Here is a 144,179-nt window from a genome sequence, read left to right on the forward strand (position 1 = left end):
GATAGATTACACTTTGCTTTGTTTACCCCTAATGCAACACGTAACCTCCTTTAGCTTCGGTGAAAAAATTTACAGCGACCACCATCCGCTGAAGACAGTTCTATAAATCTCCTTAGGAGAACACGAGCCTGCAGTTGAGCAGGAGATAACATCTTATACAACTAACAACATGAGGATTAAATGTACGCTTGCCTCTCTGCCATACCTTATACCAGGTGCCGAGAAAATACTTGGCACAGCAAATACATTGCAGGATCCCCTGACAAACTGGGATTGTTTTACAGATGATTTACTTTAAGAAGAACCAAACTCCTGGGCAAAGAAATTAGAACCACTCTACAATTTTGCCCTAGACAATGACAGAGTCCCCGCCTCATGGAATAGGTCAGAGATCTTGCCAATATTCAAAAGGGGAGACAAAGGCAAGCCTGAGAATTACTGCCTAGTGACTCTGATAGTCAACAAAGCAAGATTATAAATCCTCATTTGACAGGGTAAGCCAAAGTAAATTATACTCAAAACTTGCGGCTTGGAATGTGCCCGATGGCCTTCTGAAGACACTACGAATGCTGCATGCAAACATGTGGATTAGAATTAAACTGGGGGATGTCTCCTGATTGTCTTGGATGATACCAACAAGCACTAACTAAAACAGGACTGTGTACTGGCCCTGACCCTTTTTGCCCTGTCCCTCTCCGATCTTACTCCCTTATTAAACAAAGTCAAACGCCATGCACCAAAAATGGGAGTAAATTTGCTATCAAATATGCTGTATGCAGATGATTTATATCTGGCCAGTAGGAAAAGGCTGGGGCTGCAAAGTCTTTTGGACGCAACCGTAGAATACTCAAATAACAATGGGTTGAGCTGGGTCATTAGGAAAATGCAGGGATGCATCGTATTTAGAGCAATACGACGCATCCCTGTGCTTTCCTCTGTGCTGGAGCAACAATTGGATGCCTTGCACCAATGCAGGGGCCCTTGCACCAAGGGTGCCTGCATTGCAGGGATGATTGTTTCTGTGCAGGAAGGGACACCTTCCTGCACAAGAACAGTCATTCATGGCAGTTTCCTCGTTCTGTATGTGCTGCAGAATGCAGCATACATAGAAAGAGCAAAAATTGAGGCGAAATACAGGTATTTATCCTTGTTGCCCCACTTTAACGCCTCCCCGTGAAGAGGCGTTAGAATCTAATGTATTCTCAGGTTTACAAAACCTTGTAAATCTGGGAATGCGTCATATTCCATGGGTGTTGCATTGGAACACCCACAGCAACACCCATGGAATGCCACTTTCATGCAGACTAATGCGTGAAAGGGGGCCATATTTACAAGGCCATAAAGAGCACCACAGGGTGGCTTTACATGGCCTTGTAAATATGCACCTCCAAAGTGTCACCAAAGTGACGCTCAGGCGGCGTAAAAGTGCCGCAGGGGCTTTGTAAATATTCCCCTATATGTGGCTCCTGGGAAGTGAAAAGGTGGAACTACTAATGTGTACAAATACCTTGTAGTTCTATTTAATTCTAATGGAAGGCTTGCAGCTCAAATAGAAGAAATAATAAAAAGGAAAGGCAAAGCACTGGCAGATGGTCTGCGCATACTGCACAGGAAGATGAAGGGCTCTTCGCTCTGTCCGCTCCTGCAGGTGGCACAAGCCAAAGTTCTCCCTACGCTGGTCTATGTATTGAAGGCTCTAAGGGGCCAGGGCAGCACTATACTGGAAAACGCAGTCACAAAAATGCTGAAGTCCTTTTCCACACGCTGGTGGATACATCTCCTGCACAAATCAGGTAGGAGTTCTGCATGCTAAAACAGACTTTTGGGCTGGCAGGGGGCTTTTGTGAACTGCTGAAAAAGCCTTAAACTCACTAAATAAGGTACCTTGACCCCACCACCTCTGTTCATCTATGAGAGATTTCTTACAAAAGTCACTCATCACCCCTGGCCTCTCATCCACATGGGCCTTAAACCTGAGCCGCAGCGAGCTGAAAAGAATAATACAACTAAATACCTAAGCACTGTCTCTTCTGGGAAGACTAACAGTCACTGGCAAGGAGGAGCCATGGATGGCTAACACTCAGCAATTACACAAAAGTATCACCTCAAGGATATTTAGTGATGACCCATAGCAATTACTCCAAGGAGCAATTTTTAAAATTCAGACTGGGGATACTGCCTGTATCAAAACACTATCCGCCTTGAAGAAGAAAGGAAAGCAGGGAGCTCTAAAGGCTCTGCGCACAAGCACCAGAGGACATTATTCATGTGTTGTGTCTCTGCAAAGCCACTCTGAATGATCATCGCAAAATCCTACGCAAAGAGAGGCTGCTGTTGCGTAATTCAATCCTATGGACCTAAGACTGAATTGTGCACTGATTCAATTTCTTTGGATAGTGGAGAAAAGGGTATTGGCCGCAGAACGCAAAGAAGCAGAGAGACCCAGCGAGTAGGGTGCGGCTCAGCTATTGGGGCACTTCTGGCAATAAATAAAGAAGTGATATGCATGTGCTTTACAAAACGTAGGCACTTTCATAGTGCGATCACTACTTGACACATCATAGTTAAGAGTTAGATAGAACATACTGTACAGAGATGAAAAAATCAGTTTGCTGATTGTCATTAATACCCTTTAAATTAACCTCTTTTGCACAGCAGGCCTCCTTTACTGGTGGAGAGTGCTAGCAGTTTTTCCTAATAACCAATGATCTAATCCGTATAGGGCTAGTAGCCTCACACTACTTACCCGCCTCTGCCTCTGCACATAGGGCCCGATTCACAGAACTAACTTAAGACAAAATCCTAAACTTACTACCATTTTGGTATTCGCAGAAGGCACTTACTCATTTCGGTATTCACAGAAGTTAGTAGTCCTAACTTTAGGACTCCTAAATGCCTTCTGTGAATACTGAAAGACTTAAAGTTAGGATTTTTCTCAGTTTAGGAGTAGTAAAGTTAGGACTCCTAACTTTAGGACTCCTAAATGCCTTCTGTGAATACCGAAAGTCATAAAGTTAGGATTTTTCTCAGTTTAGGAGTCCTAAAGTTAGGAGTCCTAACTTTACTACTCCTAAACTGAGAAAGAAAATAACATTAAGACTTTCGGTATTCACAGAAGGCATTTAGGAGTCCTAAAGTTAGGACTACTAACTTCTGTGAATACCGAAATGAGTAAGTGCCTTCTGTGAATACCAAAATGGTAGTAAGTTTAGGATTTTGTCTCAAGTTAGTTCTGTGAATCGGGCCCTCAGTCTTTAGGCGAATAGTCAGTTTTGAGCTACTGTGATTTTTTATAATAATTGAACTCCTATCTGAACACTGGTTAATTAGCGAATGTTTTTAACTAAAAATGGGTAAATTATAGAAAATAGACGTTTTATCATTGAATTTGATTAATTTTATTGTCCTGGGGGTTATATGTATTGCAATGGTTTTAAATAATTATGCACATAAATTGTGAAACTTGAAACTATGTTTAAGAAGTTATCTTTGCAGTAAGAGCTAAATGTATCCAAAGCACACTGGAGACCTACTGGTGTTAGATCAAATACAATAGCATCCTTTGCATAGATTAGTCAGTGCTTAGCTTCTAAATGTATTTAGGCAGGGAAACAGTGATCCTGACTTAGCTATTCAGGGGTGTCTGAAATATATATTTTGAAAGAAATCGACCACTCCGTGTCATTATTTTCTGCGACAGAGATCCGTTTTCCCCCAGTTCAATTCTTGTCCATCAATCTCTATGTAATATTATAATTAGGATAGAAGAGGTCCAGGGATCCCCCATTTCAACACTTTGTACCATATTCAATTTCGATCTACCAGATCAAATGCTGAGGTCAGAGGTATATATGCCACATAAATTTCTTTTTGTAATACATATTTCTTCAGCAACGTCAATAGTAAGACAGCCATCAGTTGTCAAATGTTTTTTCTACAATCATTTGGAACTTTGGGAAGGATACTAGCTTCAAGAAACCAAGGTCCATATTTACGAAGCCCTTCCATTGCCATTGCGTAATGCAAGGCGGTGCAAGGCAACACAATGGCTATAGTGAGATTTACTTGTGTGGCTCTGCATGGCTTAGTAAATCTGGAGTTAACACAAGGCAGTACAAGCCTTGAGCTACTCTGCCCTGGTAAGGTGCTTTATGGGTGGAGCATGTCCCCATGCATCCACCAATGGAGTTTGTAGCATTCCCAGATTTACCAAGAGAAGGAAACCTGGGAATGTGTCAAAATGATATACCTTCCCTGGAGAGGTGTAACAAGGAGAAATATGTTTATTTCTCCCCGATGTTCCTCTTTCTTCATGTTCTGCAGCACATATAAAAAGAGGATAAAGCCTCAGAGTATTATTTTTGTGCAGGAAGGCATCTTTTCCTGCAAAAAACAATCCTGGCTGTACCGCAGGCACCTTTGCACAATGGTGCAAGGTTGCCTGCATTGGCGCTAGGCTGCGCTAAGTGCGCCAGAGCAGGTAGAGGGCAAGAATGTATCATTTCTTATTAGGTATGGCACATTCCTGCCCTCTCCCTGTCACACAACGGAAGGCAGCAAGTTGCTTAGCTGCGTTGCATTAGTTGTTAGTAAATTTGCCCCCCAGACTTTCAAGTTTTATGTGATAAAAAGTGTCGCACCGGCGGCGCAAGGGGCTTTCAAATAAGCCCCCAGATATTTAGCAAAAAAGTTTCCTGAAATTTCCATTTGGATGATCATTCTATAATTTCCAGGCCTCTCCAGGAATCGGGCATGGCATGTTGTTTCAAAATGATCCCATGAGCTGCTCGTATTTGCATCGACTCTGGACAAGGTTCAGTAGTGCCAGCAGTCGCGGCCGGCATGACTCGCGGGTGGAAGGGCAGGAAGTCGTGCGGGGAGTGGGTCGCGCAGAGAGGGGGTTGGGGTTAATAAACAAAAAAATCCAAATGTACCTTCTCCTCCGGTCCCGCATCGTGTCTCCTTCTCTCTCGGCTCCAAGTCCCAGAAATCAGGTAGCGTCCCTATCTTCCCCTAAGTAAATCACAAAGCTGTAATGGCATCGTTGTGTTTGGCTGCGACACCGACCGCACAAGTGTCTCTGGGGAGGCCGTTTTCTCCATGCAGGCTGCATGCAGCCTACATGGAGAAAACGGGAGAGTGCGTATTACTTGTTTGGTCTGCCATGGTGCCGACCAAACAGTCAGCGCCCACAACAGTGGGCAAGCCACGCCTACCCTGCCCTGCAGCAGGACCACCCACACGCCCGCCCCCAACCAAACTCTTCCTTCTGCTTTCTCACAGTTGAGAAGCAGAAACATAAAATGGTATTCATAAATCCATTTTATGTTTCTGCTTCTCACACTGCCAGAAAGCAGTGGGGCGACACTCCTCCGCACACATGGAGGAGCCGCCCCTGAGTGCCAGCATACATTTGATCCGCACATCCCTTGTTGCACTCTGCACCTATCTCTGCAACTGGGACTAAGACTAAGGCCATTTTGTTGCTGTAAATTTTATACCTGAAACTCTCTAGCTGTTTCATAATCTGTATAACCATGTTGCCGCATTATCAAATTTTGAAATGCAATAAAAAACACTTCTATGACGAAACTAAAAGGCACAGATAAAAAAATTAACCGGTAATTCCAGATAGGTACACAAAGTTACCAGATAAAACTGGAAGCCAAACCAACAATGTGTGTTGCGAAAACTACGTTTTACCTCAGAGTGTTTCAGGGCCTCAGCTGCACCAAAAGGGAAACCCTGTATGTGTCATTGCTAGAGACAAGATGATTCCAGGGCACGCTCGAGCCTGGGTTGGGCCAAGGGGGTAGCTAAAAGATATACTCAGTTGGGCTCTGCTGCTCAACTAAAAGACATCCCACAGGCTAGCCAGGGCCCATGCCCAACCTTTATGCATCTTGTTAAAGGAATACGATTTGCAAAGTCAATAGTTCTCGCCTTTAAAAGGCTGCGCTTTTGGCTTTAGCAGTAACTCTTGGCATGAAAAAACAAGACTTCCAAAATAGCTGATGGCGCGTGATGAATCTCGGGTGTGCAAAATTCACATAATTTGCATTTGTGTAATTGTACAAAATTTCGACAAAATTTGGCAACATTTTGTGTAAAATACTTTGAAATGCAAAGGGGGCTCTTGGCACTATGTTTTAGTGCAAGCACAATATTTTAGTGTGTAATTCTGCCTTCCAGCCATTGTGGACTTGAGTATGGATTTTGTGCTAAAAAATAGCTCAAAAAACACGTCGCCGATAGCAGCTACTCATGTTCCTGGTCGTTTGTGTTGATCCTGTGCTTTCCCACAACATTTTTGTCATGAACAGGGTATAATTAGATAATGTGGTATAATCGCATAATTTCAGAGCAAGGACATGAAATTACCAAAACTACAGGAGATTACGCCAGTCTAACATACATTTTGCCTGGGCCTTGTGCTGTCAGAGCAGGAAAAATAAAATGATAATAACATAGTTATTATCATTTAATTCTTGGTAGGTTTGGGGCTTGGTTAGGGAGGGGTGGAGTGGTGGCACAGGGGGAGGAGTGGTTTGCACACTCCAAGTGCGCATGACTTTTGGGACAGCCGTCTTGGGCCAACCAAACAGTCATGCACACTTTGCATGTTCCCCACCAGGCTGTCACAGCCTGGTGAGGAACATGCACTGGTTCCCTTTCCCCATCTGACAACCGAACCACTGTGTTCAGACCAATCACAATGTTGCATTTCAGCGTTGGGATTGGCTTAGGGGAGCCTGTGCGCTTCCTGCTTCCGGGACTCACCGGATAAGGAGACACAAGGAGGTAAATGTGTTTTTTCTTTTGTATTCCCACCCCCCACCTCCTCACACCACCCTGCCACCCCCATTCCCTGCCAAATGCTACTGCACACATGCTGCTTTAACCTTGGAATTTTTTTTCTGATAAACAAAACTCCCATTCCAAGATCGCCACTGATGCTTGCTCAACCGTGTGCTTATTTTGTAATGCTCCGGTGGCTATTTTGCCATATTATTTCAAAATTGCCGTTTCAAGTTTCAAATGTATTTTAATTAAAAAAAAGATTTTAAAAAAAAAAAGGGGAAAACCTGGTGCTCACACTGAATGCTAAAAAACAAATGAAACCAGCATTGGCAAAGCCAATAGGTCTGGCAGCATTGGGTGACAGGTTTTTTACTATGCTAGTGCTTTTATTTTTTCATGGTTTTTGTAAAACTTTATTTTTGAGTAGCTGAAATGTCCTCACCAATATAAAAAAAAAATTAACTGTGGCTCAAAGCAAAAATATTTTTGGTCTTTCAAAGGACACTTTGCCATAGAAGCCCACAGTATTGAAGGGAACTGCTTTTTGTGGATGTGCTCTTTGTGTCTTTGGAAACAGCAGAATGCCATCGCTCGCAGTGAAGTTAGTTGGTGGCTGAAGTTGGTGATCTATTGCTCGATGGTCTGTGCTGTAGTGGGCAGCAGAAAAATATCACTGACACAACAGACCAGTGGATGAAGAGGGCTGGCTGAAAGCTCCTATAAGTAATTATGTTATGAATTTAATTTTAGTAAAAACCAACGGTCTTGGCTAAAACAAGACCTAAAAATAGTCCCCTGAGATTAGCATTGGAAGGACACATTTGATCCATTCAAAACAATGTTAAAGAAGAAATTCTGCAGTAGCAAGACAAATACAAGAATTGAGAGAAAGCCAACAAATTAGGGGGATCTAGTTGAGATAGACAATAAAGCTATTGAATCATGGCAAGGAGTTGTCCCCAAGCCCACTCTATGCAGCACTTTATTGTATTAGAACTCACAGAGAGCTAAAGACATCTATATGCAAGACCTAAACAAGCATTTTTAATGCAATAGATCTCGCATTTGCCAGAGCTTCAGCTATTGGCATTGTAAGTGACAATGTCTTTTATTTATTCGTTTTTTTAATTAGCACATAAATAAAAGGCATTGGCATTTACAATGCCAATAGCTCAAACTCTTGTAAATGTGAGACCTATTCAAAGAAGCGGCTGTTATTGTCCCGGCTGTCCAGAAAGTGAAAGCATGCATGGTACACTGAATGTAGCAGGAAAGCATGGGACCAACTCCTCTCTTGGGGAGAAGAGTTGGCCTAATGGCTAGGGCGCTCGACCACGGACCTGGGGAACTAGGTTCGAGTCTCGGTAATGACGCTGAACATCCTGTGATTCTGGGCAAATCACTTAATCTGCCCGTGCCTAACAAAAAATGAATGTGTGTCCTCATGTAACGTAACTGGTGCTATGTAAAGCGCTCTGATACCTGATTGGATTCGGGTCAAGTTCACGCTATATAAAACTCTGCAGAAAAAAAAAGCATGTCATGCCCGCAGTAGGAGAATCTCATTAAAGAAAATAGTGCTTACAGACTAAACGACTTACTGTGTAACAACGGAAGTAAAAGGGCCAGTCTCATGGGAGGTTACAAATAAAAACAAGGCGGGACTAAGGAGGGACTAACAAGCCTATTAATGAAACAGAAGCCAGCATTTACAAAGGACAATGACAGAAGCCAATGACAAATATGGGCAGGGAGTGGGTGGGGCGTTCATTCCATACTCCAATACAGCATGCTGCAGAGCAGCGCATGCGTTGCCCAGGCTTGACCTAAAAACAAGCAGATTCCTGCATAATGAGCTGCTGTTACACACAATGAACAAAAATACACTACTAAATCTGCATTACATGGAGCTTATAGTTTTAATTCAAAGCTGATTAAGAATGTGGCATGGGGAGTTTTTGAATCTTTTGGCTCGTGTTTAACCTCTTCAGGTCAAGCAAGACCCGTGCCTTGGCTCTGGCTTGGTGCGCCCTGTTAATGTGGCGGCGTGCGCACCCCTAGATTCATACACAGTGACACATTGCTGTGTCCATCTTAAAGTTGATTGAACCTGGTGGAGAATGGTATCTACGAGTATGCTTATTATACTGACGCTTAGCCCAGAAGGTACCTCGATGTCCCAGCCAAATGTCAGTGATGGCCACAGGAATACGTCTCGGGATTGTATTCAATGTATTTCAGTAGTTGAAAAGTATAGGTTCTTTTAACAAAATTAATAAGATTTTCTTCACAAGTATTTGTGAGCCACTTTGCCATGAAACTAGAGTCTCCTATGCAGCACGGTGTGTCCCTTCCAGCGGTGCATGTGCAGCCACACCACTAGGGCAATTATGAGAATTGTTCCTTGTCTATGTAACAGGTTCCAAGGTAACCTGGGAGCGAACTATTTATATTAAATGTAAATGCATCCCATGGCATAGCTACACTGTCCAAATGGATGTGGGTTGTTTATTAATGCATGGGACAACTTAGCGTTCCTACCGGAGGCAATTTCCTTTTTTTGAAGCATTTCTTAGAGCACCCTTTCATTCCCTTAGTCTAAATGCTAGCTGACCAATAATAACGTTTTTTTTTTTATCTAATTAGTGGCGAGAGGTCCTGGCATCTAATGAACTAAGTGGAGAAAACGTCCTTTTCAAATGACTTATTTGTGTTAGCTTCACCAGTTGCTTTCAGGTGGTGGGATTTTATAGAATCTGCATATATAGTTTATGTCTAGAAACAAGGGTTGTTTGAAGCTGTTACTCGTGAACAATGACTTACATACATTCATATAATTCGCTTACTTACTATAGCTCGACGAGTTCTCAGCGATTCCTACATTTATGTTCTGGTGATGTTTTCCCTATAATCTGGCAGTATTTACCTGCATTGTTGGCATTGAGAATGCACTTGCTAGTTTCCTGTGAGTTTACTTTAAAACTGTTTGCCTGGCAGATATGAAACTGGTTGGATATTGGTGTTAATTTGTTTCTCTAAACAAATTAAATCTGGCACATCAGTCCTGATTTTAACATGAAAACAGACAGGCAAGAATCTGTGAACCAATTGTCGTGTTTGAGAGAATATTACAAATCTTAACTTTGCTTGCCTGAGCTAAAAGCTCATATGACGAAAAAAAGGAGAAATGCAAGAAATAACTACTGGAATTTTCATCTGGTTTCATATCATGCTAGAAAACAATCACTGACAAAGCCAATAGGGGTGGCATTGGCCACCAGTCTTGTGGCAATTCTTGTTTTCTCAACGGTTTTTGCAAAACTTTATTTTTCGAGAAGCTGCTGGGCTGTCATCAATCTTAAAAAAAGAAAATTGGATAAGGCAGAAATGTTTTTGGTCTCTAAAAAGCACACATTACTATAGTACCCCTATGCACTGAAGGAAACTACTTTGTGTGTAAAATAACTATCGTTTGCTGCCCTTGTGAAACGGCAGCATGTCGTAACTCATAGTGACGTCAGCCAATGGCTGAAGAAGTGGGCTGATGCATTTACAGTGGGTGGAAATAAAATGTGAATGACACAACCGCAGACAAATGGATGAGGCGTGGCTGAGAATACCAATACATAACTATGTCAGGCACATATTTTTAGTAAAATCAAAAGGTCTTGGCTAACATAGACCTAAAATAGCCAATTCGTATGACATTGGTTGCCAGTCTCTTGCCTGTCAGAAAGAAAGAGAACAGGAAAGAAAGAAAGAAAGAAAGAAAGAAAGAAAGAAAGAAAGAAAGAAAGAAAGAAAGAAAGAAAGAGAGTGGTAAAGTCAAAAGGTCTTGGTTAACAGAGACCTAAAAAGCATATCGTTATGCCATTGGCTGCCAGCCTCTTGCCTTAAAGAAAGAAGGAAATAAAAAAGGAGAGAAAGAAAGAATGGAAAATGGAAAAAAGAAGGAGATAGAAAGAAGCAAGGAAAGAAGAAAGGAAAGAGAAAGAAAGAAAGAAAGAAAGAAAGAAAGAAAGGTCTTTCCTAATAGAGACCTGAAAAAGCCAATTGTTATGGAAGTGTTACAACTGCTGCAAATTAAACACAATATAGTTTGCTTTTCTTCCTGGGCAAATAATGTTTAAAGAACAATTGGTTAAAATGAGTTTCGAATAAACGTAAAAACAAAAACATTGGCACTGAAGGAAACTATCTTGTGTTCGGATGTGCTCATTGTGAGAGAGCAAAACGCAGTCACTCAAAGTGAGGTTAGCCAGTGGCTTAAGCAGGCTGACCTATTGCCCCATGCTGTATGCTGTAGTGGGCAGACGCAAATTGTGATTGACAAAACAACAAACCAATGGATGAATAGAGCTGGCTGAAAGCCCCTTAAAGTAATTCTATTATACATGTAATTTTAGTAAAATCCAAAAGTTTTGGTTAACGGCAGACATAAAAATTAAGAATAGCAATCATTTGCACAGTGCAGGCTTCAAAAGTATGCTATCTTGGGACTGATAAAATGTGTTGCCAATGCAAGTTGTTACTGGCACACATTGAATGTATGGTAAAACAGGACCACCAGGGCTGGCACATTAGTAGACACACACATATCCTCCTGTAAATAGAGGAAAAATCCTGCAACCGCATAATCTATGAACCTGCCCATATTAAAAGCATCAGCCTGTGCGACAGGACAAAGACCAACATCGCTGGCTAGTAACCTATGCATATGATGTAGCCTGATAAGTACCTCATATCGCAAATCCTGTACAGGACACCTTACACATGATAGGTGTGTGCACATGCTGGAATACTACCACAATTCACCTATGCACATGCAATCTCCTACAAGCAATGTAGGAAATTATGGCAGCTGTTATTGAGTTATATTCATGCCGGACCCAGTGGAATGAGCTGAAATTTCCCCAGTCTAATTGGCCGACATGGGACACATTTAACAGCACCTCCACATTGTCTGTTTTTCATTCAGAGCAGTAACATGTTGGTTATGTGAGGGGGATTCTTATTTGCACTTTCATCTGGGTCCACCACAAAGACCTCACATAAAGCGACATCAGCCCTCTTTATGTTGGAGTTCCATCTTCTCTGGGAGCTATCTAAAACCTAACACCTAGATGTAAGAGATATTCATGCACTTTAAGAATATCAGATGTATCTGTGTGAGTAACGACTCTAATATTTAAATAGAACTTACTAATTGATTTTTTACATTTAATTTATTTTATAGCTTTACTCATTCCAATGTAGGGTGTCAGAGTGCCTTACGTCACACACATAATACCAGACAGTGAATCATAAAAGTGTGTAAATCAATGTATACGAAATGTTAAATAAGACAATGAGGGTTGCAGGGTTTCTGAGCCACATAGCACTCATACTGGTAATCATTATATGTTATGATAGTATTTCATCTGGAGTAACACAAAGGGCCTGATTACGATTTCAGGCGGACTCACGTCTCCCTAAAACCATTGCGGAATTGCTGTCTGACCCATCCATTTTCCTATGAGAGCTTGTGCAGCAGGCGGAAAACGACTGCAGCGTAAGCTCCCATAGAAAAGGGGATGTTTTCAAACCTCCCTGCACTGTGTGGCAGGCACAGTGAGGTGCAAGGATGTTTCCGGGGGCACCATAGGTGCCACCTAGAGCCGAATGCGGATGGCCAAGGGCACTGCTAGGGGACCCCAAAGTCAGTTTCCGACAGGCAATCCATGTCAGAAAGGCCACCATGGATTGGCTGTCAGAAACCGACATCATAATCCCGGCTTCAAAAGATACACAATGGATGGACGGAATGCAGAACAAATCAAAACATTCACCTCCAGTCAAGAGATCTGGGTTAAATCCATCTTTCTTTTGCTCACCAAGCCACCCCAGTTTAGACCCAGCCATATGCAAATCAGTCTTGACCATGTTCCTCATGGGAACAGTCAAGCTTGGACTGCCAAACCAGGTCCACCCTGGACCGAAAACAAGCATCCTAGGACTGGTTTTGGGGTTTCACCCCTCATCAGCCAGGCTAGCTTGAATCCAGTGGCAGTGAGCTCGGGACCTATGTCTGAGCATACCCAGTGGATTTAAGCCCAGATCTCTGTACTGGGTGAATGTTTGACATTGTTCAACATTCTGACCATCAATTGTTCTTTTTGCATTTGTCACCCTGAGTGGGACGGGTATGCCCAGACGTGGGTTCTGTGCTCTCAAAGCACTGGAGTCAAACTAGCCTGGCTGATGAGGGGTGAAACCCCCAAAATGGTCCCAGAATGCTTGTTTCTGGTCCAAGGAGGACCTAGACAGGCAGTTTGGGCTGGACTTTTCCCATGGGCAACAGGGTCAGACCGATTTGCATATGGCTGGGATTAAACTGGAATGGCACGGTGAGCAAAGAAATGATGGATTTAGGCCAGATCTCTGTACTGGGGCGAATGTTTGACACTGTTCAACATTCTGTTCATCAATTGTTCTTTTTGGTATTTGTCACCCTGAGTGGGACGGGTATGCCCAGACATGGGTCCCGTGCTCTCCATGCCACTGGATTCAAACTAGTCTGACCTATGAGGGTTGAAACCCTGAAACCGGTTCCAGGATGCTTGTTTCCAGTCCAGGGAGGAGCCGGACTGGCAGTTCGGGCTGAACTTTTCCCATGGGGAACAGGGCAAGACTGATTTGCATATGGCTGGGTTTAAACTGGAATGGCATGGTTAGCAAAAAAACGATGGATTTAGCCAAGATGTCTGTATTGGGATGAATGTTTCAACATTCTGTCCATCAATGGTTCTTTTTGCATCATGATGCGATGGTGGAATCGTCATCCCCAAGAGATTTTTGGGCCTTTTCGACTGGCTGACGTCAGATTCCCCTGCCGATTTAAACTCCGACCGTTGTCAACATTATATGGCAGTCGGACTTTAAACCTACAATGTCAGTCGGAAAGCCTCCGACTAGCGGTCTTAGGCTTTCCAACCGACATTGTAATTGGGCCTTAAGTTTGGATTTAAAACGTAATGCAGTGGTTGGGAGTTGTTTGTACTAATAAGATTTCATTACATTTCAAGGGAACTCTTTTTAACAACCCTAGAATAACAAATCATTAAAAAAGCAATATGATTCTAAACCTATGCCTTGTAATTTGTATACAGCTCCTTGATGGCAATTCATAGCTCACTGTGCTATATTAAGATTGTGACTTGTGAACTTCAAGTAACAAAGGACCTATGTGACAAAACCAGTAATGCACTGAGCTATTTACATAAAATACAGATCCATGCTATACAATAATACGCAGTTCTTTGCATCAGCCACGTTAACCCGCAATGATACTTTATGATGAATCAAGAGTGCGACTAACCAACACATCTCTCCAACAAATGTATTAAATACTAGTGGCGGCCCATAATGTGAGGTAGTGGTGATGCGGTCACACGCACACAACACATACATTCATCCACGTGCATACTTACTCACACCCATCCATTCACAAGTATGCGCACATACTTGTACGTACAAGAATGCCCACCTTTCATAAGCACAAGCACACACACACCTAGTCACAGCATGCACATACACATCCAGTCATACATGCATGCATGTACCCAAACATTTTACAAAAAGTACTTACTGGGTGAAGGTAGGTTCAGCAGGTGGAAGAAGGGGAACCAGAAGGCACCAGAAGGATCTGGATGCTTCAGGAAGGGATGGGCAGCATGATGATCCTGCCACTTCCTCTCATTGGCTGACCTTGCAGTAGGCCAGCCAATCAGAGGAGGACCTGCCCTACCTGTTCCTAGAGTGTGATGGGGACAATGAGAATTGCTGATCCCACCCCACATCATGACAAAGCGTCATGATAAACACTCAGCCCTGGGCACTTAAGGGCTTAAAACTGGAGCACCCCGGTCTAAGATTATCAGCGACACTCCCCCTTATCATGAGGGGGCAGACCTCACAGCGCTATGTAAGGGTACAATAGCCATGCCTTTACATTTTATTTTTTATCTTTGTTGTACTTGCTGTGTGCTCAAAGATAGAGGTCAAATGACAGGCTATGTCTTATGACAAAGTGCTGCTTATTCTTTTAACATGGAGATTTGTGTTTGCATTTCTTTCTCTAACTGCATTTTGTAAAGGGAGCTATGCCACAATCATGCTGGTGTACAGAATGGGAAAAGAAAGTTTGTAGGATGTTATGTTTATTTCTAACACACGACATTTACATACCTGTTCAAATATTTCGAAGTATGTCAGCAGTTAGGAAAGCACAAATGAATCACATTTGTTTTGAGATTCAGAAATGTGATGGAAACAAAGATTTTAATAGAACCAAAACAAATCAAGACACTTGGTGATGTGCGAATGGTAAAAACTTGAGCGCTATCAGCAAAGCTGCATGTCACAGCAAATTTTGTGTCCATTTCAATGGAAAATGTACTGTCAGTAAATGACAGTACACTACCATACCATGTGTTAGCAATTTATTTGCGGAAGTGTTCTCCAAAATGCACCACTGCCTACATACCTAACCCTTATCACTCTTCTGCTGAATGGGCATGACTCATTTGCTAACCTTGTTACTTGCGTAATGGTTTGATTTTTCACAATCCCTATGACTTCAGTGGTGTAATATTGATGCCGGCACTCCCAATCTAAAAATTATTCGAGCACCACTGTGTATAAGCAGTGGCGGCTGGCAGGGAACGGGGGTGGTGAGGCGGTGCGGTGAAAAAACAAACAAAAAACCACTTACCTTTTTCCGTGGCCGCTGTCTCTCCGTTGTTCCTTCTCTTCCTGGCAAGTCCGGAACCAGGAAGCACCCGGGCTCTCTTAATCCAAGCAGTTCCCCAGAGCCTATCACAACGTTGCAATGCAGCGTTGTGATTGGTCTGAGCATCGTGGTTTGGTGCTCAGATGGGGACTGGGGCCTGGGCATGTTCCCCGCCAGGCTGTGTAATGCAGCCTGGTGGGGAACATGGTAAGTGCGCATGACACTTTGGCGGGCCCAAGACCGCCGGCCAAACAGTCATGTGTACTTTGAGAGTGTGCACTCACCACTCCTCCCAGGCTCCATCCCCAGCCCAGCCCGCCCCGCCCTAACCCAGCCTCGTAGCAAAGAAAAATAAAATGATAATAACAAAGATGTCATTTTATTAAAAAAAATACTGCTCTAAGAGCAGTGTGGTGATGCTCCTACGCCTTGGCAGAGGAGCCACCCCGGTGTATAAGATGACCCGCTTTTTGAAGACTACACCCTTCGTAACTCTATCCTCTTTCTGCCACCACATCCTGACACTCAAACATATGAGCACCCGGAGTACATTTATTTTTTATTTACAGCACTGCAAACAAGGAATTCCTACAGCGAGACTGAGCAATTGGTGTATGAAGCACACCATGTTTCGCGGACATTAGTTCATATGTCCTGGTTCTCCCAGGCCGAACAGATGTGGACCTCTCTCTGACCCTTATGGCGGCCTCAGACCAGCTCCTAGGGGGTGGGCTGGACGTGGAAAGCTGTGGAGTTCTGAGATGGTCTTTGTCAGGTTCTTGGCTGGAAGAACAGTGTGCATGTGTGTGTTCGGGGAAGCAGCGAGATGTGTACAGGAAAGCATAGTTAACAGCTCGTGCACCATGGACAACACGCTCTGTGTTTCTAAAGTTTACAGGCTTAATTTGAAGGACAGTCCCAGCAAACATCATACCTGAGATCTCCACCATTTTAGTGGGAACTCTTTGCAGTGTTTTTTTTCCAATCTGAGGGTCGTGACCCACTGGTGGGTTGTGAGCTGATTTTTAGTGGTTCACGAAAGTTCAAGCAATAAATAAAGGTGCCTTTAAAGTCTGTATTTATCTTGTAACTTTTGCAGTGCTTCAAAGTCTAAGGTCAAATGTTATGCTATGTCTTCTGTCAAATTTTATTTTTCTTTCTTTTTTTTTTAACATGGAGAGTGAAACTCCTTTCATTTTGTAGACCGAGAAAGAAAAGTGAATAATGTGACAATCTTGTCCAGGCCACGGGACATCTGGAGTCCCCTCAAGCGCTACTTACTGGACATTGGATCTGCCCCTGATCCGCAACAGCCCGCAGGGGTAAGTGCCTACTGGGGTGGGCTAGACCTCTGTTGTTAAGATCGATACATGCATACACCTCTAGGTGGAATGAGGGGGGCTACGGGCCTTGGTATATGGGGTCGTTTACCGGTTCACATTATTCATGCAGTAATAATGTGTAGGTTACCTCAGACTACCTCGTGCGTTATACACCAGAACACTTCTCAAAAACAGTATTTTTTGTATTGTTGCAATGAGTAATTAACATGACATTTTGATGTGTATTAATAGTAAATAAAGATTTTTTTTTTAAATAATAATAATAATAATGTTACAATCTTGCCAGAGTGCAGGGAGAGTGAAAAGAGCGACTCTATGATGTCATTTTTTGTAACAGAACAAAATGTAAATACCTGCAAATGGACTGTTAGCATTTTGAAAAGCAAAAATGAAACACATTTTTTGTAATTCTGAATGAGACAAAGATTTTAATAGAATCAAATCAAATCGACAGTCTATATAGATTTGTTAAGGTGATCTTGCCGATCAAGAGGGAAGTCCCAATTCCATGTGTCAAGGGCGGCGGCTGCAGATAGTTCCGCATACTCGCGACACTTGACACATGGAATTGGAACTTATTTCTTGATCGGCGAGATCACCTTAACAAATCTATATATACTGCTTTTTACTGTTGGGGGAATATGGCCGCCTAACTCGGATACAGTGTTAACAATACTCCTCCTTCCTGAGCACACTACGCGCTTGACACGTCACACAGACATTTGTCACAAGAGAGGAGATTTTAAAGGAATCTAGGGAACATCACGTTTTCTTCACTTATAAAAGGACAAGGGGTTACCACTGATTACTTTGTTGCGGATATCCATATGCCAATACACTGGTGTGATCAACCAAGTGAAACTACAATACACTTGGGATTATTTCTGTGACACAGATAACGAAATACAGCTCTGAAGAAGTCTTGGGTGAGTTCCTAGAAGACCAAACACGTGTTGTCTACAGTAACCCAAAACAAGAGCCCAGAAGACTAAAGGAATAAAGAAAAGGAAAAGATTCCGGAGCACGGGCCAAAATATATGGTTCATTGTGTTACTGTGCAATTACTGACTGTGTAATACAGCCCATACATCTCAACCAGCGTGTGCTAGAGATTTGTATGCTCTCCAAGCCAATATACCCCACTTTACTCCACTCCAATCTACCCCACTTAAGTCCACTAGAATCCACCCTAATCTACTCCACTCCAGTCTACCACAATCTACCCCACTCCAATATACCCCACTCCACTCCAATCTACCCCACTCAATACACCACACCCTGCTCCAATCTACCCCACTCCACTCCAATCTACTCCACTCTAATCCACTCCAATCTACCCCTCCGTGCTCCAATATACTCTGATCCACCCCACCCCAATATACCCTCCTCCATTATATACCCCAATATACACCACTCCACTCCAATCTACTGTGCTCCACTCCAATCTGCCCACTCCACCTCAATGAACCCGAATCTATCCCACTCTTATCAGCTCAACTCCACTATAATCTACCCCACTCCACCCCACTACATTCTACTACAATCTACCCCGCTCTGCTACCATCTACCCCACTCCACCCCAATATACTCCATTTCACTCCAATGTCCACTACACTCCGCTGACCCCACTCCACTTTACTCCAATCTACCCCACTCCAATCTGCCCGACTCCACTCCACTAGGATCTACCCTAATCTACTTCACTCCAGTCTACCACAATGTACCCCACCTCAATCTACCCCAGCCTAACCCACTCCAATATACGCCAATCCACACCAATCAAACCCACTCCACTCCATTATATACTACATTACATTCTACCCCACTCCACTCCAATATACCCCACTCTACTCCACTCCAATCTACCACAATTTAACCCACTCCAATCAACCCCACTCCGGTCTACCCCAATCTACTCCACTACACTACAGTCCACTACACTAACTTAAGCCATGCTGAACAGCAGCTGCACTGGTGTACAACATGGTTTAAGCATGCCAAAGTCACTAGCTCTCAGAGAGGCGAGAGCTATTGTTTTTAGGTCTCGCCTAGCTATTGCGTTTACGCAATCGCTATGCGAGACTCTAGTAAGAGGGCCATTTCAAAGTGCTCCCAAAAGTGGATTGCATGGCGAGCACGCGCACAATCACGTGCATCGTGCCGCCATGCAATCCGTTTGGGGAAGCGCTTCAGCCCACTGGCGCGTGCACATGTAGCCACAGGCTCGGCATCATACTTCAAAGGGTCTGCTCCTCTGCCTGGAATGCGCTCCCCCGCCCCCGCCACAGCATACCGAGAGATTGTTTCCTCATGGCACCTCTCACAACTGTCCCTCCCCCACCACAGGGCTAGTTTGTCATGGCTCATTCCTCCCGGCACCCTTTCCTTTCCCTTGCTCTCCCTAGCGCCTCGCTCTGCCCCTCTTCACCACAGAGCGCGTCCCGCGATCGCGATTACTTTCGCTTTTGCGGCCGCGTTACTTCCACGGCCGCGTTGCCAATGCTTGTTAGAAGTAGACTACCTTACAGCTCTTAATCATTCGCCCGCTGGACCTGCATGTTAGTTAACAGACTTTACAGACTGAGTTATTATGTCAGGCCATACTACGCTTTATTGCATAAATGCATCCGCTGAGCAGCCTGGCTCTTGAAGTGCACACGCAGCAACAACCTATTTTCTCTACACGGCTGTTCTCTTATCCTCCTCGAGCACCATGAGGCTGCTGCTTTTGTTTTCACGAGCGCTGGTCGACTTCCTTATTCTCACATTTGTCAGCTCCGTGTAGTGGTTGCCTTTGTTCATGTTGAGTGCCTGCAGCGCTTTGCAGTTGTTAATACGCCCCTGCCTACCTACTTTCTGCTATTGTTCTGCACGGACAGCTTTTGAATTATTTCAAGACTCTTACAATTCCAGGATTCAAATGTTGCGTTCAGTGAACGCGTATTTGCGAGACTGTTAGAAACAACATTTTAAAATCTTACCAGCAAGTTAATGACTTATCTCGCATCCAGCTACTTCTCAAATTCTTCCTTGATATCTCTACTCAACAAGCATTGAAAATGCAATACGTCTCGCCTTTTATTAAGTTAAAGCCATTTGCTTTGCTAATGGTATTGTATAGCAAAGCAAATGGCTTTAACTTAATTAAAGGCGAGACCGATTGCATTTTTAATGCTTGTTTACCAATGCCTTCCTCCTCTCTTTCCCCTATGCCTGATGAGGGAGTGCTGCACCGCTTAAACCTGCAAGTCTGGCACTTTTAATAACTCACTGTGAGGGGCCCTGTGCAGAATCTGTCCTTGTGCTCTGTCTGACCAATAGGATGTGGCTTTGACTGTACACATCTTTACACTAATGCTGTCATGCGGCATGCCTGTGCATCTGCCATCCTGTCGTTACATTCCTCTGGAAGCTAACGATGGAAAGACTGCATAACAGCCTACCTGACATTAAAAGAAATGACCCTGACACACAAAGGTCAATACTACTGCAGTTGGCAGGTGAGGAAGTCAGCACACTGTTCTTAACTCTGTCGGCCATCTGCTAAGCTGACGACCATGATGTGGTGCAGGTTCCACTAAACAGGCAGTTTGGTAACTCCCTGTGGTCCAACCCTGACTACAACAGCTTTATTCTGAGGCAGGCCAAATAACTGATTGATGCCTTCCACACCGAGCGTCCTGGCCTGGTGAGCAAATGAGATGTGGCTGAACCAAGAGGAAGACAGCTACACCCAGATCATGCACGGGTGCAACTCGGCAAAGCTGAGAAGGCTGAGGAAACCAGGCTGCTGTATTTACACTGGGCCACTGCTATGAGCTGTCGGTGGCCATGCATTTCACAAGGAGGCTTGCCTGGCATCCTCTCATTTGACATCAGAGCCAAAGTGAGTTTGGTACTCGCCCTAGAATGCCCCAGGATCTTAAGCTACATTGGTCTTGTGGCTACTGTTGAGGCAATCATCCACATAGCCCTACATTTCTAGCAAGGGGGGAAGTTTGCTCATCCGGCGCCAAAAGTAACACCTGCTAAAGTGTGCCGCTCCGCTCTGATGTCACGTCTCAAGGTTGACACTGAACAGTAAGTCTCCGAGGAGTCTAAAGCAAGAGGCAGACTCCAGCCCTGGCAGGGAATCCGAAGTTGATGAAGAAGATGTCCTCATCATATCAGCCTAGCACGACAAGGAGAAGCAACAAAAATTGCAATGTGGGTGCAAAGTGCAAAATGTATAGGGAAACAATAGTTACTTAGACAAACAGTGGCGCCTCGCTATGCATGATGGCGTCGATGGACTACTAGTCTCCCAGACCCATGTCACACTGGCAGCAACAGACAGCAAGACTCACACCTATGTGGGCGTGTCTCATTTCTCCATTGAAGGGCCTCTTGTGACGAGTGTCACTCATGGGCGGAAATACATGTAAATGTTATTCTTTGTAACCAGAAAGTATCGTAGAACCCTTGTCGGCTGCAAGGTGCTGAATCCCTACCTCTCAGAATCCTTACCTTCAGCATTTAGACGATGTGAACCCGATGACATGCTTGACGAATGTAAAGTCAACGTTTAGGGCAGTGAGTGCTTGAAATATTAATGTGTGATGCTGCACTAACTAATTAGTACGACCTGTGACTTTACGACACAAATGAATCCCATTCCACGTGTGTTGTGTGGCAAAGCTAAAGTAGAAAAATTAATTTGAATCACCCAATTTCATAGACAGGAAGCCCAAGCTGCCTGCAGAGGTTCGATATGTCCTTCATACGCACGTCCCCAATTGTACTGTTAAAGAGAAAAGGCATATACCACCAAACTTTAATGACATAGTGGTGAAAATGAATGGATCAAATTGGTTCTCGGGTTAAAGACAGAACACCATCAGCTGCTAGTAGCAGACCAGCCATAAAGCCACATAAGTATTTTTTTAATGCCTCGTGGCCTATTATTACAAACAACTCAGTATTGACATATCAAGACTAGAGACGTTTTTTAAAAGTCTACCAGAGTACTACTCTCCAAGCTCATGGCGGTAAAAAACAGTGATGAGAGAGGATTGCACAGACACTTACTGTTGGCAGATACCACATCGATGTGGTCAGGGAGACAAGAGGAGGCTTTTCAAAACTACAACGATTTGCTATCAACACAAACCACAATGACGTTTTATGACCCCTTGCGGCTGACTGAACTCTGGGTGGATGCCCGACCGACTATATTAGGTGGGGGCTCTTCTCCAACGACAATTGAATGATCAGTGGGCACCTGTCACCTCTGCCAGTCTGGCACTTACTGAGACAAAACAGGGGCAATCTCATTTTAAAATATAAACTGTAGCTTTCCTATGGAATTGCCATCATGCCACAATGCATTACTACAGTATTACCACAGTTTGTGGTGTGCACCGATTACCATTCTTGGGTACCGTTGGTCCAGGGAGCAGCCTCAGAACCACTTCCATTGCATTCAAGTGGGTTGTGCAGCTTGAAGAGTACACGTTCCAGGTCATCCGCAAACTTGCAGCTGGAAATCAATTATTTACTGTCCCATTTGTGAGGGGCAACCAATGAAGAAGCAGCCCAAGCAGGCTTGATGGCAGAATATTTTAGGATAGCAGTGAGCAACTCACAGCCATGTCCCATTGCACTGGAGGAGAAGATTAAGGCTATGAATACTGATGGATGCACCAGTACAGCCAGGGCAGGCTTTATAGGATTCTGTCCCTGCTGCATTTTCCGCATATCTATGGATTTGCTGCACTTGTTCCATAATCATTTAACTGCTGCATTTGAAAATTTTAACACATTTTTTTCCTAGCTGAAATGGATCAAAAGCTTCTAAAATCACTGGCGCACGTTACTGCGCGGTGGGAGGTCCTTTGCAAAGGGGATCTAGTCATCTTTTAGCAACAACAACACTACAATTTAACAAAGTGCATAGCTACCTTCAAGGAGGCATCCAGGTGCCGGGGGAAATAAACACCCAAAGAAGGGAGCAGAGGGGTGGGTGACAGCTTCCTTAACAAGAATCTCAAAAAGAGCTTCAGACCGGCTGCTTCTCAAATTAGGAGGAAGGGTGTTCCAAAGTTTAGTTGCCAAAAAGGTGAAGGATCTACCTCCTCCTCTGGCCCTTTGAATACGAGGGATTTGGAAGAATTTGAGATTATTGGATCTCAAAAGTCTGTCCTGTGTGTATGGTTTAAAATGGCCCCTGAGGTAGAGAGGGCACCTTTGATGGTAGGCCCTGAAGGCTAGGACCAGAATTTTAAATTGGATTCTCTTATTAACAGGAAGACAGTGAAGTGCATGAAGATGATCGGACACCGAAATTCAAGTTGGGATTTTCAAAATCAGCCGAGCAGCAGCATTCTGAATGGTTTGCAGGCACTGAATCAAAAAGTCTGGGAGGCCCAAGGAAAGACTGTTCGAACAGTCCAGCTTAAAGGTTATTAAGGCATGGACAATCATCTTGCAATGCTCGACTGGAATGAAGTGCAGCATCCTTCTCAAAGACCTGAGGGTGAAAAAACAGGAGGAGGATAAAGCCTTAACCTGGGGCTCAAAGGTGAAGTCTGAATCAAATTTCACCCCAAGGGTTTTAACCACTTTAGAAGGACTGGGGGGTACAGCTTGTGTTCATCCAGTCCACCACCAATTTTAGGCAGTGCTTGAAGGAATCAAGGAAAGTAGGCATGCTTTCCTGGAAGGTCAAGAGGAATTGAGTTTCATTCCCATAGGATATCATTCTCACACCCTAGGACCAAACCTCTCAGCTGTTGATTAGTGTATTTAGATAGTGAGTCGATACTAATGAGGTGAAATGTTTGACCAGGCAATGTTAACATATGTGAAAATGACAAAATAGCAATGTAATATTGCCACAAAATGCACTGCATTATGCCACATAATTAGACTTTTTTGAAGCATAATTTAGTTAACCCTGCCACATCATTTGTAACTCCTCTGACCATTGAGGGACCCTCACTATGTAGCAGAAAGGCGGCAGAAGATAACAACTAGCGACACGTGTTATAAAATCAATCACTTCACACAGCTGAAGTGCAGAAAATTCTACAAACGCTATACAATGTACAATCAGGGATATCATTAATAGAATCATTATTACTTCAGAGAGGGAATTGGAGTTTGGCTTCTGTTGACCTGGTGTCAAGCATTCTTACATCAGTGGTTTGTGAAGACTATGATATGGATACATCAGAAGGGCTGCTTCTATGACATGGTAACACATGTGTTCAAGAATCTAGAGCCTGGCTGTCTTCCTTGACAGGCGACTGGGCAAAGTGACATGAATCCTCTGATTATTACAGAGGAAATTCCTCCTATTCTCTGGTCTCGTTTAAGTGCTGACTTTCCCAGTTTTCCACATGCCCCCGCAGAATGTGATGAGGCCCCCAGAGTCTGCCCAGATATTCATTGGTCTTGGCTGAATGGGACCCTTCGTGAATAGTTGGGCCCCAGTAGATCTGATTTGCTGGGGATACAGGGGCTTTCATCATGCCCCTGTTGCAATGCAGGCCACATTGGAAGATGATGTTAGACCAAAATGTGAGAAAAAAAGCAGGCAACTCGCAGCATTCTGAATGACGACCGAATAAACAATAATTCGACATTCAAAGAAACTAATTTAGCATCCTCCCTGGCTTCTCTTCATATCATCCACTGTGGAAAAACTCCAAAATGGCTCCAGGCAAATGGGAAGGTTGAATCTTTTATGAGAACTCTAATCAAAGTATTGATTATTGCAGAGATGGGGCAAAAGAAAGTTGAAGGGGTCATCTTGTTTAAGTCTGGCATGGCAGTGCATCCTTGTGTAATCATTAGAAAAAGAGCTTTATAAGGTACTACAGGAGAGGGTCTTTAGCTCCTCCTACATGTTGATTCCCTTAACTACAGAATTTGATTGGGCAGAAGTTGTCTGCTTCTGCTGAAAAACTGTGATTGTTTTACACTGTATGCCTTGTTGGAAAGCTTTTGCTCAAAACAGTGGGTCTGAATTATTTGGTAACAAGACGCTGATGTTACCTGTCTGATATGTTTTGAAAGTCATGAGAAAGACAGTAGGCCCGACATTTATTGTGAAAAGCATATGTGAAACTGAATAGGCCTGCGATGGTGGATTGTTATTACACTGTGGTAAAAAAACAATATGCACAGGTATTTTGTTACATGGAATCTCATGGATTGCCATAGTAGGAAAGGGCTGTGGTGTTCTTTATCCTCTCTGGCAAACCTTTGGGGTGGAATATTTGCACCTTGAGAATCCCTTTTAGGCCCATATAAAAAATGGGGTATATTCGCCATCTGTACATTTGTACATATTTTGAATTTGATGTCTGTGTGCAAATTGTTGCAATGTTTCATTACAGCAGACTTAAGTTGTATGTTGACTAACCAATGATGAAGGTGATAAGACTGATTGCTTCATCTGAAAACATGAAGTCAGATGCCATATGTCTGATCTGTTTATTGTGAAATTGTTTTTTACAAAGCAAAAGGGAAGAACAATATTTATCAGTTAAGAAGAGGAGAGAAATGCAGATCTATATGAAAGAAGAGTAATTATCTGTAGGGAAGAGCAGGATACATCAATATGGAAGAAATGTATACATCCGTAGGAAACAGCAGTATAGAAGCATAGGGTTTAGGTCCATACTTCTGTTCAGGATAATTATTCACATACATGGCTTAAAGATGTTGGAAAATCTTTATATATTACTAGAGAAGATTAGTTTATAGATGTGAAGAGGAGTAGTGTACAGCTGTAAAAAGGGCTGAATACATTAGAGTTTGGATTTTTTCTGTGGCAAAACACCTGACAAGTGGCATAGTCGGGTCAACATATAACAATGATGAAAGTGGTGTATTTATCTATTTAATAACTGTGGTATAACCGAACCAGCTCAAATCTTTGAAATAGGGGACAGTTGTAATAGGGACACCTACTGAATCCTGCAGTTGGCAGATCTCAGGTCAGGTAGAATGGCAGGGAATACATTTGGATGCAGTAAAGATAAGCTTTTTTGGCACAGAGACTTGAACTTCTGGTTGTGGGGGAACAATCTAAGGTGCACAGTTTCATATGAACGACCTGCATCCAATATACAAGTGTACATTTAGATTTGAAGGGAAAAGAGTAATTGATAGCATGCAGATTGTAAGAAAGATGATACTCATATCAGAGTGAAACCCACACCTTCAATCTATCTTCTTCTATACAGTTGCGGTTCACAACTAGGGGTGGGCGGAATTTGCGAAATTAACTTTCGCAAATTATCGCGAAAATGCTGAAAATCTCCGCAAACACGTCGGAAATATCGCGAAGACGCGGAAGTTTTTTTCCCGCCTGTTCGCGGTATTTTTTGCGTGATCGTGGGTCGCCAACTTACCCATGCGGTTGCTCACGGGCGCGGCCATCTTGTTTTCACTTGCTTCACGATGCTTACTTCCTGTTCCGGGTCGCGCAATGCATGTTCGCGCCCGTTCGCGGTCGATATTTCCTGTTCGCGATCGCTTTTACTTGATCGCATTGCTTTTTGCTTGCTCGGGAGAAAATATCGCGCGAACTTGCGCATGTGATCGCAATGGGCGCGGCCATCCTGTTTTTCACTCTATTGCATGGTTCTGGGGCCTGATTTTGAATCCTCCCAAAATCTTTTCAATCCTTTGTTTATAACCACTTTTTTTGGATCTTTATTACTTATTATTTCTCTAACTATTTTTCTGCTTCTATATCCTTGGTTTTTGTCTACTTTTTTTTGTTTTTTAGCTACTTTTTCTCTTTCTATTGCCTGCTATTTATTTCCTTTACTCCTTTATTTATTTTACCTTTTCTTTCCCGCCCCGTCCCAGGAACCATGTCCAAGGGTAGGGCTGATCGCCGGCGCAGCCAGAGCCGCGACCGCCTTCCTTGCGGAAGGCAGCGCCCACAAGGGGTGCAGGCACGGGCCTTATTTGGGGAGGTGGAGTTGGCTGCACTAATTTTCTTTGTGCAGCGCCACCTCCCCTCAACCCTGGCAGCAGGTGGCAGGCCTGGGTCCGGGTACGGCCTCCGGGAGCGTCGGCAGCGGTGGGGGAAGGTGCGCCGGGCAGTGTCACGCTTCTCTGGTGTCCGGCGCACCCAGGCGCAGCTGACGCACCGGTGGTCCGACATCTTGGACCGTGAGCAGGACCTGCTGGACCTGCTGGGAGTGGAGGTCCCGGGGCTTGGTGAGTACCTATTTAATTATTACTACTTTGTGTCTGTTCTTCTGCTCTGTGTTATATATTGCGAATATCTTTTTTTTCTTCCAACCAGCTAGAATGTTGCTGCTTACATTCCAGGTTAATTACGTTTAAAAGTCTGTGATTTTTTTTGACACAGGTGCTCTTCTGCGCTACTACTAATCTTACTTGTTTGCAGCTTTGCTTTTGCGCTTGCTTAGCGTGATTCTTTACGAGTTTATTTTAGAGAAATTAAGTTACAAAATGCTACAGTGACTCTAGTCCACTCCTTACTTTGTCCTGTCACTAATAGATAGGGGCGGATTGATACTTAGGTTTAGGTACTTTGTATGAGCTTCTAATTTGTTAGTGGTATGCGTGATGCCCCCTCACTCAGTTACGTGACGTGCTGCTAGTACGGCAGTCTTTATTAGAACCTTTTCTAGTTTGTTCAATGAGTGGTGGTAGGCTTAGCAGTTACTTAGCACTAGCAGATCAGCATCAATCAATCAAACCCAAATTTGGTGTATACAAAAAATGTAGTCATGTTCATGTGTCCTCCATGATTTGACCATATGCATTGTTGAGGAATACAGTGGTAATGCATACTTAATGTACAATTGGCATGCCTGGAATAGGTGGGCTAGGTTGGGTGGTACGTTGTACTTAGGCTTAGTTGTAACTTAGTATTCTGGAATCAGAATGGAAGACTGGATTACTGTTGATAAATAGTAACTTAAGTAGTCGAACTGCGAATCCCCCGATATTACTTGTTGACCAGATGAGATCGGTCAATTTAGTTATTGCAATTGTTGTTTACATAAGTGTTTTTGACCGTTGTTGAAAAATATTGTATTTGTTTGACACCATCCATCAATGTTTGTCTCTTTCTTATATCTTTCCTGTTCATCAGCACCCAGGGGCAGACCGACAGGGACTGGGCAGTCGGCGGGACACTCAGAAGAACACCACCAGGAGGATACCGCTGAGGGCTCCTCTGCTGACCCCAGTAAGTCTTCTTGTTTTTAATAATATTTCTTATTTCTTATTGTGCTTGGAAAAGCAGCACAACATTTTAGCATTGCTTTCAGCAAAGCCAACAAGAATGTAAAAAAAAACAGGATGCGCCCGCCACTGTGACGGGCGCATTATCCTAATTAATTGTCCCCACCGGACCCCCACCCTTTTTAGCATGAGGATGGCGGGCGGACCGCTATCCGATGTCGTAAGTAAGTATGAGTTGTTGGGGACGTTTGAAGAGTGAACTAGAAGACTAGAATTCCCTTTAATTGGCATAGGAGCGGGAGTATTGAGTAACCAATGGCCTCATCTATCTGATTTCAACTCCGCTTTGAAAGTTTTATGGAGAAGAGCACCTGGTGCACTGTTCAACTAAAAAGTGAAAGACGGGTGGAAGGAAGAAGGACGGGCGACATTTAAAATGGTATGTACTACTGTGCTTTATTGTGCTACTCTACCATGCCACTATGTGTATAAATAATTACCTTGTCCTACTGTTTTTCTAAGAGTATATTTTACAATTTTCTTGTTTTTTTCTTTTTGATACACAGCTATTCCGAAACAAAATCGGAAGGAGTTGGCCGCCAAGGCACGGCGCCGGAAGCTGGAGGCAATCCAGCGAGAATACCGGCGGCTGGTGGTCTTAGCCGAGGAGGAGGAGGAGACTGCGGCTGCAATTGTTGAAGCCTCCTCCCGTGGCCCGGGCCCCAGCCACCGCCCTCCAGCGGTACGGCGCCACCGTCTGGCGGCTGCCTGCCGCCACCGTGCCATCTCCGGTGCCCCCCCCCACTGTGGCTGCAACTGCCGCACCCTTAGACGCAGCGTCGCCCGTTTAGAGGGCGAGATGCGCCAGATGCGTGTCCTCCTTGATGCCCGCCCCACCACTTAGTCCCTGTCATCCTGTTCTGCCCCTTTTTTAATTCTTGTTTGGGTGGGTGGGTGGGAACTTGTTTGGGCATTATGGACTTCTATTGACATTGGTTGGGGTTAGGGAGGGGGGTGGGTCAGCTTTTGTGGGTTTAGTTTATTTTTGATAGGGTAAATTAAATATATTTTTCTATGTTACATGCAATGTTGTTAATGTTTTGTAGGTGGGGTAACTGTTTTACATCACACTGTTTCCTTGCTGGTGCATGGCCGCCCATAGCCTGTGTTTGATTTCAATAATTGCCTGACTGTATAAGACACAAACAGATAGATGCGACACACCTCACTCATTGACTGGTCCTTCTAGTACTTTCAGTCTGTCCTCTAGTCTATGCATTCTTTGTACTGGTGTGTGAAAATGAAATCATTGACAACATGTCCATCATTAATTCTGCCTCCCCCAAACTTCTCTCTTACCGGCGCTTGCTGTTTATGTCCAACTGTGGCACAGCACTGGCTGCATGGTGAAGATGGTTTCCTTTTTCATACATGCCATGATTGGGGTGGTGGTGGTGGTAGCATAGTAGTAGCAGTAGACACTGGCAGGGCGGCAGCATTTGAAAAAAAAAAAGGAGACAGTCAATCGCCTTTGAGAGACTGTTAGAGGAGTAGTTGAATGAAGTACAGTACAGAACTTACCGAGCAACAATAATATGCTCAAATATTTGACAAAAAAACAGAATGGTGGTTAGGAGGATAGCCTACTAGACAGAGTTACAAACTATAGTTGTGTCGAGTCACTTGACTAGGCCTACAGCCTAACAGTTAGTGCTGTATATGAGGAATGACAACAAACAAATCCAATCAATGCCGGCAATTCATGCTGAGGTATATGTTCCTTTGTTAAAAAAAATAACCTCTGAAATATCCTACTCATGGGTGGCCAAGCAGAAGAAGATCATCGCTCTGCCTTGAAATTGAAGTAGTGTTGCTTTCACCACATCCGCCCCAGCAAGTGTGTGATTAAGTATTGGTGTACATTTAATTTAGTTACACCTCGACAATAAGTCACACAGCCCGGGGGAAGAGGGTTAGGGTTTGTTGAATGGATGGGAAGGGGGTTTTTGGGAAAGGTTTGACATAGAAAAACAGTATGTATACATAGACAAACAAACGACAATCATTGAAGACTACCATATCCATATGTTAAGGGAGAAAAAGGCAATGCATGCATGATGATGAGAGACCCGGATTACATACACTTCTAGTTCTTGTTCTGTTGTTCCGGCCTTAATACTTTTACAGATAGCAAATAGAAATTTTAAATATTGGTAGGGAAGAATCGTAAACACAGAGCAAACCTAATGATGATAATAACAACTCCAAGAACACACTGTTGTAAAGATTGTATACAAAATATTAATCAAATTATTTAAAAGAAGATTAAAGTGGATACTGTTACTGTGTTATCCTGGTAAAAAATGTGGACTGGGTTTGCATCTCGGCATTCCTCTTGCTCCTCTCGTCCATCAATCTTGGGTGTGTCGCCTCGCCACTCGCCACTGCCCGGCTGGAAAAAAAATGTTGATTTATTGGTAAGGTAAGTATGCATTGTAATATTTTCCAAAGTATAGGGCAAGGCCCGGCCTGTAATTGTAGATGGAAAAACCAAAGGGGATATTGAGAAACAAAGTTGAAACAAATGCACAAGTTATGGTGTAGTGCAACAAGAACACTTTCCGAGGTGGCATGTATGCATCATCTCTACTCTAGTCTGTTTCCAGCATTGACCTTCAACAGTAACAGGAGAGAGCAGGCCCACAGTGCTTAGCATTAGCACATCCTACGTTAACACTTTAGAGTCCTTTTTTTTTCTCTCAAAGAGTTGGACAAATGCAAAGCACATTATCCATTCCAAACATAGCATTTTACAGTTTAAGTTAGTAAAATCAATGCACTGCAGTCATCCCACCGCTACACTCTATTCAACTTCTACACAGACATTTGGGTCTGCTGTGGTTGTTGTTGACGTGTTTACCTTTAGGCTTTTCCGTTTTATGCCACTCATGAAACGTCCTCCTGACTTCATCATCATCTCTGATACTTTTACTGACTGACTGTGAAGATCGGCCTGCAGTATAAGTAAAATTTTTATGACACAACAAGAGTAGAAATATAAATATTACTGACTTGAGTCATTCTTTATTGTGTACAGAAAGATAGATTACTAGTACACTTTGACATCACTTTGTGCACAACAAACAAACAACGGAAACACAAAGACCAATCGCTCAGAGTCAGGTGTCCAATGCTTGCCATTAATTGTCATCATTACCTGTTCCTTCTCATCTTAAGTTAACGGGCCGTCTATTTCGCCATCATCATGATGGACAGTGCTGTTGTGTCAATCATACTCATGGCGCAGATTGAGTGAGTCCCCTTCCTGTATTGAATTAAAAGCAATGTATCACCAAGCTGCAGGAGAAGTAACCATTTCTTATTTGCAAGAAGGGGAAAATTGAATTCACCTTGAGTTAAGTTTAGTGTGTTCTGTAGAAAGTTGATTAGTGGCAGTGCACAATTACATAAATTCATGCACAACAAACACAACAAAATCTAAATCATTCAGTCTGCGACTCTGCGTCCAATGCATGGCATCAATCATTACCTGTTCCTTCTCATCTTAAGTTAACGGGCCGTCTATTTCGCCATCATCATGATGGACGGTGCTGTTGTGTCAATCATACTCATGGCGCAGATTGAGTGAGTCCCCTTCCTGTATTGAATTAAAAGCAATGTATCACCAAGCTGCAGGAGAAGTACAAATTTCTTATTTGCAAGAAGGGGAAAATTGAATTCACCTTGAGTTAAGTTTAGTGTGTTCTGTAGAAAGTTGATTAGTGGCAATGCACAATTACATAAATTCATGCACAACAAACACAACAAAATCTAAATCATTCAGTCTGCGACTCTGCGTCCAATGCATGGCATCAATCATTACCTGTTCCATCTTATTTTCAGTTAATGGCCAGTCTCTCTCGGCTTTGAAAGGAGGATAGCTATAGTAGTCATCTGATTCATGGTCCACTTCTTTTGGAAGGACTAGGAAAGTTTGAATTTGTTGTTACCATCATCCAATCATCATTCATGAGGGAAATGGAATTGAGCAAGAGATTCAGTATGATGGAGCGGAGGAGCTGGATTCGGAGGACTGTACTGTCAAATAGCAGACACCTGAAACTTGTATATTAAATTAGAAGAGTAGAAGACGGTGGTAATGGATTTGTTGTGATTCACAAGTTTATAACCGGAACGACAGACACATAAACAAAGGGGGAAAAAAGGGAGGAAGACAGTAAGTGCGAGCCTAATTGTCAGGGAAGTATAGCTCGTCCTCAAACTCTGGGGGTTCAGCCAGTAGTAGGTAATCATCTGACACAATATTTCCGTCACCTGAGCCGCTGTCCTCATCTTCCTCCGTTGATTCATGTTGTAGTATGGGTTAACCACTCCCTATGTACAATGCTAAGTTAGCATAACCTCGACGGCTGTTAGAAAGCCAGCTTGCCGCTTCTGCTGCTTTTGCACGCGACACTGTTGTTACATGTTATTCATTCGAGAACTGCTGACTCGACTTTGCTTCACATGAGAACCGTCTGTTGTTTAACATCCTTAACAGCGAGCAGTGACCTTGGTCTGTACACCGTGTAAAGAACGAGTCTGGGTCACTAGATGGTGCAGGTTGTTGTGTTCAGGTTGATCGTACCACTTCTTAGCCATAACATACATACAGCTGCCAATACTTGAAAGACGAGCCCTTTAATATTGCAGAGCAGCATGTTTTCTGTTACATTTGAAACGAAGAGCTGTTGCAGGAGAGAGCCTAGCTGATCCTGTGATGTGATTCCACTAAGCTGATCTATAAGGTATGGGGTCCCCCATGCAAGCCTAAGAGACCTTCTATTAGTCTAATAATAACTTATTAGTTGTTAGAGAAAGGAGGGTGGTCGCTTTCCACTGTCATTATTATTATGATTGCTCCTTTCATTTTCTATGGTATTGTAACAATGCTGATGGTGCTGAGCCTAACCATTTGTCTGCTTGTGTTAGCCAAAGTACTGCATCTTAGGACGCGAGGTTTATAAAATAAACTCTTTAAACTTTACCGTGTCTTTGTTATTCTGTTGTGGACTGATATATAGCTACCTACGGGTATTTCGGATTCCCACCACTCCTGAGAGTATCTAAGTCGCTTGTTCTGGGTTGTCTATACATTGGGACCGCCGAGCTAAATCTCGGATAACGAATGTGACACTAAGCTAGTCGGATAGGGGTTCTTGGTTCTGAGGGGAGTTTCTGGTACACCACAATTCTCTGTGGTCCTGGTTTCCTGCGCATAGTTCTGTGCATAAGCAGAATCCCTGCAACATGGCGCACTTAACGTTTGGTCTTTTGATCTGAGACGCCTTAGTAGTGCTTTTATTAGTCCACAACGCCCTCACTCTGGTTTCCGGACAACGGGAGTGACGGCTTAACCTACCTAGGTTTCGACTAAAGGTTCTTTCAAGCTTGATTATTAAAAAGGTTTTCTTTTTCTGAACCCCAGTGCTACTGTAGAGCTTGTTGTTGTTCTTCTGAGTGTCCCGATGGCGGTGAATGTTGCCGCGCATAGTCGGGTTCCCCTGACCGCACATTTGCGAGTCTATGGGGTCCCTGATGATGGCTTGGCTGTTATTTTTGTGGTAGGCGCTGATGCGGCGTTCCCGTATGAGTTGTTTTACTCTTGGGTGACGTTTGAGGCAGTGGATGCAAACGACAATTTGTTCCACGAATATACTCACACAGCGATGCCTGCAGCCTATGCCCCTTATCGGACACTTGAGATTCCTCTCACTGCCTGGCAGCATACTATTTGGTTTAATGGCGCCCTTCCCCATGCGGTAGTACCGGCGAGAATGGGCCCGTTGTCTATTGCAGGGGCCACATGGCCGGTACTGGCCGGTTATACACCCTATCCCCGCTATATGACTGTGGCGGTGGCAGAGTTACGAGTGCTACACACTGCCCTGATTACGGTCCATAGGGCGTTAGTGCAGTACATGTCTCGCAATGTACAGGTGGGGGCACCTGCAGTTGCGGGCCACACGACTGACCATCACGCGGTGGTCATCAGTCCTGTTATGGTTAATGCGGTTGTCGGCAAGCGCCCCCAAAATAGGGATGAATTTCCTAGCTGGCTTGCTGAAAAATTTGATCAATTAGAAGCCGTGTTTCCACATACTTCTCCTGTGGATAAACACAGGATACTCACTATTACTTTGCCGAAGGATCTGGTCCCGGATATTGTCGACTGTGACAATTGGGGCAAGGTCTTTGCTGCGACCTATGCGAAGTGCTATGGCACTCCGTCTATGTCTGTACTGCCCTCGGTCATCAAGAAGGTCCAGGACAATCATGGTGCAGAGGCAGCAAATGAGTTGGGAATGAGGCTTGTCGACAGCTTCGATATTGTTTGTTCCATGGTTATGGGCAACCTCAAAGGACATGCCATGCAATTCCAAGTGTGCAATATGTTGGCACTTGTGGATCCGGGCGACAGGCCAAAGGAATTCGCTAAAATTATAGCGAAAGCCTACAGAATGGTGGGTCGTAGTGCCTTGGGTGTGAAACCCGCCGTGATCATTCCTACTGTGGTGCAGCAGCCTAAAGTGAGTTCGTCTACCAAAGACGAGAAGCACAACTTTCCAAAACAAAGTTGGCGAGCTAAAAAACAAGGGAAGCAGCAAGAGAAACGGAGGTCTCGTTCTGCGTCGCCGGTGCAGATACAAAGTGAACGCACTTATGATTTGCGCGATCGTTCTAATATTAAGTCACCTGATAGATTTCAGGTTCCTGAACAATACTCTCCTCGTTCTTCACAGGAAACATCGGCTTTTCAATCCGGTGGCGGAGATCGTGGGAAGGGAAGGGGTGCTCAAGGTCGTGAGCAGCCCCGTCAGACTGACGGTAAAGGCAAGCAGGACGAGTCTGCATGTCAAAGACCCCCGTTTCAGAAGAAAAAAGTTGCTGCTCTGACTGCGAGATATGCCTCAGATGGTACGGACTCAGCTTCTGAACCAGACATGGGCACTAACGCTGCTAGACAGCGCGGCGTAAGTTACAGTAGTGCGACAAGCGCTGCGTCCATTTCTGGCGGCGACAGCAACTGATACATTTGTAAGTGTTGAAACTGCTGATACTCGCGTCGCTCCCCCTGAACGGATGTTTGAAATTATCCTTATAATTGAGGGTGACATACAACGTAAAATTAAAGTGGTATTTTGGGATAATCTAACCTCCACCTATGATATCCTTTTGGCGGAGGCAGATTGGCTTCCGGCTTTCATTTTAGTGGCTCCTAGAGGGGAGGTAGTAATCCTCCCGTCCTTTGGGCACACAGTGCCACTGTAACATTCTAACAGGTTAGCCGGGGAGTGGGCGCAGGTGCTCGCACCTGCGTTGTACCGTACTCAGGTGGGCTGGGACAAATTTTTTCCCAATCATACAATTCCATTGCGGTCGGAACCCCAGCCACAAACCCAATACCCCATATGCGTCGCGAGGCTCGATCTCACCTCGCGTCCATCCTTGAACAATTGGAATATCAGGGAGTAATTGAAACATGTGTGTCACCCATGAATAATCCTTTATTCACTGTGACGAAGCCTGACAGATCGTACCGCCTAGTTTTGGATTACCGGCACTTAAATTCGCACTGCCAGACATGTGCAGTACAGAATACACACAGTTCGGCTCTCGTCGATAGTCTCGTGAGAAAATGATTTAAAACTACTCTTGACATCTCCAATGGCTTTTATAGCCACAACCTGTTCCCTCATAGCTATGAGTGGACGGCGTTTACCTCGGGTGGCAAACAAAAGAAGTTCAAAAGGCTCCCGATGGGCTATAAAAATAGCCCCGGGGTCTTTGCTGCTCGTGTGGTCTCTCTCTTGGAGATGATTGACCCGGAAGCATATTCGTATGTAGATGACATCTACCTGACGGAAAACGAGTTGCTTCCACACCTAGCTCGCGTGGATAACATAATAACTATGTTTGCTGACTTCGGTAACAAGTTCAACTTTGCGAAGTCCCACATTGCCGAGTTCACAGTGTTGTTCTTGGGGTACGAACTCAATCATGAGGGTCGAGGCTTGGCTCCGCAGTTCCTTGAGAAATGCGCACGCCTTAGTACTCCTACGACAGTGAAGAAATTACAATCTTTGCTGGGTTTTCTGAATTTCGGTCATACCTACATTCCTGATTATGCCCAGCGTATCAAGTCGCTTTATGCCTTGGTACAACCTACTTTTACCAAATCTTGCTGGCTGCCTGAGCATTCGGCTGCATTGCAATCTTTGCAGTCTGATCTCCTTGCTTCAAAATTCTTACAAACTCGTGATAACCACACTAACCTGGTCATTAGAATCGTACCGGGTGCAGTGGGTTTCACCTACTTGACGTTCAATGAGGGCGATACCGTCCCCATTGCATACAAATCTCATCTGTACACTTCGGCTGAGCTGCGCTTCTCCGCTGTCGAAAAAGTACTGACAGCAGTTCAGATGGCGATCCTGAAAGAGCGAGCGCTATCACAGGGGAAGCACATGCTGGTGGTAACACCGTACCCTGCCCTTGAGGCGGTCACTAAAGCCAGTGTACCAAATTCTAAGGCTTTGCATCCAAGGTGGATACAATGGGCAACCTCCTTGACCTCGCCTGACGTCACATATATCTTTGATGCGGCATTACAGACACAGGAGTTCTTGGAGTATGAATTTGTTCATCCGTCTCCTCTGACATTGCGCCCGCTCGAGGAGTACCATTGTGTCATTTACACTGATGGGTCTGCGCAACCCGCAACTGGATCAAAGCACGCCTATTCAGCGGCCTGCGCAATTGTAGTGGGTACTTTCGTGAACGGTGAGTTCCAGTCTGATGTCGTGCATACGCAGTCATTGGGTGATTGTACCGCGCAGTTAGCAGAACTGAAAGCTCTGGTGCTTGCACTGGAGTTTGCTGATCCTCGAGTCACCACTCTTATAGTGAGTGACTCGTACTATTGTGTTCAATCATACAACGAGAATCTACACTTTTGGAGTCACAATGACTTTCGTGATTCGAAAGGTAGCACAGTAAAGCACAAAACGCTTTGGGTTCGAGTGGCTGAACTTAAAGAAGTTTTGCCCCTCGTGAATGTAATTCACACTCTTGGTCACCAACGCGTTGGTGTCCATGCTGTCGGTAACAGTTTGGCTGACGAGGCAGCAAAAACCGCAGTGGCGACATATTTAGTAGCAGCAGTTACAAGATCCAAAACTAGGATTGATGTTGCAGGGATTCTGCTTATGCACAGAACTATGCGCAGGAAACCAGGGTACACGTACAGTTATTTTACCACCACTTCCTGGTCGCAAGGATAACAGGTACATCTCGATTGACAATGTCAAGCTACAGCGGGTGGCCGATTCTCCATAGTATGACACCTTCAGTTTCTTGCCCTTCCATTCTGCGAAATTCTGTTGTTATGCCGCCCTCGAACATCATGCCTGAGGTTGCCGTTGAGATGGATGCAGTTACTGCCCCTTCTCTGCCGCCTACTGATGGTGGTTTGCCTGATGATCCTGAGTATGCTTATCCTGCAGGTGTCCCGTTGCCTCTGTTACATTCGACAGCGATTGACCAGTCACATTCTTCCTTTGACACTGAATCAATGACTTCCACTGCCCCTTCCAAAATTTCTATATTTTTTGCCTGGTTCAAGAGACATTTTTTGGTGGCACCATGGACTTACATCTGGCTGGTGCTAATATGTATTTTTTTGTTCATGACAATTGGCTTTGTGGTAGTGTTTTTTAAACTTATCAATGGACACTACCTGACTGAAAGATCTACGATTGGATTAATTGATGGAACTTTGGCCCCCCATTCCTCATCACACATTATGAAAAGGGACCAGACTTTTGTGAACATTACTGCCTGGCCTGTGCGTGATGGGATCGCTTGGGATCCTGTTAAATTTCAAATTCATGGACCTACCGAAGTGATTAATGTGCCTAATGTATTTCGTGTTTCTATGGGTGATGTGGTTAAGCAGAATATCCGATCTGATGATTGGGATGTACAAGCAAAAGAAGCACTATTTTCTGATCTAAAATATTATGCTGCATTTGATGCTGAGGATTTGTATTTAAATTCTGCTAATTATGGTGAACAATTTTGTTATCAACATTATGGCATGCATTTCTTACACAGAGCAAATACCTTTCGTAATTTTGTTAATTACACACAATGGGAACACTGTCTGGCCCCTTATCATGGCAGTTCTGCCACATTAGTGAACAAGTTCACATATTTTTCGGATTTTAGTGTGTCTAAACCGACCTCTTTTTTGCTTTAAAGTGGCGGCTGAGTCCGCCTCTAAGGTTAGGTTGACACATACCAAATTATTATATTCCAAGTCCTTTATGGACGAATTGGCTATCGGAGGCTAGGAGCTATGGAGAGCTACTATCGATCTTAAATCGGTTTGGGGTACTAAACCATGGCAGGTTCAGGGAACAGAAGCTTTGCATCGCGCCTGTCTTATCCCAAACCACATTTTGTTTTTGAATTCATCTATTTTTCAGACAACCTGTTTTGGTTTGGCAACGTCTAAAAGATTGAATTCCCCCACGATCCCTGATCTGGGTGCTTATCCCGGCTGGGGTAATTACACAGATCTTTCCCTTAGTAGGTTGCAGTCCCTCATTTCCAACACCACCTTTAATGTTTCAGCGTTTAATCCTGAGGGGTGGTTGGTATGGCAAACTGGTTCAGATTCCTGTCAACGTCGATTTTTAGCCTTGGCACCTGGGTACACTCAAGTCAGGGTAGATCCTTGTTTTGAATCATCACACACTGTAACTACCTACTCTGTGCGTAAGTTATGCCAGTCGTGGCTGCAACATTCCACATTAGCATCTGTTAAACTTAATTTGTCACGTTTAAACGACAAAATTGATCTGAATGATTTTATTAAAGGTCCTGCAATAGGCAGGTCCAAAAGATGGGTATATGCTATTTACAACGAAGTTTGGAAAATGTCGCAAATCAAGGCTGCGTCCAGATTACGTGCTATTGACCAGGCCAATATGGAAAAAGTTTTGGCTGTGATTGATAATAGTATAAATACCTGGTCTTCTAGAATTTACACTTTAGATAATATCGTTTCATCTGTCGTAGACATTGTGCAGGATGATTTGTCTGTGTTGTACCGTGGCCAGAATCAGTTGGGTTCTGTTATGCAGTTTGCATGGGCTTTACAAACGTTAAAGGCAGGGAAGGTCCCATGGGATTACATGAATGTTTCCTCTTTGTTCCTCCCTTTTAATTTAACTGCGAAACAACAGTTTATGTCTATGAAGGATGCAACTTATTCATTACTGCACATTGAGAAATTAGAACCATTGCCTTTCTCTATTGCTGAGTTAAATTCAGCCGTGTGGCTTATCCACGGCGTGATCACTTTACCTTTTTCGCTTTTTAAGTTTAGTTCGTGCATGAAACATTATGCTCTTGGCAGATATGAACAACTTGGTAGTGCGTTCCTGCACGAAGTTTGGTCGCTCCCGTTTACATATAGATGCATGCGGGAGGGCACAGAGGTTTATCTGAAGGGTGAGGAATGCACTTCTGCTCCTGATCATTCTGTGGTGTGTAGACACATACAATTACATGGTGCTTGCAATGTACACGCTCCTAATTTGGCCTGCGTCCTGAAAGGTGTACCGGTGCCAGTTATAACCCCTTCATTTACACTGCTTGCTAACGGTAGTTATTTGCTTTTAAATAATGAAAATTGCTGTGGGATGCTAAAGGGCATACCATACATAGTCACTGTTTCACAGCGTGTTGTTTGCTGTAATAATGTCGTTTTCCCACCCCCGCATGGCCGGCTCGATGTTTCTATCTGGCCTTCGATTCCAACCTTGAGCGCAGAGTTCAACCAGATGAGCAGAATAAGGGTTCATTTGTCTCAAAGGGAGGTCGCTTTGACTTCATCCCGTGAAACCTTTCTTCTTCACGTGGCAAACACCCGCACGGAGGTGCAGGCGCTTTTGAATACTGACCTCCCCTTCCATTTTGGAACATTGATACAGACTATCTTTAATGCCTCGTCTACGACCGGCATAGTTCATTTTTTTAAACTTGTGGGCTCCGGCCTCGTGACCTCCTTTCAAACTATTTTTGGTGTGACTCCCGCATTTTTTCATTCTATTTTTTCCAGCATCTTCGGAGGTCTTCCTTTGCTTCTCGCCCTTATAGCTGGAATACTTCTATTGGTTTGCGTGCTACGCAATGGCTGCGCAACTTGCGTACCGAGACAACATGCCCCGGCTGTTACATCTGCATAACCGGATGCTTGAATACTATGGCACATTGCCCCTGGTGACTTTAAGTGTCATGTATGGATTGTCCTTCCGGTTTCCCTTCTTTACTTGTGTGCAACCAGTCTTTCACTGCCTGGATTGTCCATTCCAGTGGGCTCTGGATTTATGCCTGTCAAACTCGGTGTCACCTGTACCGGATTTTGGTCAACTAATGGGCCCCTTAACGGCTCATGAGTTTGAATGTTCTGGTGTTGAGTTTATGGCCTTGGGTGCGGCACATGGAGTCCTTGGAAATTGGGCCATTGAAGAGGCTGCGATTGACTTCCTGGAATGAAGTTATATCGAGGAACCTTCCTGTTGTCCTCGTGTGGTGCTGGAAGCTCCAATTGTGAGTGGACACGTGTGTTCCTTTCCCTTGCTGAATTGGATGGCGGATAATTTTGCGGGACGCTCCAATGATTTCCTCTTGGAGGCTGTTGCAACTTATTGTGCCTATACCTTTATGGATTGACTCTTTGTCTTGGTCGACTCATGGTGTATCCATCAATGTCATTTTTTCCCCATTTTTTCATGGTTTTTTTCACCTGACCACATCTTTTTCTGTTTTTGAATTTTTTTCTTTTCGAACTTACACTTACCTTATATGGACTTATAGTTCATGCCCTTGGTTCCGTTCTTTCTAACTTGAACTCTGCGTTCTTGATAAGTGCGCCCCTAGTGGTTAGTAGTCCGATCAAGGGGGGGTGTAGTATGGGTTAACCACTCCCTATGTACAACGCTAAGTTAGCATAACCTCGACGGCTGTTAGAAAGCCAGCTTGCCGCTTCTGCTGCTTTTGCACGCGACACTGTTGTTACATGTTATTCATTCGAGAACTGCTGACTCGACTTTGCTTCACATGAGAACCGTCTGTTGTTTAACATCCTTAACAGCGAGCAGTGACCTTGGTCTGTACACCGTGTAAAGAACGAGTCTGGGTCACTAGACGGTGCAGGTTGTTGTGTTCAGGTTGATCGTACCACTTCTTAGCCATAACATACATACAGCTGCCAATACCTGAAAGACGAGCCCTTTAATATTGCAGAGCAGCATGTTTTCTGTTACATTTGAAACGAAGAGCTGTTGCAGGAGAGAGCCTAGCTGATCCTGTGATGTGATTCCACTAAGCTGATCTATAAGGTATGGGGTCCCCCATGCAAGCCTAAGAGACCTTCTATTAGTCTAATAATAACTTATTAGTTGTTAGAGAAAGGAGGGTGGTCGCTTTCCACTGTCATTATTATTATGATTGCTCCTTTCATTTTCTATGGTATTGTAACAATGCTGATGGTGCTGATCCTAACCATTTGTCTGCTTGTGTTAGCCAAAGTACTGCATCTTAGGACGCGAGGTTTATAAAATAAACTCTTTAAACTTCACTGTGTCTTTGTTATTCTGTTGTGGACTGATATATAGCTACCTACGGGTATTTCGGATTCCCACCACTCCTGAGAGTATCTAAGTCGCTTGTTCTGGGTTGTCTATACATTGGGACCGCCGAGCTAAATCTCGGATAACGAATGTGACACTAAGCTAGTCGGATAGGGGTTCTTGGTTCTGAGGGGAGTTTCTGGTACACCACAATTCTCTGAGGTCCTGGTTTCCTGCGCATAGTTCTGTGCATAAGCAGAATCCCTGCAACAATGTATTGTGTAATTCGGTGGTATGAAGTGCTGATTCATTTTGATCATTGTTAACCTCTCCACGGTTTTTGGAGATAGACTGGTCCTTCTCAATGTTACAATGGAACCAGCAGCACTGAAAACACGTTCGAAAGAGACACTTGCGACAGGGCAAGCCAGATAGCTTATCGCCAGCCTGCTGAGCTGTGGCCATTCAGACCTTTTCCTATACCAATACTGCAATGGGTTTTGATCAACGTACACCTCTGTTGGGTCGTCCAGATAGGCCTGGACCATCCGCTCAATGTTCAGGGTTGCTGCTGGTAAGCTTTTGTGCTGTTTTTTCTGTGCATCAGCACTGTGCTTACAAAGGCCCATCTTTACATACCAATCCTGTAATGATAATGATTGTACTCGGCCTAATGATCCAGTTATTGTTTCTGTAGTCGATAGTGATGGTGAGTGTTGTGTTTGTGAGCCAAACGCACTGCCCTCAGCCGACGAAGTTGCACTTGATTCTGCATGGCCTGCTTCAGTACTTGTTGTGGGTTGATCTTGCGGGCTTTTAATTAGCAGCCCTTCGTTTTCCAACTTACTGGCTGCTTCAGCTATACAACTTTTGTAGCGGGCAACATCAATGTCGGAAAAAGCAAGGAATGTCTTCAGTAGTTCTAATTTTGCACGTGGATCCAGAATTGTGGCACAAATGTAATGTTCTTGTGACAAAATTTTATTTTGTATCCTTACATTTTCAGCTAAGCGCCGGGATTAGCTCTCCACCAAGTCATGGGCTTGCCTTCTGTCCTCTACACCTTTGTATGATTCAGACACATTATTCAGCTCATGCTCTAGCATTTGCAATAATGGGATAGCTTGGCCCATTGTACAGTCCTCCTTGCTGACTTCACGTGTGAAGACCTCAAAAGGAGACAGCATCTCAGTCAGGCATTTAATTAGGGTCCATTGATCCCTCTCAAGGTTCATGCCTTTAACACTAGCATCCCTGCTTCTGTACCAGACATATTCATGGAGTGACCTGTGCTGTTCGTACAGACGATCGAGCATGTAATACGTTGAGTTCCAACGTGTTGCCACCTCCTGGATGAGTGCCTTGACTGGCATCCTAAGTTCACGTTGGATGATCCTCAGCTGCTTCCGAGCTTTAAAAGAATGGCTGAAATGAGTGCATATTCTTCGGCAGATGGCCAGTAAATTGCTGACTATGGGTTCTTTTTTCAGAAAGTCTTGAACTATAATGTTTATGCAGTGCGCCAAACACGGAACCCTGAAATAGGAACCAAGTTCCATGGCCTTAAGTACATTACTGCCATTGTCTGTGGCAACAAAACCAATACCAAGCCCTCTGGGCCGCAGCCATTCCAAAACCTTACTGCGAAACTCGTGTAAAATGTTTTCAGCCGTATGAGATTTCTCCATGGCGAACATGGCTACAGTTGCATGTTTCCGAGTACCTTCAAAAATCGCAGCTGTGTCAACAACACCTCGTGCAGATAGTTTATCTCTAACCCCCACAAAAGAGATCCAGTGTGCAGTGATGCACATGTAATCTGTGGCTTGGCAACTGCTCCACATGTCTGTTGTCAGGTGGATATTGTGCACAGCACTCTTCTGCAAAGCTTGTCCAACCAATTCCAGCACATCATGATGTAGTGCCGGAACAGCAATTCTTGCGAAATAGGACCGGCTGGGAACTTTCCATTTCGGGCAGATGGCAGACAAAAATTCAAGGAAACCCACCCCTTCCACAAATGAAAAAGGAAGAAGGTCCAGCGCTAACATTTTAGCCAGCTTCGCATTGTACAATTGTGCCGTTGGGTGGTTGCGTTGGAACTGCCCCTCCAACCTAAACAGGCTCTTAATGGTAGGCTGGCTTACTTTCCTTAGTGGTGCTGTTTTCATTAACCCACTAAGGCTCAATGACACAGATTGTCTCATTGAGGTACTCGCCGGTCGCCTTGGTGTCTCACCCAGACTCTGAGTATGGCTCTTACTGCGGTGCCACTCTGATGTTACTGAGGAGGATATGGGCGTTACCACTGCACTACTGGGGACAGAGCTAGAAATGCCTCCCTCTTCTTCACCTGCCACCACAATAATATCGCTCTCTGATTCATCCTGACCAACTTCAATGGGTTGAGTTTTTCTACTTTCTTTTAACTTAAGTAGGTGATCATCCCACACGATAGTGTGGTGTATTCTTAGATGACTTGCTTGTCCTCCGGTACCATAGTTTGTACCAAACTTACCACGCCGAACACCTTGCCGACAAATTGAGCATATAGCAATGTTCTCCTCCTTGGCGCTAACGGAAAAGAAGTCCCAAACTGGGGAGGAGAACTTTCTGGCACTGCTGGATGTGCCACTTCCAACACCAGATGAACTGGAGGGGGTGCTTGAAATGTGACCCTCTGCACCTAGACTGTGACTTTTACTACCACTACCTACTGAGATGGTTGAGCTGGATGTAGGTCCCTGCCGGGCCTTGGAAAATATGGCAGCTGGAGGTAGTGGTGGTGTAACCTGTGTTGGTGATATCCATGCTACATCCCGCTCAGTAGCAGCCTTTCTGGATAGGGTGAGAATGTTGGTCTCCAATCCCTTTGGGGCGGGAGTAATGTGCGTGATGACTGGCTCGTCTTCATCAACATCATCACCCCCCTCTTCTACATCTACCTCCATAACTCTAAGTTTTTCTGGGACCTTCCTTTTCAGAAGCATTGTCTTGTGGCGTATATCACTCTCAGACTGAGCTGGTGGGAGCCAAGTGGCATCACGATCATCAGAAGCGGGGCTTGAAGAAGAAGATGATGGACTAAGCCTCCTTTTCCTTGCTGTTGGTCTGGAAGACAATAGATCTTCTGAAACAGTGGTTTCTCTTTGCTCCACTTTGTCTGCAGGAAGCTCGATTTCCTGAAATGCCCATACGTCAGGAGCAACAACTACTATGGTGGGCTGCGGCGGCCGCTGCTGTTCTTGTTGCGGCGGCCGCTGTTGTTCTTGTTGCGGCGGCTGCTGCTGTTCTTGTTGCGGCGGCTGCTGCTGTTCTTGTTGCGGCGGCTGCTGCTGTTCTTGTTGCGGCGGCTGCTGCTGTTCTTGTTGCGGCTGCACACTGATCTGCTGAGTTTGCGCCTGCGTTGAACTTGATTGTGTACTACTTTGCGGTAATGACATTTCTTCAACATCGCTGCTCGTTAGTAGACTGGCTACCTCTGCGACACTAAAGCCCTTGGGCCTAGGTTGGTGTAGTTGGACCGCTGTGCTGCTCCCAGCTTGGTTCCCGGACAACGCTGCTGCAGGCGTAACTTTTTGGGTGCCAAAAAAAACATTGGCCGGCACACCACCAGTCGTGGTTAATGGCACTTCCTTTTTCTGTTCCTTCTTCTCACCGGCAACTTTCTTGGTACTGGACCTGGTACCTTTCCTTGGGGCCATCTTCTTCAGATGTCAGGCAGGATGCAGATGCACAACAAGTTCTGGTCACACGTGGACGTGATGCGCAGCAGGACTTCTGTCTGGCTGGCAGTACAACGGGTAGCCGGGTGATGCTGATGACACCTCCTACTCTGTCTTTTGTGCACCTAAAAGCAAATAAGCCAGGAGAAGAACATCAGTGAAATGTTGCATTTGTTGTTGTGGTTCAGTTACTTAGTACTGTACTAGTGCAAACAAAAGATAGTCTAGCCATTTATGACTTTTTTTTTTTTAACTAGGGCTTTGTTATACTACTGTGTACAGCCACACACTACACTCTCAGTAAGGATAGGAAAGTTAATAATAACCACCAAAATACAAATGTAATGGAAGTCGGGTGGACCCTATTTGCCATTAAATTATTTGAGCATCTCAGCATCCATGGAGCTGCTGCTGGCAAAGGGGGTGGATGGAAGGAAGCAGTAAGCCAAATAGCCAGTAGGAAAATCATGCAGGCCTATGGCAAAAGCAGGACACTAATAACTCCCAGTCCAAACACCAAAAAAGGCCACCACCCACATGGACACTCACAAATCACAAACAAGCCGGGGGCCTGGAGAACAGAACACCAGGAGCTGACAAAAGGCCTATAAAAGCCAGGTAAAGGATGCATGCTAAAGCACACTGCTCTGCCTTTTTAATGCAACAAAATGTAAATGTGAACATTCACAGGCCCCAAAAAAGTCTGCAGGGTGCATGCATTGCACACCAACAACACACCAGTGACCAGACACATACAACAAAAGCATGTCTTTAAGACAACCAACATCAGAAAGGCCACCCCCAAAAAGCACACTTCCCCAACTCAATCCAATGCCATCCATGCCCTAAATGAAGTCTAAATTCAACAGACCACACAGAAAACACTAGCTTAATAAAGCTGTGGCTACCTGCTCTGATCCTAGTGGATGAAAGCAGGCCTGTTGGCGGACAAGGCCAGGCAAGCTTGCAGGCCTAGGCTTCAAAATGGCCACCAGCCACATGGTCAGGCCCAACAACATCAGAAAGGCCACCCCCAAAAAGCACACTTCCCCAACTCAATCCAATGCCATCCATGCCCTAAATGAAGTCTAAATTCAAAAGACCACACAGAAAACACTAGATTAATAAAGCTGTGGCTACATGCTCTGATCCTAGTGGATGAAAGCATGCCTGTTGGCGGACAAGGCCAGGCAAGCTTGCAGGCCTAGGCTTCAAAATGGCCACCAGCCACATGGCCAGGGCCAACAACATCAGAAAGGCCACCCCCAAAAAGCACACTTCCCCAACTCAATCCAATGCCATCCATGCCCTAAATGAAGTCTAAATTCAACAGACCACATAGAAAACACTAGATTAATAAAGCTGTGGCTACCTGCTCTGATCCTAGTGGATGAAAGCAGGCCTGTTGGCGGACAAGGCCAGGCAAGCTTGCAGGCCTAGGCTTCAAAATGGCCACCAGCCACATGGCCAGGCCCAACAACATCAGAAACGCCTCCCCCAAAAAGCACACTTCCCCAACTCAATCCAATGCCATCCATGCCCTAAATGAAGTTTAAATTCAACAGACCACACAGAAAACACTAGATTAATAAAGCTGTGGCTACATGCTCTGATCCTAGTGGATGAAAGCAGGCCTGTTGGCGGACAAGGCCAGGCAAGCTTGCAGGCCTAAGCTTCAAAATGGCCACCAGCCACATGGCCAGGCCCAACAACATCAGAAAGGCCACCCCCAAAAAGCACACTTCCCCAACTCAATCCAATGCCATCCATGCCCTAAATGAAGTCTAAATTCAACAGACCACACAGAAAACACTAGATTAATAAAGCTGTGGCTACATGCTCTGATCCTAGTGGATGAAAGCAGGCCTGTTGGCGGACAAGGCCAGGCAAGCTTGCAGGCCTAGGCTTCAAAATGGCCACCAGCCACATGGCCAGGGCCAACAATATCAGAAAGGCCACCCCCAAAAAGCACACTTCCCCAACTCAATCCAATGCCATCCATGCCCTAAATGAAGTCTAAATTCAACAGACCACACAGAAAACACTAGATTAATAAAGCTGTGGCTACCTGCTCTGATCCTAGTGAATGAAAGCAGGCCTGTTGGCGGACAAGGCCAGGCAAGCTTGCAGGCCTAGGCTTCAAAATGGCCACCAGCCACATGGCCAGGCCCAACAACATCAGAAAGGCCACCCCCAAAAAGCACACTTCCCCAACTCAATCCAATGCCATCCATGCCCTATATGAAGTCTAAATTCAACAGACCACATAGAAAACACTAGATTAATAAAGCTGTGGCTACCTGCTCTGATCCTAGTGGATGAAAGCAGGCCTGTTGGCGGACAAGGCCAGGCAAGCTTGCAGGCCTAGGCTTCAAAATGGCCACCAGCCACATGGCCAGGCACAAGAACATCAGAAACGCCTCCCCCAAAAAGCACACTTCCTCAACTCAATCCAATGCCATCCATGCCCTAAATGAAGTTTAAATTCAACAGACCACACAGAAAACACTAGATTAATAAAGCTGTGGCTACATGCTCTGATCCTAGTGGATGAAAGCAGGCCTGTTGGCGGACAAGGCCAGGCAAGCTTGCAGGCCTAGGCTTCAAAATGGCCACCAGCCACATGGCCAGGCCCAACAACATCAGAAAGGCCACCCCCAAAAAGCACACTTCCCCAACTCAATCCAATGCCATCCATGCCCTAAATGAAGTCTAAATTCAAAAGACCACACAGAAAACACTAGATTAATAAAGCTGTGGCTACCTGCTCTGATCCTAGTGGATGAAAGCAGGCCTGTTGGCGGACAAGGCCAGGCAAGCTTGCAGGCCTAGGCTTCAAAATGGCCACCAGCCACATGGCCAGGCCCAACAACATCAGAAAGGCCACCCCCAAAAAGCACACTTCCCCAACTCAATCCAATGCCATCCATGCCCTAAATGTGCTTGAAAATGAAATACATTCAAAAAACACCAAAAGGAACAGTTGCTTCATCATGCACACACCCATGAGGCCATGCCCATGGCTAGCTCGGGCCTACTACTACTACCCACAAATTTTTTTTAAAAAAAGGAATGATGATAATTATCAAAAATAAATTGTAGTTACAACAACTGCAATGCCCACAATCAAACAGACACAACAACCACTTACTTGTAAAATATCCTATTCCAAAAATCCTCAAATCCAATTGCAATGATGCAGCAGACAAAAAGAGTGATCTTTCCAGCTCCAAATCCAAAGGCAGAATGAGCAAGAGATGGACAAAGCACTGGGAGGAGCCTGCTGGACAGGAACAGGAAGTTGGAGATTCTGTGTCACTTCCTCCCTCTCTCCACCTTTTAAAAAGAGGACTCCTTGCACAAAAAAGGACAGCCAAATGTCAATGTAAGGAGTTGTTTTCATCCAAAATCAGCATTTGCAGAAGGTTTCATGCTGCTAGAGCTGATATTCCTCTCCAAATTGAAAAATTTACATGTTTGAGTTCTCGAGCTTCACATTACTTGATCCCGTTCTCTTCGTCCCTGTCGCGTTGGATATGACGTGTTCGGGATCTCTTTCTCCTGTTCGCGTTCGATTAGACGTGCCTGCGTCCTCACCCTCTCGCTCGCGATGTAGAATGACGTGTTCGAGATCTCAATCTTCTCATACTCGCGCGGTGCATGATCGCGAGAAGAATGACGTGTTCGCGCAACAAATGACGTCTTCGCACGACAATGCGAGTGCAAACTGTTGCGAGACAGCGCAAAATGGCTACCAACAATCCAATATCTCGTGGAGAACGCGACCGGGTCGGGAAAACTTGTCAGCGAACGCGGGGATTCAGGTAAGGCGATCGCGCGCACGCAAGAATGTATTTTTTTACAGCACGAGCAAGAAACAAATTATCGCTAAGCTGCGGAATGCGGAAATTTTGACATTTTCGTGCTTTCCGCAAAACGCGAAAATGCCAAATTATCGCAATTTCCGTGAACGGAACGGAATTTTGGCCCAGGCCTATTCACAACTCAATGGCCGTTGGGGATAATGGGATCAATGCCATAGACAGATACAAAGGTACCACTGTTCAGATTCTGTTGGTGCCTGCTGTCTGCACTTTGGAACTGACATCATTGGGAGTGCACCATATATTATGATTTTCATTTTATAGTGCAAGAATCTTAAAAATCTGAAAGTGCATGGTTTTCGGGATTCAATCTTGGTTGCTAGAGAAACGATTTCACAGTAGCATGCTTCAGCGAAGCAATGAAGGCACAACAGAAATATTCACCGGTTGATAGAAAAAGACAGCCAAAATAGGGATAAGAATAGGAAACTTCGAAAAGATGGCGACAATCAATGGTCATCAATGGTCATCTGACCTTCGTAGCCTTTAATGGAAAATACCAGTACTTATATTCTGAGATAGTGTTCAAACATTAGAAGCTTCCCAATGAGGAACCTTAGAAACACCTGCCTCTCTCCGAGTCTATGATTTGATCATCTAAATAGAAGCATTCGTTAACTTTTTACAGCTTACTTGCAGCTCAATAGTGTGAGACTATCATAGTATTGTTTTTATTTGTGTAGAAATTTTGAGCAAGTGGAGCCCTGGTAGAGCTGCATGCAGGTGTAGGACTGCAAGTTCAGGTAAGCTGGGTCCGGGATAAGGAACACTAGTACATGCTGTGAGTACATGAGTGGGTGTATGTTTTGTATAGACTCACTTGCTTTATTATTGTCTACTATTGGGTATTTTGCCAGTGATTCTGCACACTTTTGTATATATGTGTATTGACCTTTATGAGCACTGAGTCCACTGCACTTTCTTCTCTTTTTAAACGGACCCTTTATTTTATCTGTGTATTTATAACTCTGGGCAAGAGTGAAAGTTGGCTTTGTTGTTATTTATTTTAATTGAATGAAATCAATGGATGCATGTCATTGATGTTGCGTTATGATTCATACATGTGTTTGTTAATATTACCCTAGAGTAAGACATAAGGTAATATTTTTAATCAGTCCCACAGCACCATTGTTGTGCGTAGTAGAGTGACATGTTCATGTTAGGTAAGAAATAGACTGGAATATGACCCAATTGATCACCATTTGCTGAGATTAATTCAAGCATTCCAGACTTCAATTTGCTCTGTTTGCTGTTTGTTGCATTGGATGCACTAAGTGCAATGGATATACCCAGCAACGGGTCCTGTGCTTACTGTTCCATAGAATTCACACTGCACCCTACTGATGAGGCTCAAATAGGTCTAAACCGGGATGGAGTTTCTTGTATTCCCTTCTGGAGGGCATCTTCACTGGTAATTCTGGATGGACTGTTCCTATCAAGAGCAGGGTCAGTACTCATTTACTTAAGGTGGGCCTCTGTCTAGAGCTGCATGGTGGGTGAAAAATGACGGACTGAAATATGGCCTACAGGCGATCACGAATTGGCAACCTAAATATGATGGCCATGCCCAGACATGGGTCCCATGCTCACTCGGTCTTAGGATTCAAGTTGCACATAATTGATGAGGCCCAAATAGGCCACAACCGATCTGGGGTTGCTTGTGTTCTCATCTGGAGGAACTATTGCCTGACAGTTCGGAATGGACTGTTCCTTGAGGAGCAGAAACAGTCCTGGTTTGTGTACGGTCGGCTTCTGTTTAGAGTGATATGGTGGGCACCAAATGATGAACTGGAGTGGAACCCCAAGTGCTTGCCATTGGCCGAGATTAACTCTAAGCAATCCATCCATCATCTTGTTGTTTGTCGGAGAACATTGGTTTCTTTGTAGGAACACACAATACTTCTGCTAATTCAATATTTATGGAGTTGGTGACAGTAAGCAGAAGTGGTGGGTGATGGGGCCTGTTGCAATGTTACTCAAAATACTTTGTTTTACTTTGTGAAGGTCATTTATGCAGGTTATGACCTGATGAATGTGGGTGAGAAGGTCTGTGGCAGCTTGAGGTAATTAATTTTATTTGGACATCCTTGGTAGATCTGTATGCATTTGAAGGCCTTAATAGTAGATGGAGGAGGTAAATGCTGTGGGAAAGAGAGAGCATGAGGCAAACAGAGATAAAGAGACAGAAGTGAGAGAACGCAAGAGAACGCGAGAGAAAGAAAGAGTGAGAGGGAGAGGGTATCTATTCAATTCTTCTCTTGTGGATAAAGCGCATGGGTGCCCAGTAGGGCCTCCCAGCGCTAAGCCAGTTATCCAGGTCGTGCGGCCTAGAGCAGGCACGTTGGCTGAAGAGGACAGTTTTCAGGGATTTCCGGAATTTTATGTCCAACTCTATCCTTCTTAACTCCAGTTGGAGAGTTTGTGTTATTGCTATTGTCATAGATAATTATCAATTCCATATCGAACCTAAACTTACCTTTGTCTACACTTTTGGGAGGGTGTGGAAAGCAAGGGGCGTTCATATTTTTTTATTTCAGGCCAAAGAGCACCTGGATGAGATGGGAGTGGATGAAGTAGTGAGGGAGTCATAATTTCCACAGGATAATTATAAACATGCAGTTCTAAGTGGGAGGTTGCTAAGGGTCTGGACAGGAGGTACCCGAAAGTGGATGTGCTTTCTGAGAATTAACCTTGATGTGTCTGATGATTGTTCTGTTGAATGTTGATCTTATCATCATTGTGGCCAGGCAGTTGTTCAGGTGCAAAAAATACATTTAGAAAGCATAAAAGAAAATGCCCACCAAAATCTACATTAGTTATTGAATGTACATCCCAAGCAAGGCTACAGTAAGAACAATAATTAGGCGCCACTTACCCGTGAAGAAATGCTTTCTCAAGTAAACTTAAATCCTAAAGTAGTTGAAGCAGCTGAAAAAGTGACCACAGCCAGGAACACAATCAGCTTTGGCTTGAGATAGCATCAAGGTCTGGGAATCCTTTAGGAGTAAAACACAGTTTAGCATATCATAACCAGATTTGAACTGCAGACTGCTGCACCCAAAGCATCAGGAAATGCAGAAAGAAGATAGAGTTTAAATAGCAGAAAATAAGCTTGCTCCCACTGACAGTGAAAGTGGTGGTGTTGGTTGTGAGGAAACAAAGGGAACGCCTTGTTCCTCACCATTGTCTATGGCTTGTGGTGATGATGAATTCAGCTGCTGTTGCCCGCTGAGGTTCTCAGCCAAAAAAAAGGTTACTCGACGTCCTGGCCAGTAGTAATGCAAAAGACATGTTCTTGCTGTTCATGCCAGATCATCTGGTACAGATAAAGAACAATAAATTAGGACATTTCATAAATGACACCATCTGCAGTCGAAGCAATAGTAGAAGTAATAATTTCAGTGGGAAGCAAGCCACAGTTCTTTAACAACACTTAAAAGTACAATACGCAAAAAACATAAATGCCAAAAATGTATCACCCATGCTCTCCCATGGCTATTGTCATGGTGCGGTCTGCACAGTACTTGGAAAAGTATCACAATTCACGTCATTACATGTGATTGACGCTAAAAAAAACCAAGCCAGTATCAATATTATTCTCGCCAAAGATGCATCTACATTCGATTTATAAATGGAAAAATGACCAACATGCTGCCATCCTCCGCCTTCTGTAGTCATTGCTGAAAAGGGAAGGAAGGATTCCAGTAATTTGTGCAATCAATTTGTTCAACCTGCTAAATACACAAAACTCTTCTACTGTCATTATTTGTGAGTCTCACTAAATAATGTTGTGTGAGGGAAAAGCAATGACAGAGGTAACAGTCCACAATGTTCAACTGACCAACGACGTGGGACAGTCAGGGGACAGGCAATGTTCTCATCGCTGCTCTGCTCACTGAACAGACAAGACTCCTGAACATCCAATTGCCAGACTGCTGCCACTGGTGACTGATTGATGCCAGCATAGACAAATCACAGGGGATGGGACTTGATGCCAAAGGGACTGATTCACAAAGGTAACTTACACTTCTGAGTAAGTTTGATCTTTTGAGTAAGTTTACTACTTTCTGGATTTACAAACTCTGAGTGCAAGTTACTACTAAAAAAATAATAAGAGCAACAGTAAGTCCAGCAACAATAAACATGGCCAGCCAACCACTGGTACTGCAAAATCCTCCTATAGAAAATAATGATGGCAGAGACTCAAAATAAAACTCCAAAGGAAATAATGTTAGAATAAATTAAATAATTTTAAATATAAATAGATATAAATCAAATGCAAAAATATATAAAACTAGCATATATTTATATTTAATTATAAATACTTTAATAACATATTTTGAATTTAAAAAAAATGTAACAATACATTTTAATTTAAACTTCAGAAAAATTAATTTAATTTAACATATTTGCATTATTTAAAGTTGTAATTCAAAATGAATTTAAAGGTGTTGTAGCACTTTTGTATTTTGTTCTACATTTAAATTAAAAAAATAAAACGAATTGTCATTACTATTCAACATTAAAAGTATTTTAATATTTATTTATATTTTAACTATTTAAAATTCTTACATTTAATTAAGCATTATTTCCCATGGGGTTTTATTTTAAGCCCCTACCTACATTGTTTTCTATAGGAGCATGTTGCAGTACTTTTGCTTAGCCATGTGTAGAGCTTTGTGCACCGCAGTCGGGGCAGAGATCTCCGAGTGATAAAGCATGGGGAAAAATAAAAAAAGTTTATTAACCTCAAAACACATGTCAAAAATACTTTTCTGTTAAATAATAATGTAAAACAATTTTATATATTTACCTTAAATGTAAAACAAAAGAGAAGAAATGCTACATCACTATTAAATTATTTTTTAAAGAAATCTTTAGTTCATGGAAAAACATTAAAATTATTTTAGTGAAGTTTAAGAAAAAAAATACATTCCCACCTAAAGAAACAAAATACTTTCATGTGCATTAATAATTGTTAAATTGTGTATATCATTTGATAAAATTCATTTAAATATTTCCATAAAATGTATTACTGCATTATTTATTCAAAACAGATATGTAGATATATAATGACTTATTATGTGCTATTTTTATATATTCTTAAAATGAAATTATGTCTACATAAATATTTAACTATTTTAATTTAATTTAAAGTTTTCTAGCACGTTTTATATTTAGTCCTTACCTCTATTATGTTTTATGGGAGAGTGTTGCAGTCCTAGTGGTTGGCCATGTGCAGTGCTGGGCTTATTACTGTGCATTTTTTTTAGGATAGTCTTCCACTCGGGTTTGTGAATACTGAAAAGCAATAAACGTACTAAAAAGTGTAAACTTACTTAAAAGTGTAAGTTACCTTTGAGAATTAGGCCCAAAGTTTTTGAATGGTTCACCACATAGGCTTTCACTATTCCCCTTTTTGCATCCAGCAAAGACAGTAACAAGTAACATATTACATGAGACAATTTGGCAAGTACTGCTGAATGTACTATTTTGTAAATTGCAGTAATCTCATTGTGCAGTACTCTACGTTGACCATTTGTTAAAAAATGTGTGGATATTTCTGTTATTTTTTAAGCCCAGAAGACGGCAAAGCAGCTGAGCTAGGGCAATTTACTGTCCATCTGTTAGATGGCCTCATATAGAAGGTTTAGCTATGATGTCATTCCATCCTCCTGGTTCATGTGCTGCATGACAAGATTGTGACAACTGTAATAGAGATTTTAGTGTAGCTCTGGGTTTATCAAAAACACAACTTAATCACTTGTAGTCACATACGGAACTCAAGAATGGGATTTTGACCTCTTGTCAATGTGTTTGTGTCACTGTATCTGAACTTAGGGCCTGATTACGACTTTGGCGGCCTTGGGACCGCTGTTGTACCGGCGTCTGATTCACCACCACTGACTATGCGGTCCACCCTCCGTATTATGATGTTGTTGGTTTGCTGAATGAAAGACTGCTGGACCACCACCGCCACCGACAGCCATTCGCAGACCGCCTCTACGGCAGGTGGGGAAAAGCAGCTGTCGTAGGCCAATACAGAGAAGTTCACCACTGTGCGAATTACAAGCTGGCTTTCTGTCGACCGCCTGCTTTGAGTCAGCAAAATCGAAGTATTTGGGGTGCATGCTCACCCACTTCCTTTTATTTCATCAGGCTCCCATGTTGATTCCTTCCTCCAGCAGCATCTTGACCCCAAAGAAAACTACCCTGTTGGCACAAAAATCCAGGTAAGTCTGTTTTGTACCCTTTACCCATTGACTGGACTGGGCACCTATGGTCCAGACTCCAGCAATGGTAAAATACTCGTAGTAGGTATTTTTCCATGTGTCATGCATATGTGTACACTGTAGTCAAAATATACACATCAGCATAAGAAAATGTACTCCCTGCCATCAGAAACATTGCATCTGGGCCAGCGGGAACATCGTAACACGACAGGCTGGAGACCGCTGCTGCAGTGGTCTTCTTGGGACTGGCGGAACGGCGGTAAAACTGCCAAACTCATAACCAGGCCCTAAGATACAGATCTGCATTCTCTAGATTTCTGATGACTCATTCCCAGAAAGATCTTGCAAAGTACAAGATATAAATAATTGACAGAATAGAAATTTGACTGAATGACCGTCCGGTTTCAGTTTCAACTACACGTATTGTAATGCGGCGGTCAAAACTGAAGCCACAGTGAGGCTAGGAAAGCCTTCGGCCTGTGGTCGGAGGCTTTCAGAGACTCATCGCAATCGGGCCCAGAATATTAATGAATTCCATCCTCCCTTCTAATATTCAGTCGACCTGAACTTTTCTCCCCTAATTATGAGATTTATTGTTCTGTAAATTCCCTCTCCATGGTTAGCAGATTTCACAGTTCATGGGTGAAGGAAGGGGTAATTGGATTATGAAACAGAACTTCATTGAACACATGTGGTAAAAGAAACAAAAAGTACATTGTAATACATTTATTGAGGCTGTGTTTATTTTTTTCTGGAAAGTAGAATTACTTGATTGGGTACCAGAAATATAAATGAAGCAAAAGAAGTAGACCATAAACAAGGGGTGCAAATAGAGTGTACATTTCACAAAGGGTGAAGAAACAGGAATCAAGCCAAACTACAATTCATTCCGGAACAACTAAAACCACCCCACCATACCCTCTCTATTGTCTATTTCTCCAATTATCCATTGGCTTAGTAATCACCAGTTATTTAAAAAAAGAATTTCAAAAGAACATTTTTTTCCAGTTTATTTCACTTGCTCTTCAGACTCTCCCAGGAACTCGGAAATACAAGGGAATCCACACATGGGACTGGAAGACATTGGTATGAGTTGCTGAGCGATTCATAAGCACTGACAATGACAAACATGCATAAGAAAAAATGCAGTAGCACACCACTGACCTGACTCTGACCCACACAGCTGTAAGATAGTAATTCATTATTACAATGCCATTGAACAAAAACAAAGTGTATCCTACCACGGTATGTTTCTTGGCTTTTTGTGCGACACAATTTTTAACACTACCACCACAGATAGACCTCTTACCTGGTCTGGCTCTTACTGGACACTAAACTGTTTTCTAGTGAACTATGCACACCCGTTTTAGAGAGATATTATTCAACAAAACCCTACGTTCCTGAAAAGCTTTGCTTCAGCATGCTTAGAAAATAGCATATCATTTAGCAGCTGAGCTACCTCTTTCTCATATGAAAACCTCAAAGGTGTCCGCCTACTTGTCAGTCAGGGTTGGGTGAGGTCAAAATAATTGAGAAAAAAACAGGCAATAAACCCAGAAAAAACACAGGGTGACATATACATCACAGGAATGAGACAAGAGTCAGAACATAATCCCTTAAATAAAAATTGTCCTTGTCAAGGCCATGGGGTAGATTATCACACAGGAGTATGCAATGACTAGCAGGTAGTACACAAGGTGTGAGTGTTACACTACTTTGTGTGTCACTTACACAGTTTGTGGGGCTGATCCTGAGGGACACTAAAACTGCAAATTGATGTTCCCCTTGAGTGTAGCCTGCCGTGAAAGAGGAGACCCTCCAGTGGCCTCTACCCTGTAGTCTGAAAGAGGTATCCCTGTTGACTCCCTCTGCACAAAGAAAATGGTTGGGCACAGTCAGGGCCTTATTTACGAGGTGTTGGCACAAGGCCGCGCCATAAAGAATCTTGCTGTGATGCCTGCGTCAAAAGAAAAGGGCAAGAAAGTGCAGTATCTATGAGTTACGGTACATACCTGTCCTTTTCCCTTGCGCTGGTGCACAGTGGGCTGCCATGTGCCAACACAGGCACTCTTGCGCGATGGTGTAAGGGTGCCTGCGTTGTGGAGCTGATTGATTTTGTACAGGAAGGGACACCACAAAGACTGCTGGGGAGAAGCAGAATTGGATGAGTATGCACCTCAAAACTGTTGTCTCCGACGACTTAAAGAAGTTGGTCGGACCGCCATTGTCGGGTCATCGGAAACCCACATCGTAATCCAGACGGCAGTCGAAGATCCTTTCACTGCCTTATGGCTGCTTTTTTCTCCTACCACCTTCTCAGCAGTCGGAGAAAGGCTGTCGGAGTCGGTGCTCTGTCAGCCGTTGGTTGGAATACATGATGCATGCATCGTAATCCAGAGGTCGGACTGACCGATTCCAACAAGACCGCAGTGGTCCGACCACGTCTAAAAGGACCGCGGAAAATGGTCCTTCAGGCAAAGTAATGACCTCCTATGTTTGATATGCACTGTTTGTTTACATTTTTAGTATGCTATGTCTTTTTTAACAGATTTTTTTATATTAATATTTCTGATCATTTTAAATGCATTTTGTTTATATTTTGTGTTCTTTTATGCTTTTAACTAACTGAATAAAGTATCCTGACTGACTGAATTATCAATTAAATAAATATAATTAATTACAAATTCATTATTAATCAATCATACTTAATTAACTTCCCACCCCATAGCCCTGCAAATCTTGCAACCCACTCTGACACAAAAAATTACTGTTAACCTTCAAATGAAAAATTGTAATAAACTTACATTTAAAACTATGTTTAAAAATACTCACAACAATTATACAAATACCATATAACATATGCAATTAAAATATGCACTAAAACACATAAAAATAATTTAAAAAACAATATTTTGAAACAATATTTTTGCAAATTATATTAAAAACACAGATATTCTTGCAAAAGATATTACTTACCTAAAAATCTATATTTATGTCCATGATATTTTTCCATCACGATATTAATGTGTCACAATATTAAAAACTTGATATTTGTGTAGCTCAATATTATTACCTTGATATTATGTCAAAATACCCGTACAGCTTTGCCCCATGGTGCAGAGGTGAGTGTGTTTTTGTTTTGGAATTCTACACAGCTAGTCCAAATTCCAGTATCAAGACACATTGCCGAAGGATTCCACATATTGCACTTCAACACACATGAAATGTTTTTTTTTTAAAAGTAAACATTTCCCCTATTTAATAAATACCTTCTTTAAAGTGAAATTTGTTTTTTTCCTGAAGCCCAATTTGAATATCTTAGTGAATCAAGCTTGCATGAAAACCTACGCACTAATTCATCCTAGTAAGGCCCCAATAATGCACCTTGTTGCAAAACAACACAATGCAACACAAACCAACACACAGTACTTTTTATGGCGCTGAGAAAAGAGATTCTTTACAGTGTAAAATGCTTTATGCACATGAAAGTAAATACCACGGTGGTGTTTCGCATCACTTTGCAATGTGGCCAAGCCTTAGTAAATTGTCTTCCTCCAGAGCCACAAGCATATTTGTGTCAGGCTCACTTTGTTAACTACCGAAGTGAACAGGACGGTAAGAAGGCTAAAGATGTTAAATGCAGTCCCTTCTTCTTCCCCCACCTCCTCCGCCAATGAGTCTGCTCACCCTCCCTGTATTAAACTTAAGGATAGTGGACTGGTCTCAAACTCAAAGGGACAAAGAAGGAGGAGAGAGTGAGAGAAACTCTTTTCTGCCAGTGTTGGACTGAAAGATTTAGACCAGTGCTTCCTACATTTTTTAGAACCTCTGCCCACTTTTTAGAATGTCCAACTTTCACGACCCACCCAGCTTTATGATGGACAGGAGGCAGGCAATTTTTTAATGTACCTAAAGCATCTGATGGTAGTGCACTGCCATTTACAGACAGCATATTTTCCATTGAAATGACGACTACATTTGCACAGACTTACAGTTTTACTGATAAAAATATACTGCACACAAATGATAATGTGTGGAAATCAGGTTTCAGTGAATATTTCACATTTGTGTACCACCAAGTAAAGTGTCTTGATTTGTTTCGAGCCTATTAAAATCTTTGGGGGATATTCTCAAGAAAGTGTGTTAATTATCGCAAAATTAGCTTAACGCAACTCTCGACATAGCATTCCATCACGGGAAAATAACACCGTGTTAACATAGTATTCTCAACCCGGCGGCACCATGCAATAGTCTCACGATAACACGACAAATGACTGGGTTAAAATCAACGCGACGCCGAAAAAATGCGAAACACCAACACGAAAAAAGGGGCAATGTCCCAAATCACAATACAAAAATCAGCCATAACCAGCGACAGTCCTGCAATTCCCACGCCTCATGAGGGAAAATGCACCATAAAAGCAGTCAAAAATTAAAAAATACATTAATAAACTGCGTAGCACCATGGATGTACCCGGACCGCGTGCAGAGGACAACACAAGCCCCACAAGCCCACCGGAGTCCCTGGCCGGGACCTCAGGGTCAGGGAAAGGCAAGGACAAGAAGAAGAGGAAGTTGCGGTTCAGTCCGCCGGAAAACAGGACCCTGATAACGGAGGTGGTGGAACACCATCAACTACTGTTCGTCACCTCCACTGTGTCACTGGCAACTAAAAATGGAATATGGCAGACCATCGTGGACAAGGTGAATGCGTTCGGAGTGCTGAGGAGGAAAACGGAAAAGGTCAAGAGGCGCTGGAATGATGTGACGCGCAAAACCAAGCAGAAACTCGCAAACAACCAGAAGGCAGCAATGCAGACCGGAGGTGGGAGTCCCGCGCCACAGGAGGAGCTGGACAAGATGGAGGAAATGGTGTCCACAGTCATCAGTGGGGAGACGGTGACAGGTGTTGGGGGCCCGGACACTGCTCAACATAACCGGACACAACAGCAACAGGGTGAGTAATGACCTGGGATTGGGGGGACGGGGGAATATGGGCACAATGGCACACATGCACAATTAAGTAGAGCACACTGCACACCCACAATGACTCCGGAGCATGACCATGATCCCCTTGCCACACTGCAGCACATCTAGGAACAGCAAGTAGGCCCCCATCCACTATGTGCCCAGAGGGGGCCCATCCCATACAACCCCAATCTCATAACCAACCCATGCACATGTGTCAAACCCAGCAATGTGGCGTGTCTGTGAGCCACACTGACAAAGCAAGTGACACTGCATGACAAATAGCCTTGACGCAGTCAATATACCATGTAAAGTTGCACGCAATGACACTGAGGTGGCAGAGTGTGGACCACATCCGTAAAAGAGCAGGTCACATTCCGACACATCCACGTGCACAAGTAACCCCTGACGTCAACAACACATCTGCGGACAAACCATGCCCCAGACACCCAAATCCCACCAAGAGACCAAAGTACCCAAGTATGCAGCATCTCAGCACTGTGGAAGCACAGAAGTCAAAGGCACACCGCATGAAAGGAATAAGGGGCACCAGAATCAGAGCTGCAGGGACGACCCTCCCAAAATGCAGCACACACACATAACATGCAGAGCACATCAACATTGACAACAATGTTGTACAAACCGCAACACGTACAAAACAGAACATGGGACACAACTGGGGTTCCATGTCCGTAGAAACGGGCCATTCCCTCCTGGCATGGCAGGAAAATGTGATTTGAAAATGGAAAAGTACAAACACACATCCGTGATGTCGTTGAAATGTCCACTGGCCCGCATCAAATAGTCAGCTCCTCCCAAACAGTCACAATGTACAGTGTCATGCAGTCTGTATGTAAACTTGTACAATGTGTCAACATACATGTCAGCACAATGTTCACATGCATCTTCCCTTCACATGGCAGAGGGACAATCAACACCTCCTGCAGAGCAGACCAGACAACTACTCAGTGATGATGAAGAGGAGCTCCACACTGTCGCCCTACAACAGATCATGGACATCTATAGCATCCCGGAACCAGAGATCATCGCGGGCCAAGCGCTGTTCAGCCAGCTCCTCCTGGAAGTCTTACACATGGAGTTGGAATGGCATGTGTTGATGATTTGTGGTTGACGGAAGTAGAACCACCAGAGCTGAGAGTGTGCGACAATGCCGTGTCCTGCCTGGTCGGGACTGGATTGGATTTGTATGAGGCCGGGTGGACCGCAGTGTTGTCAGTACATAGATGACTCCTCGATTCTGGACCACAGTGTAGGCCGAAGGCAGTAGTCAGCAAGTGACCACAGACATGCGTCGTTAGAAGGCTATGCACAGAGTCGGTGGCACAACATCGAAGGGAGTACATATGGACTCGGCCATCATGAAATCACGACTCTGTTCCAAATGTGTGACCTACTGGACCACAGTGTGGGCCGAAGGCAGCGGTGGAGTGCGTCAACGAGAAAGGAGTACTGCGTGCTGTCTCACGGAGGCCAGCGATGGTCTAAGGAGGCTGCCAAGGTCGCGGGCCTCGGATTAGGAGCTTGCGCCGGCATGTGGTGGGCCCTTCTTAACACACGCCGGTGTCGGAAGGTGTGCAGTGAGTCCGGTGTGCGCATGGGTGGGCAAGGCGGTTCTGGGGACCAGCGGCCTGGGGTGCAGCAGGAGCACAGGATCGCAGGCACCACCATTCATGGCGTCGGCCTCATGGCGGGGTGAGAGGGGCTGCCCTGGCAGACAGGTTGCCATTGCGGAAGAGAACCACTCCCAGAGCAACGGGCTTTTTATTCACACCCCCATGCTGGCCTGGCGTGCGCCAGCCCAGCCCACTCCGCTCACGCTTACAGGGGGGGACGTAACAAGCTACTCTTCCTCAATCTTCACCACTGGCTGAGGTAACATGGTTGCGTCCACTGTCCAGTACACTCCAAACACAAGCAGTGTATGTCGACATGGAAATGTCCGTTGTCTGCATACTCAGGTCTGTCCGGCACAACCATGCAACACTTGGCATTGTGTACATTCACATTCATGGGTCACTTTCCCCCTCCGCACATGCCTGGTTCCCACCTCTCCCCACATTCTGCTATTGTATGGCTGAGGTGCCATGCCGTTGCTGGCTTGTGTAAATGGCTAGCCCAGGTTGCCACAGTACGTTGTGTTTTCGTGTCTGGTATGTGGGCATGTTGCTTGTCATGTTGTCTGTGATTTTGTAAGGTGTGCATTCCCAGAGTTGTTAGTTGTATGTTGGTGGAGTTGAGGTGTGTTGTGTGTTCAGTTGTTACTTACCGATGAGCAGTGCATATCCGTAGGTGCCAGCCTCAAAGTGCTGGATGATGATGGACTGTCGGAAGATAGAGGAATCAGGCTGACTGCCTTGGTAGTTGGTGACGACATTGGTGAAGAGTCTCCGGTGGTCCACTATTGCCTGCACATTGATGGAATGCGCGTGCTTCCTGTTGCGGTGATTGTGTGCAGTGGCGGCAGGGGGCACGAGGAGTACATGTGTGCAGTCTATTGCTCCCAACACGTTTGGGAAGCCAGCTATGGCGTAGAAGCCTTGCTTTGTCTCCAGCTGTTCTTGTACAGTGTGTTGGAAGTGCAGGTGCTAGGGTACCGAGCTGATGATGGCATCCAAGACAGGTGTGAGGAACTTGGATAGGGCTGGCTGTGTGACTCCTCTGACTCTGGCAGCTGTTGTTTGGAAGGTACCAGAGGCCAAAAGGTGCAGCAAAGCCAGCAGCTTTGTCTGCGGAGGGATGTTGGTTGTCCGCTGTGTTGGTACCGTCAGCCTGTGGGAAATGAGGGTCAGGATGCGGAGGATGGTTGTCCTTTGGGGCCTGTAGTGAGCAATGGCATCCTCTGGTGTTGAGTTTGTGGAGCTGGTGCGTTTTCCAAAGCTCTGCTGTCTTTGTCCGTGCTGCCTCTTTGGTAGTCCGGGGGGGGGCAGGAGGGGGTCCTCTGGGTGGTGGCAGTGGGTGTTGTGGCCCTCTTGGGTGTCCGAGCTGCATGATCAGTGGCTCCATGGCATCTGTTGCTCTTCAGGTGTGGCTGTGGGCTGGGCTCCCTTTAATGGTGCAGGTTGTCGTCCGACTTTACACCAGGTCAGAGCAGGTGTTAAATCCCTGTTGCTAACGCGCCTTATCGCCTGTTTTGTGATCGTATCGCAAATCTGTCTGGTCGTTGAAAATGTTGCGAGATGGTGTTGTCGCTGCTTTTTGCACGGGAACGCCTACTCTGCATCTCATAAGCATTAGTTGCCGGTGTCATCCGTGGCGATTTTTTTACGTCTGCTATTGCAGGAAAACTGGTGATATCGGCTGTTAGCACCAGCTTGTGAATAGTGCGATATATTTATCACCACTTTGGCTTTGTTCTGTGTTACCAGAAAAAATGCATCCTACAGCCTTTCCTATCACACACCCTGTTCTCCAGCAAGAATGTCACATAATTCACTTTACTTTTCTTTCTCTGGCTGAAAAGTGAGAGAGGTTTGTAAATTCCAATCCCCATGTTAAAAAATAGGCAGCCATTTGCGAGCTTTTATTCCTCAGGGCCACACCAGCCAGACTGACTTCATACTCAGTGGAAGTGTAGCTGCCCCAACAGCAGTTTGAAGTGGACAGGGGAGGGGAATTCTCATTTGCATGGCCATGCTTCTGGGTGGGCACAAAGGCTCTGTTCAAGAGAGGAGGGGTTCCTCCATCTTGGATTTTAGGAGTGATGTGCACTGCGGTATTGCTTGCAGTAGGACGAACAGGAACTAATGAAAAAGTCAGTAGGATTACCGTGGCAACTTTTACGTAAATGGTTAGGGAGCGGCCTGGAGCCATCTCCACTGGAAAGTGCACCTCATGAATTTGGCACCTCAAGGAACCCTCCTCAGAACACTTTCTGGACCAGTGCATGATCAGAAGAGGACTGAACCCAGCTTGGTGTAACCTGAGAGAACCCCTGAGGGACTGGATCTGCCCCTTCATGTACCCAGGACAAAGAAATGTTGGTGCGCTGAACTCCTGTGTGGCTACAGGCACACAAAAAGCTGAAAGACACTCCTTTTCTTAGATTTCCAGGTGGCCAGTCACAACTGGACCTGCACTCGACCCTGCTCAAGGCCTTGGCTTGCTCCTGCCCTAAAGTCCTAAGAGTCTTCCATCAAGTCAGGAAACATTGGGCGAAGAGCAGAGCAAAAAAGAGATTTACCCCTGCAAAGTTTTGGAACTTTGAAAAATTCTGACTTCCAGCCAAATCTGAGAATTGTGCAACTTTGCTGGGCTGAACTTCTCCACATCAGCAAATGTATTTCAGTGCACCCTCTGCAAGAAGGTATCCAACTTCATGAATCACTTGTTGGATACAGACCGCTGCCTTGTCCCACTGGAAGCAAAGTACTTCCATTTCAGAAGCTATGACCCAATGAGAAAATGTTGACCAGCCAAAGGCGCGAAAAGTATCAGGATAGTGGTTGGACCTAAGGGGTGGGAAAGTCCAATTTTTTCCACTCTGAGATTTTCCTTCTTTAACCAACAGCATCAGCAGGACCTAGTCCAATGTCTATCCGACATCACATTGACTTTTCCATGAACAGCCTGCTGCCTTTCCCCACTGGAAGACGTATTCCTCCATTGTGCAGACTAAATGCAAAAGTAAAATCCTGGAATGGGCCAGCCCGCTTGGTTGATCCAATCACAGGATCTATCATTGTTGATATCAAAGTGTGCCTAGGTCCCGGTTTACTGTGACCAGACCATAGTCAATCATTGGCGCTAAGTGATTTTTGCCACTATTTTTACTTACAACTTGAAAAACTCATATCTATATCTCTGGTTCCCCTTATTGGGTTTTTATCATTTTAGTGTCATTGTATTTATTACACTTTACTGCATTGGAGTGGTGTGGTGGCCAGGGCGCGGCCAGGGCGACTGACTCCAGAATCTGGGGATCACGGTTCGATCCCCGGCGCCGGCGGCAGATTAGCCCAGCACCATGTGCCTCTGGGCAATAGCTTGCTTAATCTTCCCGACGGCCCCCAGCGCCTAGAGACCTTTACGGGTGATTATTCGCGCTTTACAAATGTGTATTATTATTGTTATATTTATTATTTAGTGTTTTAACTGTACTACAGTTTTGGTACTACATAAATAATTTATGTGTTGGCTTAAGTTAAGTCTGTCTGCTCTATGCCATAGCTACCAGAGGGTTGAGCTCAGGTTACTTTAATTTCTTTTAGGATTATCCCTGACAAGTTATTGTTATTATTTCTTGTGGTGGGTGACTGCCCAGCCCAAATAATATTCCACTTTCTTACAATAGGGAAGGTTCAACAGTAATACATGTCTTGTTTATCATAAGCATGCACGTTTTCAGACTTACCTGCTGCAGTGTGAAGGTAGACTGTGCCTAGCCACCTTACATACTTGGAGTCCGGCCTGTACGCCAAAGAGAAAGAAAGATACTGCGGCACTGGTTGGGATGAAGGATGGAGGCGAGAAGGCAAGAACTACAACCATAAGATAAGGACAAAACACTAAAGGGCTACAGACGGTGGAAGCGAGGGAACAAGGGAGGTTATAAATAATAAATGTACTGGGAATGGAAAGCTGGGTGTGAACTATGTAGTAAGTGGAAGAGTCATAACAACCGGTGTCTCCAATGGCAGTTTATGCACAAGGTAGGTCATTACTCATTACACTATTCTGCCTCTATCGACTTAGGGGACTTCTAAAGTGAAAGGGATCTTTGTGACATGGAGGTGCCCATGCCCATTTTCAAAGAAGTCATCACTCAATTAAGTAGTTATATTTGTCCATAGGGTAGAATATGATGGAAAATGGATGTGAGAATTGCAGATTTCTAATTGCATTAATGCAATTGATATATCAATCCAGAGCGTCCATGTCCTGAAGAGTGGTAAATGTAAATGGATAAAGAAAGGAAAAATTTGAAAAATGGAATGAAGGGAATAAAAACAGAGGATGGGAAAACATGTAAAGAACAAAGGAAAAATGCTGTGTCCTATGCTAGTATCATGTAGTGAGTGCTAAGTACTGACCAAAGCAAAGGGGATGTTTGTCATAAATCAAAGTGCCAATAACATTGTATCTATTTTTTTTAATGTTTTGGACAGAAAATAACAGTATTTTGCACCATACTACAGTGATGGTGAAAATGATTAGGGACTAATTTAGATTAGAAAGCTATCAAAACCCCTTGCTTTATTTAGTACTAAAGCGTTATTACCATTGGTTGTAACTCTATGAGGGAAAGAATTGGGATTCTCATCAGAGGATATTTTTTAATGGACCTGCGATTTAAGGATCTAAATTGAGCAAGGTGTACTGAGTAGAGAAGGAAAATGTTTGATTATTATGTTTGATTGTGGTATGAACAAAGGGCTTAAGTGTCAAGCCTGAGGATCTTCAATGTCTGCTTTGACATATCAAATAAACCAGCCAACAAAGTGGTTGAAAACTTAAAGTCAGTAAGTTTCACCAAAATGATCTCAGCGCCCACTCAGTCGACAACCCATACAATTGGCCTTGACTTCATGAGTCACGTCCATGCATCAAGTGTTAGAGGTTTTTTAAATAAGAAAATGATGCCAAATTTAGACATGGTTTAGTTAGCATAACTAGGCCTCAGTTACCCTGCAATGACATCTCTTCATATTTACAGAAAGAAATGTGCAGTTTTATATTATGTAAACATGGTTTTCCACGTGCATGTTTTTCTGTGTGCTGTTACATTTCAAAAAATCAGCAGCATAGAAGCCTAATTCATGGCTTCTGTAATAATAATAGATATTCATTTTTGTGGCCCTTGTTGATGCCATGTCCAGGATATTCCTGGCTTTGTAACTTTTAATGACTTTTGCTTGAGCCGTTTTTAAGGGACCATTCCTTAGTTGTACTGTCTATTTTATTTCTTGATTACTTAAACATCATGTCATTTACTTCATTTTCTATGCACACCTCACTCATTGATATGTAGTATAAGTATATGTTTCAAGATGTATGTTATTGAATGTATCTGATGTATTAAAATACTAATTGGCTAAGTAGAATGATCTATTTCTAATTCAATCCAATGATGTCATATCTCACCACTGAATGTGTGTGTGGGGCTTGTCTGTCCAAAGCCCTATAAAAGATGATGTTTTTGGATATTTAGTAGACTTTCTTTTACTTTCTTTGATTTTCCATGACTTTTGTTTTTTTCCAACTGTACAGACGCTATGCTAGTCTGTCATTTGATTTATAGGTAGTATTTTCTGGCTTTACTTTGGAGTCAGACGCCATGTCAGCCATCCTGCTTAACTATGCTTAGTTCTGGCTGCTTGCTTTCTTGGAAGAAAGACCTTATGTTGAACCTCTCATGTTATCTGATTTTGATTGTATATTGTGCCATTGATTGATATTGACTAACTAACAACTTTTTTGCCTTCTGTAATGATCTTAATTTTAAAAATACCTGTAAGGCTTAACTTCAAACTCTTTCTCAGATATGTGTTTTGATTGGCACTGCCTCAACCTCATGAAGTCTCAAATAGTCCCAATCCTACGTATCAAGCCTCCTAATTATTTTAATTAGAGTGTCAACAAAGTATAAATGTTGAACACAAGTATTGGTCAGATCACTCTTTGATCACACTTCAACATCCAAACACTTCCCACACAACCAAAACCTACGTGTTACGTCTACCTAAGGATAGCTGGCATCAAAGGAAGGTCTCTCTGACAAGATGTAAAAAGTATCTAATAACTTGAATAATTGCCACCCCTCCACTACAAAATCTCAAGAACAATGGTTGTAGTGGCCCCATTACAGCTCAAAAACGAAACCTGTGGAGACAAATGTCTGCCAATATGTGTGCGAGTTCACAGCTGGGCTACATGATGAAAGTAGAACAAAGAGTGAAAAAATCCCAATTATCTACTGACAGACTGTAAAACACACACAATGGAGTATCACAGAGCTATACTAAAGGCTAAGAAAGAGCATTAGGCAACGTAAATGAACTAGACATCTAATTAAATATGGCGGCTCTAGAAATCTTTCAGGGAAATAACTGAGTTAGAGACTCTAAAGAATAAACCTATAATCTCAGACCAACCCTGAGAGGAAAATGTGGTGGTGGATTTAGTGGATGAGGCTGCCCATCACCACATTTCAGGGCAGAGTGACCAGGAAAACTAGGGCCTTGGACACCAAAACCAGATGGCCCAGTGCAGGAGGATTCAGACCAGGAGGACCAGGAGAACCAGGAGGACAAGGGTGAAAAGGACCAGACGATGGATGCTCAGGACCATTGGGAACAAGGACTTGGAGGACCATAGCAGGAGGACCCAGGCCAGGAAGACTGGGACCGGGGGACTCAGGGCTGGAGAACCAGGGTCAAGAGGATTGGGACCAGGAGGACCATGTCAAGGAGAACCAGGGCCAGGAACAAAAGGACTAGGAGGTCCAGGATCATTAGGACTTGGAATACGAGGACCCTGCCCAAGATACGAGGAGACAGGGGAAAACCTTGACCAAAAGAACAGAAACACCGGGCAGAGTAGAAGGAAGAGTGGAGGAGGAGGTTAAATCCACTGTGATGCCAGGCCACATATATGAGGCATGCCTCTAGTTACCAAGATCAGGACTTTTGTATATTGTTTTTGGTTATGCTACTTAGGGCACAACACCTTTTAGAAAGCCCACTACCTTTCACAACCCAGTTAAAGTACAGCAGGTGATAGAAGGACTTGGTTTATTACAAAGTATACTTTCTAGCCATGCCTTGAACCTCCTGAACCGATCCAGCCTCTAGTATCATCACTCCAGCCATGGTTTTACCTCGCACCTCACAGCCGCCATGACATTTTTGTCACATCAACCGCTCAAATGAGACTGTATGTACTTTTTAGCCAATTGGATCGAAACCACTACTTGCCATCCATTCTCCCACTATCGCGGAATTAGAAGCCATAATAATTAGAATGTCCTTTCTCTCAAAAACACAGACACGGATATTTGAACAAGGAGACACCTGCATTTGTAGAGAAATGCATAAAATGAGGCATAGAACGTAACGCAGATTCTTCTCACGTGGAGCACAGCGTGCATCAAACCCAGTCTGGGGGACTCATAGGGTGGTAACACTGTCACATCAGCACAGTTATCTCAGAGTTGAGATGATATTTTCGCATTACGGTGGTGATTCGAACCAGGGGGCATATTATCAAGGACGGCGTTAGAATTATCGCCGCTTTAGCGGCAGGAAACTGCCGCTAAAGTGGCGATAATGGGCTTGATAAATATGCCCTGGAGAATTCCAATAGAAGCCCAATGTTCAAACCAGAAGATGGGCTTCTATGGGAATTCTCTGTGGCATATTATCAAGCCCATTATCGCCGCTTTTAGCAGCAGTTTCCTGCCGCTAAAGCGGCGATAATTCTAACGCCGTCCTTGATAATATGCCCCTTTATTCCTAAACTTGATTGCCTTTAGATCATTTCCCCTTAATACGAGGGAGATGTCCATGGGGGTTGGAAGGGGTTCAGCTTCTCGGCGCTTTGATCGGGGCTGCAGTCCAGCCTGACCAGGGCCGTTTCAACACACACGCTGCCACCGCAGTGTGACATCGCATGACAACATCCGGTTTGCATGTGCGGAGGAGGGCTTCAGCTGTGTGGAAACCTCTCTGTGCCACTGCCCTCCACAGCGCCCTTTTTGGCACTGTGCTTTTTGGGTTGGCATTACAACAGACTCCGATAGCTCACAGGCTGACAGCCGATACATAATCCCAGATTCGTTTCCCTGCTGTTCACATCTCCTCTCGCTCGCCCCCTTATTTCCCATTAGCAGGTATTGCTCACCCCCCTCTGAACCAACTATTGAATTACAAAACCTTGGGAGAGAGCGTGTCCTCACTACCACCAGCCCCCTTTTCCCAAACCACAGGGCCCATGGGTGCTCTGGTCTGTTGACATCACGCAGGGGTTTTCCGTCACCTCTGGGCTGCTGGAAGGATTTTCTCATCCCAGTCCTGCTGTGCCAGAGACAGCTGGAGTCCTTCATTCTCGTCAGTCCCTGCAGGAGTCAGCTGCCCACACACCGCAGGCTTTCCTTTCACAACCTCTCACGTGAGATGCAAATAAAGTTGTCTATCGCATGTGTTGAACAGCTTGTTTTCAATGAATCCCTAATTTTAGCAGATAAGGGTAATGCCGCGGTTTTCCACAGGAAAAAGCAATTTGGTCAAGTGGGTAAAGTGTGATCAGAGCAAAGAAAGGGAGAGATAAGGAAAGAAACATAAAATTCACATTGTAAAAACGACCGTAAAGCTACAGATCAAGGGCCCCATGTACTGTGACACAGATCGCAAACAGTGGTCACATTTGCGGGCTGACTTGTCTCCGATTTTCGGATCTCACCTATGTACCAATAGTCACATCACAAAACTTCCAGTTGCAGAGGGTTGCAGAATGATTTCCAAATGAACATTAATTAGACAGATTGCTATTTGTGACCCCTTGTGATTTTCTGCAAACACAGGGTGACCTGCAGTGAAGAGCAGGCCATCACCATCCATGGTTTTAAATTTACAAACAGGAAGCGTATATTTTCAAAACATCATATGTTCCTTAAAGGCCCACGTGCTGCTTTAAAGAAAAAGATTACACTACAGAATCCATCAGAAGCACCACTGCCTGATCCTTCCAGGTCACATGACAGGGTTCACAGAGGGAAAGGTGTCCAAAGAGGATAGGTTCCCCTGTGCAGATCCGCCAGCACCTCCTTTCAGGTGTTGGTAACTAATACATGGTTTGCAGCCATAGTTTCAATTGCAAGCCATTGATATGCACCATTCCGACTCACAGCTAGGAGAGGATGCCCCTTTTACGCCACTTCAGTTTGTGATTCTGAGCAGATCCCAAAACACATTTTGCGAGTTGGCAAGGCTCTTTCGACTAGCAAAATGGGTTTAGTAAATGCTAATTCTACAGATCGCAGGGTTTGCAAGGGTAACATGTCTTTGTACATCTGGCTCCAAGTCTCAGTCCTGCAAAAAAATGGGCTGACTGTAGTACAGTGTTTTTTCCTGCTGTTATTTTTCTACTTCTCAGGAAACGTGGTACCTTCTGACTTCCAAATGGAACAAGTCTTCAAAACTGAACCAAGATCCTCCCTTTTCACAGAATATAGGGGCATATTATCAAGCCAGGCGATAAAATGATCGCCGCTTTAACGGCAGAAAACTGTCGCTAAAACGGCGATAATGGGCTTAATAATATGCTCTATGGAATTCCAATTGAAGCCCATGTTAGATGTCCTTCACATCTAACATGGGCTTTAATTGGAATTCCTTAGAGCATATTATCAAGCCCATTATCGCCGTTTTAGTGGCAGTTTTCTGCCGCTAAAGCGGCCATAATTTTATCGCCTGGCTTGATAATATGCCCCATACTTTTTTGCATTTGAGTAAAAACAGTGTCTGAGAAGTCAGAAATGTCTGTAAGATGGAGTGGTGGTGCTATATATAAAGCGTCAAAAAAATAATTTCATTTTGATGGTAGCCAGTGTCCAGAAGTTAGAGTGAGCATTCATACCAATCTGGTGGTTCAATTTCACAAAGACCAGAGCAGAGTGGATTAGTGATTATTGACCGCAGCCATTAGTAAATTGCCACATTTAATTGTAAGCCTTTATCTTGATATAAAAGTTAGAGAACAGGAGAGAATGGAAAGGAGGCCGAAGAATGAACACTTGCTAAAGGTGCCTCCTCTCGCTTGTGAGAGATATTGTTTTTTGCAAGTGGCTTGGAGCCCGCCCACTGCTTACCATTCGCTGTCTTTATTGGCACTCTTATTTGGTGCCTCACAATTGGCCGCATGTGCTGGCTTCACTTCCTTTTCTTTTGTGTGCAGCATGGATCAAGTACTGATTGCTTCATCTTTATTGGCATCCTTCCACTGCTCGCACTGTGATTGGTACTCAGGGTTGGAATGGGATCAAAAATCGGTCTGGGCACACCAAAACAAAGTGGCCCACATTGGTGGTTTGCCTTTCTGCAAAACACTGCTTCAGCGTAGTTTTATGAAAAGAAAGGGGGTGGGGGGCATGTTTTATTAACTTCACTTTGATTTAAAAAAAATGCACAGATTATTTCACACTGCTGAGCCACACATGAATGCAAGTGAGGCCACTTTTGCTCAGGTCCCCTGCCCCGCTTAATTAGCATACATTAATGGGCCAGCCCAGCGAGAGAAAGGGAGTGATACCTCTGCCCATCTGCCTCTAGAAAGGCCACTCAGGCACCCACTGGGCCACTGGTGGCATCCTAACAGCACAGACAGCCCCCAGGCTGCCCAAAAAAGCAGCCCACAGCTGGAACTCGGCTACCGACCCTTCGGCCATTTCCCGAGTGCCCGGGTTACCAATCTGACCCTGTTGGTACTATTTTCTTCTTTCGGTAATGTTGCCTCTACTTTGCCACCCCGTTCTCACGTTGTCAGGCTTGCTTCTTGTCTACCACTCCCCACTCTCCCATTTTTTGTGTTGCTTATTCCGTCCCACATCCGACCCTCTCGTTGTCCTTGTTTTTTTCTGCTCTACCGGCCATAAGGGAGAAAAAAGCACTATGACTCAACCCACGATGGCTGCTTCATAGCTCTTTTTTATCCATCTCGGTGCCCTGTACTCCCTTCCTCCCTCCTGTTGTCCATGTCGGTAACAAGCATTTACAATGCAATGGTCTCGGCATTGTTAAAGTTAGAGCTATTGGCATTGCTCATTACATTATTTTGTTTATGTTTTTGTTTTTAAAACATTTAAAGAAACGGCATCGTTATTTACAATGTCAATAGCTTAATCACTCTCAAATGCGAGACCTATTGCATTTGCACCCACACACACAAAGCCACCCAAACACACAGAGCCACCCACAGAGCCACTCACATAGAGCAACCCACACACAAATAGAGCCACCCACAGAGCCACCCACACACATACACGCAGTAGCCCACTGACCTATTTACATTATGTGCACTTTGTGATCTGCATGGTACATGTTCTTTGCTGCAGGCACATTAACCCTATGTGCTACCTTTCCAGGAGTCAAAACTTCCACTAGACAAAACTCCGATCTCTCTCTAGGAAGAACATTAAACACCAGAGTCATCATGACATTTTTATTGTTGCCGAAAATTGCTGGAGGCCAGGAAGGAGGCAGCAAGCGCTTTTAAAACCTTAATTTACTTGCAAACATAATGTCTCCACCCAAAGTCAGCGCCCGGTCTCACCGTTTGCACTGCCCTAGAGCTGGCCCTTCTCAAGGGTCCTGTGACCTAAGTGACAGAGTCTTGTGCTGCTTCATAGGCCTGCTAGCAAGACTGGAGGTGAACTTCAGTATGGATTGTGGTGGACAAATCTTGAAGGTTAACCAAGACTTGCCAGTGCTAGGGTCCACCTGCTGGTGCTAAGACACCAGCGCTTCTAAGGTCTTGCGAAGCCTTCTAAGGTCTAGCATGGGATTGTGCTCTCTCAGCAGAGTCGTCTGGTGGACTGGTTATTAAGGCTGGTTCCTCAGTTCCAAATTCAGCAGCTCTGGCCATAGTGCCACATCGTCTCCCCCACTGAACACCATACTGTCCCACTGAGAAAACTCACACTGCCTTCAACTTCAACCCACTTCACTTCACTGCCGGCTATAAACACCTGGATGAGGCTCAATTTAAATGACACAATAGACAAGAGCAATATACGGCCTACAAAAATAAGTAACATCATCCTGGAAAAAGCAAACACTCATAGGGGAATGCAAAATTTAGCAAACCATGTGAAATGCAAGGAGGAACAACATTGTTATCTTAACGCTTTTACACTCACTATTCAGAAATCAGTGAGTGCTTTTGCCTGAAAGGGGCCTTGAATGGTCCCATTCAATGTCCATTGCTGATATCCTTACAAAACGTTAGCAGTTGGACGCAGAGCCGCAGTACACATTTTGTTTTCCAATCCACACCTTGCAGTACCTCCAGGATTGGTGCACTAGTTGCAAGCCCCGGGAAAACAAAGACAAGAAAAAAAAAATAGCGCTTCACTGGCAAACTCTGTAAAAGTGGCGCTAATGGGTTTGGTGTGAATAAAATCAATCAGGCCAGTTTGCTACCACTGTCCTACTTTATTTAGTTATTTTTCATATTTTTAACCTTTTATTCCAGATGCTGCACCTTAGAATTAAAATACGACATTTCCAGCAAAAATGATTTTCTTTTTTGGATCCATTTCACAAGGGAGCAAATAAAAGAAAGTAGAGGAAAGAGAGTGAGAACCCCATCTTGAAGTCAAGGTTTTCAGTAAGAGAAGAACTGCTAGACAGAAAGAGAGGGAGGAATGAAAGTGTGGGGGGGGGGGCAGCTGAAGCGGCAGAGCAGAAGCGGACACTGTATTTTTCTTCTGTAAGTAAGAAGGAAAAGACAGAGTCCCGTTACTTCTCTGCCGCCCGTGAACCATGTGAAATGCAAGCAGGAACTACAATGTTACCTTAACGCTTTTACACTCACTATTCAGAAATCAGTGAGTGCTTTTGCCTGAAAGGAACCTTGAATGGTCCCATTTCAATGGCCATTGCTGATATCCTTACAAAACGTTAGCAGTATGGTAAAAAGACCACATCCCTGGATGCAGAGCCGCAGTACACATTTTGTTTTCCAATCCACACCTTGCAGTACCTCCAGGATTTGTGCACTAGTTGCAAGCCCAGGGAAAACAAAGACAAGAAAACAAAAATAGCGCTTCACTGGCAAACTCTGTAAAAGTGGCGCTTAGTTGTGGAGTAGATATAGCTCCTGCCTCTTTTAGGGGGCGTTACTATATACGGGCGCTACTAATGTTAACCCCTCAAACGGGAAGGCCGTTGAGAGCGGGTTATGAAGGAGAGGTCTCCCGCGCAAAGGAGGTGCCCCTATCGAAAGCTAGACCTATGCAGAAAGCTTGGGCCAGTGAGGAAAGTAAACCTGTGCTCGAGAGGAATCCAGCGCCGAAGAGATGTCTGTAAGCGAAAGGTAGATGGGAACGGAAGAATGATTTCCAGCGCAGAGATAATCCCCCGTGTGGGGCTAGGATGGAAGAGATGGCTGTAAGGGAATGTTATTGGTATGGAAGACTGGATACCACCAAGGAACAAAGTGCATGAGGGAAAGGTAAATTGGTATGGAGGAAAGGTTTGCAGCACAATAAAGACGGCCTCAAGAGAAAAGTAAACGTGGAAATGCAAGCAGGAACAACATTGTTACCTTAACCTTAACGCTTTTACTCACTATTCAGAAATCAGTGAGGGCTTTTACCTGAAAGGAGCCAGGAAACGCCGGACTTGAAACGCCGATCGAGGAAACGCCGAGATCAGCCTTGCAGCAAGGAAGAGGCGACCCCACGTCCCGCTCTGTAAAGACCGCGCATAAAATGGCCGAACCTTCTGATGTAAAAAAAAAAAAAAAAAAACACGCCCACCACGTGTAAAAGCGGCAGGGACTACGAAAAAGAGAAAGAAACGAAAAAACACGCCCCCGAATCCGAAAAAGACGGGGCTTGTTTGGAGAGACAAAGCTCTTCTCCAATGGCTGACCAGCATTTAAGAGGCCAGCCAATGGAGAAGAGGAGAGAAGAGGGGCGGGTTCAAGCCCCTCTTCTGAAAAACATTAACTCTCGGAGCGAGACTGCGCAAGCGCAGCCTTCGCAGCCGAGACCTAAAAAGGAGTAGAAATGCTTATTGCCGATGCTGAACAGTCTCAGCAAAAAAACCAGCATCTGCATGATTGCACTTGCATGCACGTCATCACCCATGCGTGCGCACAAGTTATCACATCATGATGCAGTGGCCATTTTGACCCCAGCGTGATGTCATATGTTTGCACAAATCATGAAGTACGCCAGGTTTTGTTACATTATAGTTTACTTTTCCAAGATGCAAATACCCTTATTGGAGTGGTCAATTAAACATATAAGAAGTGTTCAAAGTGCATTTAATAAAAGCAGAGGTCCTTCAAAAAAGTTAGAAAAAAAGTAAAACATAAAACAGTGCTAGGAGAAGAGTAGGTGGAGCAATGGAGGGGTAGGAGATCAAGTGACCGCTGCGGACAAGGAGTACCGAACAGAGAAGGGCAGCGGAGCAGCAGAGTAGTGGAGTGGTGGAGAGTTTTAATAAAACCAAAGCAGAGCCAGACTGGGTGGGGAAGCAACAGACAAGCTGGTGGGAAAGGTGGTAGGTGAGCAACAAGGAGAGTGCAGGGGCGTGAAGAAGTGAAGTAGGAAGTAGCACACAGGGGTGAGTGGGAGAAAGCAAGAAAACTCCCAAGGAGTGCTGAAAGCAAAAGTAAAAAAACAGTTTCCTGAAAGTATCCAGTCTCAGGATAGAAGTCACCTAATGAAAAGGATAGTAAGGAAGGTATGCTCCAGAGGAGGGACAAACACAAGAAGAGGAAGGAAAGCAACAGAATGAGAACCAAGCATATGAGAAGGACAAGAAAGAAAACCAATGATAAGGGATGGTCTAGTTCAAAGCCTACTGTCAGTATCGATAGTGTACACAAAAGATCTTTCAACAATAGATAACTCAAGCTAAATCTGGCTAAAGTCGATACATAAAAAAGTGAGTAAGGAGGACAACATGTGGTAAAAATGTCTGTGTCCTTCAAACCACATGTATTCTACAAGAGTGTAAATCACACTCAAAAGCTAAGCAGTAATTTGTGCACCTTGGAGTTGCACCTTGGTGTTTTTCACCACCATAGTATAGGCAACCTCCTAAACAGGGCTCTAGATCTTCCTGCAGGTGGGAAAAGTGCTCACTATGGGCAATGTAGTGTTTTTCTGCCATGAACCTCGGTAAACCAGTAGTGCTTCTAAGACACTGAAGACACAATTCAATTCAATTCAAATAGACTTTATTCGGATTTCAGCAAACCATCCATAAAAGCACAAAAACAAAATTTTTAAAATACACATTAAATACTACAATTTTGGGCCGCAGCTTATTACATGTAAGAATATAATTTATAAAAACAACAATGAAAACACAAATATCCTTCTGACTGGGCTGTGCATAAGGCCATCATGCAACAATATATAAAATTATGCATAGAAAATAGCTCATAAATTTATGATAAAAAAACTAGTGCAATGTATTAAATTTCAACAAGACATGCTTTAAAGTGCAAAGTGAATGTCTAAACAAAATTAATCAATTTTCAACGACCTGCGTGAACGTACAATGGCTTTAAGAAAGCTACTAACTCTAAAAATTAATTCATCTGATCCCAGCATTAAAAAATGTCTATAGGCAAGGTTGTGGTTAAACAAGTCATGTTTCCTACAATATGGGATTAGATAATGTCTTGTAAATTTCATATAAAAACCACAGCCGAAAATAAAATGGAGCATACTCTGGGTTCCACCGTGGTCACAAGGACAATGTAGTTTTTCCGAGTTTTTAATGTAACCCAGTGGAAAGCAGATGAGGTTTATAATGCTCCTGTCCCTGAATCTAAATAATAGAAGTCTGGTCCATCTGCCCAGTTTTTTACATAGATAGGGCTGGGGAGACGTCAGGAATTCAATATGTGATTCCTGGATTAGTAAATAGTCAATTGTGGATTGTTTCACAGAGTCTGCTCTTTCCCTTTCATTATGAAAATGCTGATAGAGTGCCCTTCTCACCAAGTTTTTATGGGAGCCGTCAATCCTGTCGGGGTATGTGAAAAGATGGCCTTAATTGACGCTCACAAGGCTCCTTTCTACCGCATTAATCCATGGGATTAGAGCGACATTATCACTTTTCAAACAATCTAAAATAATCTCACGGGTCAGGGAAGCTGCCGGGTTTTGCCATATCCTTAGCCAAAATAATGCAGGTCTCACTCTTATAAAATCCTCAACATATTGCAGTTTTAATTCATTGTGACATACAAAGGTCGGTGCACTAATAACTCCCCCCAGGATCTTTCGGCAGAATCTGTTCTCTTCTCTCTGTAGTTCTGTACAGTTCGAAAACCCCCAAACTTCAGCACCATATGTACCAGTTGGGAGACATTGGGTTCGGTAAATTTGTAGTAAACTAAGAACCACATCAGCCTGGCGTGGTTGGCTTAGGGAGGTAATGGAATTAATCGATTTTGAAAGTTTATTTCTCCCCACCGCAACGTGTGGTTGCCACGAGCCGCTGTTAGAGAATAGCAGACCCAGGTAAGGAAAAGTGCAAGTGCTTTTTAGAATGTTTGGACCTATCACAATCTTTGAGATTTTATAATTTTTAGGGCCGCAAGTCATTATAAAGGATTTGTTGAAATTAGTGCACAACCCTAAATCGGACATATAATTAACAAATCCAGATATTAAGATACGCAGAGCATTCGGAGTGCGGCCCATAAGGACCGCATCATCCGCGTAGAGTAACGCCGGGATAGGTTTCTTATTGATAATTGGAACGTCCTTAGTCAAATTGCATAGGGAATGAGTTAATTCATTGATGTATAGAATAAAAAGCAAGGGGGCCAAGACACAGCCCTGTCTCGCCCCCTTGCCGATTAAAATCTCATTCGAAACCTCACCGTCATTGTTTAATCGAACTCGAGCTTTCAGGTTGCGATGGAGGTTGGCCAAAAAATGGACTAAGGGTTCATCTAAACCATAATTTAAAAGAATGGCCCACAAGCGGGAGCGATTAACGAAATCGAACGCTGAACTTAGGTCCATAAAGCCAAAATACAGAGGAGATCGTTTGGCTCTCGTGTATTTGGCCATTATGAGGTTAAGGTTTAAACATTGTTCCACCGTGCCAAGCTTGCTCCGGAAGCCAAGCTGACAACGATGGATGATGGAGTTTTCATCTGCCCAAGTACTTATTTTATCAAATAGGACCCTGCCAAGGACCTTCAGGGTGTTGTCGATCAGGGATATTGGTCGGTAACACCCCGGGTCCAACCTATTTCCCTTTTTAAAGATGGGTACAATAGTACTACAAGACCATGTAGGAGGGATGGATTCCTTACTCAAGTTATTAAAAAGGTTACAGAGTAAGGGGGCCCAAAACCATGTATTTGATTTTATCTGGTCGATGGACAAACCATCCGGACCAGGGGCCTTATTGCCAGCACTGTTCGCGATGGCTTCCTCCGCCTCCTCTAATGTTATGACTATGGTATCATCTGGGAAATTATCCTCAGTTGAATTCCCAGCTGCAGCATAAAGCTTTGAGAAATGGCTGACCCAGGAGTCTCCTGTGATGTTACAATTTATCGGGGTGATATTGCTTCCCAGGGCTCTCAAGCTTTTTACTTCTTTCCAGAAACCAGTAGAATCTTTTAGGGCAATTGTTTTAGTGAGATTATCCCAATGGCTTATTAGGAGCTCTTCAGTTCTGATTTTTAAAACCTGTTTGTATTTAGAACGTAATGAACTGACGAGGGATACATCTCGGGGTTTAGCTTCCAAAGCTTTCCTAAGTTCTCTATTGGCCCTCGAACAATTGGTATCAAACCATCTTTGATTATTTGTATTGTGTTCTATTACTGGTCTGGAAATTGGCCTTTTTATAACTATACATAGATCACAGAAGGATCTAATAATATCAGGGCCACCAAATGTTAGGCAGTTAGAGATCAACAGGGGATTATTCTTCATCACATTAGTTAGAATCTCTCGATTATCAATCCCTCTCCAGATAATCCTAAGTCTGTCTGTAGATACAGTAATATTTTGAACTCCAACCTCATATGGGCCTACAGGTTTTTTAATAGATTTGAGATGAATTACTAACGGCAGATGGTCACTATATGGGCTACTGACAACCTCAGACTTAAGTAGCACTTCGCTAAGGAGGGAAGAAGTAAACATATAGTCAATCGTGGTTGAGCAACCACGGCCAATATACGTGGGGGCCGGTACCTTTCCCTCGTCGATTCCAAAATGACCCATAACATCATTTAGGTCTCTGCTATGTAAAAGATCCAATAGTTCAGAGCCTCGTCTACAGGGCGGAGATGTAAAATAAATATGAGCATTAAAGTCCCCGCCAACACAAATGCCATCAAATAGACCATATTTTTCACCATCCGCAACTTCGTCGATAAACTTAAACAATTCTAAAAAGGTGGGGTTAGGATGGTTAACAAAATCGTTATTATAAAAATTTATAAAACAAATCTTTAACCTTGCAACATAATTCACGGCTGTCAAGTTTTTACTAACCACGTGTAAAGGTTCAATTTTCACGTCCTTAGAAATTTTTGCCCAGATAGATAGACCACCACTTGGTCGTCCCAAAGCAGGAGATGGTACAGTGAGATTGTGGCAAAAGAAACCCTCCAATAATTGAGTGCATGTGCACCATGTTTCTTGTAGCATTACCACATCAAAGTTACTTATCCAGGTAACCCATTCTTTGATTTTCATCTTACCTGGAAGCCCTGCAATATTCCAACTGATGACACTTAGAGTGTCAATTGATGGAGTAGTAGTGGAAAGAGTAGGGGCAATGGGAGGGTCTGAACAAACTACATGTGGAAGGACTAATCTATCTGGGCAGGGTTTGTGAATACATATGGGATTAGCCGTATCCAGGGGCACTGTACTGATAACCTTATCCAATATAATAGAAGGTATTGATGGTTGTCAGTCTAGACTTCCTAAGTCCGATAAGGCGGAAAATCTGTTAGATATAGGGATGGTATTAGAAACCGTTTGAATTGGTCTGTGGGGGGGCCTATAGAAATAACCCAGTGGGTGAAGGCTTTTTGCGGTAAATGTACTGACATGGGTGTTATGTGTGTCCATGAAAAATCTTACAAAATTCGGATGTCTAAAGTTAATCACTATGCAGTCCCCGCTGATGTTTTTCTGTTGTGGCCCCACCCAACTTACCCTACGAGTTAATATAATCTCATTTGAAATGTTCCATCTTGCCCCTTTATGTTTTGTCAGCCAATTGATACATTTATTGTGTAATTGTACCCATGACTCACTTTGGCCTTCTTTTAAAGCAGGTACGCCTGCTAGCACTAAAACATATGGGCAAGATTCTGGGGGTAAGTTGAGTGACGGCCCTAAATTATTAGTGGGTCTGTTTCTTACTGATGTACCTCCACCAGTACTTATGCCATCCAAAGTAATACCTGTCCTGTCTATTGAGGAGGCTAGCGGGGTGGTGGTGGCCTTAGCATCCGAAATTGAAGTACCAGTCATTACTGTTCCTTCTGCACCAGAGGGGTCATGATCTAGGCCCATAGGCAATGTGGGTAGAATATTGACTGGAGTGCTATTAGATAGGACAGTTTTGTCAACAATTGGGCCTTGCATGTTTCCACGGCCAGAATCAGCAGCGGCAGTTAGGCCCCCCTCCCTCAAACCATTGCATAAGGTTTCCAATTTACTCATAATTTTCTCGCCTCGAACAACATCTAGGCTAATAGTGCCTTTCCTTTTAATTTCCTCTTTTTTGACAAGGTTTTCGATTTTATCCAATCTCTTTAAACAGTATTAAATTGTTTAACTATTTGAATTTCAACTTGTTTAAAAATAGTATCGACAATAGTTTCTATCAAATTGCCATTAAATTTAAATAGAGTATTTTGATCGGTGGACTCAGTCTGAGTACTGACTGTATTATCACTACTCTCCTTAAATGGCATAGAGACCCCACAAATGCTTTTGTCCATGGTTGGAGACTCTAGTCTTCGTATGAGAGTGGTAGGTCTCTCAGATCCTTCATCCGATGGTAATGGGGAAAGTAGTAAGTCCTCAGTGGCACTTGATATAACAATTTCACAATCTTTGGCTTTATCTTTGTTCCACATGCTCTGTGGCGTAGGTTGATTTCTACAACGACCTGATTGTTTCCTTTTATTTATTATGCATTTCACTGGGCCTCTCTTGCGTTTCTCCCTTATAAGTTTGTTGGAGCATGGCGTTTTATCTGGTTCAGATTCCGCTAAACAGTCGGTTACAGCAATAGTCGGCAAACTAGATGTGTCAGTAGTCGAAGTTAGAGTGTCAACATGAATAATTGGTTTAGTAACCGTTACTGTAGGGGAGAGGGGGAGGCCCAGGTTAGATAAAGCCTTAGGAGATTGAGAACATAGCAAAGTAGTAGTGGTGGGGAATCCAAAAGACATTCTACGTTCAGTATCAGCAATCTCATTGGTGACCATAGTGAGGGCATTGGCCAACAATGAGTCTATCGACGTGGACGACTCAATAGGGGCGGCAGTGTCAACAAAAGTAGACTTCGTTGTACGTTTCCCCATGTTTTCAGTGATTACCTGTTTAGCCTGTAGATGCAAAGGGGGTGGCCCAGCCCGGCCTCTTCCGTCCCCTGATGGCCACAGACGGCCCGCCCTCTGCCCGGGCTCAGCCCGGCGCCGCCCGCGCGCGTCCCGCGACGCGGAGGGAGCCTCGCTGTATATTGCGCCTCCGGGCGCGTTATCCGGCGGAAGTGGGCGGGGCGGGAGAGAATGCTGGGACCTGTGGTTCTCACCCGACTTCGGCCTCAGATGACAAGAGGCGGCGGGGAGAACGAAACGGCCAAGGAGATGGATGAGCTGCCACCAGGTAGGTCCGCTGAGTCCGCTGCCCTCAGGTGTCTCTGCAAAGTCCCCCATGTTTTAAGATCACCATATGCCTCACATTGTTGGTTGCACAATGCTCCCTTAGTCCACTTTGAAAACGTTTCATTCCGAATAACCAACATGTTTTTATGTCTTGCGTTAGCCAAGACATTTCAATTTTACTAAAAGTCTATGTATAATATTCTCACTTATAAGGGCTTTCAGCTAGCCCTTTTATCCACTGTTTTGTTATTGTGTCATTCACATTTGTCCTCCGCCCAGTACAACATACTCCAAGGGGTAGCAGGTCAGCCACTTCAGAAAATGGGTACATTCACTGTGATTGACGATATTCTGCCATTTCACAAGGCGCACACCCACACACAAAGTAGTACCCTTAAAAACCAGGGCCTGTTATGGCAAAGAGGGCTTTTCAATACTACAAATATTTTTGCTTTTAGCCATTCTTTTTCAGATTGATGAGTGCCCACCAGCTTCCTCAACAATATCGTTGCACTAAAACCATGACAAAACAAAATTTGCATTGACAATGCCAAAAAGCTGGTGGTCAATGCCAGGCCTATTTAGCTGTGTCAATGCTTGTTTAAACATTTCTCTATGCTTACGGGGTTTCTGAGTGTTCTAATGAAGAGCTAAGGTTACATGTTAGTGACCAATAAAACAGCTTAAATCATAAGGAAAGTAGATATAGAAGGAAAGAAACATTTAACGAATAAAAACAAGCAAAGATCTGCAGAAACAACAGGTGGAAAAGCCGGAAGGTCAATCAAAAGAACAGAAAAAAAGAAAATGATCGAATAAGGGCGAAAGTAAGAGAACGATTGGCCCACAAAATTGAAAACACAGATACATAGATTGAGAGATCTAGGAATCAAGAACAGTGAATGGAAATCACAAAAGAGATTAAAATAACAGGACGACCACACAGGTAAGAGATAAACAAAGGTGACAAAAGATTGGGAAAGACAGCAACACACTGAGGTTGAGGATTGAGGGGACGAAAGGAATTAAAGGACGGAAAGGGAAAGGGCTACACAGAACCTTGGAAGCAAGTAAGTCATTGAAGAGATCACAGTCTTCAGGAAGGCTTTCTGGGAGTACCATCCAGCTCCTGTACCCTAGAGGAACCACGAGGGGCACGCGGAAGCATGATTGCAAGGAAGGCCTCTTTCAATGAGGACTGCGGATGCAGTTATCTATTTCGCGTTTTTTTTATGTCTATATTAGCTGGCACACAGCTTTGGGCATCCATCGCACAGACCATGCTTTAAACTTGTAAGTTTCAAATTTTGCTTTTGTATTTCCTTCAAAATGCTCTTTTGTTTCTGTCAGTTTTGAGGTTTTAGCTGAGACCTTTTGATTATACTAAAATGATACAGAAAATATGCTTGCTTGTAGTGGCCCTCAACAAGCCTTCTTTCTCTATTGGTCTGTTGATGTGTCATCCACATTTTTATGCCGCCCACTACAGGTTACAGCAAGGAGTCAGCCCATTTCAGGGACTGGTTAACTTCACAGCAGCCAGTAACAGCACATTGTTCTTTCACTGGTTAACTACAGCGTCTGCTTGACACTACATCTCGGTATTCGGAGGAGAACAAACTCAGCCCTAATAGTGAAAAAATTAAAACTCTCTGCGTAAACTGGCGCAAAAAAAAAGATACAACCTCGCTGGCATTTGGCGTCATGTAAACTGGAAGCTGTACAAAACTCAACAAGCCTTCTTTCTCTATTGGTCTGTTGATGTGTCATCCACATTTTTATGCCGCCCACTACAGGTTACAGCAAGGAGTCAGCCCATTTCAGGGACTGGTCAACTTCACAGCAGCCAGTAACAGCACATTGTTCTTTCACAAGCTAAACACAGCCACACGCAACCTAATTACCTTCAGTGCCGGGGAAATCTATGGCTCTGCACGCCTTTGAGACCACAAATATATTTTTGCTTTTTGCCAATGTTTTTTTTATATATTGTTGAAAACGATTCAGTCCTTCCAACAATGCAATAGTTTGAACCTTCATCCAATGCTGGCTTTATGTAACTTCACATTGCATACTGGAATTACTTAGACTGATTTTTCAATGTTATTACCAAAACTGCAAGCGTCACTATGCAGTGTGTTGTTGAATGAAAAGGTAGGGCTGGCTGAATGTGAGGCACATGTGATACAGGACCACCATCGGACTAAAGCAAGGTTGCGTGCTCGCTCCGCTACTTTTGAATCTTTTCATGGCAGAGCTTTCAACCTCCCTCAACGGCAACAACTCGCACGCATCCAAAATAGGTGGCCTCCAGCTGTCTAACCTTTTCTACGCAGACAACTTTGTCCTCATAAGCCGGACACCAGTGGGTCTACAGCGTCTGCTTGACACTACATCTCGGTATTCGGAGGAGAACAAACTCAGCCCTAATAGTGAAAAAATTAAAACTCTCTGCGTGAACTGGGCGCAAAAAAAAAAGATACAACCTCGCTGGCATTTGGCGTCATGTAAACTGGAAGCTGTACAAAACTACTAGTACCTGGGAATCATCATCGATGATAAAGGTTAGACAGCTGGAGGCCACCCATTTTGGAGGTGTGCGAGTTGTTGCCGTTGAGGGAGGTTGAAAGCTCTGCCATGAAAAGATTAAAAAGTAGCGGAGCGAGCACGCAACCCTGCTTTAGTCCGATGGTGATTGGGATCATTTTTGTTTGGTGGTCTCCTGTGCCCAATTTTACTTGCATCCAGGTGTTTCTGTGCAAGAGGACTAGCTGTTTTAGTAGTAGCGGTGGATTATTCAGATTTTTTAGTTTTTGCCACAATAAGTTCCTGTTTATATGGCCGAACGCTGAGCTGTAGTCGATGAAACATAGATACAAGGGCTGTTTTATGGCAAGTGCGGCATCTATCATTAGTGAGAGGGTCATGTTGTGGTGGTAGTGCCCATGTTGGTGGTAGTGCCCATGTTCTTACAGAAGCCTGTTTGGTGTATCAGGATAGCAGAGATTCCCGTCACCCAAGATGTTAATGCTTGTAAGAGCAACCCTGCGTAATATTTGGCTTCATTGTCAAGTAGAGCTACCAGCCGGTAGCTTTTTGGGTTGTCCCTATGGCCTTTTTAGGTCAAGCCTGTAACAGCGCGCATGCGCTTTTCTGGCGAAGACTTCATGTAGGGGCTTCTGAAAGCTGACCACAAGCTCGTGCGTATGCTTTTGTTTTCATCGGCTGCAATTGGCTTTTGCATGCGTCTTTTAAAAAAAGACAGCACGCAATTGGTGAAAGGGCATGTACCAGCTTCCTTTAGAAATGTAACTGCCCATGGCCTATTGGTGTCTGTTACGCGCAGCAGCGGCATCTGTTTTTAATTATAAACATGTGTTTATAATTAGCGCGTGTTCGCTTTGCTGTCGCGCTCCCTCGCCCCCGCTCCTCTGTGGTGCGCGCGCACCACTGGTTTCGATTCCGTGCTTGTTGTTTTGGAGGCCGTGTTGGCCACTCATAAAACATCGATAATATCGATAAGGTGTAAGAAAGTAACCCACAGCTGCGCTTTGCTAATCCTGCTGTCTTCTCCCTTGTTTTCACCTTCGACACGGGCCGCGTTCTGGACGAAGGAATTTGGCCGCCAAATAGTACAGTCCTGTCTGCAGATAGTCATTTTAATTAGAGGTGGTCGAACTCAAAGGAAGAGTCTAGCCAGGGGCCCGGCTTGTTCTATTACCGTGTAAGTGGAAGCCTACACATTTCAAAGGGAAAGGCAAAAACAGGATTCGGCGAGCAACACGAGCAGGGAAATGTGACAACAGGAAATATCTCATTAGAGTGGGAATGCATCGTTCCTGCATACCCTCCGTATCTAAAAAAAATTCACATTGTCTAGAAACAGAAATAATATCTAGACACGCTCACTTAAGAAATTCTCCATCCGCGTTACCCGGAAATGTAGCTCAGTGGGTTAGCACATCTACCGAAGAGATCCTTATGCAACCCGTTTGCCACGGGCAGTTTTGAAACCTTGCATGCCTGATTTAATCTTTAATTTTTCCGATGTTAATAAATGTAACCAGATAAAAGTAATACTTGTTATTAACAGGTCTGTGATGTTTCAAGACTTTGGCTGCAAGCACTACAGAAATTCAAGTTAGAAGGAGCAACCGTTTTTTTAATATGTCACAACTATATATTACATAGTCCACAGTAAATTGTAGGACGTGCCAAGTTCCTGAAATGTCCATGCGATATGTGAGATGCGGAAGCATCCTACATTTTATTTTATGACTGTAGTTCTTAAGTTATGATGGATGAGGGAACTACAAGAACCAGAATGCAAAGCGGGTTGAGCTGTAAAGCCCATACTAGGTAAGTGTAACTCTGGGTTTGAAAAGGGACAGATGATCACCTTGAAAACATCAATCACAGAAGACTGTCTCCCACAGCCAGAATGTTTGGACTGCTCGACAGCACAGACTGAGGCGGTGTGCATATTTTAGTAACTGTCTCCTGAAGCACGCCATACACTCGTGCCGCACCGGGCTGGGTGAGGATGTGGTCCGTCGACTAAAATGCCGACTTTGGTGCTGGAAACCAGGGTTCGAGCATCAAGATCACGTCCACATCCTGTGATTCTGGGCAAATCACTTAATCTCCCCGTGCCTGAATGTGTAATGTAAATACTGTGCTCATGTAAAGCGCTCCAATACCTTCGGGTCTAGTTCGCGCTATATAAATATGCAAAAAAAAAGAAATGACTGCGTGGTGACCCTGCCCCCCCTGAGGAATGTTTACTTCCTGTTTCCCGCCGTCCTCCAGGGAGGCGCTGCTTTCATGAATAAATGATGATCTCCCCTGCTTGAAACTGTGAAAGGATAAAGCCGCTGCCAGCTGGTCACACCCCTTCTTTATTTGCTCTGGTTAGCATCTCCTCCGCCTCCAGATTTAAAAAACAAAAAAAATCGGAAGTTGAACTGCATTGACATTCAATTTGCACGTCACAGATAAGCATCAGTTCGGAAATCTCAAATTGCCAATGCCAAGTGCGAGGTCGCTACCTAACCAGTGACTAACTTGCTATTTCATTTATAATCCTGCTTTTTATATAGGAACCACACACAAATTAGTACTTGATTGCAAAGAAAATACCAGGACTAGGCGAACTGGCAAGAGCAATTTAAGATTATTTATTTCAATGTGTCTCCTGAATATTTTTTGCCCTTCTTCCCACTTTCTCCGCCCGCCCATAAACAAAATATCGAAACAAATGTCTCCCCCGCCCATAAACAGAATAATGAACCTAGAAGTGGCAGCATGGTAGGTAGCCCTGAAAAGGTAGGCTAGAACCCCAGAGTAACTCCATGTCATCCATGACTCAGTGTTCCAGTCCAGGGCGTGCATCTAACACCAGAACACATTCTGACAGTAGTAGTGGTTTACTTTAATAGAAGCAGTTGAACTAAGCTCAAATGTAATACTACAATCAGGGCACAAATCCCAAAACAAGCATTTGCAATGCAATAGGCCTTGCATTTGCGAAAGTTTGAGCTGTTTGCATTGTAAATGACAATGTCTTTTATTTACGTGTTGGTTTTTAAAACATAAATAAAAGGCATTGCCATTTACAATGCCAATAGCTTAAACTCTCGCCAATGCGAGACCTATTGCATTGCAAATGCTTGTTAGTAAATGGGGGAGATGATCGCGCCCCTCCATGAGGATGGTATCGTCGATGTGCGCAGGATTGATTCAAAGATGGGTTTTAATAAGGATGCCCAGTATTCTGGGTCTTGTTTGAATAGAATGGGCGGGATCCCGTTTGGTCCTGGAGCTCCCTCGTGCCTGCCCTTTGAAATTCTTTTGCAGATTTGTTCACCTGTGATTATAAGAGGCTGTTCTAAAATTGTGTTAGAAAGTAATTGAGATGTTCGAGCATCGCTTTCGGGCCAGAAGGTGTCAGTATGCGGTTGAGTTTCAAGGTCTTTCTTGAAGTGAGTTTGTAGATAGGTTGTCCAAGCCTCTTCTGTTATGTGTGAATTGATGCCTTGATTTGACAGGCTGGCAGGAGTATTGACCTCTAGCCAGAATTGGGCACTATTATTGTTTTTGATGTCGTGCAGAAGTTTAGCCCGAAAAGCTTCCTCAACTTCTTTTTTGAGGTGCCAGATTAATTTTCTACGCTTAACTTTCACTACCCTCCGTTTCTTATAAGATCGTGGAATTGGCGTTGCCTTTCTTCAATCTACGAAGTGCACGGTTTTTCAGTTGCACATTATTTCCAATTTGGGGACAGGGACACATGGTTTGAGCAAGTCCTGAATTCCTGTTTAGGTGGTTTCTACCTTTTTTACACCATATTTCTTTCCTAGATTTCTTGTGAACAACTCCCAGCTTCTCAGGCCATCGGAGTCTGCAGATTGTGCTTCCTCCACAAGTTGTTTTGCAAGGATGAGTAAGCCTTCTGGATCATCCATTTTACATTTTATTCTCTTTTCGTTCGATGTAAATTCTGAATCATGAATGTTTGCTGGCAGAGTTTGTTGTATGAAGATTGAACCTATTGTGATTTCCTGTGGTAAATGATCGCTGTGTTCAAAGGTTTCAATGTGATAGTCCGTTACTTTTGGGAACATACAGCGAGAAACAAATGTGTAGTCTATTGTGGTGCTTGCTACTGTGTTGTAGAAAGTTGCGGTCTGTGGGAGGTCTCCCGGAAATATTCCATTTAGAGATCGGAAGCCTAGCTGCTCCAGGATTGCCAAAAGCCTCTGTGCTGTTTTCATGTGTCTCCCACCTGCATTATTATCTTGTGTTGCTGCGGTCCACGAGAAAGGGCCTCCTCCGTGTCAGTGTCTTCTGGTGTTCACCTGAACATGTTTGCGTTGAAGTCCCCAGTGATGATCAGGCTGTTGGTCTGCTCTTCTGTTAGGATTTCCTCTAACTTCTCTTTCAACTGCAGGATTCCTTTGGCTCTATCGCGGGGGTGTAGGTAAAGAGTTATGAGAATTACCTGCTCGGTTTTTTCCTCCCCCTGTAGGGTTAGTCTAAGCTCTTGCATAGCGTTTGGAGATGCTAAGCTGTGCGTCATTGACTCCATATTATTGATGCTCTTTATGGAGCTGTATGTAGCCAGACCTCCCTTTCTGTGACCAAATTTGGCACACTTTATGGCAGGTATGGAGAGCAGACTGAACCCATTCAGGGCAGGCGGCGATTCGCTCCAAGTTTCCTGGAGTGAGATTATGTCAAAGCTTTGTAGATAGAGTTGCTATTCCAGATCCCACCCCGTTAATGTTCCACGAGCAAAGTTTGAAGGAGTTTTTGGTGTGAAGACAGTCAAAGAAGAGACACAGGAGGGAGACCGTTAAGGAAGAGTTGAAAAAGCTGCGAAAGAAAAGATTAAGAGATATTCACAAAGGGGGCAATGAGACAGTGAAAGGATGCATGAGAAGATAATCAAGGAAAGAATGAAGTGGCAATCGAGAAAGGGTGAAGTAACAATTAAAAAAGGAGCGTAAAATAGTGAAGAGACAGATCATGACTCAGTTAAGGAAGAAGTGAGTGAGAATCGGTAATACGTTGAGGAGATAGTCAAGGAAGACAAACAAAGCCAGCCACAAAAGGATTCACAAAATGATTAGCTGATAATTAATGGAGGGTTGAAGGGGCAGTCAAGGAAGAGGTGTAAATCAAAATCCAATCAAGGAAGGAATGAGGAGAAATTGGAGGAATCAATGATGCTATGGCTTATATTAGGGTTGCTTGCCAAAGCAAGATTTCTCTGAAATATTTTGTGACAATTCTCCTTGGAATGCCTGAAAATGTGTTTTTGTCAATTAATTGAAGAAATTATGCTAGAAATGCACCATTTTCTAATTAAAAAAAAAACATTCTTAAGGGCTGAATCTACCAAACCCTTTTAGGCAGTTTTGGTCCCTCACTGTACTCACTTGTGCCTCCTAATTCAGGGTAGGGTCGTAAGTTCCACCAGTTTCAAAGTTCACCTCTTCCACTGCAGAGAAGGGGAGAATGTTGGAGTTTGAATAGGTAAAGAGGGACAGAGCCGAAGGTAGAGTCAGGCAGAAAGAGAGTTAGACGTTGAAATCGAAAAATAGACAGAGGGGAGATAGGTCACATTACTAGGGTGCCCTTTAGAAGGTGGGGCCCTGAGCAATTGTTTATGTTGCTCTGCTTAAACCATCTGTGTAGCTACCTCTGCTCTAAAAAACGGCAGAGACCACTACCCACTATTAAAGAAAATCTATGCACTTCCCAATCGAATTTTGATTAACAAAAGAAAAATCATTTATCTGTGAAGTATCAGAGTTTGTCGACTAGAGGGTCCATATGTTTTTAAGCATAGTCTTCAGTTGGAGATCATATGTCTTTGTTAAACAAAGGAGGTGCTCAGGTGCTGGAGACTGAGATGAGAAAAGAAGGGCACTACCTTCAGCTGTAACAAGAATGTAGACGTCTCCAGCTGAGCAAACTAATGAACACTTTCTCGTCTCAGGAGTCAAGATGTGCAAGGGATGCTTTCAACATCACAGACGGGCACTTCATTAAGGTATGGTTAGCATAGGCCAAAAAAATATCTGCAGTAGATACAGTTGTGGTAAGGCAATATTTTGTGCTTCACATTATCAAATCCCAAGGCAGACTCTCTCATTGACCACTCAGAAATGATGCTCTGGTGGACATAAATTGCCATAGATTGTCAAATAGACACTTGGTTCTCCTGTAACACACTCCCTTTGTTTGACAAACTACTCTTGCCAGTATACCAAAGAACACAAAGAAACAGAGAAACAACAAGGTGAAGGTTCTGCTTAGATACACACACATTTCATGCACAGTGGTAAAAGACCCTTCATAATCATCTTTTAAACACTTGGCAGAAAAATCCTCAAACTATGCTAACTGTTGCTTCATTTGTGCAACAATGTACCCCAAACCAGGATGCCACACTGCTCTCTCGAAATAGAGCATCAACATCACTCTCTTGACCAAATTCCAGTCTGTAACCACCCTCCTGAAGCAAAATGTGAGTCTCTGAGTTGACCAATCAGATACGAAGCAGGCATCAGATATGACTGACAACATGGGGGCTCTTTGGTTTATTTTATTTTACGGAGTTTTATACAGCGCAAACTTGACCTGAAGGTATCATGGCGCTTTACACAGCACCAGTTGCGTTACATGAGGACAGATTCATTTTTAGGTCTCGCCTGACCCAGCGCATGCGCTGGTCTGGCGAGACTTATTGAGAGGGCTCCAAAAAGTGCTACCAGGCCAGCCTAGAGCTACAGTGCATGTGCGCGGGCGCGCGCACCGCTTTTACCGCGATTACTTTCACTTTCGCTGCCCCACGGCCGCTTTGATGTTTGATCGCGATCACTTTCGCGGCCGCTTGGCATAGCCAATAGGTCTCGCTTTTGGGACCTTATAAGTATTTAGTTATGCATCTGTTGCATGGCTAAACACGTATAAGGTCCCAAAGGCGAGACCTATTGGCTATGCCAATGCTTGTTTTGTTAGGCACGGGGAGATATAGTGATTTGCACAGGATGTTCAGCGTCATTGCCGAGAACCCAGTTCCCCAGATTCGAGCTCGACCCCCCTAGCCGTTAGGCCAACGCCTCTCCCCCAATTAATCAACATACTTAATGAAAGAGACAGTCACACCCTGGGCGTATCTTTTCTTTAAGCATTGAAACATAAGATGGAACTGTAAAAATGGAATCATAGTCTTATCACTCTCTACAACAAATGAAACATTACCCAACCTCAACATAGGGTACATGGAATGTGAACCCAAACACTTACAGTTTCGTGATCAAAGTAGCCCAACCCTTCTTTCATCACGTATTCTTCATAAACCAACCCCTCTACTACTGTACATAGGCCGACCCGGAAGGCTTACTGAATCCCTTATACCATCATAACATGACTTGCATGATGTAGCACTACTACTCATCAAAGCAAACGCAAGCTAATAAATAAGGAACAAAATGTGGTAGATTTAGTATTTTGTAAAAAAAGAGAAATGAGGTGATTCCTGCAAAGGTGTTGGAAAACATCAGTGGATGAAAAGGACAATATGGGGTGCAAAATCAATTTGAGTGGCTTTCATAGAGCAGTGTGCAGCGCTAGAAATACTACCAAGACACAAATAAAGGAGTTAAATAATGTAACTAATAAGGTTATCACATCTTCCATTACATCACTGACCCACAATGCCTTATGCATATACCTTATGCAACATAACAACATTCTGAAGATCTAGTTTGCTTTTTTGAATCAAAGATTGGGAATATCTCTGCAGCAATCTGAAGCAACCAGATAAAATCCCCTTTGAAACCAAACAGACCCTCAAATATCCACACCTCTCTGACCTCTTTCATTCCAGTGACCATCAAAAGAAGTCATGTTGATGACAAGCAAAAGCAAAGTATTCAACCCAGTAACCAAGCCATGTCCAGCAAATTTTTCCAAGAATGCATAGCTATACTTATCTCCAATCTCCTAGAAGTGATAAATGGAGTTCTTCAACGGTGTGTCGTCCTGAGGCTTATTGTACACACACAAATAAGCACAGCGCTAAAGAAGTCTGAGGACCTAAAAAAACACTGAGATCTTTTTCTCTGTAGCAAATCTGCCATTATCGAGCAACAGGGTGGAAGGTGAGGTCATTCTACAGCTTCACGACTCTTTGAATGAGAATATCCTCTACGGCCACTTTTTCGGATTTGAAGACTGCCTTGGCAGGTGTTATGGAGAACCTTCTCTAACCCTCGATGTAGACAAACTTGAAATGCTACTGTTTGTGGATTTCTCAGTGACATATTCTTTTTTATATTCGTGCTGCTGTACTGAGAACTTTGCTGAATGCCGCTTTTGGTTTTTAAAACGCCCTGGTTTCTTTAAATGTTTTAACTTTGCTAGCAAAGCCTGTCTGCGCCAGTCCGCGTCCGACCGTGGCCAGAGGCCAGGACCCCTGGCCGGAAAGTGTGCTACTCCAAGGAAGAATTGGTAAATTTGAAACACCCGTCCCTTAGGACTGTCCTCCCTACCCCAGTCGGTAAGCTGTTGCTAGCTGAGAATCTTCTCTCGGTAGATCCCTCACAGGTGTGCTCAGAGGCCCCCTCGGGCCTGAAGGTCGCTTTATTAAACACCAGATCTCTCACTAAGCATAGCCTCGAAATTTTCACACTGCTGCAGGAGACAGAGTTGGACATCTTAGCACTTTCAGAGACTTGGCTAGATGACACGTCAGGGCCGGATTTAGTGGCCTCCCTTCCTCCTGAGTTCACTGCCTGGACTTATAACCGCCAAGGCAACAAAAGAGGTGGAGGGGTCACGCTTTTTAGTCGCAGGACACTTGCCTCGGAGAGAATAGTGGAGGAGGGCCTGGATGGGGCAGAAGTCCTGGGGATTAAACTCGGACTCCCCAGCCCTCCCCCATTCAATGATCTGTTCTTTGAAGTAATGAGCGATCTTCGCACAAGATATCAACATATCTTGGTCCTTGGTGATTTTAACTATCATTGGGATCTGACCCCGAGTGAGGACGCGGCCTGTAAGTTTGATGATTCTATGACTACGTTAGGGCTGCATCAAATCGTGGAGTCCCCCGCACATGAGAAGGGTCACACTCTGGATCTTATCTGGACCACGTCCACGGTTAAACTCCAGGCCGACTGTACACAGTGCAGCTGGTCTGACCATTTCCTGGTTAGCCTCCTCCTCCCGATTGATAGCCGCCTCAAGCAGGTGCCGGTTGGGTGGAAGGTACTACGGAACTGGCGCAAATTAGAGGCTGCCAATCGGAGGGACACTCTGAGGAGGACCTCAGTTCCTAGACCTTTGTCCATGGACCCAGACTTAGAACTCGAAGTACTTTCATATCGGCTAAGGATAGCCATTGATGAAGTTACTCCTGCCCGGAAGATTAGGGTCATGTATGGCTCTATAGGGGTCCCATGGTACACGTGCGAGCTTAGAGGGGAAAAACAAGTTCTCCATCAGGCTGAGCGTTCATAGCGGAAATCCCTCGACCCAGAAGCCAAGGAGATATTCAAAGCCAAATTGGCTCACTATAAGGCCTCTCTTATTAAAACTAAGTCCGCTTACTATGAAGCTAGGATTAGTGAGGCAAGTGATATGCAAAAAGAGACATTCACTGTACTCAGAGAGCTGAGTAGGTTGACTGAGCAAAAACTGGTCACTAATCAAGCCGACTGCGATAAAATACAGAACTTCTTTTTAACTAACGTCGAAGATATCGTCACGGTTATTAAGAATACGCACATTACTCCCTGAAATCCGGGTCACCTGAGGACCCTTGTCCTCCAAAGGTGCTCAAAATGATTATTCCTCTGGTTGAGGCTGAGGTGCTGTCTGTTCTGAATCTATCCTTGACCTCAGGAACAGTAAGTCAGACGTTTAAGGAAGCTATAGTACTCCCACTGTTGAAGAAAGCGGGGGCAGATACTAGGAATCTGAAGAACTATCGCCCCATTTCCCAACTCCCGTTCCTGGCCAAAGTACTTGAACAGCATGTACTTAGAGCTCTTGCGTCATACACTGAACAACATCACTTGCTGCATCATCGGCAAGCTGGGTTTCGGGCGCATAACAACACTGAGTTAGTTATGCTCTCAGTCTTGGACGATCTACGACTTGCAGCAGACAAAAAACCCACTCAGCTTTAATCCAACTTGACCTCTCAGCCGCCTTTGATACGGGGAACCATGGACAGCTACTTGCTCGTATGCGGCGGCTGGGAGTCACTGGGACGGCTGTTCAGTGGTTCACTTCATTCTTGGAGGATCGTCGGCAGAAGGTCAAATTAGGTGACCTCTTGTCTAAGCAGGGCAATCTTCGCTGGGGGGTCCCGCAGGGCTCGGCAATGTCCCCCCTGCTTTTTAACATCTACCTCCAACCCCTGATTGAGGCTCTGGCAAAGGCAGATTGCCAGGTGTTTAATTATGCGGACGACACTCAGCTAATAGTCCGCATTGATAACTCCTGTGATTCACAGTGGAATGTTCAGAACATTCTCCGGTACACCATGAATTGGATGACCTCCAATTCCTTAAAGGTGAATCCAGACAAGACTGAAGTCCTGGTACTCTCCCCAGATTCTTCCCCTTGGTCCAGCCTTTTTTGGCCCCAAGAGCTTGGCACTACTCCAACGCCAGTACCAGCCGTGAAAAGTCTGGGTATCAGACTGGACACCGTACTGACCCTGAAGAACCAGGTGTCTGTTGTTGTTGGAAGTTGCATCGGATTGATGCGTCAACTTCGGAAATTATCAATCCTATTGTCATCCACCACCATGCAGGCAGTGGTGACTGCTTTAATACTATCCCACCTAGACTATGGCAATGCAGTCTACATTGGCCTCCAGTCTATGATGCAGCGCTTAGAGTCCTTTGGTGATTAGTGCTATATAAATGCAATCTAACATTAACATTAACATTTGACACAGAAGTCAATGTCATTCTAGTGGATTTACTGGGAAAAATTGGCTAGGGTACCAGGGACAGCTGTGCAGTAGCTTAAATCCTATCGGCCTGACCAGAGTCAACAGATTAGGTTTTGCCCTGTCACCTCCCTCACTAGGAAGACAGAATGTGGTGTCCCCCAAGACACATCTGTGTTACTATTATTAATCAATATAATCATACTACTGTAGATTAATTGATCGCACAACAGCAGCTACTCTTCTGGCTTATGTTCATGAGAGGCCAGTTATCTCTGACTTGAAGAGGACACCAGAACAAAATCACTCAATGTATAAGACAGATCTTTTTCTGGATGAGTAAGATCTACCTGTCAAAAATCAGTGGGCCAGTGTCAGAAGAACTCCAAGGCAGAGATCATGGTGCCAGCGTACTTCAGATAAGACTTTCGTTTTTGATTAGCCAAGGTCCACTGTGACAAGCAGTAAAGATCGATAGGGATCTAAAAGTCTGGGTCTTATTAGATATTTCCTTCAATGAGCAAATCTCTACAGCTGTAAAGAATACCAATCTTCAACTCATGATGCTTCAATATGTATTCTCAATGCTGCAATTGAAGCGCTCCATCAAATCACAAGAGCAATATTCATATCCCAAAGGACACACCTAAAGAAATGACAGACAATCCACAATCTGGCAGCAAGGCTTTCTTAAAGGACTATGACCATACAGCACAGCACAGCACAGCAAAAAAGTACTTTGGGCCTATTGTAGGTTTCCCTAAATTAGCCAGACTGTGCATGATACAGGCCACATTATCTTTGCACACATTACTACATAATCATGTTTGCTTTGTGCCACATTATATTTTCACACAGAACCTGCAGTTGTTTTCTACTTCTGCTCTTTCCAGGGATTTAGTCCGAACAGCAGACAAGGTTAAACAACAATGTCCCTTGTTATTATGTTCTGGTCTGGCACTCACACCTAGACACAACAAAGAAATGAAGCTGTTATTTATGAACATGTGAACCTTGTCATATAGGTACGCACAGTAATGTAACACACAGAGGGGCATATGTACAAGCCCGTATCGCCACCACAACGTCACTTTTTCCAACGTTTTGGTGGCGATAGGGGCTTAGCCTTATTTACAAGGCAATGTGGCTTAACGCTGCCTTATAAATAAGGCTCCCTTTCACGCTATGGTTAGCGTGAAGGGGTGGGCAGTGAGTGATGCGGTGGGCATTCCACCGCAACACCCATAGATTTTGATGCTGCCCCCTATGTACAAGGGCAGTGTACATAGGAGGCACTGCCAAAATTAAGACCAGGGAAAACCTGGTCTTAACTTGGCGAAACAAGGAGAAATGCATTATTTCTCCTCGTTTTTGTTTTTTCAGCACACATGGAAAAAGCAAGCTGCTAGGAATTCTTTGTGTACAGGAAGGGACACCTTCCTACACATAAACAATCCTCCCCTGCATGCAGTAGATATGCCCCAGAGAGAGATTGATTTTTCCTGGGAGAAGATCACAGCTGTATCTGAGATGTAATGCATTCATCTATGTATGCTATGGTATGGGACCCGCTGCTAACCCTAGGGATCTTTGCTGTATAATCAGTTTGCTTCTGTAGAAGGGGAGGGAGCTTAGGCTAGTCTGTCTTATAATATGACAGGGCTTTTTATAATCTACGGTTTATTGACAATGCTGATGATATTCTTACTAGGCAGTTGCTTTCTAATTGCGGCACGTATACTGCATTTCAGAGCACAATAGTTTAAATAATCATTTCAAGCTTCCTTCGTGTCTCTTTCATATCTTATTGTCGACGATTACGAGTGTGTGAGTGGAAGGGAGTGTTCTGTCACTGTTATTCCTGAGACGGTTAGGAGTGTTGTGTTCTGGGGTGTCAATTCACTTGTTCCTCTGGTTATGAGCAGGAGGGCAAGTGAGACCCTATAGCTAGTCGGAATCGGGCTCATGGTACTGAGGGGGTATGGTGACTCAGTCCCTATCTACTAATGTTCTATGGTCCCCAGCATAGCTCTGTTCCTTACCAGAATCCTTGCAACACTTTCTGTAGAACAATGGAATAAATTTGCAATTTATGCTTGTTGCAATCAAAAACAAATGTCCTGTATGTGAACAAAAACAGGCACTCCCGAACCCTCAGGCATGCAACTTCAGAAGGACAGCAATCCTGAAACACATGTCTAGAGATACACAGCACTGGCTGCACCTACAATGGTGATTATCAAAGATTTTCAACTGTAGTGTGTGCTATCATGCACTGCATTTACCACAGTGCATCTGGGCTAATAAGTTTGCTGGCATGCCAGGCAGCGTGCTCCCTCCTCCAATTGTGATTGGCTACTTGCTGAGTTATTGGGCTGGTGAGCTCCGGGATGCACCTGTGCACTGAGAGTGGTACTAAACCAGAGAAAACTAGGAGCAGCATTGCTAGCACCCCCAAATTTCACTTGATACTCTCTTCTGAATAATACCAATGCTGAAATAGGTTTGGTCGAAGTGGGCGGGATCGGCAGGGCACGGCGTGCCCCTACTTCTTCAATTCCAAGGATTCCATTCCCCTACTTTTTTATTTTGAAAATGTGTCCAAGGACGCAAGAAATCACTAGGCCTGGGCGGAAATTCCGTTCCGCTCGCGGAATTTGCGGAATTTCTGTAATTTCGCGTTCCGCGGAGAACGCGAAATTGCCCAAAAGTCTGCTTTCCGCGACTTCGCGAAATTTTTTCTTGTTCGCGTTCTCAAAATGCGTGTTCGCGAGATATTTCTCCCCGAGCACGCAAACAGCAACTCTGAACAGGAAAAAAGCATCGCGAACAAGCAATTCCGCGTGTTCGTGGAATTTCTGCGTGTTCGCGGAGATTTTTTACCGTTTCGCGGAGATTTGCGTAACGCGATTACGCAAATTCCGCCCACCCCTAGAAATCACCATCGCCTATAAATAAAGCTCGGCATTCCTGGCGTTCGAGGACGGGCGGCAGAGAAGTAACAGGACTCTGTCTTTTCCTTCTTGCTCAGAGAAGAAAAATACAGTGTCCACTTCTGCTCTGCCGCTTCAGCTGACCCCCCCCACTCTTTCCTTCTTCCCTCTCTTTCTGTCTAGCAGTTCTTCTCTTACTGAAAACCCTGACTTCAAGATTATTTGCTCCCCTGTGAAATGGATCCAAAAAAGAAAAACATTTTTGCTGGAAATGTCGTATTTTAATTCCAAAGTGCAGCATCTGGATTAAAAGGTTAAAAATATCGAAATAAAGTAAGACAGAGTGGTAGCAAAGTGGCCAGATTGATTTTATTCACAAACACATAAGCGCCACTTTTACAAAGTTTGCCAGTGAAGCGCTTTTTTTTTGTTTTCTTGTCTTTGTTTTCCCTGGGCTTGCAACTCGTGCACCAATCCTGGAGGTACTGCAAAGTGTGGATTGGAAAACAAAATGTGTACTGCGGCTCTGCGTCCAGGGATGTGGTCTTTTTATTGTAAGGATATAAGCAACGGACATTGAAATGGGTCCATGCAGGGCCCTGTATTTATGGCCTTAACTTTTCAGACAAAAGCACTCACTGATTTCTGAATATTGAGTGTAAAAGCGTTAAGGTAACCATGTTGTTCCTGCTTACATTTCACATGGTTTGCTAAATTTTGCATTCCCTATGAGTGTTTGCTTTTTCCAGGATGTTGTTACTTTTTTTGTAGGCTGTATATTGCTCTTGTCTAGTGCGTAATTTAAATTGAGCCGCATCCAGGTGTTTATAGCCGGCAGCAATTGGGTTGTAGTTGAAGGCAGTGTGAGTTTTTCTCAGTGGGGCAGTATGGTGTTCAGTGGGGGAGAGGATGTGGCACTATGGCCAGAGCTGCTGAATTTGGAACGGGGGAACCATGTTCAGCCTTAATAACCAGTCCACCAGACGACTCTCCTGAGAGACCACAATCCCATGCTAGACCTTAGAAGGCTGCGCAAGACCTTAGAAGCGCTGGTGTCCTAGCACCAGCAGGTGGACCCTAACACTGGCAAGTGTGGTTTAACCTTCAAGGTTTGTCCACCACAGTCCATACTGAAGTTCACCTCCAGTCTTGCGGGCAGGCCTATGAAGCAGCACAGCCTAGAACAACAGTGACTCTGTCACTGTGGTCTCAGGACCCTTGAGAAGGGCTAGCTCTAGGGCAGTGCAACCGGTGTGACCGCACCAGGTGCTTACTTTGAGAGGAGGCATTATGTTTTCAAGTATATTGAGGTTTTAAAAGCGCTTGCTGCCTCCTTCCTGGCCTCCAGCAATTTTCAGCAACAATAAAAATGTCATGATGACTCTGGTGTTTAATGCTCTTCCTAGAGAGAGATCATTTTGTCTAGTGGAAGTTTTGATTCATGGAAAGGTAGCTCAGAGGGTTAATGTGTCTGCTGCAAAGATCATGGACCATGCAGATCACAAACTGCACATAATGTAAATAGGTCAGTGGGCTACTGCTTTTGTCAGAGAAATCCTTTTGTTGCTTGCAGTTTATAAGTTAAAATCCTAACATAGAACAGTGAGCTATTAACTTTCATCTAAGAGCTGGATACAAACAGCAAGGTATAAATTACAGCGTTATGTTTTTCCCCCCAGTCTTTAATTATCCTAATGTTGCAAAAAGTGTTCTTTTGGTCAGAAATCAATTCTGATTATTAAAGAGAACCCCCAACCATGGTATTACGTTTTAAATTCTGAGTTTATGTTTCCCCAGACCAATCACTATTAAACTATACGGCCTAGTAGTATGGTTGTCATGTGACTCCTACTCCTTGTAGTCCTTAGTCTTACGTAACATTTTCTATACAGTGATTTACACACATATTGATTGTCTCTGAGTAATGTGTGTGATGTAAAGTGCTCTGACACCCTACACTGGTATGAGTGGCGCTGTAAATCAAATTAAATGCATCTGAGAGAGAGTGTAGTTATGGAGACTTGAGGGGCACTGTTAAAGGGTGGTAGTGAGGGAATCCATGTCATTGGGGGGCAATAACAAACATTAATGCATAGGGTACCACCAGTGCTAATGCCGGCCCTGCCCTTGAGGCCAGTCTGCCTCACCCATAGGTAGCTCCATTGGCCTTGTTTCAGAAGTAGTAGCTGCAACTCACCAGGGATTGGCAATGCAGAATTTGCAAGCACATCAAACTAAGTTCGCAAACTTCACAGTCTCTCTGCTTCATTCAAAAGCACTTTTAACATGTGCCGCTTGCTGTGGGGCCACTGGAATTATATATGCAGCAAAGGAGGACAAAATTATGCCGCGGTGTTGACTAAATTATGCATTAAAAAAAGGCTTCAGCGTAATGCAGTATATTTTCTGATATTTTATTATTTTGACATGTGTTCACATGCTAACAGTCTTTGGAAAGATTTTGCCTCATTAGTACCAGTGTAACATACAAATGCAACAGTGAGAAAGGTGATCAGTCAACCTTTGCAATAAGCCATCCACTCCGCAGCGAAACAAGTCACATTTTTTATTAACTTTTGATATGTTTGAGCTTTAAACTGTTTATTAGCTGGAATGGGCAGCTCATGCAGCAGATATTCCATTAGGAAGCAAATATGGCAGAGCCATAATTATATAGAAAACATTTTGCAAACTAGGATATTTTGCCATTCATGTTTGAACTGCTGTTGTGGAAAACGGGAGAACTGCTGATGACAAACTCCATGGCTCGGCGACAAATGGCTTGTGCTTTCACATTTTATCCTATTTGGGACATTCTGTGATTAGAAGCATATACCACTTTGTGAATGTGTTTTAATGTCAATAACTCATTATAAGCTTAAATAATCATATGTATCCATTGGTTGATTAAACTGGGCAGTGAAATGCCAAACAAATACAAAAAATTCGGATGTGTGCGCATTCTGGCCACACCTCTGGCTCTGCCCACTGATCCAATCCTTGGGTTATTCCCACCCTCTGATTCTCCGCCCACAGTTCCCCTACTTTTTTTCCCCCACTTCGACCACTGGTGTCTAGAGATACACAGCACTGTCTGCACCTAAAAGAGTGAATACTGAAGACTTTCAACTGAAGTGAGTGTTATCATGCACTGCATTTACCACAATGCATCTGGGCTAACTATGTGCTGACATGCCAGGCAGTGTGCTCCCTCCTCCTTTTGTGATCAGATCCCGTGACATAACGAAACTTGAGCCCCCCCAACTGTAAAGCTTATGAAGCCCCCCCCCCCCTCTCCCTCCTCTCAGGCCTGGGACCTGCCAGTGCCAGAGGGGGACCCCCGAGCTCAGGGGTCCCCTGCACCGTGGGGGCTGCGGGTGCTTTTGTTACGCCACTGATCAAATCATAGCACAATACCAGGACGATGAATCGTCAGAAATGTAGAAGGAAGAAACAAAGAAGTAAAACCGCCCGAATGCAGGGTGAATAATTCTGGAACACATTGGATACCCTGCTAGTGGCTCTCCCCAGCTTGGCAGCCTTAAATAAACCAATCAAAGCATCCTCGTTCAATGGGGCTTTCGAACCCTACTCAGACAATATTAGGCACCGGGGAACAAGCCTATGAAGAAAGCAATCTTCTAAAACCCTGCTCTCTCTGAGGGAACATTTGAGTCTTCAGTAAAGTAGTGAGATGCACACCATTTTCTTCAAAACTTAAAGACGTGTACTCCTTTGAATCATTTTGGCGTGCAAACATGATTCGCGCTCCGTCCGATTGCGCGTAACAATTAAACAGAACACTATAGTACCTCCTTCGGTGCTACTACACGATGCACAGCCATATTCAGGAATGAATCCAATCAATCAAACTTTTTCTCGAACTTTGCTTGTCAATTAATCAAAACTTTTACTCCGTTACCTTGCTACTTTTCATTCAATCCATTTTACTCATTCCGAGAGAACGCAGGAGACAAACTGGTTTCCACATGCCACTTGTTTATTAAAATGCGCAGTTCGGCAGATATTTGAAACTCTTTTAAGGAAGGTCATGTGAAATAGAAAGATCACGCACTGTTAGGACGACATGTCCGATAGATAGTTGTTAATGGGGAGCTGTAATGGGCAAGCAGATATTAGATGGAAAATGTTGTCTCATGTTGTTTTATTTATTCAATCAGTAGACGATGAAGCTAACCATCACTTACATATGTAATCTTGCATTCCAGATACCCCTGACGAAGGGACTTGGTTCCCGAAATGCATTGGGTGATTTTAATAAACAAGTGGCATGTGGAAACCAGTTTGTCTCCTGCGTTCTCTCGGAATGAGTAAAATGGATTGAATGAAAAGTAGCAAGGTAACGGAGTAAAAGTATTGATTAATTGACAAGCAAAGTTCGAGAAAAAGTTTGATTGATTGGATTCATTCCTGAATATGGCTGTGCATCGTGTAGTAGCACCGAAGGAGGTAATATAGTGTTCTGGAACATTTGAGTCACCAGCCCACTGGTCGATCAAGGCCTCTAATTCTGCAAAACGAGTGGTGCAAACTGGATATAAATGATATGTGAGTTCTTAGAAAAAAACTTTCATGAATCAATATTTACAGAGGGAACATGGATAGTGTGGAAACAGTCAGGATATTTGCAGTTTGATGCACCACGGTGAAGAGGGGTAACCTCAAGCTCTGGTGTTTTCAGTCTGGCATCATAACTGGGGGGAGGATATGGTCTCATGGCTAGAGCTGCCGACTCGGGAGTGGGGAAACAAAGATTCGAGCCTTGGTGTCGACTCCACAAGACCTGTGATTCTGAGCAAATCTCTTAATCTCCCCGTGCCTACCAAAGGAATGAATGTGTCCTTGTGTAACTTGAATGGTCCTCATTTAAAGCGCTCCAATACCTTTGGGTCGAGTTCCCGACATATAAATATGCAAAATGACGTGAGTTCTCCAAACCCCCAAAAACCAATGTTCTTTTTAGTGAGCACAATGCAAGAACAACACCATCACTAGTATAAACCTTGGAAAAGGTTCATCTAAAGTTAGTTGCGATATTGCTCTTTCTTATCGCATGATGTATGTTGATAGAGCTGGAACCATCTTCAGAAGAGGGGGGGGGGGCTAAAATGAGACCATTTAATGTGGAAATGTAAACCAGAATCCACAGTCCTCACGCACTGTGGTAGTGGGGGCGCTAGAGCACCATGATAACTCTTGTGCCAACTCTTAAGAAAGTCCTGCACAAACAGGCAAAGTAACGATTTATCTTTATGCCCCTGTCCTGGTTCCCAAAGAAATGTGGAAGATGATTACGTCAGACTGCATCTAATATTGATTTAAGTCTACAGTCACAACCACCCCCGCACCAAGGGCCTCATGTAGGTAGCGAAATACCGGTCGGTAACGGCCGAATTTCGGTAAATATGCCGTTACCGACCGGTATACAGACAAGTGAGATGTAGGAGTCCAAAAACCACTTTTCGGTAAATATGAGGCGGTAAATACCGATTCATAGTTACCGAATACATAATTAACGAATCGGTAAACATGAAGTGGTAAATATGAAGTGGAAATAATTAAAATGACATGTAGGAGCACTCGGTAAATAAGAAATCCAGGAAAATCGGTAAATAAGAGTCGGTAATTAACACGGATTGAAAGCAGGTGGTAACCAACAGCAGTGCAGCTCAGCAATCCCAAAATGCAACAGCGTGGACAGCCTGGCAGCCATGCACGTCATTGCAATGCGCCTACATCTACAGGCAGCAGGACTGAGGGTTTGGCGACGGAAGGAACGCATCCACAGACAGCGCATCACACTATTCCAGCTGACTGATGCAGAGATACATGAGAGGTACAGGCTACACCCCGAAACCATCATGGACTTAAGCAGGGACCTACACCCACTCCTGGACCAGCCAATAAGAAGGGCGCACGCCATACCCCCACATGTGCAGGTGCTCTGCAGCCCACATCTGCTGGCATCCGGCATTTCGCAGGTGGTGACAGCTGCGGTGGGTGGTGTATCCCAGAGTTGCCTGTCCCGTTCCTTCAGGAATTCATTCCCCCATTACATTGGCTGCATTGATGGGACACACATCCCACTCTGTCCACCAGCTGACACAGAGCACATCTACAGGATCAGGAAGTCCACCCACTCCATCAATGTGCATACCGAATGGAATGTGATTGTGAAAGGTCCCGTGGGTGGCAGAACCAAAAGGTGCGCGTATGCTATTTACAACGAGGTCTGCAAGTTGTCGCACAGTGAGGCGGCCTCCAGACTGAGAGCCATTGACCAAGCGAACATGGAGAAGGCCTAAGCCGTTATAGATATTAGCACTAGCACTCTCACTCCTAGGATTCATGCATGAGACAATGGGCACATGCAAGTACACGGCGCATGCAATGTACAAGCCCCGATTTCGGCGTGCGTCCTACGAGGTATCCCAGTGCCTGTGATTACACCTTCTTTCACTGTGCTTGCAAACGGTATTCATTTAAATATGATAAATGATGTTTGCTGCGGGATGTGAGTGGTAATCCCGTACATAACTGTCTCGCATGAAGTTGTCTGCTGCAATACTGTTCTTATTCCACCCCCGCATGGGCGGCGGGATGTTTCCATCTGACCTTCGATTCCAACCTTGAAAGCAGAGTCCAACTAGTTGAGCAGAATAGAGCGCCATTGTCCCACAAACAGGTGCCTTTGACTTCCCTCGTGAAATATTTGTCCTTCACGTTGCTACTACGCGCACTGAGGAACAGGCGCTTCTGAATACTGACCTCCCCCTGCATTTCGGCTCTTTGATCCAATGTATTATCAATGCCTCGTCCACGACCGGCCTGGCTCAATTTGTGTGAACATGTGGGGCTCGGGTCTCGTGACCTCCTTCCACACTATTATTTGTGTAATTTCGGCATTTTACATTCACTGTTCCCGAGCATCTTTGGAGGTGTTCCGCTGCATCCGGCGCTGGTGGAAGGTGTGCTGCTTTTACTTTTCATACTACGGAATGTCTGCTCCTTCTGTGCCACACGAGCGCCTGTCCCGTCTGCATCTTCTTCGTGATAGGATGCTTGACTTCTATGGTACTTTGCCATTGGCGACTTTGAGCCTGGCTTATGGATTATCCTTCAGGTATTCCTACTTCACCTGCGTACAACCTGTATTGCACTGCCTGGATTGTCCCTTTGAATGGCCTCTGGATTTGTGCTTGACCAACATGCTGTCTCCGGTGCCGGATTTCGATCGACTGATGCGGCCCTTAGTGTCTCACGAGTTGTCCTGTTATGGTGTCCGGATCATGGAGTGTGGAGCGGCGCTTGGTATCCTGGGTAATTGGGACATCTTAGCGGCAGCCTACGACTTCTTGTCCATGAGCTATTTGGAGGAACATTCCGGGTGCCCTCAGATTGTGCTAGAGGCTCCGTTGGTTGGAGCACACGTATGTTCCTTTTCTTTACTCAATTGGATGGCTGAGACTTTTAGTGGCCCTGAAAACGATTGGCTGTTGGAAGCCGTGGCCACATATGCTGCCTATACATTCATGGATTGACTGGATAGTCGTCCATTGCGCCTGTGCTACTGGACAGCACCCTGGCGCGACATTCATTTCTTTTATTTCTCGTTTTTCTCTTCCTGATGGTCTGCTTGAGTTGTTTACTATATATGCATTGTGTTTTTTACAATTGTATGCTGCAATTAATTGGACTGTAGGACTTTGGCGCTGCATTGGTTATGCCCTGTCCTGCTCTGACCAAACTGAACTCTGCTTTCTCTCTTTTCTTGCCTATTACATATTGCTTCGCTCAAGGGGGCGTGTAGTGAGTTCTCCCTGCATACGAACATGCATTGTTCAGTTGGCATGACCGCGTTGAATGTTATGTAGCCATATTTGTGTCTTTGCACACGACACTGCGTTTACATGTTCTTTCTTGAATAAACTGATGACTCGAAAATTCCTTCAGACGAGTGCATTATGTTGTTCCCATCCCGAGCACTGCGCAGCGACCTTGGTCTGTACATGCTGTGACACACAGTCTGGAATTTTACACAATGCATGTTTTCCACTCTGGGTTGTTCGACCCACGATTTAGCCATGGCACACGCGCAGCTGCACATACCTGAAAGTTGGTGCTTTTAATATCACAGACATCATGTTTATTATTCAGACCGAAGGCGAGCCTTCCTGCGAGGAGACTCCTGATGCTCCTGTGATGTGATTTCACTGAGCTGATCTTTGAGGTATGGGGTCCCCTATTCAAGCCTGAGAGACCTTCTATGATGGCATGATTGTGATATTGGCTACTTGGTTAAGGGTAGGTGGTAGTATCCTCGGTATTTTCCGAATCGCTAAATACCACCTCGGTATTTACCGAATCGGTGGATTCCACCTCGGTATTTACCGAATCGGTGGATTCCACCTCGGTATTTACCGATTCGGTGTATTCCGATTCGTAATTACCGAATGTTACCGAATCGGTAACTGTTACCGAATTTTTACCTACATATAACTTACCGATTCTAATTTACCGATTCGGTACGGCTCGGTATTTACGAACCGGTAAAATTTATTTACCTACATGAGGCCCCAAGTGTTGTAATCATTATTGCAGTGAGTTCGAAAACACAAATGCCTAGAAAATGACGCAGGATGTTGGTCTGAAAAAGCAATCGAGAAAAGTATGTTCTGTGCTGTGATGCAAGAGACAGTGCGTGCCAGCAGAAGCTGTTAGAACAATCCCCCCAAAGGACAATGGCCGCAACAGGAAAATACCAGTTGGGAACCGAAAAGTGCAAACTGATCCCTACTACAACCTGGAAGCTTGAAGCAGCCCTAGAGTGACTTAAAAAGGTTTTCATTGCCGAGTTGAAAGGGAAGCTCTACTAAAAAGTTAAATATTACAAGCTCCTGCTCCCTACATCCCACGAATGATTGTTTTGGCACTGCTCTGTCCTTGGATTACTTTCGGATCCTTAGACCGATGGTGTCAGGGCATGAACATAATCCACAGGGCTGTATCAGATTGCCAAATATTCACCGTTTGCTAACGGCGCCACACATTATTATGAACAGAGATATGAGTGAGAACTTGCAAGTTACCCAGGGACAGTTGTACATACCATTGTGTTTGCAATTACCTAATAACAGGGGCAGCTGGTACCCTTTGAAATTGGAGGGGGGTATTGAAGTGCCCCACCACTTCCCAAAAAACAAAATAAAACACCCCCACCATCTAAAACCCCAAAGTAGAACACCCCTTCCTCCAAACGCCCTGAATAAAATACTCCCTCCCTCCCTCCCTCCCTCCAAAAGCCCAAAATAAAACAACCCCACCCTCCAAGAGTAAAAAAAACACAACTAGAAAAACATTTTAAATAAGTAAAATATAAGGTACTTACCCACGGCTGCATGTATTCCTTGGTGTTCCACTTCTGAATCTGCTGTGGAAGTCGAGCTCCCCATCAAATCCAGATGCTGCTCTCATGCTGTTGATCAGCATGAGAGCAACACCAGGATTGGATAGAGCAGGCTGGTTGACACTCTTTCAGGCCCTTGAGGCCTTGTGCTTGTGGAGAGCTTCAAAGTGCGCGTGTCCTTTTGACTGGTGCAAGACAGCACGCCAAACTGACATGCACATTTTGGAGCATCCAGCCCGCCACTGCTCCTGTCCTCTGGGTTAGGGGTGTGCTGGCCAGTGGCGTAGCTGGGGGGAAAGGGGGGGGGGGGGCAGTGCGTCCCAGGCGGCACTATTTTGGGTGCAGTGTCGGCACAGTGCACACGTTACGTGCAGTTATGTAAGTTCACTGTGCAAGCGCACGTGCTTGCAAATGCTGCAGTGCACGCGACGCACACACCACCTAGCATAGTGGTGGTGGTGCGGTGCGCGGCGTACCGTGTACATGTGTCCCAGGGCCGTCAATCTTGTAGCGCACGAAAGCGCTACCAATGACGGCCCTGGCCATCAATTTTAGCCAGCCCCCGCGCTGTGCTCCTGTGACGCGTGCCACTACCACGCGCTATTGACTGAGTGGAGAGACAGTCTCGGCAGGGGAGTGCTGGGCGATTTGCAGAACCCTTACGGTAGGGGCCTTCGGCCTTACCACCTCTGTGGAGTCTACGGGAGAGGTAAAGGGTGATCATCATACATGATGTCACTGTGAGAAATATTTGTGCCTGTGCCCATCGATATCGGACCATGAGGGCTCAGCAGTTTTACCCCTTCTGGAATATTCTTGAGAGACCAGATTCTGCTCGGTTTTGTGATGCTCTTCTTTCTTTCTTCTTGTTTTTTTCTTCAGATTCAAATCAAATGATTATGTTGATTTCGTCTGGTAAAGTGCTGTCCTGTTGTTGTAGTTAAGTGATGGCATTGTTTGGTCTTGCTTTTATAAAAAAAAAAAAAGAACGGAATACAATACATGATGTGAGAAATATTTGTGCCCTAAATTTGATCATGAGGGTAGTGGTAGTGGTAATTATATTTGGAGCAGGTCGCCAAGGTGATTTCTGGTGACGGGGGAGGGGGACGTAAGACCTGAGGAGCGAGTAAATGTGAGGGCGATGAGAAAGTTAAAAGATAAAAGTTAGAAGATGGGTACATTTATGGTCGGGTGATCATACATGATGTGAGAAATATTTGTGCCCGAAATTTGACCATGAAGGTAGTGGTAATTTGGAGCAGGCCGCTGAAGTTATTGCTGGTGACAGGGGACAGGATGAGCGATGAGAAATTTAAAAGACGGGTACATTTATGGTTTTAGTTGAAATGGGGAAGGTACTGCATGTGGAGATGAGAAATAAGGTTTATACATGATATAGGGATCTGGAATCATGAAGTATGTAACTTTATGATGCAAAGTTATGCTGTACTATTCATGCCTGCATGTGTCAATGAGTAGTTGTACTTTATTACTGTGTGCTTTGTTTACAGTAAAGCACACTGCAATCATTATTAGCACCTACACGTGACAAAATTATTTCAGGTTTTTTTCATTCTTATTATGACCGGGTTGGCACTTGGCGTTTAAAAATAATTTGCCCTGCAAGTTAAAAGCTGCGTTTGTCTCCAATTATATTGTGTGAAATAAGCATGCCAAGAATGTCAGAGCACAAAAGCAGTGTGGGATTTCTCTAAGTCACTAGGTCTTGTATGAAATGAACTTCTATGTATCGATAATCAGCTGGACTCTGTTTTTGGCGCGATAGAGCCAAGCTACTCTGCTGACTCCATTGAGCTCCAGTCTGTTGGTATCAGTGCGAAGTCTCTGACCTCTAACCTGCCTCTCTGCACTATGTACAACATGTTGGACTCCGTACCATGACTCGCCTGTTTCTGTGTTCTGTCTCCCTGTTGGTCTCTGTACTATGACTCTCCTGTTGCAGTACTAATCCTTCCTGTTGGATCTTCACAGTCTCTCTCTACTATGTCTCCCTGTTGGTCTCAGTGTTATTTTTCCCACTCGTCTGTGTCTCTGTACTTTGTCTCCCTTTTGTTCTCAGCACTATAACTCCCAGGTTTCAGTATTTTGGCTCTTTGTTGTTCTTGATACTATGACTGCCCTGTCTCAGTGCCATGTCTTTCTGTTGTTCTCAGTACTATTACCCCCTGTTTCAGTACTGTCTTCCTTTTGTTCTCAGTACTATGAATCCCTTGTTTCAATATAATGTTTCCCTGTTGTTCTCAGTACTGTGACTCTGCTGTCCCAGTACTATGTCTCCCTGCTAGTGTCCCTACTGTGTCTCCTGGCAATGTCCCTCCGTCTGGGCTATGTCCCCCCCTCCGTCTGTTTCAGTACAAAGCTTCCCCTGTCTGTCCCGTTACTATGCCTCAGTCTGTCTCAATGCTATGAACCTTGTCTCTGCAAGTGCCATGCATTTTACGCCTCTCTCAGTCCCTTTTGATTTAATGCGACCCTCTGTACCCCCATTCCATCTGCTGGGTCTTGCCTATGCATCTGCCGAACCTGTCTGGGAGTATATGTTCAAACATCACGCAGGTTCTGGGAAAGGATGCGCCTAGAAGCGTGATAAAAAGCCCTACAAGTCAACAGCTCTACATTGTGGATACTTTTAGCACGTAGGGGAAACAGATTGTATGCTCCCCAGAACTTGCTGTGAAAGTTCTGACTTGATGTGAAAATTACAGGAATTCAGCAGAATGGAACATAGCATTTCCACCCAAGCATGACCTTTAGTCTCAGCACAGCCTACAGCACTCCTTGTCCTCTGCTTATGAGTTGTGTTATTTTATGTTATAAGCACTTTTATAATCCATTTCAAGTGCAACTAGAACTTGCATTCTATCACATTCCTATTTTCCTCTCGCTTCAACCTTTTATTTTCTCACATTCGTTGTTTTCTAGACACCCTCTCGTCCCCTTATTACGCCTTCACTCCTCTAATTGCTTTCTCATTGTTCTCTTCTCATCTCCAGTTTTAACTCCAGTTGCCTCTTCTATTGTATTATAGGACGATGTGTTTCTTGCGCGAGTAAGAATGTGCACAATACTAGGCAGAGCTGTTCTGGACCCTCAGATTTGGGTAGTGCGAGTATCACTGTGAAAGACCTATTTATTAATCTCCCGACATCTTCTTGATTTGTTGCTTTTCAGTAGCAGGCTTGTGGCCTCTTGTGTGCTTGTTTGGTAATTTAATGCTGGGTGGTGACGCTCCCTCGTGAAGAAGCCGCCTCTGCCTAATAGCAAATTCAAGTGATTCACAATTAGGTAATCGCAAACAGTGATGTACTAGTGTGTTGTACACTGTTTGTGATTCAATGTGAGCCGCAAATAGACCTACCTCAATTATATTCACGAGGTAGGATGCAATTTGCGACTCTTAGGAAATCGCCAAAATGACAGGGATGGTGGCTTGGGGGGACAGGAGACCACAATGTCTGTGATTGCTTTTAAATAAAGCAATTTGTTTTTAAATGCAGTCCGTTCTTCTTAAAGGAAAACTGGATGTGTTTCAAAATGAAAATGGCAAGTTTTTTTTACATTTTTTTAAGAGTAGGCAGCCTGCTCTCAAAAATTGTTTTTACAACCAGTCACACAGGATAAGGGGTCCCTTGAGGTCCCCTTCTCATTTGGAAATGGGTTACCACCTACTGGAAGAAGGCAGTAAAATAAGAATGTTTTGCAACTGCATTTCGCTCGCAAAACATTCACACATACCACTGTAAGTCTCTGTTAGGAAGGGGCGCCCTTGACACGCCCTTTCCTAATACCGAATCACTAACCCATTTTGCAATTCAGTAATAGGTTACTGAATCGCAAAATAGGATTTTGTACTTTCAAAACGTCTTTTTTGCGCTCGTAAATGGCCAGATTCTGCAAATCAAGTTGTTTGCTACCTCAAAAAAGCAGCTATGTACATCGGGCCCTTAGAGTGCATGTCCACAGCCTTTCGCCTGGACCACCTCCCAGCGCTGCTAGTCGCCAAAGAACTGCCCATGGACAAGTCATTGTCTAACTGTGCTTCTCAATCCCAGAAAATCATGTTCCCGGTTATGGGTGCATTGTATTGCGTAGATTGCTTACTGGTAACCCTTATTACTCAATTCACTCTTCCTCATTCCACTACTTACTACAGGGGAAGAGAGGCTCTGGCCCTCCTGTCTGGTACCCTTTGCCTAATCTCTTTCTTTTTCCTCTGTCTTTTCTACTCTTTCTCTGCCTCCTAGACTGGACGCAAAGAGCCCTTCCACCCTCTAAACATCCTATTCTACGTGACAGAGCGTTGATTTGTGCAAGGCAGTCACGGAAAGAAGATAGAAACTGTGAAAGATACCTTTATAAGAACTAGGTGGTCAAGTGTTCATTCGAGATCCAGCAAGTATTACAATTATACGGCAGGGTTGCATGTACTTTTCTGAAAATGAGTGTAAGGAACTGCTGCAGCAATGGTCTATGAATGCTATGGCAGGATGAATAGCGGTTCGTTTTTCTTTGTTGAATAGTAACAATGAGTTTGATCAGGTAGATAAGCACCTTTGTTTCTGGGTCCTACATTTATCAGTAAACCTTGGCACTGATGGTTTCCTCTATGGTGTTTAACTAATTTAATTGGTGCCAAGGCAGAGACAGTAGAGATAAGCAAGTTAGAGTAGATGGAAGTTAACTGGTCTAAATTTCCAGTCCTGTTTGACTGAGATTCAGAAAGAAGTTGGTTGAATTGTTCAGAATCAATGTTATGCCATTCACTAGGCATTTGAGAGGTGAGTGGGCCATGCCAAGGTCGCTCTTTGGACCTTTTTTTCATATAGTATCCCACTGTGGTCTGACCAAGTCATCAGTAATATATCTGTTTTACCCAGAGGGGAGTTATTTGTACAAATACCATCTAGTGTATGATCTGCCAGGTGGGTTGGGCCATCAACTATTTGGGTGAGGCCAAAGTAGGACAAGATTTCAGTTTGAGCCTCCATATCTTTATCAAAGGGCACCTACAAGTGGAAATGAAAGTCCCCTAAAATAGTATAGTCTGAGGAGTGTAGATATGGTTCTAGGAGGGCATTGACCTCCTATATAAACTTATTTCTGAGTCCAGGTGGGCAGTAGATTAACAGACCCTTGCCAGGCTGAGATCTAGATGATTCAATATTAAATGAAAGTGCCTCGCACTCTAAGGAGGGAACTGGTTGGAAAATTGAGTGCATGTGGTCTTAAGAAATGATGGCTAGACTGCCGCCTTTTTTATGAAACCTATCTAGTCTGAGAAGTGTGCCCATATTTCAGTTATGTTGATAATATCTAAGTTATGGCAGTCAAGGAACCATGCAAACTCTTATTTGGACTTCATAAGTGACCTTGCATTAATAAGAGCACAGGCAATAGAGTAGACTTGATGTGGAGATGGAGTTCTGCTTCGCTGGTTGGGTGACCGTTGCTAAATGTTAGAAGGTTCCCCAGCTGGCTGTTACAGCTCTGACAGACCAGGTTAGTGGTATTGTCATGGAACTAAAGTCATTTTAAGTACAACTCAAATCCTTATCTGTGGGTTTCAGAGCTAGAAGCGTATCACGGGAATAGCGCCTCCTTTGGGTGTGATAGAGGTCTGGGTCAACCAGATCTTTTACCCTTTCCCTAGCGTGCTCCTGTTGTCTGTCTGGCCCAGCTGACAGTGTAGGACTCTTGGCCTCTCTTCTTGGATTGCATCTGCTTAGGGGGGCCCGACTGCTGTTCTTAAGGTGTTTCTGGTCGTGGCTGCTCTGCGAGGTCCAGCTGTGTATGACCACCCTGGTGTTCTCCTCGTTGGAGCGGGGGTGTTTCTGTGCTATGAGACCTTATGAGTGCATGAAACGTCACTGCATCCTGCCTGTAGACTGAACTACCGACCTACTCGGCGGAAACATCTTCCATAAGTACTACTGTCCCCGCTGGTATAGAGGTGCTACCTGCCACCTCTTAGCACCTGTTGCCGATTTTCCAGGCCTCTGAACCTCGACTGCCCTCAGACCATTCCTCCATTTGCATTATGCCATGCGGCAAAGCTGTCAAGGACATCTCCATAACTTCACTCTGGAACAAGCCTCGGGATGGAACAGGATAAGAATGATCCAAAACAAGATAAGCACTCCACTCAGGTCCCAATAATACAAGACTACATGTCACACTTCCTCCAAGAAATTCACTCAGAGATCGGATCTCTTAAAACTGACCTGAAGAGCTGTATCATGGACATCAGGGGGGGATATTACAGACATTTTGGAAGAGGGTCAATGACCTACAGCGTACGGTCGACACCAGGTGTTAGACTTGGCATCTTTTGGCGTGTTTCCCCTGAGTTTTTGCTTTCCGACCTCCCGGTTTTTAATGCTTTTGCTGACGTAGCGTTTCTACGTACTTTGCACACTGCTGATCTGTGGTAAAGTGCAAGTGCTCCTGTGGTAAAGTGTGTTATGGATTGGTATTTCCATGATTGTATATTTTATTTACTTGTCAGTCCTTAGTAAAGTGCACTGAGTGTGCCAGAGCCTGTGAATCAAATGCTACTCGTGTGCCTGCAGCACTAATTGTGCCACCCACGTGAGTAGCCCTGAAAAGGTACCTCAGACCTGCCATTGCGGAGTTTGCTGGCAGTTTGTAACTGCCCTGTCGACTTGGCCAGTGCACACACTGGCCAGTCCCTAACCTTCCCTTTTCTTACATGTAAGGCACGCCTAAGGTAGGCCCAAGGTACCCCTGTGGTCAGGGTGCAGTGTATGTGAAAGTTAGGACATGCCCTGGTGTGTGTGGCATATCCTGATAGTGAATTACAGCCAATTTCGCTTTTCACTATTGCAAGGCTACCTGTTCCCCATAGGACAGAATGGGAAGTTTGTTTATAACATCTTATAAACATAACTGGCCGAGGGAATTAGGTAGGAAAATAAAGTTTAGTATGCCTGAACTCAGAATCCAAAGATGCATCTTTTAATGAAGGTGATTTTTACATTCTGTGTTGGAAAATACCACATTTAGAAAGTAGGTATTCTCATGCTCAGTCATCGTGTGTGCCCCTGCTGGAATGTGGATTGCCTGTCTGGGTTTTGATGACAGAAGGCTGGGGAGCATCCAGATAGTCTAGGTGGGTCAGGAAAGGGCTGAATAGACCTGGGCTGCTATGGGGGAAGGGGGAGGAGATTTCCTTACACCTCAAAGGGCCTGGTCTGTCTCTGACAATGCTGTCTCCACCTCCTGCCAGGATATCACACCAGAGAAGGCAGAACTGTTTCTGGCTGGGTACAGAGACTATCTGCCTAAGAAATCAAAGGACTTGGGGATATAAATATTGGGGCCTAGACCCCTGAACTTGAGAACTCTTTTGGACCAAGAAGACTGCCAAGAAGAAGAGCTGGAGAAGCTGTGAGGAGGAACTACCACTTTGCTGTGTGCTTTGCTGTGTTGGTCTGCAGTAGCTGCTTCTGTCTGGGGCATTGAAAGGACTGTACTGAACTTTCTGCAATCTACTTTTGTGAGTTTCTCCAAGGGCTTAAGGTAGAGCTTGCCCCCTGTTCAAGAAGTCTCAGGAACAACAAAGACTTCAAGCTCTTCTGCCCTCAGCACTGGTGACTGTGTGTTTTGTGCTGCAACAGAAGAAAAGCAACTCAACAACATCTATGATGTCGCTGCCGACTCCGTGTCCCATAGGCACCGCAGAGGGCACCGCCACAACGCCGCACCGCGACCCTGGTCTCACTGACAATGCGTGCTGACACCGCCACCGAGCTACTGCTCGCACTGCGACCTGTAGGCACCGCACTCCGCACCGCTTCGCTTCACGACGATGCCTTGGCACCTCAGAGGGCAACGCCGCAATGCCGCACCACAACCCTGGTCTCACCGACGACGCCTGCTGATGCCGCCACCGAGCCGTTGCTCGCGCTGCCGCTCCACTCCGAAATCAACACCGCTGCTTTCACCGTGGTTCGAGGCACCGTTCGTAAAGTTACACGACGCACCACCCTCATCCCACACTGCAGCCTTGGCCCACCGACGCCGGCACCGGCACCATCGACTTCAGTTTGTCAGCCGACGATGGTGCTTCAGCAACGACAACGCCGCAGCTTGGACCGTGCTTGCCAGCACCGTGACGAGCACCGCCTTCATATCGCACCGCGACCCTGGTCTCACCGACGACGCCATGTGATGCAGGCACCAAGCCGCTGCTCACACCACGACCTGAGGGCACTGCACGCCGCACCGCTGCACTTTGCACTGCAGCACATGACGCCTGACTCCAACAGAGCGGAGATTGACCTGCAATGCGTGTGACTTCGAGGGCCCTGACGACTCCTGCACCGACTTTCAGAACTGACGCCTGTGGGTGCCGTGTTTTTGGAAGCTCAACGAGAGGTCATCGACCCCCTGCATTTCTAAGACGTACTGTTTGCGGGTCTTCCCGACACTGTTGCTGGCCCGCGACGCCGCGGTCAGCGAGAACTGTTTGGATTTGTTTGCTCACGACGCCGTGATAGCCCCGGACGGAGCTATTGACATCAAGGAACTGTTTTTAAAGCATATTTTGGTAACTGTCGATTTTTAAGTACTGTATTTTGGATTTTTATCGTTGTTGGTCTTGTCTTAAGTATTACAAATATTGGATATTTTTCTAAATTGGTGTGGTGTCCTTTTGCAGTGCTTACACTGTATTACTGTTAGTTATGTGCAAATGCTTTACACACTGCCTCTAAGATAAGCCTGACTGCCCGTGCCAAGCTACCAAGTGGGTGAGCAGGGGTTATTTTAGGAGTGTAACTCCCTTATTCTGACTAGGAAGAAGGGTCCCTATTTGGACAAAGGTGCAAGCCCTTGCCAACTAGAGACCCCCATGTCTAACACCAGGTCAGATGATCATGAGTTGCTGTGGAGAGGAGTGACAACTCTGCAGGAACAGCACATCGAAATCAACACCAAACAGGAGGACCTAAAAATTTGCAGCCGTTGTAACAACATCCGCCTCTGAGGATTACCAAGGGGAGCAGATGATCCCGACATTATTGCTTTCATGTTGTTTTTCCTCCATTCAATCAGTGGTGACGCAGACTCTCCCCCACCTCTTCTGGATCGGGCACACCGAGTAACCCCTGCAACAGAATGCCACAACGTGACCCCTGACATCCTGACATGAGTACACTATTTCACAGAAAAGGAGGCGATACTCAGGGCGGTGCGCAAGAAGGCTGACCTGGTCTTTCAAGCGCTCATGATTCAGCTCTACCTGATCTCTCCCCATCACTCTCCAACTCAGAAGGGATTTCAAACCAATTGAAGAAAAACTGCTGGGGATGGACATCAGGTATCAGTGGGGATACCCATTTGCATTGCTTTTTGAGTGGGAAGGCAAACTTTGCATGTTACGGTTGCTCACAGAAGTGAAAAAACACTGGCTATCACCTCGCCCGACGGAGACAAGCCTTCTGGCACCCTGGTGCGTCTCCCAGATCTCAACCAAAGCCTGCTTGGACCACTGTCAAACATCAGCATTCTGACAAATGCCCAGCCAAGTCTTAGACTCAAGAAACTAAGCAAGACATTATTCAATGCTTACGGAACATGGCTGTGTCAACATTACCAACTCTCTCTGTTGCTTACTTTCTTTGAGAGTTGTGCTGTCAAGTAGCCAGTGGGTTCCTGCCCTTTGCTTCACACATGTCTGCCTGGCCAACACTCTCTGTGCCTTGCTCCTAATTTGGTGATCTCCCCCAGCAATCTGGTTCCAGAGAGGGTGACTCCTCCGATGAGATGCGGACACTACGGTGCTGATCTATGTGGGTAACGGATACGAATGTTGGACCTTGTTGGCCTCAGTTGTTATTGTGTTTTGTACTTCTTTTCCTTTCAGGTCTAGTGTCTCCATTAGGCATATGGTGGAGGAGAACAATCAGTCTTATGTGCTCCTTAATCACACACCCCTACAGGTGGGACTTACCTCTGCGACAGCTAAATACCCACTCTCTATCGCAAGCCTACCCACTCACACCATGGCAAACTTAATTAGTGGTATTAAACTACTGTCCATCAATATAGGTGGTCTTAACTCCTCGAATAAGTGCAAACAGACTTGGGGATATACCTCGCAACATGACCAGGATGTGCTGTTCCCGCAGGCGACACATCTCCAGGGGATTGACAGACATAGAATGTCCCACCTCAAATAACCCCTATGCCAATGGCCTGTACTGACACTAATACGGTGAGGGTGGGAATACTTTGTAAATCGGCCCCCTTTGCTAAAGTATGGCGAGACAGGGAAGGCAATTGCTTAACATATATGCCCCGAAAACTGCACAAGATGCTCATATTCGCTGATCCCTGTGGGATCAGCTTCAGGGTGTCACAGGGTACATAACAGTAAGAGGGGACTTTAACCTTGTTTCGGACCCTGCGATGGACCGAGGCTCTGATACATATCAGGGCACGGGGGCTATGTCAGCACAGTTGAAAAGGGAGATTGCGACTTTAGGCCTCACTGATGCGTGGCACTACAAATATCCAGACTCCCGAGATTTTTCCTTTTATTCCCACATCCACTCCACCTATTCTCGAATAGACTATGTCTTTATAACACTCCCTTGAGGTTGCAGAGATATCGGTCATCTCTATATCAGACTATGCCCACGTAGAGCTGCAATGGTCCCTGGTCCCCTCCTCCACAGTGGGGCCCACTGGTTGGTGCCTCACCCGCCGCGCCTCCATGACCCTGTCGAAGTTAAAGACATCTGAAAAGGTTACTCAAATGTGACGGATATCCCATCCCCCGTATTATAAGTGCTTTATATCCATTGACACTTGTAATATGGCGAAAAGGATATCCATCACGCTTGTGATGGAGTAACCCATCTGCCGAACTCTATATTAGGCCCTAAGTTAGTAAGTGGGCAATACTACTGTGGCAGTTCCGAATCTGCAGTATTATTGTTTATCTAGTTTATCCTGTTACGAATGGGAAACAGCATTTCCAATTTGGATGGAGCCACTCGTTCTGTTACAGCGCAAGTGTTACCAAGTGGAAAAGGCAGTCAGCGCTCTAGTTTCAGAGCCGATGGGCTGGGAGAATGGAAGGAACAAGAAGGATCAGGACGCGACTTGGTAAGTAAGGCTGGGAGCCGGGTTTTAGAGCTGAGGGCAGGAGGTCAGGGTAGTTTTAGGGCTGGGGGTGGGTTTTAGGGCTCATGGCTGGGGGTTGAGTAGTCTTTAGGGCAGGGGGCAGGGTCATTTGCAGGGCTGGGGGCTGGGTTTTACAGCTCAGGGCGGGGTGGGGGGCTGGGGTGTAATCTTTACCACGCATATACCCTTAACAGTTATGCCTATTCAGCGAAATTCGTTCTAAAGGCATGCGTGGTAAAGACACATTCTTAGTAAAGACCGCGTTCTTAAGGCATGCAATATAATCGCATGCATGGTTCCATCATATGTGGTGATTTATGGGCATTAGTTTTCTTTTAGAATTATGTACCCCTGAGATGGAGGTAAACACATTAGAACTGTTGGTTCAGCAGTAGAGCTCTGGCCTGTGCAGCCTGAGGGCCAGAATGGGCCCAGTTAGAAGGCGCCCTTAAGCTTTTGCCCTTTAACTAGTACCCTTCCAGTACAAAACACTATGCTTAAACTAACTTTTCCACTTTGTATGTTGTACAGTGCAGCATACATCCAAAGTTTAAAAAGTTTTGAGAAGTAAAAACATAACCTCTGTTTTACACCTGCATCGAAGAAGTGTAATTTTTTTGGGCGCCTTGCCTTGTATAAAATTGTTAGTGAATGCGACTTTGCATCAGAAACCATCAAGGGTGATTGGGAACGCCCACGTCTAATCCATAGGACTCCCCCTTAATGTAATGTAAAGTAATGAAAAGCAGTGCAACTCATTACTTTGCGTCGCTTTTAGACAACTTTCCAGAGCAAAACAAGTTTAACGCAGTAAAGTATATAACAAAGTGTTCATAAATATGGCCATATGTTTCCAAATGTTTCCAAATGTTCATGCAGAGAATAATAAGGAAACACAGCGCATTTTAAGTTCAGCTTACTGTGTGATGTTTCACTGTACTCTTGTATGGATAAACGGAGTTCCCCATGTTATGCGCCACAATATTATGGAGTGTGTTTTTAAAAACAAAATGCAATTTTTGTGAACTGCATGAAGTTTGCAAACCTAAAAATTAGCAGGAGAAAACTGCAGCTAAAAGCAGGTTTGTGCAAAATTACACAAAAACAGCATCATTTTAGTTTTTTAGTGCAAACATTCTTTGACAAAATCTTTGTTCACATGGGAAATCTCTTCCGCAACTGAATTTGGGCAAGATGGTACGTATGCAAATATGTGAAATGCATAGTTTACGAGCTTCGTCCAACTTCAAGGGTGAAGTGGTTACCCATCCCTACTGCCAGCTGCTGCAGATTAAAAACACTCTAGATGTTTAGTTGATTTATTGATTCAAAAGCTAAAGAGAGGTTCAAGAATGAAGGGGGACGAGAGAAGGGATGGGTTGATTTACCTAAAGCACTTACATTCCTAAAATCAGTACCATTAAGTTGGCTAAAAATAACTGTCCGTTATTTCCACGGAAAGGGCAACCTCCCAGCTGACATTGTGGCAACCAGAACAGTAAACAAATTCAAGGGTGGCCTGGCCTTACCTGGGGATCGGGCATTTCCATGGGAGGGTGGAGGGTTGCAATATCGCCCCCAGTATGAAAATAAGCAGACGTGGCCAGCATAATCATTCACTCCTCACTCTCGCTGCAGAGTTCTTTGTATATCTAGCAGTTTTCAGGCAACAATAAAAGTGTCAAGATTGATATCTCTGGTAATTAATTTTCCTGCTGGAGAGAGATCAACATTTTGACTAGTGGCAGTTTTGACTTTTCTAAAGTAGCAGTGGGTTAATATACCGGCTTCAAAGAAGGGGTACCATGCAGATCACAGATCTGTATTTAATGTGGATAGCTCAGTGGGCTACTGCTTTTGTTACAGAAGTCTTTATGTCACTTGCAGTTCATAATTTACAATCGTAATCTAGCAAAGTGAACTACAAACTACCATCAAAGGTACAGGTTGGGAGCTATGTTCCCCCACTCTTTCATTACCCTTATGTTGTTATAATGTTTTTTGGGGCTAGAAATACAATCTTATTCGTAACTTCAACCACAACCAATGCGTTACACGTTTTGAATTCTGAGTTTGGGCTTTTCCAGACCAAGCACTAAAATGCATACCAGTATGGATGACGTAAATCCAACACCTGTTATTCCCTTATGTCTTAAGTAACATTTTCAATACACTCATTTAGACATGTACTATTCATTGTCTCTGTATGTATGTGTGATATAAAGTGCTCTGACAGCCTACACTGATATGAGAGGCGCTAAACAAACAAATCAAATACATGCGAGAGAGGAGCTATGAAGAGATGAGGTGCACTGTTGGAGGGTGATAGTGAGAGAATCATTGAACAAAGATTGTCCTATCCTGGTGCACTATAAGGTCATCATTTACGATCATTTAAAAGCTAATACAAATTAATATATGAAGAAAAAATGTGTTGTAGAATGCTAACTTCCTGAGTGATTGTTTATCAAAGCCTAGTGTGTTTTATACACACATCAAAGCATTCATGCAATCTGATGGGATTCACCATCTCGCAGTCTTTAACTCTCCATTTCCGGGCAGGCCAGGCCCCTGTATCACATTTGCAAAAACAACAGTTGATGGACAGAATGCAGAACAATGTCATACATTCACCCAAAGTACAGAGATCTGAGCTTAAATCCATCGTTTTTTTGCTCACCATGCCGTTCCAGTTTGAACCCAGCCATATGCAAATCAGTGTTGACCCTGTGCCTCATGGGAACAGTCCAGCCCGAACTGCCAAGCCAGGTCCTCCCTGGACAGGAAACAAGCATCCTAGGACTGGTTTCGGGGTTTCACCCCTCTTCAGCCAGGTTAGCTTGATTCCAGTGGCATGGAGAGCACGGGACCCACGTCTGGGCATACCCTTCCCACTTAGGGTGGCGTGGTGAGCAAAATAACGATGGATTAAACCCAGATCTGTGACTGGGGGTGAATTTTTGATAATGTTCAACATTCCGTCCATCATCTTTTTGTGCTGCATTTTCACCCTATGTGGGAAGGGTATGCCCAGACGTGGGTCCCATGCTCACTACGCCACTGGAGTCAAGCTATCCTGGCTGATGAGGGCTGAAAGCTCGATACCGGTCCTGGGATGCTTGAGTCCTGTCCAGGGAAGACATGGCCTGGCAGTTCGGTCTGGACTGCTCCCATGAGGCACAGGGTCAAGACTGATTTGCATATTGCTATGTCTGAACTGGGGTGGCGTGGTGAGCAAAATAACAATGGATTAAACCCAGATCTGTGACTGAGGGTGAATGTTTGACAATGTTCAACATTCCGTCCATCATCTTTTTGTGTTGCATTTTCCCCCTGCCTCACATTACCAGGTAGTGCCTGAGGGCGGATAGCATGATCATACAGGTGGAGGGAATAAAGGCAAATCATTTCTGTGTGTGTTTTGTTGAAAAACAAGTTCTAATAAATAAATGACAGGAATGTATATATTTTAAAAAATTGCAAAAAAAGGGAGACCATGAAGACATGTATATGTTTTCCTTAAGTCAAGCACAGCACATCGTGGACTCTCATACGATAAAAATGAGGGAAGGGTACAGTTTGGCAAAGTTTGCTAGAGGAAATAAAGCAATGTTGTTACATGTATCAAAGTTAAGTTCAAAGGCACCAAATACCGGCAAACAAGAGGGCTTATGACGAGGGCGAACAGTAGTTTATAAGTGAACTTGGAAGTGTCACAGACTAGACAATACACAGACTAAGAGCTACTCACACTTCTGAGTAATCTTGCTGGTAGAAAGAAAGACAGTGACTAAAGATCAACTGGGATCAACCATTTTTATTCAGCCCCTCTCTCGGAAACCCCAGTGTCTATTTCCCTTATAATGCCTTTGCTCACTTGAGGCCCAATTCACAAAGGTAAAGTTAGACCAAAAGTCTAAGGGGCTTATTTACAAGCCACTTGCACCGTCGGTATGTCACTTTTTCCCACTTTAAAAGTAACGAACCAGTGGTGCAAGGGCCTTGTAAATAAGCCCCTAAGTTTAGACCAAAAGTCTAACTTTTCTTTCTTTTTCGATGTTCACAAAGGGACTTACGAGTAGTATCTTTACGCCTCCAGAGGTTCCACACTCGGGGTGGAGCCTTCGCACTTGCGGAAGGATCTCCGCACTCAGGACAGAGACTTCGCAATCGGGGCGGAACATCCGTGCTCGACGTGGGGTCAGTATAATTTCATACACCTCCAGGAAATGTATGCCACCTGCAACCCATGCACTGCAAACTGCATTAAAGCAGCACACATCCAAGGCTCTGTTTTTTCCACACATACACATACACTTCACATGACTGCTCAGTGCCTTGCATTGCCATCTTCCAAGCGTGGTACCATTGTGGTTATGGGATTTCATAAACGTATTGAGTTAGAATAACATACTTTAATATCCATATTGGTCTGCAGGATTACTTGTGTTAGGCAAATTAATCAACATACCCTCCTATGAAATACTTCTGGGGCTGGGATTACAGATCTTCAATTATATTATATTGATGGGCTGTTGCAATATGCAGTACGATGGTGTGCAGAGAGAGAAAGCTTCTAAAAGGAATGATGAAGGGAAATTCCCACACCCAATACCTTATGAGCGGTTCCCACATCAAAGAGGACTGCCACTTTGTGGTTCGCCAGGTTGCTAGAGTCTGGGAAATAGTTGTTAGGCAAGTTCTGAAATGTTCTCCCACTGCAAAATTACTGAATATGTGGTGGCTAAGCCCATTTCGTCTGATGCAGGAAGTGGTGAATTTACCACAGTAAACAGAAGGTGTGCTTCTAGGTCATGGGAGATGTGCACCCAGAAGGAACATTCCTTACTTTTGAGGCCATGAGAGAGATGTTCCAGATAGGGCGGGACAGCTATTCCAGTAGGGCCACCTTAGTCTCATACATTGCACTTTATACTGGATGTCAAGTCTAACAGATCCATGATTTTGTCTATTTATGTTGCTCTCAAACGAGAAAAAAGGAATATGCTATTTAAAGTGTGTTGCCTGCAGTACATTAATAGTGAATGAAGCAGGACATGCATGATGTGAGCACTAATGCTTAATTTAAGTTGACTATTTGCACTGCACGTACTTCACACCTCAGAGACTACATGTGATCTTCCCCACTAGGACAGCTGCAAGTGTGAGGTGTGGAGCGAATATGGTAACTTTATACAGATGACTTGGACATGTACTAAGCTGCATGGATAGTAGGCGACTGTGGTTGACCGTCTTTGTTGTGTGATGGCAGTAAAGTTAAAGGCAACAATCCCGCATTGTCTAACAGGCCTGCTGCCATGACCAAAGAAGTAACACATAATAAGGACCAGATTTGCTCAATTGGAACTGTTGTTATGTAAAAAGCAAAAAGACAAACATTGTTTTTTGCCGATACCTTCCAATACCCAACTCTGGCAAGATTATTTGCAAGAATGGGTGATGCAGTCTCTCCGCTTGCGCCAAGTGCACATGGATGAAAAAGAGGAGCGTAGTTTGGAGTTGTAGTAGGGGATGCTTTTACAACTATCTGTGACTCTGTCTGACTTGGAAGCATTAATTGATTACAATAAGGCAGTTGTTCAGAAAACAAGAGATCCATCTGAGGGGCAAGGATGTGTCAGTCTGACGGAGCCTTATAGCATTAGAGAGGAGATAGAGAATGGCTATTGGATCTTGTGGGGTCAAGAGGGTGTATGGTCTCCTACTATATTTTCTCTCTTTCTCTCTGTCCTTCCCCCTCCCTTAAACCACCCCCACCCTGCGGCCCGCCGCTCCCCTGTCCTCCCATGGAGAACATATAGATGTTTTTTCCTTTGCCATCTTACAGTGTATGCCTTCTGACTTAGGGACCATTGATTGAGCTGAGTTGTTTATAGTTGTGCTGTATTACCTGGTTAGGGATTAAACACGATAAAGACTTTAATAAAATATGTTCCACACCAGACTGGAGATAATAGGATGGGACTGTTATCTAAGACCCTCTGCAGTCTCTTTGTTAGCTCTTTGGTCTGATAAAATGGATTAGTACTCTTATGCTGACACCAGCCCCAGGACCAAGTCCAAATTCCAAAATCACTCAAAAGCCCTAGTTTAATTCTTATCATGAAACGAAATGGAGATGGGCCATTGGCCTCAACAAACTCACCCAAGTCAAAACACTCCACTCAGGCTTCAGACCCCTCATTAATTCATGCAAAGTCTCCTTCTGTAAGACTACCATTAATAAAGTGACAAATAGAAGCAAAACGCTTTTCAATGCTGTGAAACACTTGATCAATACTCTCCCAGGCCTTGCTATCTGACCGTCAAGTAAATGACAGCAATCATCTTTTCTCCTACATGATTAGAAAAATAAAGACTCTCATTAAGTACATGAGGCGCACATACCCATGCCAACATTCCTGCATTGCTCTCTCAATAATAGACAACAATCAACCTTTTCTCATACGCTAAACTAACCCATGTTCTCTATGTACACAAGCTATCTCCTATGAAAAAACATTCATCATGGAATCTCTTTATGGAGATGCCCTAACCCCTCTGCTCAACATCGTCAACACCTCCTTCAGTCAAACCACCTTCTCAGATTAACACAAAAGAGGGAAGATTCTCCCCCTTATAAAAATCTACTCTGGTCCCAGACCACCTCATTAGCTACTAACCCATCTCACTCCTATATTTCATTAGCAAAATCAACGAGGAAGCAGTCACCATCATAATTGGGGTAGACCAGCATGAACAACCTCATAGATTTCTACCAAACTAGCTTCAGACCATGCTGCAGCACAGAGACATCTAACCTCCAAGTAGTAGACACTTTCCTCTTCACAGACAAAAATGACCACTGCCTCCTGAATATGTTTGACCTCTCAGCTGTCTTCAATACAGTCAACTGTCAAACATTTATCAATGTATCGGGAATGAGGCATTTGGGCTACTTACACGGTCTTTTAACGCTTACCTCACCAATTGCCACCTGCTCACCCTGATTAGAACATGAAGCTCCTAGAAATTCCCCTTCTCCTGCAGAGTCCCCTAGAGCAGTAGTTCACAAACAATTTCGAAACATGGAACACTTTTTACAGCAAAAAACATGTGTGACCCACCTACCTTTTTAATTAACATGAGGGGTAATGTTTTATGTGACTTAAGTATAATTTGCAGACAGCCCATTTTCAATTGAAATGGCCACTAACTTAGCAGAGATCTACAGTTTTGTTTATAAAACTATACTGCACACAAATGATCATGTGTGGAAATTAGGTTTCTGTGAATATTTTCATCACCAATAAAGTAGCTTTTTTTGTTTTGGTTTTATTGAAATCTCTGTTACCAGCACACTTCACAATTGCAAAAATACACTTCTAATTTTTGTTTTCCTAACTGCTGAATTTGAGCAATTAATTTTCAGGTATTTACATTTTGTTGTGTATTGCAAAACAACATCTTAAGATTCTCATATAATTACTTTGTAAATGTCCCTGTGATGATGTGTCCATTCAATCGACTATCCATGTTCTGTTCTTTTGTAAATTGTATTCCTGGAACAGGAAAAGGTGGATTCTGCCGATTTAAAAAAATAGTGGTTTAAGACAATGCCGCCCCGCTTTCCTGTTCATACAAATATTAGGAGAAGAACAGTTGATTATTTCAGATCTAATATTTTTAAACTTTGTTTTAAAATGTAGAAATTCAATCATGATGTAATCAAATTTTTAAATTCTAGTGGTCTTTGCTGTGCATTTGTTTTTATATGAATTTTACAAATTGGAGTTTGTATAAATTGTGGTTTATTTTTTCTTTTAATGTGCTTTTATGATTATCATTTTATTATCGAATAAAGCTGATTGAATTGAATTGAATACCTGGTAGTCAGAGAAAGAAAAGTAAACATCTATGCTATATTAACCCCTGCGCTGCCAGGCCTTTTCCCCCTCCTGTGCCACGCCCTTTTTTGGCTATTTGGGGTAGTGCGCGCTGAGGCCCCTGTAACTTTTTGACCACATAAGGTATCCACGCCAAGTTTGCGTCCTTTTCTTCCAACATCATGGGGATTCTGAAGGTACTCAGGGTTTGTGGATTCACCTGGAGGGGTCACAGAAATGAGCCAAAATACAGCAAAATGTAGGGTTTTTTTTGGAAAATGGGAAAAACGGGCTGCAAAAGAAAGCATCTGGGCTTTTCCCTGCAAATGTTATCAAAAAAGGGTTTGAGGGGCTGAAATCACCATTTTCCCAGCTTTTAGATGATACCAGACTTTTGTCAGAAACCCAAACTTTTTTACACAGTTTTGGCATTTTTCTGGGACATAGCCTATTTTTGCTATTTGTTGTGCTTTCAACCTCCTTCCAGTTAATGGTAGAAATGGGTACAAAAGTAATAATGGATCCTGGAAAGCTATACATTTTAGAGAAGTAGACAAAATTCTGAATTCAGCAAGGGGTCATTTGTGTAGATCCATCAAGGTTTCTTTATAGAAACTAACAGTTAAATATAGGATAAATTGAAAATTTGTTGAAAAAAAGCGCCTTTTGTGTCAACGTTTTCACCTGTAACTTCTTCTAATTTTGACAGCTCTTTGAAAGCAATATACCGTTACATCCGTTGGACATTACTGGTTGTGGGGATATATAGGACTTGTAGGTTCACCAAGAACCCGACGAACCCAGAGCCAAAAACTGAGCAGCAACTTGCAATGGTTTTTTATTATGTACCGGGTATATAGTAATTATTCTGTAAAAATGTGTACATGGAAAAATCGGTATGAAAGACACCTATTTATTTCTGAAATGGGAACAAAATATAGAGTTTAGAAACAGTAGATATTTGCACATTTCCGAAATTGGGATACTCATACTAGCATGAGAATTATCAGTCATATTTTAGAATGACTTCTTTTTTACACAATGTCTTTCATTTGGAAGGCAGAAATGCATCGAAAGTCAATAGGTAATAACAGTTCCTTTACAAATCTGAATTACCCTAAGTCTCCCGATAGAAATGGTACCTCACTTGTAGGGGTAGGCATAGTGCCCACGACAGGAAATGGCTCAAAACCCAACGTGAACACACCACATTTTCACAAAGCAAAATTACCCTTTTTTAGCAAAGTGCCTAGCTGTAGTCTTTTAACCCTAGCCGGCAACTAGGGAAACCTAGCAAACCTATACATTTTTGAAAACTAGACACCCAGGGGAATCCAGGATGGGGTGACTTGACTGCCTCCCACCAGGTTCTGTTACCCAGAATCCCTTGCAAACCCAAAACATTGCCAAAAAAACCACCTTTTCCCCACATTTCTCTGGTGGAAAGTTCTGGAATCTGCATGGATCCACAAATTTCCACCCACCCCGCGTTCCCCAAAGTCTTCCAAGAAAAATGGTACCTCACTTGTGTGGGTCAGCATAGAGCCCGCGACAGGAAACGGCGCAAAACGTAAGGTGGACACACCTCAATCTCGTAGCGAAAAATGACCTTTTTTTGGCAAAGTGCCTAGCTGTAGTTTTTGAACCATAGCTCTGCCGGCACCTAGGGAAACCTAGCAAACCTATACATTTATGAAAACTAGACACACAGGGGAACCCAGGATGGGGTGACTTGACTGCCTCCCACCAGGGTCTGTTACCCAGAATCCCTTGCAAACCTAAACAATTGCCAAAAAAAACACATTTTCCCCATATTTCTGTGGTGGAAAGTTCTGGAATCTACTTGGATCCACAAATTTCCACCCACCCAGTGTTCCCCAAAGTCTTCCAAGAAAAATGGTACCTCACTTGTGTGGGTCGGCCTAGTGCCCGCGACAGGAAACGGCGCAAAACGCAATGTGGACACACCTCAATTTCGCTGTGAAAAATGACCCTTTTTGGCAAAGTGCCTAGCTGTAGTTTTTGAACCATAGCTCTGCTGGCACCTAGGGAAACCTAGCAAACCTATATATTTTTGAAAACTAGACACCCAGGGGAATACAGTATGGGGTGATTTGACTGCCTACCCCCATGTTCTGTTACCCAGAATCCCTTGCAAACCTAAAAAATTGCCCAAAAAATGCATTTTCCACACATTTCTCTGGTGGAAAGTTCTGGAATCTGCGTGGATCCACAAATTTCCACCCACCCCGCGTTCCCCAAAGTCTGCCGAGAAAAATGGTACCTCACTTGTGTGGGTCAGCCTAGTGCCTGCGACAGGAAACAGTGCAAAACGTAACGTGAACACACCTCAATTTTGTTGCGAAAAATGACCCTTTTTTGGCAAAGTGCCTAGCTGTAGTTTTTGAACCATAGCTCTGCCGGCACCTAGGTAGGGAAACCTAGCAAACCTATACATTTTTGAAAACTAGACAATCAGGGGAATCCAGGATGGGGTGACTTGACTGCCTCGCACCGGGTTCTGTTACCCAGAATCCCTTGTAAACCTAAAAAATTGCCAAAAAAAACAAATTTTCTCCACATTTCTCTGGTGGAAAGTTCTGGAATCTGCGTCTATCCACAAATTTCCACTCACCCCGCGTTCCCCAAAGTCTTCAGAGAAAAATGGTACCTCATTTGTGTGGGTCGGCCTAGTGCCCGCGACAGGAAACGGCGCAAAACGCAACGTGGACACACCTCAATTTTGCTGTGAAAAATGACCCTTTTTTGGCAAAGTGCCTAGCTGTAGTTTTTGAACCATAGCTCTGCCGGCACCTAGGGAAACCTAGCAAACCTATACATTTTTGAAAAACTAGACACACAGGGGAATCCAGGATGGGGTGACTTGACTGCCTCCCATCAGGTTCTGCAACCCAGAATCCCTTGCAAACCTAAATAATTGCCAAAAAAAACACATTTTCACCACATTTCTGTGGTGGAAAGTTCTGGAATCTGCGTGGATCCACAAATTTCCACCAACCCCGTGTTCCCCAAAGTCTTCCGATAAAAATGGTACCTCACTTGTGTGGGTCGGCCTAGTTGCCGCGAGAGGAAACGGCGCAAAACGCATAGTGGACACACCTCAATTTCACAGTGAAAAATGAACCTTTTTTTGGCAAAGTGCCTAGCTGTAGTTTTTGAACCCTAGCTCTGCCGGCACCTAGGGAAACCTACCAAACCCACAAATTTCTGAAAACTAGATACCCGGGGGACTCCAGGGAGGTATGGCTTGCGTGGATCCCCCAACGTTTCCTTACCCAGAATGCCCTGCAAACCTCAAATTTAGCTGAAAAAATCACCTTTTTCACACATTTTTGTGTGGAATAGTTGTGGCATCACCGGGCTGACACAAATTTCCTACCACCCAGCATTCCCCCGGGTCTCCCGATAAAAACGGTGCCTCACTCGTGTGGGAGGCCCAAGTACCCATGACAGGCAAGGGCCCAAAACGTATTGAGGCGACATGAAAATTGCCTACCACAAAACGGCCTGGTTTTGCAAGGGGGGTCACCTGGGTTGTTGGCCCGGTGCTCGGCAGCCACCTAGGGGAACCTACCAAACCCACACATTTCTGAAAACTAGACACCCGGGGGATTCCAGGGAGGTATGGCTTGCGTGAATCCCCCAACGTTTCCTTACCCAGAATGCCCTTCAAACCTCAAATTTAGCTGAAAAAATCACCTTTTTCACACATTTTTGTGTGGGAAAGTTGTGGCATCATCGGGCTGACACAAATTTCCTACCACCCAGCGTTCCCTCGGGTCTCCCGATAAAAACGGTGCCTCACTCGTGTGGGAGGCCCAAGTACCCGCGACAGGCAAGTGCCCAAAACGTATTGAGGCGACATGAAAATTGCCTACCTCAAAATGACCTGGTTTTGCAAGGGGGGTCACCTGGGTTTTTGGCCCGGTGCTCGGCGGCCACCTAGGGGAACCTACCAAACCCATACATTTCTGAAAACTAGGTACCCGGGGGATTCCAGGGAGGTATGGCTTGCATAGATCCCCCAACGTTTCCTTACCCAGAATGCCCTGCAAACCTCAAATGTAGCTGAAAAAATCACCTTCTTCACACATTTATGTGTGGGAAAGTTGTGGCATCACTGGGCTGACACAAATTTCCTACCACCCAGCGTTCCCCCGGGTCTCCCGATAAAAACAGTGCCTGGTTTTACACCTGGGTTTTTGGCCCGGTGCTCGGCGGCCACCTAGGGGAACCTACCAAACCCACACATTTCTGAAAACTAGACACCCGGGGGATTCCAGGAAGGTATGGCTTGCGTGGATCCCCCAACGTTTCCTTACCCAGAATGCCCTGCACACCTCAAATTTAGCTGAAAAAATCACCTTTTTCACATATTTTTGTGTGGGAAAGTTGTGGTATCACCGGGCTGACACAAATTTCCTACCACCCAGCGTTCCCCCGGGTCTCCCGATAAAAACGGTGCCTCACTCGTGTGGGAGGCCCAAGTACCCGCGACAGGCAAGGGCCCAACACATATTGAGGTGACATGAAAATTGCCTACCTCAAAATGACCTGTTTTGCAAGGGGGGTCACCTGGGTTTTTGGCCCGGTGCTCGGCGGCCACCTAGGGGAACCTACCAAACCCAAAAGGTGACAAGGTAATCATAGAATTTAAAGACATCTTTATTTAATACTCAGACTTTCCAGACCTACCACAAATTGACTCTCTACCCACCAGTCGGTTGCAACCCACAGTTTGGGAAACACTTCCCTATGAACTAATGCTATCTCCCGCTGTCTTCAACCTCTACTTGGAACCAATGGGTACATTCCTTACTGGCAGCAACATTTTGATACCTAAATGGATGGTTCACAAAGCTTTAAATCTTCTCAGTGGTGGCACTCTGGAACTTAAAACAATACTTCAAGTCAATTCAGAATTGGACCTACCTAAAGCTAAACCAACTAAACAAGACAAATACAAAAATTCTTATGGGCTTCAATAGTCCTAAAAAAATTTGATTCAAGCTTGGCTAGAAAAACCAGGACCGCATGATACCAGCTCTTCCTCTTGAAAAAGTGTAACCATTCCTAGACGAAAAGGATTTCAGATCAGCAGTTCTTGAAAAACTTGCCCTCTTGGGTGGATGATGCCTAATCAGGAGGCAAGAATCTCCAAACTGGAAATTATATGAGCCAAGAATCAAAAAACACCAGAAGGCAAGCCTTCTCACTGGATGCACCCAGGATCTGGAACCACATTCTCAGTGCCATAATAATTGTGCCTCCCCATTATCACCATACCCACCTCCTTGCCACCCCACTGAAAACATTTTTCAGTGCCTACCATAATCTCATTCTATTCATTGCTCTGTTACTTCCCAACACAGACATAAGTACACTCGCCTAAAAGATCAAAAGTGTGCAATCTAATTTTATCAAGATTTTTCACCATAAGATAACCTTATTGAAGCAAAGTAGCTTAAGCTAACATGCAAAAACACTACTCTGTTTTGAGCCATGAAGCACATCAAGTTCCAATATCACAAATAAGTGTTGCAGGTACACTCTCTTTTCCATGCAGATGCTCAATCGTCAGTATTCTTAATTACAGAATCCTCTGTAGCCCCTCTGCCTCATCATGAGTCAACATCTCCTGCCTGCCCTGAATTTTAACTTTCTAAGGTTTTATAAGTACAGATGCTTAAAATATATCTCGTCAACAATGAATCATCATCTGGAAAAGCAATTCTAGATAGACTGCTCTGTTGTGTGATGACATTGTTTGGGTTTGTTAAGCCCTATGAGAACAGCTGTGTAGTCAATTTGAAGAAAAATGGATTGCAACAGTCAGGTAATAGGAATGGAAAAGCATAAACATATTAATGTCTGAAACAGAACATTTGTGAATAGTCTTATTCAGACTAAAATATAGTTGTGACTATTATACAATGTGATGACACATACAAGCCCCTCTGCATTAAAATAAATGTTTTTTCTGGATGCAATGCCTTTATGTAATGAATGCTCATATGTTAACTATTGTGGTATCCAATCACGTCCGGCACAGGTAAAAGCAGTGGGGTGAGGCGGGGGTGGGATGGGAAGTTGACAGATGACGGGATAGGAAAAGTCAAATAAAATTTTTTATAAAACCACTTACCTTGCTCTCGCTGCATAACTGACTCGGAGTGGTGTACCAGAGAAAATGTGATTGTATTTATATGGAGATTTCGCTTGATTAATCAGCAATGTAAAGTGATACACCTTGTATGGACAGTTGCCTTGTTTATTTACTGGAGACTAGTGAACATTGTAAAAGTGGAATACTTATATGTTTGTACTTTTGTCGAAAACTACAAATATGGAACGGTCCAAATTACTGAGCACATGTTCAATAAAAAAAAAGTTAATAATATTACCCCCTTAATCCCAACGTTTAGTATTTAACAGAATGCAGCCAAGGTTGGAGTGGGAAATGTAAATCTGACCCCCATGACCTCAACACTTTCCCAAACATGGAGTGATTTGGAGTGGGAATAGTAAGTATTACCTCACCCCCACCTCCCAGGGTCCTAAACCTTCCCCAATATGGCTTCCTTTGGAGCTTGAATAGCAAATCTGACCTCCTCAGAGTCCAACAGTTTCCCCAATGTGATTATATTTCAAGTGGTAATAGTAAATATACCCCCCTTACCCTCCCATTCCAGCACTTTCCCTAACAGAGTTAACTAGTGGGAAAGGTAAGTATGAACCCCACAAAATCCAACGCTTTCCCCAGGTGTATCTGTGTATCTAAATTTCGAGTTTGAGTAGTAAATCTGCACACCCCGGTATCCATCATTGGTATCCCACATTTGGAGTGGGAATAATAATTTTTATCCCCCAGAGTGCAACACTTTGCCCAATGTAGCTAAGTTTGAGGTACGAATAGTAAATCTGAGCCCGTCCTCCCCCGTGTCCAACAACCTATTAAATTTGACTATATTTGGAGTGGGAATAAAGAATGTGATCACCCCATAGTCCAACACTTTCCCCAACGTGGCTAAGTTTGGAGTGCAAATAGTACATTGCCCCTCTTAACTACAACACTTTTCTCCAATGTGTCTAAGTTGGCCATGGAAACTGCAACTCTGACCCCCCTGAGTCCAACACTTTACCCAAAGCATCTACGTTTGGAGTAGGAATAGTAAATCATACCTCCACAGTCCAACCTTTTCCATAATGTGGTTACGTTTGGAGTGGGAATAGTAAATCTGACACCCCCAACCATGCCCCCAAATATATGAATTCCCCATTGTTACTTAGCCTGAAAATATAATAGTTATTTTTTTAATAATCAATCTAATAGTTATTTTTAACCCCCTAAATGAATGCTCCTTCCTTAACGTTCGTTGGATTATAGTTAGGAAACTACATGTAAATCCCACATAGGAAAATATATTATTTCTATGATTTTAGAGAATGTTTATGGATTACATATTGATTTATATTTACTTTTGGATTTTTGTTGTTCTTTGTTTTTAAGTAAGTTTTATTTGTGAAATATTTTTATGAATATTTATATAACTTTTACTACTTTAGGGTATTTTTATTTTGTACGTGTTATTTTATTAATATGTATAATTTTTTTAAAAATGGTTTAATATTTTCTAGAGTTTTAAAAGTGTATTTGATATAGATAAAACATTTTAAAAATATGTGTGAACTTAAGTATTTATATTTTTAATTTTAGATAAATTGATGTTTATAAAAATTATTTATATTTTTTCATAGGTATTTTAATTGATATTTTGTAATATCATTTGTGTATTATTTATAACAAAAACAGTTAAATAATACTTTTGGAAAAAATAATTGTACAGTATTTATTTTGAAATATTTTGAATTTTAAATATTTAAATTAATTGTATTTAAATATTTTTGATAATTTTAAACTATATTATTTATATTTTTACATTATATTTTGGTTTTCCATACTTTTGGTTAATTTTAAAAGTTTGTATTATTGTAATCTATATTGTATTCAATATTTTTCCACTTGTGATTTTTGTATAACAATATTTTTGATTCAATCATTTTGATTATTTAATTATAAGTATAAGATACGTGCTATTTTGGTATTGCTATTTGGTAGGTTGATATTTTGTCTTTCAAGGGAATCATTAAAATCTTTCTCTTGGAGATGGGTTGCAATCTTGTCCATTACACTGGGGGCTTTCCCCACTTTTTAAAAAACAGGTCAGTTTTGCGATCTAGGTAATTACTGTGTGATTACTTTTCTTGATACAATCAGCAAAATTGTCATATAAATATTACCAAATACTTCTACGTTATGAAAAAGGGCTTCTTCTTAGAGTGCAAACAGGTTTCCTTAAAAGTATGCCTACTATTATACAATATATTGGCTGTAAATATATTAGTGTTTTAGTTATGCCACATCTACCTGTAAAATGCCATTTTAGACTAAATGGATGTCATCTCGGTCACTCACTCCTGCTCCCCTTTTCCCCCCTGCATACATCCTCTCCCTAAAGCCTCCGCAGCACACATTCAAACTATGGTTATATTAGTTTATTTTTATTGCTCTAATATTTTGCTCACAATAAAGTTTCTAGCGTGCAGATGTAAGATTGCAACAAGTATGTATTTATCCCCTATTTATTTCTTTACTGGGTTTTTTCACAGAGAAAGTCTTAGGGGTATATTCACAAGACCGTGTGCTAAACACCTCCAAAAAATGTTAACGCAACTTTACACTTTGCAACCTATCGCGGGAAAATAACCCTGTGTCAACGTGGAATTCACAACACGGCGGTACCATGCGATAGTCCACCGAAAACGCGGCCAATGTCCGCGATACAACCACCTCGACGGAGATAAAAACGCAATCCTCAACGTGAAAAAACATGCAATGTGCCCAAACATGATAAGAAAACAGTGACAACCAGCGAGAGGCCAGCAATGCCCACGCGTAATGCGGGAAAAAGCACAAGAACAGTATACGGAAAAAGCCACTAATAAACTACATCAACTGCGGAGTACCACGGATGCACCCTGACCGACTGCAGAGGACAACATGAACCCCACAATCCCCACGGTGTAAAACCCAGGAATACAGTGCCCGTGGAAGGCCAATGAGAAGAGGAAGACGGGGTACAGTCGCTAGGAAAACCCGATTAGCGCTACGGATTAGCCAGAACACCACCACCAACTGCACGTCACTTCCAACGTGTCATTGGCAACAAAGAGGCAAAGATGGCGCACCACCTCGGACCATGTGAATGCCGTCGCATGGCAGAGGAGGACAATGGAAGAGCACAAGAGGCCCTGGACTGATGTGAATGGTGAAACCAAGCAGAAACTCGCTGCCAACAGGAAAGCAGCAACGAACCCCGGTGGAGGGGGGCCAGCAGAACACCAGGAGCTGAATGACATGGAGAATATGGTGGCCACAGTCACCAGTCGGGAGACGGTGACAAAAGTCAGGGATCCAAACACTGTCCAACATGACCCGACACCACATCAACAGGGTGCGCACCGACCAGGGAGTGGGTGGACAGAGGTGATGGGCCCAATGGCACACATGCACAATTAAGCAGAACACACTGCTCACACACAATAACTCAGGATCATGTACCTTCACCACACACACAAACACCAAGTAGTCCCATATACACCATGTGCCCAAGGGGGCACCCACACAACACATCAACAAGCACACAACCAACACATGCACACATGCGAAACACAGCAAACATGCATATACGTCAGCCACACTGACAATGCAAGAGACACCACATGACGAGTAGCTGGCTGCAGTCCAATCACCACGACAAGGTACACAGCACGACACTGAGGTGGCTGAGTGCGGACCACAACCAGAAAGGAGCATTTCACACTCGGACACTACCACCTGCACAAACAACCCCTGACGTCAACGACGCATCTGTGGACAAACCATGCCCAAGGGTCACAACTCGACAAAGAGCACAAGTTAGCCAAGTCTGCAACACCTCAGCACCGAGGAAGCACAGAACTGGCAGGCACACCGCATGAAAGGGACCAGTGGCAGACAAATCAGAGCTGCAGGAGCGAATCACCCACCGTGCAGAATACGCACATAAGTATAAGTGCATCTCGACATTGACAACATCCCGGTACAAACAACACCTCCACAACGGAACACAGGACACAACTGGTGCCGCAAATGTGCACAACATGGCAAATCACATCTGGCACAGCAGGAAACTGTGACACGACAATGTACAAGTACAACCAGTAACCTGCAAATATGTTTTTTTCACACATGCTGTGCTTATGGACATTTAGTACTGTCTCATGATTGCCAGGGACGGCCACATTGTCACGTGCTCATGAGAAGTAATTGTCAATGTTGATGTTCCTACGGGCCATTCCTGCCGCAGCTGCAGTGGGATGTGTGCCAGCTGCCCCATCGTCCCCATCATCGTCCGGTACTTCTGGAACTGGGATCCATGGGGCATTGGTGCGTAAACAGATGTTGTGCAACACACAACATGCAACGATCATCTTGCACACGATGTCCGGGCTGTACAGAAGCTTTCCACCTGTGCCGTCCAGGCACCTGAAACGTGACTTCAACATGGCAAATGAGCGTTCAACGATGCCACTGGTGCGTATGTGGGCCGCATTGTACTAACCCTGGGTGGGTCTCGGAGGGGTGTCATCATCCAAGGGCAGAGTGCATATCCTTGATCACCTGTGACAGTGCAGGGAGAAAAGAGTCAATACTTGGTTCGGCAGGATGTAATGGCAGGCCCACTAATCCAGTGACGCCGTGCTGGCTGTGTGTGGGTTGAGTGTAAACCAGCCCTCAGGGAGTAGCTGGTGCTGCCAACAACTCCAACAGTCATCAGGCACACAGAAATGCAATGTCAGAACAGCGAGGGGGGATGACTTGAGTTGCACAGGGTTAGTGGCCCTGGATGCCCAGCGGCCGACACAGGCCCACCGCCACAGGACGCTGACCTGCGGGAGACTGGGGTAGGGTCTTGAGGGCAGAGCAGGGTCTTGTATGTGTCATAGGTGCCTTCCGTGGAGTGTCACAGGGGAGAATGGGAGGTCTACCCCCAGGGCATGATGCAGAGGGCACATGTCAGCTGTGTCCGGCAACATGGTGGATATGAATGCCACAGACTCATGCCAGACACCAAGTCCGTACCTGCCCGTTGCTGATGACAACCCCCAGGCCACAGGCTCAGACACTAACGATGTTCCGTTGGAGGTTGACGGTCACTCACGGCGCACAGGGTTAGTGGCACCACGTGTCGCAGGCTCGCGTTGAACAGGGTTAGTGGCACCATGTGTTGCAGGCTTGCGTTGAACAGGGTTAGTGGCACCACGTGTCGCCGGCTTTCATTGAACAGGGTTAGTGGCAGCACGTGTCGCAGGCCTGCGATATGAAATTATGCCTCACTGATGAAAGGGTGTCTATTGCTGTGGCCACTACCGCGGACTTGGGGTCACTGCCATTCAGGACTCAGGACACAGTTCCACACGTGGGACCTACTGGTACGAAGAGGACGCAGGTGGAGTATGTCAATGAGAAAGGAGTGATGTGGGCCAACGTCGTGGTGCCAGCGACGGTCCGCGTAGGGTCCAGAGGTCACGGGGCTGGTGCTTGGAGCTTGTGCCGGCACATGGTGGGCACTCTTTGACACATGACGTTGTTGGCAGATGAGCAGTGCGGCCTTGGGGCGGGCAGGTCTGGTCTGGGTATCAGCGTCCTGGGGTGCAGCGGGCGCACGGGGTCGCAGGCACTGCTGCTCACGGCATCGGCCTTGTGGCAGACTGCAAGCCGCTGCCCTGTCAGTGACGTTGGCCTTTCCGGGAGCGAACTACGCTCTGTGCCACAGGGTTTTTGTCCACACCCCTGCGCAGCCCTGGCGTACTCAGGACCGACCCACTACGCTCACGCACACAAGGGGTGACACAGCGAGCGACATTACCGCTATCTGACCCACAGCCTGGGGTGACATGATTGCATCCACTGTTCACTACTCTCCAGTCACCAGCAGTTGTGGTCTGCATGGACATATCTATGGTTTGCATACCCATGTCTGTCCTTGTCTTTGTGTACATTCCCATTCACGGGTAACTTGCATCCTTCGCACATGGCTGCAGTCCGCATCTACACACGTTCAGCTGTTGTGTGGCTGTGGTGCCATGATATAGCTGTATTGTGTGCAGGGGTAGCCCAGGATCACCATGGAGTAGTGTTGTCGTGTCTGGTAGGTGGCCATGTTGAATGTGGTTTGGTTACGTGTGCATTCCCACAGTTGTGCGTTGTGTGATGGTTGCTTTGAGGTGTGTGGTGTGTTGATTTGGCACTTACCAACGAGTAGTCCAGTTCCATATGTGCCATCCTGGAAGTGCTGGTTGATGATGGACTGTCGGAAGATGTAGGAATCGTGCACACTGCCGGGGTAGTTTGCAACAACATTGGTGAACATTCCCCGGTGGTCCACTATTGCCTGCACATTGATTGAATGTGTGTGCTTTCTGTTGTGATAGTGGTGTGCAGTATCCGCAGGGGGCACAAGGGGAACATGTGTGCAGTCTATTGCCCCCAACACGGCCAGGAATACAGCTATGGCGTAGAAGCTTTGCTTGGTCTCCTGCTGTTCCGGCGCAGTGTGGGGGAAGTGAAGGTACTGGTGTATGAAGCTGAGGATGGCATCCAGGTCAGGTGTGATGAATTTTGATAAGGCTGGCTGTGAGACCCCTCTGACTCTGGCAGTTGTTGGTTGGAAGGTACCAGAGGCCAACTGGTGCAGTACAGCCAGCAGCTTTGTCTGCAGAGGGATGTTGGTTCTTCGCTGTGTTGGGACCGTCAACCTGTGGCCGATGTGGGTCATGATGCGGATGATGGTTGTCCTTTTGAGCCTGTAGTGGGCAATGACTTCCTCGGGCTTTAGGTCTGTGAGAGTGGTGCGTTTTTGGTAGGTCCGCTGTCTTACTCTGCGCTGCCTATGTGGCGTTTGAGGGGGGTGCGGGTGTGGGTCCTGGGGTGGTGGCAGTCCTGGGGGTGGTGGCGGTGGGTGTTCTGGCCCTGTTGGGGCTCCGAGCTGCATGATGAGTAGCTCCATGGCGTCGTTTGTTCTTCGGGTGTGGCTGTGTGCGGGGCTCCATTGCCTACTGCAGGTAGTCGTCGGGTTTTACACCTGCAGTAGGCAGGTGTTAAATACCTGCTGCTACCACGGCTTATCACGTGGTTTTGAGTCGCATCGCGGATCTGGCAGTTCGTTGTGAAAGCGGTGTTGTAGTTTTTTTGTGTGTTTTTGCACGGGAACGCATACTCTGCATCTCATTAGGGTTAGTTGGTGGTGTCCACCGTGGAGATACATTTTGGGGCAGTTATCGCGGGAATACTGGCGTTGTCTGCTGTTTGCACCAGCTTGTGAATGGGGTGTTAAATCTATCTCCACTTTTGATGCGTTAAGGTGGTGATAAATCAGAGATAAGTCCTTGTGAATATCCCCCTTATAGTTTAATGTTTCATATTTGTTTGAACCGAATGACATTAGCATAGAGGGTGTTGAATATTTATTTTTAGAATTGGGATGGTGTTTATGTGTTAAGTCAATGATGTGAGTTATTCTTGTGTTCTGATTTGCTAAAGAAATGATACTTTTGTTCAGCATGATGTTTTTGTAGAATTACTAATTTCCCATGAAAGAATTGATATAACCCCTTGATTTTGGAACTGAGCCTGAGACTTTCCTGAGCTTTCAAATGCTGCAAGGAATGCTGACCAACTTTCAAATTATTTTGCTCCCCATTGGAACTTAGAACATTTTCTGATTTTGGCATACTCTGTTTAACTTTGCATCTGAGAGCTTTCATGTCATCAACTTTGTACTGCTTGTTTAGAATTTTTGTAATAAAACCCTTTGGGGTAGATTTACAATAACTGGCGCATCCCTGCATATTAGCAGGGATGTGGTAGTTATTTTGCGTTATGTAAATATCCCCTTGCGTAACCATGGATGCACCATATTTACAATGCGGCGTATCGAAGCGCAAGGATAGACAGATGCATAAAGCTTTGTCGGCGTAAGGGTGACACAGTGCTGGAGTCGCGTCGCAAGTGCAACGCAACTCCAGCACTGCACAGGGGCTGCCTATACTTGCTGTGCTGCATCACTCCTTATGCCTGCTACAAGCAGGTGTAAGGTTTTGACGCAGCGGGTTGTAAAAGTGACTCCGTGAAATCTTGTAGATTTCACTGCGTCACTTTTACAGGGCTTCCTTGTGACGGAACGCCCACCCTGTATACATTATACCTGACGCAGGTATAATGTAGCGCAGGGCTTTACAACGTGATACACATCCCTAGATGCATCACATTGTAAATATGTCGCATATTGGCGCATTGTTTATGACGCCGATGCGTCACAGAAGTGACGCAACGGTGTTGTAAAGATGTCGCAAGGGGCTTGTATATCTGCCCCTTTATCTTTTCATTGAACTAGAACTGAGTTATTGAGTGGACCCTATTATTTATTGAAATGATTATACTTTGCTAATTTGATGTTTGGTGAGGTGCTTTAACACTGGGACACTTTGCCTCAAGAAATTGATGTTTAGAGCCATCTCTGATCAAGTAAATTGTGGGAGAACTGAATGAGGTAAATTTTGGGATGTGCAAATGTTGTTGCTACAATTGAACTAACAGCCAAAAGCAAGAGTTTACACCTCTGCAAAGCAATCATATATTTGGCTCTTAGGTCTAGGGGGAACTTACTGAAACCCAGACATTTTGAAAGGAGTCCTGGTTTGGTGTAATTTCATGTTAAACTCTCTTAGTGGGTTTATATTTAGCCAGTGTTTTGGATATTTTTCTCTCATTTAGATACTCCTATTGTTGCCCAGCCTGGTTGCTACATTCACTGGAACTCTAACCTTGCCACAAACTGTGCAGGCTTCTCGAGGTGGCAGGCCAGAGTAATCATTAGCGTACATCTTTAGAGTTACAGGGAATTTACCTGCTAGCTGGTTTAATCTCCAGTTTCTGCTAAACCCGCTTTTCAATAATGATCCCGAAAATATGTTCAGAACATTTTAGATAACATTTCAATCCATGCTTTGTGTCATGTAGTTTTGTCTCTTTGAATTCCAAAGCACTGTGCGTTCACTTTACCATGCAAGTTTTGAGACACCTTTCACTGAGTGTGCTGCTGCTACTGCCCCCAGAGTTCTTTACACGGTTCCAGAATTACAAGAACACGGTGTGCAAGTGGTTTTATGCAGCTGAATTCCAAGATGCATTCATTTCCAACTTTGTTTGTATTGCTCAATCTCTGGCTACATTTACACTATAGTGTGTGATCCAAATCTCTACTCCTGCAGTCATTCCATAAATATTTGGTCGAAATCCCGAGCCCTTCACCACTGATTAGGGATGACGTGCTAGGAAAGGATTCAAAGAGCACAAGGTACCAGCATTCTTAGGTGCTTCTTATGGCTCCCTTTACTAGGAACCTCTTTTCAACCCTGACTGCCATCACTCTCTTCCAATGTATTGAATAATTACTCACACTTCTAATGCTAAGATGTATGGCTTAGGCCAGTGTTCATAAGAGTGCCCTTAGGATACTTTATTACAATTCCCATTCCCATCCATGGCTGATCTTATGTGAGAAGGCATGTCAGGAGTTGTGTGGAGAACCACAGTATGACTTTGCCATCAGGATGATTTGCATTTGCCAACAGTCTTTGGACTCAACTCCCGAGTTGCTTGGAGACATCAGTCTAAGGTTTCCGCAGACTGAGACAACAGTGCTTTAACTGCAGACACATTGCAGTTTGCCTGACTCCAAAAAGAGCAGGTGAACCGTTAGTTTGTCGTTTGGTGACAGGGTACCACGCCATGTTTGTAGAGGAGTACCCTTTCCACAAAAGCTAAATAACTCCCATGTTACAGCAGGAGGTTATTTCAGTGAGGTCTGAGAATAATACCTTACAACCAGAATTAGTTGTAGTCAAACAAGAAAGTTGTGCCAT

The sequence above is a fragment of the Triturus cristatus genome, chromosome 3_1 (genome assembly GCF_964204655.1).
Source record: "Triturus cristatus chromosome 3_1, aTriCri1.1, whole genome shotgun sequence".
NCBI lineage: Eukaryota > Metazoa > Chordata > Amphibia > Caudata > Salamandridae > Triturus > Triturus cristatus.